Source organism: Balaenoptera borealis (assembly GCF_965194805.1).
Source record: "Balaenoptera borealis genome assembly, chromosome: 5".
In the NCBI taxonomy this organism is placed as follows: domain Eukaryota; kingdom Metazoa; phylum Chordata; class Mammalia; order Artiodactyla; family Balaenopteridae; genus Balaenoptera; species Balaenoptera borealis.
Genome location: NC_138862.1, coordinates 2,276,358 through 2,417,660, shown reverse-complemented (window position 1 = coordinate 2,417,660; position 141,303 = coordinate 2,276,358). Strand labels below are relative to the sequence as shown.

At 52.1% G+C, this 141,303-nt stretch overlaps 2 protein-coding genes and 1 long non-coding RNA gene across 7 annotated transcripts; 1 reads left to right on the top strand and 2 right to left on the bottom strand.

The window, feature by feature from the left end:
- The first annotated feature begins 35,810 nt into the window (after window positions 1-35,810).
- Window positions 35,811-134,097, top strand: AGPAT3 (1-acylglycerol-3-phosphate O-acyltransferase 3). Of its 5 annotated transcripts, none has more exons than XM_082393511.1 (11): window positions 35,826-35,968; window positions 40,137-40,197; window positions 62,665-62,730; window positions 101,638-101,864; window positions 110,412-110,581; window positions 111,168-111,329; window positions 112,250-112,403; window positions 112,875-112,977; window positions 117,374-117,449; window positions 123,024-123,222; window positions 123,863-128,776. In XM_082393511.1, exons 4-11 carry the CDS (start codon window positions 101,687-101,689, stop codon window positions 123,949-123,951), a joined length of 1,131 nt encoding a protein of 376 aa, XP_082249637.1. In that variant the 5' UTR covers window positions 35,826-35,968; window positions 40,137-40,197; window positions 62,665-62,730; window positions 101,638-101,686; the 3' UTR covers window positions 123,952-128,776. The 5 variants fall into 5 exon arrangements, with proteins under 5 accessions (XP_082249640.1, XP_082249636.1, XP_082249637.1 ...); XM_082393512.1 differs by lacking the exon at window positions 40,137-40,197 and adding an exon at window positions 36,594-36,753 and having other exon boundaries at window positions 35,833-35,968; XM_082393510.1 differs by lacking the exon at window positions 40,137-40,197 and having other exon boundaries at window positions 35,812-35,968.
- LOC309629005 (uncharacterized protein) lies at window positions 78,342-84,584 on the bottom strand (the record flags this gene model as incomplete). The annotated part of the gene is made up of 2 exons (XM_082392578.1): window positions 78,342-82,730; window positions 84,076-84,584. 2 exons carry the CDS (start codon window positions 84,582-84,584, stop codon window positions 81,938-81,940), a joined length of 1,302 nt encoding a protein of 433 aa, XP_082248704.1. The 3' UTR covers window positions 78,342-81,937.
- Window positions 134,098-139,761: 5,664 nt separating the features above from the next.
- LOC309629466 lies at window positions 139,762-140,916 on the bottom strand. The gene is made up of 2 exons (XR_014245087.1): window positions 140,409-140,916; window positions 139,762-139,942 (listed from the first exon to the last, which is right to left on the bottom strand). It is a non-coding gene; the product is annotated as an uncharacterized lncRNA (long non-coding RNA).
- Window positions 140,917-141,303: the final 387 nt, after the last annotated feature.

Below are 141,303 nucleotides of genomic sequence, written 5' to 3'. Positions count from 1 at the left end.
AGATTATCACATGGTTTTTATCATTTATTATATTAATATGGTGTCTTACATTGATTGATTTGTGTATTTTGAGCTAACCATGCATTCCTGGGATAACTGCCATTTGGTCATAGTATATAATCCTTTTTCTATATTGCTGGATTTGATATGCTAGTATTTTGTCAAGGATTTTTGTATGTATATTCATAAGGGATATTAGTCTATAGTTTTCTTGTGATATCTTTGCCTGGTTTGGTTTCAGGGTAGGAATGGCTTCGTAAAATGAGTTGGGAAGTGTTCACTACTCTTTTATTTTTTTGGAAGAGTTTGTGAAGGATTAGCATTCATTATTCCTTAAATGTTTGGTAGAATTTACCAGTGTAGCCATCTTGGCTTGTCTTTTGTTTGGGGTTAGTTTAAAAAAAATTACTAATTCAATATCTTTAACTTGTTATAGTTCTATTGACATTTTCTATTTCTTCTTGAGTCAGTTTTGGTAGTTTGTGTCTTTTTAGGAGTTGTCTGTTTCATCTAACTTATCTAATTTGTTGGCATACAATTGTTCATGTATTTCATAATTCTTTCTGAATTATTTCTACAAGGTCAGTAACAATGTCTCCTCTTTCATTCCTTATTCTAGTAATTTGTTTTTTTTTTTTTAATTTTCATTAGAGTGTAGCTGCTTTACAATGTTGTGTTAGCTTCTACTGCACAGCAAAATGAATCAGCCATACATATACATATATCCCCTCCCTTTTGGATTTCCCTCCCATTTAGGATACCACAGTGCATTAAGTAGAGTTCCGTGTGCTATACAGTGTGTTCCCCTGAGTTCTCTATTTTATACATAGTATCAATAGTGTATATGTGTCAACCCCAATCTCCCAATTCCTCCCACCCCACCACTTTTATTCTAGTAATTTGGATCTTCTCTCTCTCTCTTTCTCTCTCTTTTTTTGTTCACTCTAGCTAAAAGCTTATCAAAGCGTTGATCTTTTCAAAGAGCCAACTTTTGGTTTTGTTAATTTTCTCTATTATTTTTCTATTTTATATGCTTTCATTTATTTCTGCTCTAATCTTGATTGTTTCCTTCCTTCTTCTTGCTTTGGCTTGCTCTTGTCTTTCTTGTTTCTTAAGGTGGAAGGTTAAGTTATTGACTTGAGATATTCCTTCTAATGTGGGTATTTACAGGTATAAACTTCCTCTAAGTACTATTTCATTGCATCTCATAAATTTTAGAATGTTGTATTTTCATTTTCATTCATCTGAAAGTATTTTCTAATTTATCTTGTGATTTCTCCTTTGACCCATTGGTGATTTAGGAGTGGGTTATTTAATTTCCACCTATTTGTGAATCTCCTAAATGTCCTTCTATTAGTGATGTTCAATTTCTACATTCCCAGGACTCTGCCAGGGCATTTCAAAGCCCCCTGTGGGCATCTTATTCCCCATCTTTTCCTTTTATGTTTTTGTCAACTTCTTGTTTGTCTCAACTGGAAACACTGTCTCAGGCAGCTGTGATGTTAAACAATTGCCACTGATTGTTTCCAACTTGTTGAAAATAAGTAAGGTCTGATTGAGGTCAAATAAAGACAAGCCCTGCAAGTGGGCGTTTCCAGGGGGCTACCACACAGGTCAAATGATGACATGTTAGGAGATGGGGTTTTGGTGAGCCCCAAAACCAATCTGACCCCTCCAGTGGGTGTTAGGCTGCTGGCTTTCATGGCTACTGTGATTTTGAAGGTGTTGGTTTTCAAGCTACTGCAGAGATGAATGGGGGAATGGGACTAGGGCAAGCTAACATAGTACAAAGCTCACTGTTCTCTTTGAGATTCAGCTGTTTTCTTGAATAAATGTTTCTCAGATTGTTGCAAGCATTTGGTTAATTTCCACAGTTCTGAAAAAGTTCATTTTCATAATTTTTTTTGGCCAGTGTTCTCATTGCCTTTATGGAAGAACAGTTTTTTGGAAGTCCTTACTCAGCCATTCTGAAAGCAGCTATTCCTGCTAAAATCTTCTCTTTCTCTAATTTTGATGCAAGGCCAGCTCTCCCTGTCAGTAGCCCAGCTCTGGTGGAGTGCTAGCTCAGCTCTATTTGTGTGACCAATAGTGGTTGGCCTTGTGGAGTTGGGGGAGGGGACCTCGGGAAGGAAATGGTCCATGGCTGTGTGTCTAGAGGTTGTAGGTCTTTCTGGCACCTCCTGACCGTGCCATCTTCTCAGCTGGTGGATGGTGGCCCATGAGAGTGCGGTTGGGCCATGGTCCTGACAATTTTGTGTCTGTCTGTAAGGTGCCCCTTTCTGATTCCCTGAATGAAATCAAACCCTGGTGCTCAAGGCTGGCCTGGGAAGGAGCATATGTCCAGGAGGTCCATCTCTCGTGCACCTTGCCCTTTTGGGAGCAGGGTGTCTCGAATGTAGCCCACAACAAGCAAAGGAAAGGCATCTGCTAGTTTTTTTTTTATTGATGACAGTGAGGGAAACCCATCGCCAACCTTGGAATGAGGGACCATCATTTCATTAAGGAAGCCAGAAGATTCCCTGTCTTATTCAGAATGGGCTGAAAGCTAGAGCAAAGCAGTGGTGTTTTCAGTGCTTTCTTTTTATGTGGAATGTGTCCCAAAGAAACTGCCATTCATTTTATCAACAGATCAATTAACCCGAGATGAATTTCTCATGGGGTGTCTTTTCCTCCCTACGGGCGTATGTAAGGCTTGAGTCTGACCTGAAACCAGTCTGCTACCCCGTCCTGTGTTTCAGGGAGATAGAGAGGATACAAACACAGCACTTTCTTTCCTCCTCTGGCTGGAAATCACGCTGCTTTGGAGCATCTTGAGTGTGTCCCTCAGCGGACAGGTGCCACCCAGCACCTAGAGTTAGACATCAGGCCCGGGACCCTCTGCGGTGCTGCTGGTGGAGCAGCTCTCTGCCATCATGTTGAATGTCACCCACGGGAAAACGCTTAGTGACAGGCCATACCTCTCGGTCCAGGTGTGGAGTGTGGTCTTCCTGTGTTTTGCGGACCAGTCCCCCTAGCACTGCTCCTGAGATGGTGTGGAAGTCCCACAGAACCCCATAGACATGAAACATACCCTTACGGCCAGGATGTTTATTTGGCAAACACGTTTTTCAAAAGTTCAATCCAGTGAAATGTTAATTTAACCCCCTTCCCCACAGGGTTAGGTTAATAGGAACAGAGGGCTACAGGAGTGGTCAGAGAGCTGTTACTTCTATCTTTGATGGTCAACCTCTAAATAACAACTTGACCTATGGGCTCACCTATGGAAGAGCGTGTCCTATGGCCCTTCACCACCAGGTAGGGGGAAAGGCCAGAGCCTTCCTCCCGGCCCGGGGCACAACTGTGCTCCCCGCCCAATAAAGATCTCACTTCTGATGCCTGCTTCCCTCACCAGCTGCTTCCCCTGCGAGTGAGCAACTCATAGCAGGAGTGAAGGGAGGGCTCTGAACAAGGCTGTGGCCCCAGCAGGCAATGGATTCTAGTTTATTCACTCGCACTCAAGAATTCAATTGTTTTTTTCCGAAATGATTATGAACCAAAGCTGCTTGTTAGGAGACCTCTGCCTCTGTCAGGGTCTGTGGGATGGAGCTGGGGGAGGGGGGAACCCACAGAGGTGTGGAGTGTCAGGCCACACTCTGGGGTGTCCTCTCCCTCCTCTGTTTCACCCTTCCTGGTCCCCCACCCCTGTACCCTCCCAAGCTGCCATGTGTATACAGAGTACCTCTTTAATTCACACATTCTACCTTCACATGATTTTGTTCTACTTCACACATATTGTAAGAACCCTATGACTGTCCCTTTCCCCTTCCTGTTTATAGGAAGCCAGAAGAACAATCCTACCTCGTGTTCCCTCCCAGAGGGAGAATGGGGATGATTGGCATGTAGCACCAAAGACTCCCACAGAAAAGAAGGAATATTTGGAAAAGGTCCTAAGGATTAGAGCTGACGCCAAGCCCAGGAGACACAAGAGAGGAACGTAACCAGCAAATGTACAGCAAACCTCAGCTTAGACTTCCTGACAATAAAATACACATCTATAGAGACTGTATCACCACATCTTTTTATTTTCTGTGTCTGATGCTTTGACATTTTGGGGCCTTGCTGACAGCGGAGGGATGGCCCCTCCCAGGTTAGCTAATTCCTAGAGATAGTAAACAACTCACCTTCAAATTCTTTCATATATAGACCAACCAATCCAGAGCCCACAACCCAATCCCATCCTCTATGGAGTCCTCACTCTGGGCCATTGTCCACCTGCCCTAATCACCCAGGGCAGGTGCCTGATACCTGGGGACAGCCCCTGCGCCCAGCACCTGCTGGAATGATTCAGACCAGCCAGTCCCAGGCCTGCTGACACTGCCTCACCTGTCCTTCCCGTGGAAACCACCATCTAACACTTGCCCACATTTTCCTCTCACTCCCTCTGCCTCCTGACCAACCCTGGTGCCTCCTTATGTGGCCCTGCATGGTGAGATGTGTCTTCTGATTCTAGGGATCTGTGTGAATACACAGGCAGACATCATGTCCATGTCTGTGTGTCTTAACATACCTCATTAAGACAAATCCTGAGTATGGTTAAAACAGAGGCAATGAGTTACCACAAATATCCAAGCACAGTGCCCGATATTTGTTGTGCTGGGCACTGGATATGGGGTGAGCTGGAAGGACATGGTCCCCACTGCCACGGGGCTCACATACCATGGGCACAGCTGATGAGTGAGAGGATGGTGAACACCGGGTTTTCAGGTCCAAGGTGGCCGGAGAGTTCCCTGAAACCAGGGATTCTTCCCCTGCAGAACTCTGTCCTCACTGAAGGATGCCGAAGGACCCACCTCAGGTCTTTAAAGGGGGATGTTCACAAGCTCCAGGGGATGTTTGAACAGACTTGCTCTATGCCCTTCACTTCTCACCCATGGCAGAGCTGCACTCCCCAGTGTTAGAGGAGAATCTGATCTAGTTAAATATAAACTGCAGTCTCCTCATCCTGTTTAGGATTATAAAGTGTACACCAGGCTTTGCTCCAGAGTGTGAGCTCCCAGCCTTCGAACTGGGCTTTAATTTCCTCCTGGGTACCTTCCCATCTACCTCCTGGTTGATTTTCACCAACATCACTGCGAGGTGGATGGAAGATTAATCACTGAGGCTATAATTAATAACTGTCATTTCCTGTTTTATGGTACATAATTACCATCCTTTCATTGTTGACCCAAAACCATTTGTGCACATCACTGGAATTGTGGATGGGAGCTAATTTCATTATGTGTTAGGAGCCACATCTCAGAAATGGGGTAACCGGCATGGAAGCATATTTCTAAATTAAAAAATAAAATTTTAATTAAATAAAATTGGAGAAATTCAGAAAACTAAAAAAAGAAAGTAGGTCAGTCTGACCACATAAAGACAATAATTGTGAATATTTTGGCTGATACTCCTTCAATCTTTCCCCCAAATCATAGAATTTTTTGTATTGTTGTAAGCAATTATGTTTACAGATTTTAGCCTTCTTTTAGCATTTGAGATTTTCTGGTAAGCACAGTAATATTAATAATTCTAATGACTGCACGTATTTTATCAAATTGATAAAACCATTCCCTTTTGATACGTACTGTTCTCAATTTAAATTCTGTGACAAACATCTTTTTGTGTATAGTTTTTTGGGGGATGCAGATAATTGCCTTTAGGCAGAGTCACAGAGAGATTTGCTCAAATAGAGCATTTTATTGCTTTTGACACATATCAAACAATTTTTCCAAAAAAAATATGCCACATATAGGAACGTTTGAAAATACTTTGTACCAAGTAAAAGGGGTGGAGGTGCTGTTACCAAACTCAGGTTCGGCTGCTCATTGCTCAAGAATCCAATACTGAGAGACAAGTGTTGGGTAAAAGGCAAGACAGCTTTATTGAGGAAGCTGGCAGTCCTGGGCAGAAGGTGGACTCATGCCTTAAAGGACCAACTCCCCGCTCCCTGAGTTTTGCTCTGAGATTGTATAGGGAAAAGAGGAAGGGGCTACGTGCTGGGGAGAGGCATGTGGGGGGCATGATCAGCTCGTGGACGTTCTTCTGACTGGTTGGTGGTGATGTAATCAGGAGTCAGCATCATCAACCTTCTGGTTCCAACCGGCCTGGGGTCTATGTGCTGGTGGGCAGCATGCAGTTAACTTCTTCCACCTGGTGGGGTTTCAGTATCTGCAAAACAGTTCAAAGGATTTGGCTCAGAATATTAACTATAGCCCTTGAGGAGGGACTAAAGGTCCTTGACTTTATTTAATGGCTAAACTATTATTATTTCATCTTGCTTGACTATTTTCCTTTGTTTCTGCATTTCCTCACTTCTCTGATCAATTTATTCTTTGGCTAAAGTTTTTCTACAAAAAAAGGGGCAGGCGGAGGACATGGGGGAGAGGGGTCTGTCCCAGGAAGGCTCCAGAGGGCCCTGCTGGGTTACAGCGCCCCAAGAGGATGGCTGACAGGAAAGGGGAGATGACGCTCCCTGATTCAGAAGAAATGGGACAGTTTGTCTCAGGATGAAGAGACACAATGGACAATATTAAATGTTGCCTGTTTTTTATTTTATTTTTTATTTATTTATTTTTGGCCACACCACACGGCATGCGGGATCTTAGTTCCCCGACCAGGGATCAAACCCATGCCCCCTGCAGTTGAAGCGCAGGGTCTTAACCACTGGCCCACCAGGGAAGTCCCACAATGGACGATGTTAGAAGGAGAAGCAAAAACACAAAAGAAAGAACAAGCAGAGTCGGACTTTCTCTGGAGCCCGCCCTGCACCCCGGTCTTGGGGGCGAGTTCAGGCTACGCTAGAAGGGATGCAGTCAGGGTGCTGCAAAATCCAGCCATGCTGGAAGTCTCTCTGAAGGTTGGCTGCGGGCACAGGCAGTGCAGGGAGCTCTGGGAACAGACAGACCCCAGGGGTCCACCTCCCATCTCTCCCGTGTGTCCTGAAACCTTCCAGAAGAAGGAAGCAGCCCCAGGCCAGCCCCGTGGGGGCTGCGTAGTCCCAGGCACCAGTTGGGAACCTGCCTGCAAGTGTGGGAAACCCAGCTCCAAACGGCCAAGGGGACCTGCTGATGAGGCGGACCCAGGCCTGGCAGGCTCTCTCTTCCCGCCTTGGCCTCTGTCTTTCCATCGTTCTTCTCTCCCCTCACTCTCTCCGTTTCTGTTTTGCTTTCCTCCGTGTGGGCTTCACGGTCCTGCCATGTGAACATGTGACAGCCCCAGGAGCACCCAGCTTCCACTCCTTGCAGCTGGGAACCCAGCGAAAAGAGAGTTCCGACTTGCCGAGACGTCCAACAAAAGTCCCGGAATTGTGTCCCACAGGGCTGGCTTGAGTCCCTGCCCCTTGGCTGACTTCCCGGTCTGAGCGTCGGTGGGAGTGAGTTGACACCAAGTGCATCACGTGGCCTGGGAGTGGGGAGGGTGGCTCCCCAAAATCAGGGACTTTTCCCCCAAGGGATGGGGACAGGACAGCCGTCACCTGGTGTCGCTGCCAAGAGAATGAGAATAGAGATTTTCATCTCGTGCTGAAGATCTAGTCCACGTGTGGGGCTATTACAGTGGGAAGGAGAGCCACGCTTGTTGACCCCTGTTGGCCCTTCTCTCTTCCCCTCCTCCAGTCGGGGTCCCTGTGTCTGGGGTCCGGAACCCTCTCTTAGGCCCTGCCTGGTTCCCAGCCTCTAGACCTCATCTCATAACAGCTTGACCTGTAGCTCCAGGCTCTGCCCCTCTGCATCCAGCAGTCAGTATCTCCCGGGGCCCTGGCCTCAGACAGGCCTGCTTCCATTGCCTGGCCTGCTCTTTTTTTTTTTTAGACTTTATTTTTTTAAATATTTATTTATTTTCTTTATTTTTGTCTCCATCAGGTCTTAGTTGCGGGTCTTAGTTGCAGCACGTGGAATCTTCATTGCAGCATGTGGGATCTTGTTGTGGCAGGTGGGCTTCTCTCTCTCTAGTTGAGGCGTGTGGGCTTAGTTGCCCCGCGGCATGTGGGATCTTAGTTCCCCTCCCAGGAATCGAGCCTGCGTCCCCTGCGTTGGAAGGCGGATTCTTTACCACTGGACCACCAGGGAAGTCCCTGGCCTGCTTTTGACATCCCATTCATGAGCCTGTCTGCTGACCCTGGACCCTGAGCCTGGTGCTGGGGCTCTGTGACCTGCTGCATCCAGGCTGTTTGACCTTGAGTCCCCTTGCTGCTGTGGTACGTGAATGATGACCTCCATCCTGGGCAGGTTCTGCTGCCTTTCTGTCCCTGACATGCATTTGGTCACAGCTGTGGAGGCCCAAGGCCCAGGACTCTCCCGTTGGTGCCAGCTTCACCCCCAGACTCCTTTCCCTAGAGCATCCACTGGGACTGTCTTGTTCATTCCCTGGTGCCCATACCTGGCCACGGTGAGCACAGAGTTAGCTCAGCAAACACGCAGCGTGAATAAATGTCGCAGGATCCGGGGGAGGGACAGCGAGCGTGGGCTTAGTTATCTGGAGAGTGAGGGCAGGTCAGACTGACGTCCAGGCTGAAGCTACACGAGCTCTTTGAGGACCAGGCACCGGAGGGACGGCTGAGGCCCTGGGGCTGATCTAGCCCTGTAACTGCCCACCTAAACGAACCTGGTCCCCAAAGCCCCTCACATTGCAGGGTATTTGACCTCCTGTCTAACGATGTGAGTTGTATGTGAGTTGGAAAGACGTGGGAACAGAACAAAAGATCTGGGCTGAGCGGGGCAGGAAGCTTCTCCCCAAAGGGGAGAGTCCGGAGCTGGCCATGGTGCTGAAGTCAGGGCTCCCACGCCACCAAGGGGGAGCGTGGAGTGGAGTCCGCAGTAGAAATGCCCTGGGGTCAGGCCAGGACAGGGCAAAGAAAAGTCACATCTGAGGTCCCAGCCCCGAGGAAGCGTCGATAATCGGGGTCTTTTCCTCCCACTGACATCCTGGTGGGCTTACAAGTTTACTTATATCACAGGTGCTGGCACCAAATCTCACTACAGGAAAACTCACAAGCTAAGAAACAATCAAATTTAACAGCAGCCCACTGGAGCAGGTACTGTTCACAGCTGCTTTTTTCAGATAAGGAGAAAAATTAGACCTTGGATTTAAGTAGCCCCTTCCCAGATTGCCTTGAAGGAACATCACATGGAATTAACTAAACTAGTTAAACTTTTCTGAGCTGCACAGTAATTTGGGGGAACAGCTCAGAGGCACCCCTGTGTTCCTGACATCTGATTTTCCAAGCCTACCCTATTATAAGGGAGGGAATAAAAAGGGAAAATCCGGCTTAAAAGAAACCACAAAATCTCTTCTTTTTTTTATTGTTTATTTTTTTTAAGATGTGACAATGGCATCATGTCCATTTTTTTTTAACAGAAACTGTTATTTTTTTAGTCATTATTTATTTATTTATTTATTTTTGGCTGTGTTGGGTCTTCGCTGCTGCGCGCTGGCTTTCTCTAGTTGCGGCGAGCAGGGTCTACTCTTCGTTGCGGTGAACGGGCTTCTCATTGCGGTGGCTTCTCTTGTTGTAGCTCGCGGGCTCTAGGTGCGCAGGCTTCAGTAGTTGCGGCGCACAGGCTTAGTTGCTCCGCGGCATGTGGGATCTTCCCGGACCAGCGCTCGAACCCGTGTCCCCTGCACTGGCAGGCAGATTCTTAACCACTGCGCCACCAGGGAAGCCCCACACAAGATCTCTTCTATCCAGCAGAATCGTTCCAATGTGACTTGAACCTCAGGAGGAGTCTACAGACCCCTCAGCCACCGCAGGAGTGAGGCTCCCCCGTGGGATCCCCCAGGGCAGAGAGCAGTGCCTTATGGTTAGTCCTGACCCAGGCCCACTGGGAGGGGGCCAGGCTGGGACATTGGCCCTCAGTCAGGACCGAAGTCGAGGGAGAGATGCGATGTCACAGTGTGTCTGAGGAGCATGGATTTCTGATCTGCCCCTGGTGGGGTCGTGGTAGACCCCCCAGCTGACCTCTTGCCCGTCCACTGCTGCCGAGCGCTGGAAGGTGCCGTGGGCTCAGGGCTGGGATGGGGACATAATGGCAGCTCTGACCTGTCCCCCTCCTTGTCACTCCTTATGGGCCGGAGTTAGGACACACGATGCGGGAAGCCACCTCGGGTGAAAAAGAAGCAGGTGGAGGTTTTGCGACCTACGGTTCAGACCACCCCGCGCAGCCCTGTGCGGCCCGAGCTCACAGCGTCCTGTGGACACGGGGACCCAGGAGCTCAGGTGCCAAGGCCCCGGCCCAGCAGGCCTGCTGCGAAAGCCCTGGGGCAGTCACCCCTCATAGGCCGGATGGACCCCCATCCCAAATTCAGTTCTGAGGTGGAGGCCAGTGACGCCACAGGTGCACCCGCGGCGGGGGAAGGGTCATTCGTGCCCAGGCTTTCGGAGGAGAGCAGGGCAGGCTCCTTAGCGGGTCGGATCGCAGCTCAGAGCGGGGAGGGCGCTGGCTGGGGTTTAACTGCTCGTGGGACTGGGGTTGCGGGAGGGCCCCGCTTGGGGACAGGGGCTTGCACTCTTTCAGCTTCCCGTGCCCAGGGAAGGAGCCCCAAGGGGCAGTGGGTGGGGAGCATGGGCGGGCGCGAAGGCTGCCACAGCTGGAGCCCAGGGACAGCCCCTTGGCCTGCAGGATCCGAGGAACCTGCTCCCCTTCTGGGTTTCAGGCCAAACGATTCACTTCCTGCTGTCTGCTCCTAGTTTCCTTTTTAAAGATCTTTTGAAAAATGTTAGCAGAAATGAATCACAGCCCCTGTGGAAAACAGTATGGCAGTTCCTCAAAAAATTAAACATAGAAATACCATATGATCCAGCAATTCCACTTCTGGGCATGAACTCAAAAGAAGTGAAAGTGGAGGCTCAAACAGATATTTGTACGCCCATATGCTCACAGCAGCACTACTCACGCTAGCCAAGGGGTGGAAACAACCCAGTGTCCATCAAGGGATAGATGGACAGAGAAAAAGTGGTCCATCCACACAATGGAATATTATTTCAGCCTGAAAAAGGAAGGACATTCTGATACCTGCCACGAACCCTAATGTCCATGAACCTTGAGGACATTATGCTAATGACATAAGCCAGACACAGAAAGACAAATACTATCTGATCCACTTACATGAGGTCCCTGGAGAAGCCAGATTCATAGGAACAGAAAGCAGGACAGTAGGGGCCAGGGGCTGGGGGAGGGGATGGGAGGGAGTGTTTCATGGGGACAGAGTTTCAGTTCGGGAAGATGGAAATTCTGGAGACGGACGGTGTTGATGGCTGCACAACAACGTGAATGTACCGAATGCCAGTGAGCTGGGCACACCTTGAAGTGGGTAGAGAGGGAAATGTCGTGTTAGGTTGTTTTTACCACAGTAATAAAGGAGAAACAGAACCAATCAACAGGTGTGTGGGAGAGTTTTCCCGTTTCCAGGGCTGCAGGGTTTCTTACTGTCCCCGCCCACCACGTACAGGGAGGCCTGGGAGCCCCGACTCCTGCCCATGGTCACGCCAACCAAGGGGGCACCAGCAGGCTTCGGACGAAGGCTGTCTGAGGAAGAGGCCAGAGTCCGGCCCCTTGCCCCAGCCCCGCCAGCAAGATCGTGGTATCCTTTGGATGGAATCGACCCTGGGACCTCCTGGAACTAGCTTTCTGGGGATCAGCTCTGGGAGCTTGTCAGGTGGAACCAATCTGAGTCCATTTGCATTACAACCGAGGCAGGAGGACTGACTCTTGCCTAAACAGTGGTAGAGAAAGTAGCACTTCTGATCTCTGACATCCGCGCCTCGTTCTGTCGTTTAACTCAAGGTTCACAGGGCGCTTTCCTGCCCGGCCTCACACCCCTTCCCTGACCCAGGCCCTGAGGACACTCCGCCCTGTGCTAGGACCTTCCTAGGCGTGAGGGCCACGCAGCCCTGAAGTTCTGGGCAAGAGGGAGGGAGGCCTGACCTGGAATAAGTTCTAAACTCCCACAGGCCACATTGTCAGAAACTGTGACGGTGACAGGGAAACAAGCAGCATGTAGACGTATCTTCTCTGTGCACGCCGGGGACCGCTGGCCCACCCTCCATGTAGAGAGTGATTCATGCAGCCGCGCGGCCAGCACCCCGGAAGCCACGGTCTCAGACGGGGCACAGCCTTGGAAATGGGCACAGGGAACGTCGGCGGCTGAGGGGCGCACAGACGGCAGAGAGGCTCCACCGTGGCCTCAGGTCAGGGGATCAGAAAGATCTGACCAGGGGCAAACCTGGTCACTCTAGGGGGGCCACCGGGAGGACCAGAGGACCAGGGAGCCCCGACCCTGGATCACCGTGGTCGAGCAGCTTCAGCACCTTTCATGCAACCAGTGTCACCCTGAGTGACTCGTTTTCTGCGGTGGGAAGGAGGGTCTGGGAGGTCCTGACAACCAGAGGGGGAAGCGCGTCTAATTCCCCAGGGTGTCTGAGTCGGAGCTGCCAACTCAGGCCTCACCTCAGAGAAGGAAGCAGCTCGATGCCACTGAAGCCACCGCTAGTCAGTTAGTCACAAGCTCCCGTCGGGCACCTGCTCTGACCGCCTCCCCCGCCCGCCCCCCGCGCACAGCCCGGCGTCTGTCCTGCCCACCTGATCCGGAAGCGCCCGTGTCCCCTCCTGGCTACACCTGGCCCAGTCCGTCAGCCTCCCTGTTCCTCATCTGTGCCTGTGTTGGCTAGCTGGGCTGGGTGACAAACGACACAAGCGTGGTCACCGCACAGTGTCTGCGGTCAGGGGCCCGGGGTTTCCTGAACTGAGATCTAGGTGCAGGCTGACTGCCTTCTCATCCGGACCCCGGTCTCCTTCCCAGCTCACACGGCTGTTGGCAGAATTCAGCTCCTCGCGGGCTGTTGGCCGAGTTCCCTGCCGCGTGGCCGCTCCCTCTTCAAAGGCAGCCACAGAGCACCTGTTCCTCCTCGAACCCCTCTCCCCCTTCCATCTTCCATCTCTCTGATCCTCTGCTGTGGCCTCTGGATCCGGATTTACAGTCCCCTGTGCTCAGGTCAGGCCCGTCTCCCCATCTAGAGGCCAGTAGTTCGGGACCTTGGTTACATCGGGAGAGACCCCTCCTAGCAGCCCCCAGGCGAGGCTTTGACGGAGTAGCTGGGAGAAGGGGCGTGCACCCCAGGGTGGGAATCTTGGGGTCCAGCTCAGCGTTCCACCTGCCACGCCTGTACACGATGGGCGCTCCGTGGATGGAGTAGGTGAGACGCAGCAGAGGCGGCCGTGGGATCCGAGGTCCATCTGCCTTCTGCAGACGCGGTCAGGGCTGGGGTTTCTCAGACCGTGGCTGTCAAGAGGCTGGTGCCGGCAGGGCCCAGAGGGCTGCCGAGTAGGTAGTATCTGCGAGGCGGTGGGAGCTGCAGGATTCCTGTGCATTTTCTGTTTCCACCCTGTGAAGTATCGTTACTCTCTCACTTCGGATGATGGGGCTGCAGCTCAGGGGTGAGAGACTTGCCCAGCTGGATGAGTTTCCTGGGGCTCCTGTAACAGAGGACCACAAGCCAGGCGGCATAAAACCACAGAAATGCGTTCTCCAGGTTCTGGAGGCCAGAAGTTCAAAATCAAGTTGTCCGCAGGACCGTAATCCCCCCGAAGATGCTGGGGAGATGGGGTCTTTGCCCTTCCAGCCTCTGGGGCTCCAGAAGCCCCTGGCTTGTGGCTGCATCTCTCCCATCTCGTCTCTGTCTTCAGGCGGATGTCTTACAAGGTCACATTCACAGGTCCTGGCAGTTAGGATGTGCATGTCTGTCTCCGGGGCCACCATTCAACCCTCTCCATCCGGAGTCACAGATTTCAGAGCTGGGTGCACAGGTGTCCTAAGCCCAAGTGCTGCCCAGAGCAACAAGCTGCTGACTGCTGTGTGCTCTGTGGGACCGGGGACTCGGCGCCCCCCGTGGTACTTTAATCTAAGATGACCTGTGCCCTAGGAGGCCTCAGTCCTGGGCAGCTGGGACGGTTGGTCCCTGAAACCAAGTCCCAGAGCGGAACCTTCAGACCTGGTGAAAACTTCGGCTGACTCAGCGCTTCCAGCAGGAATTAAGGGTGTCCAGAAACCTAGTGGGGAGCCCTGGGGGGACTGGGCAGGTGTGAGTAGCCGCAGGCGTTCCATTCTCCATCTGACCCCAGAGTCTGAGTCAGTTTCCTCCCCCTGGGCCTTTCAGAGTGTGCTGGGAGGGGTGGTCTTTCCAGGAGGGGACTGAATATCTCACTCCAGCCCTGGAGGTCAAGGTCTTCTCTCTGATCTTGAAGAATTGAGGCTGAGGATGAACTTGCTGGAGGTTTGCCTTCCTTGTGGGGGGGAGGGGCGAAGGCACAGGTGACCAGAGCAGGCAAAGGAAGGGGGTCTCCAGGGGTGAGGGTGTGGGGCGGCCGGAAGCTGGGGCCCAGCAGCGCGGCCTCGACCAGAGGAGCCTGGGAGTCCTTCCCGTTTCCTGCACACTCACGCTCAGCGTTCTTTCACCACCGAAACAATGCAAGCATTGCCGTCGTGGACAAAACCATCCTTACAGCCGACCCCGGTATGTGAGGGGCCCAGCGGGTGGGCGAGCCGTCTCTCCAGCTCCCTGCAGCTGGGGTCCCTGGATGTGACGTGGGAGGAGGCTCCCCAGGGCTTGGGCTCCTCTGGCCCTAGTACCAGAATTCCCTGTGCACTCAGATGCAATTGGTTTGAGGTAGGACCTGGGCATCGGTGCCCAAGGAAACCCTCAGGGTCCCTGAGAGCCCAGTCAGGCTTGAGGACCGTGGGCCGTGAAACAGACAAGCAACCACATTAGTCAGCCCTGGTTGCTACAGCAGAACACCACAGGTGGGTGGCTCTAACAGTGGACGTTTATTTCTCACTATTCTGGAGGCTGGATGTCCAAGATCAGGGTACCTGCCGGGTGGGTGAGGGCCCCTTCCAGGTGACAGACTTCTGTGCTGTCACCTGGAAGAAGGGACAGGGGGCTCTCGGAGGCCTCTCTTATAAGGGCCCTGATCCCACTCATGAGGGCTCCCCCGCTCCTGACCTAGTTACCCCCTGAGGCCCCACTGTAACACCATTGCCTGGGCCTCAGGATTTAGCCTGTGAATCTGGGGGGACACAGACCTTCAGGCTGTGCCCTGGAGAGGGGAGCAGGGGAGGGGCCCACCGGCCTTGTGCTCCAGCTCGGCCTGTGTGTGGGCTTTTCAGGAGGACTGGCTACTGGGTCTGTGAAATGCTGCCTCCCCAGCTAGAGCGGGGGTCCGAGACGTGGAGCACCTGGGCCGGGGGGTCCTGAGAACGACCTGGACTCAGGGCAGCAGCCGTCGGGCCTCCGCAGTCTGGAGCGGGAGGGGGTTAAATTGGGGCTGCTCTGGGGCGTGGAATCAAGGTTAAATGCCCTTATCCTTTGACCTGAAAGCTCTTTCTAGAAGCCTAGCCGATGGGAGCCACAAAGCAAGTGTTCAAAGACATGGATTTGAGCTGGCCGATGGGGGCACGCCCACCCCGTCCGCATCGGAAGGAAGGCTGGACCTCCCTCATGGGGTCGCCAAGCCTCCACTCGACACGCCCAAGACCCCCGGGGCTTCATCAGCCCAGAGGTCAGTCCTGTCCCCAACACGACATCCGTCATAGCACGTGTGGTCAGGCCGGGTCCCACATGCTCTGCCAGGTGTTTGCCCCGCAGCTGCGCCTGGGCAGCTCTGGCTGCAGCACCAGCCTTGGGTCAGAACCAGCTTTCCGCAAACATCCGGACCACAGTCCAGACGTCACCTGCCCTGGGTCTTCCCAGCCAGCAGCCTCACCAGGACCACGCCTGCATCCGACCAGCTTAGCGGCGCTGCCCTCAGAGGGGAATGAACAGGAACAGAGTATGGCCCCGACCCTGTCCTGCCGGCAGCCTCTCTGGCCCGGGAGCAATGGTCCTGCCCTGTCCTGCTCAGTCCCCGGATGGGCTCTGCCTGCCCCTGGGCCCAGGCTCGCCTGTGTCCTACGCTGGCCTTTCCAGGGGCTCTTGCGGACTGAGAAGTCCTTCTCTGCGAAGGATGGGGACACCTGGCTCCACCTTCCAGAGAAAGGCCGACTCCTCTTTGTAAAAAGCTCAGTTTTGTCAAACAAGAGTGTCATTGTATGCAGCGGCCAAACCGACAGAACCACAGCAAACTAGCGAATCTCCATTCACAGGACTTGGTCCGTGTTGTGGGATATTCACACAGGAATATTCCTCACCAGCCACAGGCATTGCCATGGAAAATCTACAGCGTATTGTCAACCCTACAAACAAAACCCAGAGGTTCCAGGACACGGTTAGTACAATCCTATTGATGACAAAGATGCGAAATTACATTTAAAAGGTCTGAGGGCTTGATATCAAAATTATATTTTCTATTGGTTATATTTGGGGGCTGAGTTTGGGAAGGCTCGCGTTCTTTCACACACTTGTACCTTCCTGGGATTGGGATCGAGAACGGCGAGAACTCTTGGCAGGAGCCGTCCACTCAGACCCTGGCACTAAGGGACCCAGCAGCCCTCGCTCGCCCCCAGCAGCCTAAGGCCCCGTCTCGGGACCACCGCCCCTCTGAGCTCCTGCCTGGAGCAGCTCAGCTGTCACGAGAGCTCGGGTCGTCCCGGCGTTACTTCTCCCTGAGAAGCTGCCCCAGTGGCCCCACCCAACCTTTGCAGCTGACAGCCTCTCTCTGTGGGTGTGGGTTTGCTCCTTGTGGATTCTTCCCGCAGCTATAGTTGGGGCTGCCTGGAGTGTGGAAGATCTTCATCTTCCTTCACCCGCATGATGGCGGTCGCTGGTGTGGATTTGAGGCCACGAATGTTGCTTGAGACCCTCTCATGGGCTGGCCCTGGTCTAGACACGGCCGTGAAGACCCGCCTTCCCGAATCTCCAGTCCAACAGGGGAGCCGTGGGGAAATGAGAACTCGCACAGCTACAGTGTACCCTGGGGAGGGAGGCCTCCCAGGGGCTAACCCCCAACAGCTGCATGGTTACAAGTGCCCCAAGCGTGGACGGAGAGAGGCGTGTGTGTGTGTATTTGTGGAAAACGTATTCCTTGGAAAAGCGTGGGGTCCTGGCATCAAGGGACTGGGTTCAAATGATCTCCGTTTTGGTGCTCACTGGTTGCAAAATTTTAGGCAAGTTATGTACATGCTTTGGGCCTCCATTTTCTCGGCTGTAAAATGGGAGTATGGTAGTAATTAGTGATATCTACTCACAGAGCTTTTCTGAGAGGCGTGTGCTCAGGTCCACCGCCCTCGGCCCGCGAGTCTGGATCAGTGGTCCTGTCCTCATGTGGGGCAGGTCCTGGGGTGTGGGAAGCACCTCGGCGCCTCCTCCCCAACCTCCCACTGTCACACAGCGCAGGTGGGACCTGGGGGGGAGCTGGTCACAGTCACCGGTGAGGAGGGTCCTCGGCGTCTGGAGGAGCCCCTCATCTCACAGACGGGACCGAGACCCCCAGTGTAACTTCCGACTATCCTCCAAGGACCCTCGAGGCGAATTCCTGCCGATTCAATTCCAGGAGAAAATTTTTTCTCGTTAGATATACGTGTTTCCTTTAAATAGTTAGAAAGCAAAATCCGTGCAGCTGTTGGTGTTTCTCTTCTACCTTAGCTGCCGGGAAAAGCACAGCCAAGGTAAATGCCCTATCATTTCAACTCAGATCCCCTAGGCTTTCTTTACTAGAAACACTTTCTATGCTTTTCTAGCACTTTTTCTTTTTACAGTTGTTGGGAGTGTTTTCACTCTTGAAAATGCTGTGGCTTTTTAAAAAACTAATTTTTTGTTACCTAAGTGGTATAGAAATTTATTCTCCTTGTAAAAGTTTCAAAATGAACAATGACAGATCAAGGAGCTTCCGCCTTGGTGCAGGCACCCACATGCCGGAGGGCGATGGCACCCCAACTCCTCAGGGACAGAAGCTCCACACTCAGGGCGCTAGGACCTCGTCCTGTGTGCCTTTTTGTCTGGCTGTTCATTTGTACCCTTTGTAATAAAGTGATAAACGTGAAAATACCCCAGCAATTACACAACAAGTTTCCAGTCCCTTTATCACCCCCAAACCCGGTCTCTTCCCTCCAGCATTTGAGAGCTTGGGTGTATCTTTCCAGGTCCTTTTCTAAGGGTTGATGTAAGGATGGATACATACAGTATGTACAGTATCCTGCAGGCTGAGTTTTTTTTCTTTTTCCATAAATGGCATCGTATAGCACATATCATTCTGATATTCTATTTAACTCCATGCCTTGGAGATCGTTTGAGGCATGAGTATCAAATATCACTTTATGAAGTGATATTTGAAGTGACGTCAACAGGTTCAACCCAGAGTCGAAGCCTCCCCCCTCCCCAGCGTCCCCACTGCTGCTCCCGTACCTGCTGACGTACACGGCTGGGTCTCTCAAGGGTAATGTAATCCAGCCAGCGTTTCTATTTTGTCTGTTGCCCTGCGTGCGTTCCTGTGCGATCATACTCTCTGAGGACCAGAACTGTCCCTAAATCCAGTCGCTTTCCTTGGACCTAAAAGAAACATTCGATCGAAACAAAAAGCAGGAGAAGGGCGACGCTCTCTGTTAAATTCCCAGCTGAACTCGAAGGGCCTTGTGGTTCCCCAGGAAAGAAGAAGCGTCCCCATCCAGCCGCGTGGGTGTCCCTCCCAGGGCCCCGAGTCAGGCGCTGCATGGCGAGCCCCTGCTGGCCATCTCTGCTCGCATTACCTGTGTCTGAGGATGACCTGGGACGGGAATGGGGAGACTGTGGGCAAACTCGGGGGACTGTGGGCAAACCGGTGATGCCTGGGGCACTGACACTCAGCAGGGCCGGGACCTGGGGGCTGGAGCCAGAGACCCCAGGGGCGGGGAGCCCTCTGCGTGTCGGGCACAGGTGAGGGGCTGGACCAGGAGAGGGGGCGGGAAGACCTCTCACTCCCGTGGGGACAGTGCCGGGGGGGAGGTCAGCGGGATGGAGAAAAGGAGCGTGGGAGCAGGTGTGAGAGCCACTCTCTCGAGGGACTCCCAGTACAAAGGCTCAGTCCTGGGAGCCATCTGGCCTGTGTGGGCTTCACCTGGCGCCCCTCTTCTGGGACAGGTGTGGGAGGGTCTGAGGAGCTGGGCCCCAGCCAGCCCTGCCCCCCGCTGAGGACTGCTTCAGCTGCTTGGCCAGGAGATCTGGGACAGAGGGACTGCTGAGCAGCGACCTTGCAGGCCTGTCACCCTGGGATTCTGTGTCCTGCTTGTCATCACCTACGAGCAGAGACAGGCCTCGGACAGCGAGGCCCAGGCCTGGACTGAGGCTCACGTGTACTGCGTCTGCGATCTGTTAGGTGCTGTGGTTGAACTGTGTCCCCAAAGAGATGTGTTGAAGTCCTGACCTCTGTACCTGTGACTGTGACCTTATTTGGAAACTGGGTTGTTGCAGATGTGATTGGTTAAGATGAGGTCACACTGGGGCAGGGTGGGCCCTAATCCAACGACACGTGACGGGCCTCCTTAAAGGAGGCCGTGAGAAGACACAGACACAGGGAGAAGCCACGTGATGACAGGGGCAGAGCCTGGGGTGATGTGGCCACGAGCCAGGGGATGCCCGGAGCCCCCAGAGCTGGGAGAGGCAGGAAGGACCCTCCCCTGGAGCCTCTGACGGGAGTGCGGCCCTGTGACACCTTGATCCCAGACTATAGCCCCAGAACTGGGGAGGATGGGTCTGGGTTATAAGCCGCAGTTGGTGGTGCTTTGTTACAGCCCCCCTAGGAGACTCATACCTCAGGTAATTAGTCTCGTGGAAATGGCTTTTCTGCCATATCCTGACCCTGTTCCCATCCCCCAAACATTCCTGGGAATGTTGAAGCACCAGATGGACTTATCCTGTAAACCTGTCCTCAAGGCCACCAGAGTCTAAAACGGACTGAACTGGAGATAGCCGAGGAAACAGGCAGCCGGCGGTGTAGACGCAGACCCATTCCCAAAAGGGCCCGCCCAGCGGAGGCCTTCCTCCTGCTTTGCCAGCGGGACTCCGAGAGGCCCCCCAATCAGTGACCGTCTCTGGCCTCAGGGGGCCCAGGCCCGGCGGACCCAGCTCCTGCCTGCTTCTGCAGCCCCCTGAGGCCTGGCGTTCGTATGGCTCAGCTGTAGTGGAGGGGACAGATCAAGCCCTTTGTCTACACTGGGGGCTGGGTCCTTGCTGGGTCCCATGTGTCTTGTCAGGAAACTCTCTCGGGCCTCCAGGAACGTGTGCTACTGGGGCTACCTCACCCCGAGGTTGGCTGGGGCTGCAGAGGTGCGGCAGACCCTTCTGAGGCCTCCCCAGTTGGTGCCAAGGCTCCAGGCCCTCGGGGTGGCCCTGGAAGGGGGTCTGGGGGCGAAAGTGGCCTGCCAGTGGCGGAGGGGAGGACAGAGTCAACTTGAAGCCGAGACAAGGGGGCTTTTGCCAGAAGCCACATCCTAGCTGAGGGACCACCTGGGGAGGGGCTTTACTTATTTGTTTCCCCCTGTGAACCTGGAACCCTGGGCTCCTCCATCCTGAAACAGACCCCCATGCAACACACAACCCAACTCCCCACAGAACTTAGGTGGGACCAGAGGACCGTGACCCCAACATGGTCGCAGGACGTCTGAGCCACTCTGACCTTGAACAGCCATCAGGCCCAGCCGCCCTAGGACGTGAGCACTCACTCACCTCCAGAAACCGGTCCTTCCAACGTCTCGTGTCCGTAGGTGCCGTGAAGCACACAAACAGGGGTGAGAGCAAGGCCTCTTCTCTGTATTCGGTCTGGATGTGGCCCAGCCATAGAGAAGGGCGCGCGGTACTAGTTACTTCTGTACCTGAGTCCTCCTCTGATTTCACAAGCGGCGTTAATTACTTTAAAAAAATAATGATGTTCGTGAGAGCAGATATTTAGCAGATATCTGTCATTTTATTTAGCTAAAGCCTGTCTGTAAGTTTTTTGTGCTCTAAGTTCTGTAAAACAAACACCATTTTCACATTGGATTCTGTGATAAAATGCGACACGCAACACCTCCCACGGGAGCACACTCCTGTGAGGCTCTGGGGCAAGAAGCCAGGGCAGGTCAGCGCTGAGTCAGGGCACGGCCCGCAGCGCAGGTGCGTGTGCTGTTACCTGCTCACAGGCGGGGCAGGCGCGGATGGAGGTCAGGTCGCTCCCAGGCCGCGTGCCCGCCCAGGGATGGGAGGGACGTCGTGCCCAGGCCCAGGAGCGGAGCCCTTTCTCAACAGGCAGCGTTCTCCTCATACTCAGCTCCAGGGTCAGAAAGCCTAAACGACCAGCCTCCGATCCCGTCTACAAATCAGAAATCCTGGAACGCTCACTCATAAACAAGTGAGGCCTGTGTACAGTCTCTGTCTAGACACTAGACAGAAGGGTGGGTGTTACTGGGCGTTTTGGGTTGAACTGTGTCCTCTCACAACTCGTCTGCTGCAGTTCTAACCCCCAGTACCTCCCAGTGTGACCTTATTTGGAAGTAGGGTCCTTGCAGATGTAATGAGTAAAGATGAGGTCATCCCGGGGTAGGGTGATTCTAATCCAGTATGACTGGTGTCCTTATGCAAAGGGGAAACTTGGACACAGAGACAGGAGTACACACACAGATAACTCCATGTAAAGATGGAGGCAGAGATTGGGGTGATGCTTCTACAAGCCAAGGAACCCCCGGCAAGAATTACCAGCAACCCCCAGAAGCTAGGAGAGAGGCCTGGAACAGATCATTCCCTGGCACCTCCTGAGGGAACCAACCCTGCCGACGCCCTGACTTCAGACTGCTAGCCTCCAGACTGTGAGAGAATAAAGTTCTGCTTTCTCTGCACCCCAGTCTATGGTACTTGGTTATGGCAGCCACAGGACACACACCCTGGGCTTGGTTGGGGGCTCAGGATCAGAGCGGGGCTGAGTGTGGCCTCCGTGATAATAAAGAAATCATCATGTTTCGTGCAGGAAGAGAAAGAACTGACATTTTTTTCTGTTTTCTTGTGCAACTCTGCAACCTAGGATACTGAATTTTTTATTTACTTTTTAAGATAGAGCCTTTAGAGCAGCGGCTGTCAAAACTTGAGCTTGCATCGAATTCCCTGCTAGGCTTGTTGAAATGCAGGTGGCCAGGCCCCATCCCAGAATTCCTGCTTCAGTGGGTCTGGGATGAGGTCAGAGAATTGCTTAGTGCCCAGCTGTTGCTGTCGAGGCTGATCTGGAGTCCACCTTTTTAGAACGATCAATGCATACATAATTCAAATCATAAGAGTAATCCCTGACCTTCCCAATGAATGGAGGGAGGAAGGGCAGATAGAGATGGTCACCACCTCCCCCCATCCTGAGCGTCATCAACACAGCTGATTTTGTGTAGCACTTACCCCACGCCAGGTGCTGTGTAAGGCCCTGTCGACCCCATCTTTTTTGATCTTCATAACACTCGTATGAGGCAGGTACTTTTATTATCCCCATAGGAAATGAGAAAACTGAGGCACAGAGAGGTTAAGAAACCTGCCTAAGGTCACACAGCTGTCAGTTACAAAGTCAGAACTCAAAGCCAGGAGACTGGTCCAGACAGGGTGGAAGCAGGTTGTTAATGCTCTCGGGAGCACATTTCAGAGGGGGTGCCAGAGCCAGGAGGGAGGAGAGGACAGAGGGTGGAGGCTGCTGGGAGGAGCCAGGAGGAGGCCTGCCTGAATGTGAGGCTGGCTCACCCTCTCCGCTGGGTGGCTGGGGAATGCAGTTTTCTTATTCCAGATGCCAACAGAAGCTCAGACCAGTATAATAGTGTTGATTATCATAGTAAATAGACCATAATTATTTATAATTAGCATTTCAATTTCTGTGAGAAGATTGCTTCTAAATTGCTCGAAAATTGCTCGAATATTTTAAACATTCCCTCAGCAATTTTATTTACTCTATTAATTTGCAGTATGCTGCAACAAGTACAAAAAAGGGTGTATAAGGTAGAAGTAATCAGCCCCGTACCCCGGCGAATGATGACAAGAGCTCCAGCCTCTGGCCCTGATTAGTGGTGCCGGGCTGTAGCGTTGAACAGTGAGGGGCTGGGTTCAACTGGGGAGAGCATTTGGGGTCAGTCCATAAACTTTAGGTCACAGAGCGGGGATCACAGACAGCGGGCCTGGTCCTGTCCCTCTGCCTAACCCTCGGTGGGGCGCCAGCCTCCCCCTCACGGCCCCTGCTCGGGGTCCAGCCCCCAGTGGGCGCTCAGCAGAGAAGTGAGGGGACACACTGGGGGGCGTTGCCCACTAACCACAGTGAGGGCTAGCAGGCTGCCTGCCAAGCTGGGGGGCAGAGCCACTCAACGGGGCACGGAGGGCACGGGGGCCGCCAGGCAAAGCGCCCCAGGCTGGGGGCTCAGACAATAGACATGGATTCTCTCACAGTCTGGAGGCTGGATGTCCAAGAACCAGGGGTCGCAGGGCTGGTCCCTCCCGAGGCCTCTCTCCTGGGCGTGTGGACGGCCACCCTCCCCCTATGTCCTCGCATGGTCGCCCCTCTGTGCGTGGCTGTGTCCTGATTCCCTCTCCTCCCCAAGCTGGGCTGGGCTGACCGAACTCACCCCATCACCCAGTCCCGGGAAACAGCAAGACCGCAGCAAGGGCCTCAGCCGCTGAGGCCAAACCCCAGGAGCTGAAGCCAGGGCGTCTGCTTTGGGGGACAGGAAGGGGTCCATGGGTCAATTCCCTCTTCTGCCTGCCTCTGGGGATGGCCTCCAGGCACAAGCTCTCCATCTATCCCGTCTGAGGCAACCTAACCTGGGAGCTGAGACACAGTGGACTGCACCCCACATTCCTCCTGCCCCCCGGCCTCACTTCCTTTTCCCTCCGTCCAGCTGCCTGGGGATGGAAGCTCCTGGACAGAGCATCACACCCAAGCCTGTCTCAGCTCTGTGATCCAACAGGACGAGAAAGAGCCCAGCCTGGAGAGCCTGGACCACCAGAGGGAGGTGTTTCGCCTAACCTCGCAGGCCCGGGGCTCCTGCAGGCTTTTGGGCTTGGAGGGACACAGCCGTCATCTTGGGAAGATGAATCAAGATGAGTCCAGCAACAGCGGGTGGGCTGGACACGACTTGCTGAAATGGAAGGTGCAGGAGGCCCAAACGGCCGCAGTTACAGGAACAGGCAGGAGTGATGACAGTGGGAGGGACGGCGACAAGGGGTGGACGACGCTCTGGAGGGAGGTGCCACGTGATGGACCGTCTGAAGCAGAACTAACGGGTGCATTTAACTTGGACCCACTTCCATCTGGGGGCCCTGGGCCGTCCTCGTGGGCCACACCTTCATCTGCCTGCGTCCTCAGGGGCAGAAAATGACGACACGTTTGCTGTGTCTTGGGGATGAGTGATGAGCCCTGCGAGAGCTTATCTGCAGTTAAAGCGCAAGGAGATCAAACCACTCACGGCACCCCTCCTTCTTGGCAGCAGCCTGAGGTTTGAACCTGGGAATCGCTGTGGTGCCTCTTTGGCACCCCAAGAGGCAGGGTGGCCCTGTGGTCTGTGGGTGGCCCCTGCAGCCGAACTCAGCCTCGGGTCGCGCTCAGGAGAAGCGCCTGGCCTCCTCCACCCCAGGCTCCCAGGGTCGGGCTCCGAGGGGTCCAGACGTGCACCCCTGCCTGCCAGGGGAGGCCTGCTGAGGCCGCGAGGGCCGTGGCACTCACGCTGAGCTCCTGAAGCCTGAGAGGACCTTGGGGGGCAGAGGGGGAAGCGGGCGGCGGCACCAGGAAGAGCCCTGGCTCCCCTTCCTTCCCTCTCCCCCAGGGTTAGCCTGGCAGGTGGGGCACGTCCTTTGCCTGCAGATACTCCCCCAGGAGCCACAAGAAGAGGGGAGGAAGGGAAGTGGCTCCTGGTCGCAGCTGAGCCTGAGGTTTCAGATGCCAAATGTAGGCTGCCGTTTACACAATACGTTCAGTGTAGGCAAATCTACGCTGATGGAGAGTAGATTAGAGGTTGCCCGGGGCGGTGGTGACTGTGGGGACCCAACAGGATCAATAATAAATGGACAAGAAGGGTCCAAATGGAGTGATGGGAAGGTTTCACAGCTCGCCTGTGAGGGTTGCCCGCCTTGGGAAGTTTCTTAAAAACCACGGAGCTGTACACTTGATGCGGGGGAATGGTATGATATATAAACATACGTCTTAATAAAATTATAAACAATAATTTTTTTAAAATGAGGCTACAGGTTTCAGTCCCAAACTCTTAGTCAAAAAGGTTGGACTCACAGGGACAATGCTTCCTCTGTGTCCTTTTCTATCTCAGTGTTGACTTCACATGAAGCTTCTTCAAACCCGGTCCTTAGCTGTGAGGACAGGAGCCTGCTTGTCAGCCTCTGCCAGCCTTACTTGCCTCATCTGTGAAATGGGATGAGTGTTATGGCCCTCACAGGATGGAAGCGATGCAGGCCGCCGGGGGCGGTGGGGGGAGGGTTGCTGGCCTGGATCCCAGGACCTGGAGCAGGCTTAGCAGCTCAGCGAACAGCAGCTGTTGCTGATGACGTGACTGTCGGTGGGGGTAGGAGAATCCCACTTGGACGGCACCCGGGGGCTGCTCCTTGGACGTTCCTGGTACCGTCTGCGAGAGCAGCGTGTGCGCGTGCTTTGTATGTGGGAGGCCAGATGGCCGGGGCTGGGGTGATGCAGAGGTGGGCACAGACCCCGAGTTTGCTGGCCTTTCCACCGGCCGCTCTGCATGTTCCCAGCCATCCTTCGCAGCCCTGGTACAGGCCACATTTCCAGCAAGAGGAGACCTCCTCTGCCCTGTGGACTGTGTCCACCTCTCCGTGCCCTGCCCTGTCACTGCCTCTGTGCCCCTTCCCCACACTTCTCGGATGGATGGATGGTGCACATGCCCCGGACGGACTGGGCCTCCATGGGGCAGCCAGCACATGGTCACGGAGAGCGTGTTCCATCCCTCACACCGAGCGGGGGCTCGGGGCGGGTGGGGGGAAGCAGGATTCTGTCTGCAGCGGGTCGGGGCGGGGGCCGTGTGGGCTGGAAGGGCGTCTGGGGCCCAGCTGTGCTGTACAACAGCTAGAAACCCCATCCGATTCCTGATCTTATTCTCACTGATGCATAACTGGAAAGGAGTTATGGTAATTTAGTTTAGCAAGTTCTGAAAATCTAGCCCAGTCGGATGTTCCCTATATTATATTCTATAAAATTGAAATTCTTGGAGCAGTGATTCAAGCAGCTTCCTGGTGGAATTAGGATAAATGAACACCACTGGTTTTCATTTCTTTTTAGATCAACGTTAAGGTAGCTCAAATGCTTACAGCACTTTGAAATACATCAGCTGATCACAGCTGTAAAGTAACAAGGAAACATAAGGCATTAGTTATATCTTTCCATCGATTTTGAAAGGAGAGTATGCTGAGACCTCTCTTGGTGTGAGCTGGCAGAGGGAGGGTGATGAGCTGGTGTATTGGTTAGCTACAGCCTTGTAACAAACCACCACAAAACTTAGGGGCTTAAAATAACCATCTGTTTAGCCCATGATTCTGTGGGTTGGCAGTTAGGCGGGGCTCAGCTGGGCGGTTCTTCTGCTGGTTTTGGCTGAGTCCACCAGCATCTGAAGTCAACTGGCAGTCAGTGGCCTTGTGACTGGTAGTTGGCTGGCAGTCCCCTGGGGGGACGGTGGTGACCGGGCTGTGTGCCTCAGTACCCAGAGGCCAGCCATTCATATATGGTAGGATCACAGGGATGCCAAAAGCAGCAGGACAATGAGCCCCACATGCAGGTCCTTTTAAAGCCACTTCTCCAAAAAAAAAATTCATTTATTTTATTTTATTATTTATTTTTAATATTTTATTTATTTATTTGGTTGCGCCAGGTCTTAGCTGTGGCAGGCGGGCTCCTTAGTTGTGGCTCACCTGCTCCTTAGTTGTGACATGTGAACTCCTAGTTGTGGCATGCATGTGGGAATCTAGTTCCCTGACCAGGGATCGAACCCGGGCCTTCTGCATTGGGAGCTCAAAGTCTTAACCACTGTGCCACCAGGGAAGTCCCCATTTATTTTTAATTGTGGTATAATATACATAACACAAATTTTATCATTTTAGCCCTTTTAAAATTTAGTTCGGTGTCATCATTTAGAGACATCTTGCACTGCCTTTGCTGGAGTCCCACAGCCAAAGCAAATCTCAAGAGCAGCCCAGGTTCAAGGTCATTGAGGAGCTGAGCATGACTGCTGCTATTTGTGCCCGCTGGGGGGCTTCCGTTCCTGACCCCTTCATTACTCCGCTGAAAGTCTCCATGGCCAGCTCTAAGTGGGGGAAGTTTTTTCATCAAAGGGTGGAGGTTCTGTCCCTTTTACTTTTATTGAAATTATTCACAAGGGGTTGAGCAAACAAGATCTCCAGCCAAGGGACTCGACTTCAACACTTCTGGCTGTGTGACCTCACACAAATTACTTAGCCTCTCTGTGCCTCAGTTTCCTCACGTGAAAACAGGGAACATCAGCAGCCCCTGCCTCACAGTGATGTTGGGGGACGAAGTGAAAACACGGAGAATAGTGCCGCCATCAGCATCAGCATCGTTGTTATTATTACTACACGGCTCTGATTACTCTTGGCCCCGATTCCGACGCGCTGGGTCGGCAGGGGCTGGGACTCTTTCCGTCGAAGGTGATCCCTGGACAGTGTCAGAGGAATGCCCTGGGACTCAAATCGTCATTACTTGTGTTCCCATCTTCTCTTTCCTACCAGATTCCAAATTCCCTTTAGATTCTGTTCCCCAGAGGGTGGCGGTCCCAGCTGAGTCTGGCTGCGGTGGACAGCAGGGAAGGCAGTGATGGAGCAGAGGCGCGAACCGACCCGACAAATTAGCATCTCCGTTTCTCCACGTGAGCCCACTTCGGCTTTCACAACGGCAGCTCCGGGTACAGCTCACCTTGCCCTGGCATCTTTGTATTTATAAGATGTAGGTTACTTTAAAATACGTTCCAGCGTTACATAAGTAATACATGTGTACTGCAAAAAGTAAAAATAAAGAGAGAGAAAACACTCATGTTATGGGCTGAGTGTCTGGGGGGCTATGTCCCCCCAGATTCATACACTGAAGTTGTGTAGTCAACATGTGTTGAATGTGACTGTATGGGGCCTTTAAAGAGGTGATTAAGGTAAAATGAGGTCACAGGGGTGGCCCTAATCCAATATGACAGGTGTCCTTATGAGAAGAGGAGATGACACAGACACACACAGAGGGATGGCCATGTGGGGACACAGGGAGAAGACGGCCGTCTACATCCCCAGGAGAGAGGCCTCGGGAGGAACAGGCCTGCTGATACCTTGATCTTGGGCCTCCAGTTTACGGAATCGTGAGACAACAAATATCTGTCGTTTGAGCCACCGAGGCTGTGGTGCTTTGTCACTGCAGCCCTAACAAACTCAGAGAAGATGTGAAGTGAAGAGAATGCCCATCCCTGCGGACCCCCGTCCAAAGGTCTCTGGGGAAGGCCTCGCTGCAGAGCCCCCCCAGCATGCAAGCAGGTTTGCATCTGCTCACACAGACAGGGCACAGATGCTGGCAGGAGCCGCCCCTGTCCCCCCGCTGAACCGTCCCTGTGACACAGGCTCAAGTGTCCTTCCGGGACCACCACGCCCCTCTCCACCAGCTCTGACAGAAGTCATTCCATTTTAGGGGCAGTTGGCACCGGAGGACTCAGCCGCCCCCCTCGAAGCCTACCAGCCCTGAGGAAAAAGAACATAAACTGACTCATTTTGCATCCACCCGGTTCCCAGGCTACAGCCCATCCTGACGCTGAAGGTTGGGCTTATTTTCTGATGTGATGTCGTAACCAATGACGTTAGCAGCTTAGCCAGAGGGACCTGACACAGAAGGGCGGTTCCAGGAAGTGACCCAGACCTTGTCTTCAATGCCCAGGATGCTGTGTAAACCAGCTCCTTCCCGGTGGCTGAGGGCACTTATCCACACCTCTCTTTTTATTTCCAGAAACAACTCTTCTTCTTTTATTCTGAATATTTGGGTTTTTAGAATGTTGTGTTCCCAGTAAAATCATGTCATGATCTTGTATCTATGCCTAAATCTCTATCTAAGCTTAAGGCATTCCTTAGCCTCTCCCCACCTCCCCACACCCATCGAGGTTCACCTCCTCTTATACCAACACAGTGGATGACTTTTTCTGGAACTATGTCCTTGAACCCACTAAAAACAGCACTTGAGTGGTTCCTTCTCCTACTTCTCAGGAATTAAGTGGCATGTTGGGCCTGTGAGATGAGTTAGTTTTCCTACATGTGTTAGAAACACCAAATCTGAACAGGTGAGTTTTTAGAAACAGTGTGCACTTTTTTTTTTTCTTAACCCCAGAGAACAATTCGAAAAACAATTTGGTGCAAAGGAAAAAATGAAAGTTTTTGCTTGAGTGTGTGTGTCCAGGTAGGAGGGAGCGTGGAGCGGAGGGAGACCTTCCTTTGAGAGGTCCTGCCTGCCCATCCTGTGGACTAGCCTGCCCAGGGCGGCAGCTCCCACCTTCACAAGGAGCCCCCCCCACCGACTGTACAGATTTGGAGACCCACGGCCTCCGGTCAGAAGAACGTGTGTGTGCACATGACGCCACCTTTGTCTTGGTCTCGAACACAATCAATAAACAATCTAGGGGCTTCCCTAGCGGTCCAGTGGTTAAGACTCCGCACTTCCAATGCAGGGGGCGTGGACTCGATCCCTGGTCAGGGAACTAAGATCCCATGTGCCGCGCGGCACGGCCAAAACAAAACAAACACAATCTATATGGCCAACAGGCACATGAAAAGATGCTTCACATCACTAATTATTAGAGAAATGCAAATCAAAACCACAGTGAGGTACCACCTCACACCAATCAGAATGGCCATCATCAAATAATAAATGCTGGAGAGGGTGTGGAGAAAAGAGAACCCTCCTGCACTGTTGGTGGGAATGTAAATTGATACAACCACTATGGAGAACAGTATGGCGGTTCCTCAAAAAACTTAAAATAGAGTTACCATATGATTCTGCAATCCCACTCTTGGTCATATAGCTGGAGAAAACCATAATTAGAAAAGATACATGCACCCCGATGTTTATTGCAGCACTATTTACAATAGCCAAGGCATGGAAACAACCTAACTGTCCATCAACAGATGAGTGGATAAAGAAGATGCGAGATCTATATCTATATCTATATATTTTTATATATTTATAAATAAATAAATAAATAAATAAATAAATAAATAAATAATGGAATATTACTCAGCCATAAAAAAGAATGAAATAATGTCATTTGCAGCAACATGGATGGACCTAGACATTATAATACTAAACAAAGTAAGTCAGACAAAGACAAATATTATATGATATCACTCATATGTGGAATCTAAAAAATAATACAAATGAATCTATGTACAAAACAGAAACAGACTTACAGACATAAAAAACAAACATGATTACCAAAGTGGAAAGGGGGTGGGTAGGGATAAATTAGGAGTGTGGGATTAACAGATACACACTACTATATATAAAATAGATAAACAACAAGGATTGACCGTATAGCACAGGGAACTATATTCAATATGTTGTAATAACCTATAATGGGAAAGAGTCTGAAAAAGAATATATATATTCTTATTTTATATATATATGCATATCCGAATCACTTTGCTGTACACCTGAAACTAACGTAATATTGTAAATCAACTATACTCCAATAAAATTTAAAAAAATAATAAAAATAAATGACAGCTAATAAAAAATAAGCAATCTATAGTAAGAATGGAAGAGAGGGGATTTCCCTGGTGGTCCAGTGGTTAAGAATCCGCCTTCCAATGCAGGGGGAGCGGGTTGGATCCCTGGTCCGGGAACTAAGATCCTACATGCCTTGCGGCCAAAAAAAAAAAAAAAATCCAAAACATAAAACAGAAGCAATATTGTAACAAATTCAATAAAGACTTTAAAAATCGTCCACATCAAAAAAAAAAAAAATATATATATATATAAAAAAATTCTTAACAACAACAACAAAAAAGAATGGAAGAGAGTTTTATTGAAGCCAAGGACTCTAGCCTGGGAGTGTGGTCTCCACCGAGGAAGAAAGCATGGTCTTCAGCAGTTTTATATTGTTTTTGCCAGAATGGAGAACAAACATGACAGGGGTATATTCCTTCAAGGTTTCAGAAGAGACAGATTAGCACATACACAGCAAGTCAGTATGGCCTTGGCATCTGGGAGGGAAACTTATCTTTGAAAGAGGACCAGCATTCATCCCTGTGGACATTCTTATTTCTGGATAATGCATTGTTTTGTTTAATGGTTAGAGCAGAGGTAATTCATGTTTGCCAGGCCATAAGACAGGTGCTCTAGTTCACATAAAGTACAGGCCAAGTCCTGTATAAGCCAGGATGGCTTCCCCGTACCCCAGCAGTCAGTCTGCAGAGTTGAGTGCATCTCCGGGGTGCCCTGGTCAAGTAGCACTTCTAAGCAAAGTGTGGGGAGCAAGGTGTGGGGGGCAAGGTCTCTGGGTCAAGTGGGGTCTCCAGGCAGAACACAGAGCGGGGTTAAGGTGCAAGGGGCTTGGGTGGGGCCACTGTAACACCTGTGAAAGATAAAGGGGGGCAGGACTGGGCGGGGGAAGCCTCAGACCTCCATGCAGCTGACTGAGGTTCGGAGCAAAGATTGCCTGGTAGGGGCATCGGGCCACAGGCAGACATGCCCCAGTGCCCCAGACTCTGACTGGTCGGGGCCTGGGGGGCCCCGATCTGGTCCTCCTGTCTCTGCCCCTCGGCCTGCCCTCTGGCCCGGCTGCCCTTCGTCTGGCGCCCTGCTTCTCCCATGGGGCTCTACAAGGGGACAGATGACAATCCACAGCTCACAGCTCAGCAGGCCCTGCGCTCAGGGCCTCGGTCCCCAGGACAGGATGACCACACACACAGCAGCCACTGTCACCCCCACTTGGCCGAGCGCCTAGTACAAGGTGCAGCCGGATTGGAACCCAGGGCTTCACCCCTGCACGCACAGCTTCCCTGTGTGCTGGACGTTTGCCGGAGATCTCTCCTGGGCCGGGCACTGGCTTCACCGCTCCTGTGACCTTGACTTTGACCTGCAGGCTGGTCAGGCCAGGCATCTCCCCGGAGCCCCCTCTGCATTATATTCTCCACTGACACTCGGATGTCTGATGGGTGTCGACACTCTTGTCTGACTCCGCACCTCTAGGCCCAACTCAGTTTCTCAACAGTCACCTGGAGGGTGGGGCTTGGTGTGTCCTGGGGCTTCTAGTCTCTCTGCTGAGAAAAACCCTCATGTAAGTTTTGCCCTTGAAGAAGCCTATGTTTAAAATTTTAGGGACTTCCCTGGTGGTGCAGTGGTTAAGAATCCGCCTGCCAATGCAGGGGACACGGGTTTGATCCCTGGGCTGGGAAGATCCCACATGCCGCGGAGCAACTGAGCCGGCGAGCCACAACTACTGAGCCCGCGTGACACAACTACTGAAGCCTGTGCGCCTAGAGCCCATGCTCTGCAACAAGAGAAGCCACTGCAATGAGAAGCCCCCGAGCTGCAAGGAAGAGCAGCCCCCTCTCCCCGCGACTAAAGAAAGCCCGCGCTCAGCAACAAAGACCCAACGCAGCCAAAAATAAATAAGTAAAAATAAAAAATTATATATATATATACACACACACAATTTATTTATGTAAAATAATTTGTCTCCTGAAAACTTTGCATTTATCAACGTTTTCCTATTATGTATTAAAAACCTGTACCATCTACCCGTTTCAGATTAGTATTAACGTGCTGGAGTTAATACATTTCCAGCAAAGTTATTATCTTTGGTGCTGGTTAATTTTTGCATCTTGGGTAAATATAAAGTTTTGTCTTAGACTTTTAAAAATGCCTGAATTAGCCCCAGGGCCTGTGGCTCTCCTGGCACACTCTTGGGATCACGGAAGTCCTGGTGGGAATCTCCTCATTTTACAGAAAAGGAAACTAAGACTCCAACGGGCAATGTCCTTGTCCAAGGTCACAGTCCAAGGCTGGCTCCAAGCCTCAGCTCTCAGTTCCCCAGTAGGATGCCCAGCTGCTCCAGGAGCCCTCTGCCAGCCAGGCTGGGCCCTCCCCAGACCCCCCTGGACCCCTCACCTTTGCTCCAGGCACCTGAGCTGGTCTTGACAGGAAAGTTCCCAATGAGAGTGTTTCAGAGCTGGAAAGACTCCTTCTGGGCTTGGGGTGGGCAGCAGTCTGCCATTTGATTTGGGATCACCTCTCAGTCTCTGGTTTACTTATCTGTGAAATGGGATGCCAGCAAGTTCGTTCTGAGAATTAGAACAGATAATGAACAGAGAAGTCCCTCTCCCAGGGCTTAGGTCACACCTATTTTTGGTACTCAGATCCTACTCTTCCTTGGCTCATTCACGGCAGAAATGCCCTCTGTCTACATACCTGTGCCAAATAATATTCTAAGTGAGACTTTTCCTTTCCCCATTTTAATTCAGCAGGCTAGGGGCCAGAGTTTCTCTCTTAGCAAGACAGCATCCTTACTGGGGTCGTGAGAAGCTCCATCCTTGTGGCCGAGTCAGGGCCTGGGGCCGGGCTGCGGGCTCTGCCGCCAGCCGTATACCGGTGGAAAAGATGTGGAGCTTTGCTGGGCCTCAGTTTCCACAAATGTAAAATGGGATGCTAAGAGTCTCTACCTCACGGCCTTGTTTTGATAAGTAGGTGAAATAATAGCTTTCAGTAAATCTTAGCAATGACCACATGTCCTGTCGACATGAACACGTGCACTGCACAGGGCCTGGTCAGGAGCTAAGGGCTGCTTGGCTGACTTCCAAGTTCCCTTCATATGTTTACTCTGTTCATATGTTCAGGGGAGATTTTCCAGAGGCAAATTCCTGCTCAGCTGAGGTCTGAGTGATCATAGATTCACAATGAATATAGGTTAGATTGCTGACAATTTATGCTGTTGAGACAAACACGGTCTTCTGAGCTGATCTCAAAGCTCAAAGTAACTATCAAGGGGCCATCGAATGCCTAAATGATGAGGTGCATTTTAATTAGTTTTTTAAAAAAAGTAATTATAAAATGTGTGGGTATGATGCATTTAAACTTTACCACTTAGCATACAATAAAGTTTCCTCACCCCAGCCCAGCCAATGACAGTCTCATGTTTATCCTTCCAGAAGTTTTCTGGATGTGTATATGCGTATATTGCTTTTTGATACAGAAAAGGGATCATTGGATACCCATTGCTCTGCATCTTCTCTTTATTTTTTATTTTAACTGAATCTTAGAGATTATGTACTATCAGCATGTATAGAATTACTACAATTTTTAATGGTTTAAAATAAAAAATTATTAAATGAATATTCCAGAGTTTATTTAACAAGCTGTCTTGTTGGTTGTTTCAGGGTTTTGTTTGGTTTTGTTTTTGTTTTTTCCCGTAAATATATGCTGTGTCAGAACCTCCTGTATACACATCTGCAAATGCCTGTGGGGATTTATCTATAGGATTCATGACTGAAGTAGCAGTGCCGGGCCCAAGGCTTTACAATATTAAATTTACATGAACATTGCCAACCATACTTTCTTTTTCAAGGATAAGGGGATTGTGAGTAGAACAGGTGCAGGTATGTTTATTTTAGTCAGGGTGTTTTCTGAAATAATTCGAGGTGGCTTAGAAAAAGGCACAGCAGACAGCAGCAGCACCTGGTATTGTAAATAGTTTTCGCAGGAAGCTCCTCCAAGCTCAGGAGGTCCTCCTTGGACCTGAGGACCCGAGCAGGGGGCAGGCCACACGGAGGTACGAAGTAGGGAGAGCAGACTGGAGGTGACCCTCCACCCTTGTGTACAGCCCAGCGCCGGACAGCCCTGCCTGGACGCTCCCTCAGGCCCGGTGCCTGGCCGGGGACGCAGGCAGCCCTTCTTCCAGGAGAGGACAGCGTCAGGGACCGCAGGCGACGGGTGGGGCTAGCGAGGCCGGTTCAGGGCGACCGCCTCCCCCCACCCCAATTCGGGGAGGCTTCCTCCAGGGTCAAATACGGATACAACGTTGCCAGCCGGATACAACGTTGCCAGCCCAGGGCCAACTGTAAAGACGTCAAAGGGCGCTTTACTTAGGTCTGAAACACGACCTCGCGCGGACCAGCGGCTCCCAGGACGTTCCCCACCGCGACCCCCGCGACCCCCCTCCCCGCCCCACGGCGTTAACCGTGGCCTGGGGGGGGGTCTCATGCCTGGAAACACCCCCAGTGCGTGCAGCGGGGCCCCTGGGGAGATGGGGGCAGTCCAGGCGGTCCGCACTGTCCGTGGTGCTGCCTCCCCACCCCCCCCACCCCACCCCACCCCACCCCACCCCCCGCCTCCACCGCCACGTGTGCCGGCCCACCATGCAGTTGCCCTGGCCCTGGGTCCAGCCTCCAGGCGGTCTGTGCCCCCGACAGGTCCCCTCCCTCCACCCCCAATCCGGCCCTCCACCGACCTCGCTGTCCCGCACCCCAAGTGCTCCCGCCGGCCCCAAGCCCTCCGGGTGCTCCAGCCGCGTCCGTTACTGGACACGGGCCCGTCCCTTCCCAGCCGGCGCCCCGCCAGGCCGCCCACCCCGGTGTCCCCCTGTCTCTCCCCGTGTCCCGTGTTCCCCCCGCTGTCCCCCTGTACCTCCCTGTCCCCTTGGCTTATCCCCCCTTGTGTCCCCCCCCCACCCGTATTCCCTCCCCACTGTTCCCCTGTACTCCCGCGTCCCCGGCATGTCTCCCCGCTGTGTCCCCCCCGCACGTCCCGTGTCCCCTCCCCGCGTGTCCCCGCCGCCCCGCGCGCCGGCGGAACTGTGGGATCGCCGCGCACAGGAAGTGGCGGGGCGGCGCGGCCGAGGGCGGAGGGCGGCGGGCCGGGCGGGGCGGGATGGGGGCCGGGGGCGGCGGGCGCCGCACTCGCTGAGGCCCGACGCAGGGCCGGGCGCGCCCAGGGCCGGAGCGCAGCGGCCGGAGCGGCCCGGAGGCGACGCCGGGGCCGAGCGCGCGACGAGCAGGTGGCGGCGGCTGCAGGTGAGCGGCGCGGCCCCCGAGGTCGGCCCCCCGCCCGGCCCGCCGCCCGAGGTCGGGGCTCCCTCCACCGCCGCCCCAGGTCGCCCCCGACCCGGGCCCCGCGCCGCAGTGGGCCGGCTGCGCTCCCCCCGGCGCGGGGCCTGCGGGAGGACCGGGACTGGGGCCCGCGGGCCCCGGGTCCCCTCCCGGCCTCCCCGGGGCCTCGTCCGGCCGGGCCCAGGCCCCGTTCCCCTCCCCGTCCCCGCAGGCCCGCCTGGGGCGCTGCAGCCGGGCGCGCCGGTCCGGGCTGGCGCGCGGCCAGGGCCGGGGCACCCCAGGAGGGGCGGGCGACCCGGCTGGGCGAGGGCACGACACCCCCACCCCTCTCCCCGCGGGGTTTCTCGGGCCCCTCTGCTCCCCGCGGATGCGACGTGCCCCCCCCCCCCCCCCGGTTTCTGGGCGCTGGGCACCTGGGCCCCGAGCGCTCCCCCGACCCTGCGCTCTGCGGCCAGGGGTTAGTTTCACTTTTTGCTCGGCCACGAGGGAGGGCTGCAGGTGGGAATGCGCAGCAGTGGTGGGTGCTGAGTGTTCAGATTTGACTTTGGCGCTTGGACCAAAGGCCGACTGTGAATTTCCACGGTTCCAGTCAGGTGATGGGGTCGGTCAGTAACCCAAGAGGCATTTGAGAGGAAAACCACCGCCACCCCCAGGGCCGCCCAGAGCACCCAGGTCGGTTGATCCTGCCCGAGGGTCTCAGGAAGGGAGGATGATCTAGCAGTTGAAGCTACCTTGAAAATATTGTGCAGGTTCTCTCTTTCTTTCTTCCAACTTTTTTTTTTTTTTTTGGCTGTGTTGGGTCTTCGTTGCGGTGCACGGCCTTCTCACTGTGGTGGCTTCTCTTGTTGCAGAGCACTGGCTGTAGGTGCGGGCTTCAGTAGTTGTGGCATGCGGGCTCAGTAGTTGTGGCTCACGGGCTCTAGAGTGCAGGCTCAGTAGTTGTGGCGCGCAGGCTTAGTTGCTCCGTGGCATGTGGGATCTTCCCGGACCAGGGCTCGAACCCATGTCCCCTGCATTGGCAGGCGGATTCTTAACCACTGTGCCACCAGGGAACCCCCCCCCCCAGACTTTTTTTTTAAAGCACACTATATACAGTCTCCTCTAAGAGAATACTAGAGCAGTTAGGTTCCTTTTCATAGGAAATATGATCTTATGAGAAGGAAAAATGAGGTGGGCCGTTGGCCTTGAGATAGACTGGAATGAGAATTGCCACCCATATTAAGGGTGGAAACCACCCAGAGATCCCAAACCCCTAGTGGTGTGTGGTGGCCTGGCGATGGCTGTGTGCTGAGGGGCCCAGTGATGTTGGACTAAGCTGGGGTGGATCCCCTACGTGTTCTGAATTACAGCTCTGCAGGCTGACTGTACTCATTTAGGGACTGCTAATCAACGTTTTCTCCGTTTAAAAGCTTCATAAGGGATCTCAGTGAGATTCTGAACATTCTCTAATTTGACCATGTCCTTACTGCTTTCCCTCCCCCTTTTCTGGGTCATCCTGGCTCCACCCTCCTTTCCCTCAAAGTTGCAGAGTTGGCCTGTTACAACTCACTTCCGTACCCCTTTCTCAGCCACCCTAAGGGAATCTTCCTGATTACATTGTTTAAAAAAAGGTGCTACATGTGATTGACATTCACACACACACGTGATTGACATTCAGAATGCCCACACATGTGGCTAAGGTTCAGCACGCACAGGCCCTCTTCTTGGCCTCGGAAGGGGCAGGCCTTGATGTCCTGAACCACACTTCACGGGCACGCAGACCGGCCGTGTTGGCCGGGGCATGCTGCTCACCCCACGTGCGTGGGGCCTGCGGGGGCACGTCTGCCAAGAGGGCTGAGGCTGAGCAGTAGCCTGGGGAACGTGCGGGGCAGGGTGAAAGTCCCTGTCGCAGGAGGTGAAGGGAGGTGCGGGAGGGACCCTTGCATTGCCAGGGTGTGGACTCTAGAAGCCGCCTCCCGGGAGGATGGTGCTACGCCCTGGCCGGCAGGCTGATGTTCTGTGTGCCTGTCTCACGTCTAGGTGCCAGGGCCAGGGAAGCAAACTGAAAGCAGTTGTTTATTTTGGAAGTCAGAAAAAGTGCACCCACCGAAGTGATCTGGTCTGTCCATTTTTACTCCAGCGTCCCACGTTAACTAGCGTGGGTCCTGATACACAGGGTTAGCCCTTTATTTACATGTGACACCTCTGATGGCACTTCCACCTTGGAAAAGAGTGGTCTGAGAAAACCCAGAGGTTTGGTTACCCCCTGAAGGTTGGGTCGCAAATCGGCGTGGCCAGAATTTTAACTAAGTTCCATGGACTCCCACCTGCTCAGCCCCATCTGTCTGCTAAAAGTCTGGAAACACTTTTATCTCTGGTCAAATCAGAGGTAGGAGGGAAATGTTGAAATCAATAGAAACAAGGAAAATGAGAAACAGAAATTGTGTTTGAGAAGAGCCAATTTACTGGGTTTTCCGGGGCGGGGTGGAGGGGAGGGTGTGGTCAACGTGTCCAATCGCATTGGACCCCCAAAACACACATCTTCCCCTGGCTTTCAGCCTGACCTAGCGTGGGAGACAGGAGAGGGGGCTTCAGTGGAGATCAGTGGCGGCCCCTCGCTGTTAGCAGTTAGCCCCTGACCCCATCAAAGTCCACCTGGGGCAAAAGCAGTGGCTTCTGCTTCCATCTTTTTCTTCCTTCTCTTGGGCCTCATCAGAAACTCTAATATTTTACTGTTACAAGTTGTGGCGGATTGATATTTATAGAGCAAAGCATTGGATGCAATTGGCTACATTTGTCTGTTCCTTTCTTAATGATTTGACTATATGACATAAGATCTTTAGTTACTCAGTCTTCTCATTGAGAAATGTGTGTTACAGTCAGATTGGACTGAATTTTGTAAGACAATTGCTTGGAAATTTCATGGATTTTACTTTTGGTTGACCAAGGAATGCTTGAGGTTTTAAATGAGTTGTTTCACATTGTAAAGCGAAATGACTCTGACTTAATCTGTTGTTTCTAAAACCACTTCGTAATAATCTTAAACTAATCCTAAATTACTAATTTCAAAATGCTGGATTTTAGGCAAACACATGAGTGGTTCAGCCTGGGACAGTCTCTCATTTAGTTATTTAGAAGAATTCACCATGTCCTGATTCTCTTCGTGGAGCAAAGTGCTAGAAACCGAAACACGGGTCATCCGGGGGCGGCATCTGTGTTTCTCTTTGGAGGTGGAGGAGCAGATGCCCGGGGAAAGTTGGCCCAAGTTCCCGCTGCAGGGCTGCAGCCTTTGGCCCTGGACGCTGTGCTTTAATTCGCTACGTCTTTCCGCAAGTGCAGCCAGAAGGTCACAGATAGGATACACTTTAAATACTAGTGTTGAAAGAAACTGTATCCTTCAGTATGTGACAGGCAGAAGTCGTCTTCCAGGCAGGAATGCTTTGCATTGCGCAGGACGACAAACCGAAGCTGAAGCTGGGCGCTCCAGGTGGGGGCTGCCTGCCAGCAGCCGAGAGGCCTGTCCTCAGGTGGCCCCAGGAGGCCATGCATCATTGATGTGGCTCTTCTCAGTTCCCTCTGAAAGTGGGTGGGGAATGAAGGCAGCGATAAGAAGGATGGCAGTGAGTTCTACCGTGTGCAGCAGTGAGAAGCTGCAGCGAGGAACACCTTTACCCGATCTGCTCTCACGGGGCCTGTGAGCCCCGCTGGCTGCATCCCTGGGGGCGGGCGTGGGGTGGGGGACTGAATTCCAGAGCTCCAGCAGCGGGGGCTCTTTTTCTCTTCATCACTCGGTTTGCTGACCTGAAAACTTTATAAGTGTATGCTGACGTTCAGTGTGTCCCTGCTTTGCGTCTAGTCTGATGACAACAGCTCCAATTATTGCATCTCCATGAGGCGTCTTATGGGCTCATTATGTTGTTTCTGTGAGGACAGGGTATTGCCCCATTACACAGTTGGAGGAACTGGGTGGGAGAGCTTGGCCGCAGTCCCTCGGCTGGCAAGTGATGCCTCTAGATTTCCAACAAGGTCTCATTGAATCCAAACCAACGCGGTGCTCAGAAAACTCAATCTATGAAAATCTGCATTTTTGAAGCAGAAACTCAGTGACTGGCTTCACAGAAGTATTCATTTAAAAAAACCTTTTCGCTTGTAGGAGGCAGGCGAGACTTGGTGGACTGGGGCCCAGAAACCCCCACTGAAGACGCTAGAAACAGGTACACACTAGAAATGATGTTGCCTGGGGAAGAAAGAAATTCCATTTATGCAGATTCATCTGTGCTCAGCTTTTCATTTTCCGCTCTGTAGCAGTAAAGTGAAGAGCTGCCTATTGACTCTTAACATAAAGAATGTGCTGATGATTGGGTTATGCTTTTCATACATTGATTTCTAATTAGACCATCGTCCCAGGCTAATTGGATTGATTGATTGAATGAATGAATGAAGATACACATCACCCTTATGTTCAGAGAGAAATTAATCAATTGGTATACCTTCCAAAATATAGCTTGCTAGGAGTGATTTTTGCCAAAATAAGACAAGTCAGATTGTTAGATGAAGCCGTCACCTGTTTGGGTTCCGCGTGAGGATGACGCAGGCACCCCCCAACCCCCGGCGGCAGCTTCTCTCCTGAGGGGAGTCTGAGTGTCAAAGCACTCTGACAGCCTCAGAGACAAAGTTTAGTGACTTGGAATCCACAAAAGTAGAAATAAATAAGCGCAACAGTAAAAATAAGCCCAAACAGTGAATAGTCCCTTGGCCCCCGGCAGCGTTTTGGTTTAGTTTTAGGAAAAGCCCTGCAGTCTGGCAGGTCCCCTTGAGCTGTTATTTGGGCTCCTTTGCTATAACTAGTGGTGAGCTGGTACACAAAAGTGAGTGTCCAGCGATGAAAGGAAGCAGAGTGCTTCTAGACGGGGGGCAGAGGTCAGAGCACACGCGTGTTAGCGCACGGCAGCTATTTTCAGCTTCCTAAATCGAGGCACTACCTACTGTAACTTCAGTTCTAGAACGTTTGTTAGAAAATGCTTTGGTGGCCTGCGGTCCAGTTCTAGCTCCAAGCCAACAGGGTGTTTTCCTGGGGTCCCAGCTGCTTTGTACCTGGCACTTCTTTAAATTTTAATGAGTTATTGGGTATAAATGTTTCTACTTTGGTAAACAAAGCTATATGTGAAAGCTGTAGACACACATCTAACAAGTGCCAGGCGGGGGTGGCCATGCCGATGAGTGATGACTGTACGTCTGTTCTCTCAGATGTGCCTTGCCTGACCCCCAGCCTCTGACCCCTCTGACCCCCAGCCACGGACCCCTAGCAGACATGCCAGGCAGGTACGGGACCAAAGTCACTAGCTCTTTGGTCTGCTGAGACAAGACAAAAATCTAGATCTTTCTATGCAATTATTTATTTTTAACAAGCTACAGGCAAACGAAAAAATGTTCCTGCCTGAATTTAGCCTCTGGGCCACTAGTTTTACAACCTCTGGTCTACAATATTTGTTTAATTTTCAAAATAAAGTAAGTGAGCCAATTAAATGAGGACTAAACGGGCACTTTCAAAATGCATGCAAGAGAAGCAAAACAAGAATAACAGAAACCCAAGACTTTATGTACGGATGAAAACCAAAAGAATTGTCTTTCTTATCTCAGCCATGGCTGCTGGAAACAGGATGGGGTTACGTGATACTGGATAGAGGAAAAGAGAAGATGGTACCCAGAGGGGTGTCAGTCTGGGAACAGAGGAACTCCATATGTCTCCAAGTGCGTGCAGGAGGCCCTCCTGAGGTCCATGTAAAGATGAAGTAATGTTTACAAAATGCATCGGGACTTTTACCAGAAGGCACTCCTCATCTTGCTCTGTTTTGATGGCATGTTCTGTGTCCACGCCTCTCGTTACACGTGTAGAATGGGACCACTGGGCGGGGAAGTCCAGGCAGGTTAAAATTTACACAGTGATATTTACACTGGGCTGTTTCCCAGAGTGATGGGAAAGACTCAGACTAAGGGTGTAAGTGGACCCACATACTCCATAGCATGTGGTATTGTCATTAATTTTTGCAAATAGATTGGATGCAAAATGTTACTGTCTGATTGTGGCCTTGATTTGTGTTTCCTGGTAGATGGAGTTGATACTCTCCCTATATTTACTGGTAGACGTGTTTCCTCCCTTGTGAATTCCTTCACCCATTTTCCTGTTAGGTGATAACTTTTTCTTATGTATTCCTTACATATAATTCTTTATGATATGTTTCCTTATGTATTCAGGATAGTGATCCTTTGTTGTAATGTGTTCATCAGGTACCTTTCCTAGCCGTGTCTTGTCTTTTTACTTTATTTTGATGAATAGAAATTCTTAATTTAATGTAGAGTTTATCCATCTTTTCTTTTGTGGCCTTTCGAGTGTTGCTGAGAAGTCCTTCCCAGCCCTGGGGTCACTCGTGTGTTCTCCTGTGTTTTCTCGTGGAAGTTGTAACGTTTGCTTTCCACGCTGAAGCCCTTAGTCCCTCGGGAGTGGACTCTGTGGTGACGAGTAGGGAGCTCTGTCCCCATGTGGAGAACAGTTGTCCTGACACCAGCCTCAGCCGCTCGGTCCTCTTTCCCTGCTGACCTGTTGTGCCACTGCGGCCGTGTGTCCAGTCCCCTCGGTTGGCTTGTCTGTCCCGCCGGTCCGTGTGTCTGCGTGAGTGGCGCCTGCCCGCGTTGCTGTCTGGACATTCTCCCCGCTACCGCCCCGCTGCCCCCTGGGTTCTCTAGAGCGCCTGGCTATTCTTGCTCTGTGTTTATCTGTGTTAAAATCAGCTTGTCAGGTTTCATGAAAAACTTTGTCAGGATTTAGATAGAAATTGCACCAATTCCATGGATCAGTTGAGGGGAATTTCTATTTTATGGTATTAAGACTTCCTGCTGTAAACGTGGTGTGTCTCAACTGATGTAGATCTTCTCAAATGGCTTTTAATAAGGCCCTGTATATACTATAAGTATACGCTCTTAGACTCTGTGGTTAAATTTATTTCCAGGTGTCCTTATTATTTTTGTTACTTTCATAAGTGGTATTTTTAAATTTTATTTTTTTATTTAAAAAAATTTCTAACTCTTGTTGGTGTTGAACAGAAATGCAGTTGATTTTGGATATCGATTTTATATCCAGTCACCTTGCCAATCTCTATTTCTTATAATTTACCTGTACATTTCAGGGATTTTCTGCATAGACAGGGAATGGTGATGGCTTCGTTTCTTCCTTATCCCTTTAATATTTTTCCATCCTGTTTTACTGCCTGGGCCAGGGCCGTCAGGACCGTATTGAATGGAAGTGTGATGGGGCGTTTTTGTCCTATTCCTGATTTTCAGGAAATGCTGCTCAGTTTTCCCGTTTGGTGTTGGTACAAACACGGAGGCCGCTTAGTTCGGAGTCTCCCTATGGCTCCTCCTGGGAACAAAGGAGCAAACAGATGGAAGGAAATAAGAGGAGAAGAGATTCAAGACTTACCTTCATGGGTCATCAGGGAGACGCAAAAATAAAAGCACAGTGAGATGCCGGCCTACCGCACCGGGGGAGTCAGAACGTAGAGAGAGTGCCTGGGCCAGGTGTGGGCACAGACGTGAGTCAACGGAGCGCAGGTGTGGGTGTAGACTGGTGGGCCGTGTCTGCACAGGGGCCTTTCACCTCTTGGCGCACCTGGCACGTGGTCCCCGGGACGTCTGGGCGCCCCCAGTATGGACAAGGTGTCCCCAGCAGCACTGCTTACTAACGGCCCCGGGGACACCGCTGGGGGAGAGGCCGGGGTTAGGGCTAAGCATACGGCATGGGGGCCGGTAAGAACGCCTTTTCAAATTTCTTGTATTGAAGTGACGATGTACTGGGAGGAGACTCAAGGCTTCATTCACATAAGGGGTGGGAGGGTGCAGCGGGGAGGGGCCACAGTGTGTTACATATCTCCTTGGACTATGTTACCTGTTTACAATAATGAAATTATAAAAAAAAAAAAGAGAGAGAGAGAGAATGCTTATTTTTCTTTAGATGCCCCCTTTCTGTTAAGAAAGTTGTCTTGTTTATACAAATATTTGATTGAAAATGTTTTATCAAAGACTTTTTCTGCATGTATTAAGCTGATTGTATAAGATTTCCTCCTTTGATAGGTTGATTTGGTGAAGTACATGAGTAGATTTTCTTGCTTTTCTGGAAATGTCCCATCTCGGCCATGATATATTATTTTGTATTGCATTACCACGTTTGGTTTGTTAATGTTTTATTTAGGATTTGTTGCACCTTTGTTTAGAAGTGCGCATGGCTTGTAATTGTCCTTTATTATACTGTCCCCGTCTGGTCTGGGTTTGGTGCTGATACTGGTCTCACCATATGAGCAGCCAGTATTGCCTCCTTTTCTGTGGCATAAAAGAGCTCATGTGAGACTGAGGTTATGCGTTTCTTACATAATTTCTTGGTCTGGGCCTGGCTTTCGTGCAGACAGATTTTTACATCCTGGTCGATTACTTTAATAGTACAGATCTGTTCAGCTTTTCCAGCCTTTTAAAAATAAGATTTGGTATTATTTTCTAGGGAGTGATCTGCATTAGTTATCTGTTGCTATATAACAAATGACCCCAACACTTACTGGCTGTCAACAGCACTTACCATCTCACCGTTTCTGTGGTCCAGGAATCCAGGCTCAGCTTAGATGGGTCCTCAGGCCCGGGGTCCCTCACAGGCAGTGAGCAAGGTGTCGCCTGGGGCTGCAGTCTTATCTGAAGGCGCCGCGGGGTAAGGATCCCTCTTCAAGTTCATTCATGTTTCTGTCAGGATTCAGGTCCTTGCCAGTTGTTCTGAGGGCTCCCCAACCTGGCAACTTGTCCGTCAGAGTGAGAGTGAGAGGGGGAGAGGGAGGGAGAGAGAGCACCAGCTAGACGCAGTCTCAGTGTTGTAAACCACATCTCGGACGCCACCTTCCACTACTTTTCTTGTCCACTTTTTGTTGGAAGCCAGTCACTAGGTCCAGCCCACCCTCAAGGGTGTGGGTTACACAAGGGTGTGAACCATGGGGGTCATCTTAGACCTGTGTACCCCAGTATCCATGTCAGTTATGTTGTCAGTTTCTTGGTACAAAAGTCATAATATTTTCTTAATTTTTAAATCTCTACTGTATCTGACATTAAGCTCCCCCTTTCATTCCTAAAATGTTTTTGCTTTTCTTTTTTCTTGATTCATCTTAGCAGAGGCTTCTCTGTTTCATTGCCATTCGCAAAGAGCCGACTTTCAGTTTTATAGATCTTGTCCAACACATCTTTGGTTCCCATGTCATTAATTTATCCTTTCGTTGTAATCGTATCTTTCTACACTCCCTGGGTTTTGCTTTTTTTTTCTTTCCTGGTGTTCCCTTTACAGATTATTGAGTTGAAAGCTTAACTTCTTTTTTATTTTTTCTAAGCATAGTTTCTTAATTTTCAGACTTTATTTCTATCGTAAGCATTTAAGGCTATAACCTTCCTTCCTGGTTCTGCTGTCCTATGTCCTGTATATTTTGGCGTGCAGTACTGTCGTTGCTCAGTATTTGAGTTTTTGAGCATTTAAAAATCCTTTATTATTCTTCTGTGACCCATGAGTGATACAGAGGTACTTTTATTTTCTAAATGCACTGGGATTTTAGGTTATATATTTACTATTGACTTCACCTCAGAAGCCTTGTGGGCAGAGGACATGGTCTGTGTGGCACTGACTGGCATTCTCTGAGACGTGGATTACACCCTGTCACCTCCTCCTGGCTCAGGGACCCGCTGTCAGTTCCGCTGTCCTTCCTACATCAGTAATGTTTCCTCTCTGCTGTGTTTGTGGTCCCTTTTACATCCAGTATTCTTCAATTTCATGGTGGCATCTCTGGAGTGGATTTCTTCTTATTTTCCTGCTTTGGAGTCAGTGTGCTTCCTGAGGATAAAGTTTTGTGTCTCTCAGTAATTCTGGAAAAATTTCAGCCATTCTTTTGTTGAATTTTGCTTCTACCTTATGCTTGCCTTTCTCACACCATCTTCCAGGCCTCTTCAACTCTTGTTCATGTCTGTCTTTTAGTCTTTTTATTTTTTTTTTGCCACATTCTGGGTGATTTCCTCAGCTTTCCTTTCCAGTTTTCCAGCTCCATCTTCATCTCTGTCTAATCTGCTGCTTAACCTGCTCATTAAACTGTTCATTTCGGTGATTATAGTTTTTATTCTCAAACGTTCTCTGTGATTCTTTCCAAACCCGCCTCTTCTCTTGCTTGGTGTTATTTTCTTTGCACATATTTCAATTTCCTTTTTTATCTCTAAGCATATTATTCTATATGCTGCAAAGAATAATGCCAAAGTAATAATAGCACCCCAAGTAATACCAAAGTCTAAACGTCTTGGGGGTTGAATTCCACCGTTTGTCATGCTGCCTCTCACTCCCTGAAGCTAGTTTCTTGTGTGCCTTGTCACTTGGACTGTGATCTTGTATCCAGGAGGACTTTGTCTGCAGATTCCCTGGAGCACATCTCCCTGGACAGGTTCTGCCTTCAGGAGTGCTGCCTGCTTCTGCCAGGAGCCCAGGAGTGGGACTGATCTGGAACCATTATAGGTTAATTTTCTGGACTCATAAAAGGGAACTTCTGAAGACATCATTGACAAAGAAGGAAAATGATCCCAAAACAAAACTCTGAGCTTGAAGAGATTGCTAAGGTGAATCGATACAAATCCTGATGAATAAACAATAATGAAAGTTAAGGAATGCCGTAGGTTCGAGTATACCTAAGTGACTAAGCTAACTTGGGGTAAATTTTATCCTGGCGTACAACTGCCTGGTGGAAGACAATTGTGGTGTCCAGGGAGCTTAAAGCCGGGGGCGCCTCCCTCTCAGTGCACATCTTTATCAAGCACTTTAACCAGTTTGGGACACAACTGCAAAACCTGTCTCAGATTTTGTCTTCAATGAACTTAACTTCTCTGTCATCCATACAACTGAGGTGATGTCTGCTTTTTTAGAACTGGAGACTAAGCCACCATCCAAACAGTTTTCTTCAAATGACGTTTTTGGTAGCTGGAAAACTACCATACATGTGCAGTGTGCAGTATATGCCAGTAAAAGTGAAAGGGCATGATTTTTTAAGATGGTTAATACATTTTAGCATGTCCGATTTCAAAACTGGAAAATAAATGTCAGGACTTCCCTGGTGGTCCAGTGGGTAAAACTCTGCGCTCCCAGTGCAGGGGGCCGGGGTTCGATCCCTGGTTGGGGAACTGATCCCCGCATAGAGGCCGCAACCAAGGAGTCTGCACGCAGCAACTAAAGATCCCGCGTGCCGCAATGAAGATCCCGTGTGCCACAACTAAGACCCGGTGCAGCCAAAATAAATAAAATAAATAAATATTTTAAAAAAGGAAACTAAACGTGAAGGGAAAGAGCATTAAGCAAATGGAATGGTGTTATTTGGGGGGCTCTGCCTGAGGTCGTGTCTGCCAGGGGCCTCCCGTCCCTCCTTGTTGTTTTAATTGCCTGTGTGGCCGTGACCCCAGCTCGCTGTCCTCTCAGCTCCGAGCCCTAAACCCCAGGCCCACAGGTTCCCCCGCAGGCTGTGTGTCCTCAGCCCAGGCGCCCGATCTCAGCAGGCCTCCCCTGTCCACCCGCGGCTGTGAACCACCCCTACCTTCTCCCCGTCTCCTGCGGTGAGGTCACCGCGCTGGTGTCCAAGCCAGGCCCCTGCCCCGCCGGGACCCCTTCCTCCGTGTCTCCCCCGCAAACCCCCACTGTCCCTCGTGGAACCTCACTGATTCCCCCCGAGACAGGCCACACATGGGCTTCTCCGGTGCCCCCAAAGGCCCCCAGCCTCCAGTTCTGCTCCCACCAGATTCCTTCCCTAGGGCGCATCGAGGTTCTGTTTCAGTAGCCCCAGTACTGTCCCTGTCACTCCCTGGCTCCAGCCCCTGTGGTGACGCCCCACCGATGCCTCCTCCCCTTCCTGGTCCTCGACGTCCCCCAGCCTGGTCCCGGCTTCTCCCCCGAGGCGCGCTGCACCTTGGGCCTCTCACTTCCCCAGGAGGCCTTCCCCATCCCGAGTGTGAGTCGGAATGCACACGCACGCACACACGTGCACACACGTATGCTCACATACACCCACACGTGGACCACGTCGTACAGGCTGTCTTTGCGGCCCACTTTCCTTGGTTCACGTCACACTGCTGACCTTTGCCATCTGCCCCTGTCCCTGAGTAAAGACCGCGAGGGCCGTGCTTGACTCCGTTGTGTGGACAGCGACGCCTGCAGCCAGCCGTGCTGGCGGCACCGCTTGCTGTTTCTGTCTCCCTGTCGGGAGTCCGGCGGGCACCCTGCACGGCTCTTCCCTGGTCGGCTTCCTGAGGGCAAGTCCTCCCGGCGATCACTGAGCCAGGGTCCTCACGGCCAGAAACTTCCGAGCCCTGTGGCCGACTTACCCCCAAAGAGACCACGCCTGTTTCCACTCACACCAGTAATACTGGAAAGAATAACACCATTCTAGGTGCCTAATAGTTTTCTCATTTCCACTTTGTTTTGCAGTTTTGAAATCCAGCCTGCTAGGGCTTTGTCCCTGCGTTTCACCGTGCACTGCGGCAGTAGGCAGTAGCATAACCGACGCTGTCCCCTGTGTGTTAAGGCCCGCAGTGCAGATACGTGGCAGGTGGCTGGCCTTTCCCCGTGGGAGCTGCGGGATGCGCCGCGGGCTCGAGTGGCTCCCGGGAGGTGACTTCATGCCTCTCGGTGGTGGCCCTCTGCTCATCGCTCCCCCGGGGGCTGGTGAGGGTTAGAAAGCAGGTACTTTGCAGGTGAAGGTACTGTGCAGAGCGGTGTCACACACGAGGCGCCGCACGCGTGTCGGAGCAGCGATGCCGCGCGTGGCGGTGAGTGGCGCGTCCCGGCAGGGCTGCCCGGGGACAACAGCACGTGGACAAGCGACCCGAGGCCGTGAGCGCCGCAGGGAGGGCAGAGATGGACATGGCTGGCCTCTGCACAGGCTCGTTCCCAAAACGGCCACCGTGTCCTTAGGCAGCTGACAAGGGTCCCGGCTGCCTCTCGTCTGGTGCCCCTCAGGTGCAGAGCAAGAGAATGGTGGGTTTTGTCCGTCCGCGTTGCTCTCCGTTTTTGCAGAAGCCTGTGGCGGAGGCCTTAGGCTGCGTCCTGCTGTGTCCGGCGCGTTTCTGGAACACGGGAGAGGCTGCTGTCCTCCAGCCCGCGCCCAGACCGAGCGCTTGTCTAACATCACAGAAGTGCTGGCTTTCTGTGCCAACTTGACGTGTCCCTCGGTGCTGAATCACTTCATGGCTCAGCACACCCGAGAGGAGCTTCTCTTCCCTCTAAAGCATCCTGAGGGCAGCAGGGATGCTGGCCGCCGGGCCTCAGGGGCCACCTGCCCTCTGTGTGGCGGGAGCGGGCAGGGCACCTCGTCCGTCTGTCCCTGTGTGGCTCTGAGGTTGCTCCTCGGGGGTGCGAGGCTGTGTTTGTGAATCACTGGGAGAAAATCAAGCCGGGACTTGGCATGGAGTCCTGATTGTTTAATGCTGCGAGTTCAGTTTCAGGCCTTTGGTGGAGTGGGCCTAAAGGAGCCTGTCCCGCTTTGTCCTCAGGGACTCTGATGGGCTCAGAGTGGAAAAGCTCCCTTTCTCAGCAGTCTTCTTGCCATTTGTGTGTGTGTGTGTATGTGTGTGTGTGTGTCACATACACACCTGTGGCCCTTTGAAAATAAATGTCAAAATGTGCAATCACATGGATGGTAGCACAGCTGTATTTAAAGCAATGACTTTTGCCAGCTACTCTTCTTATTCACACTCACATACATCCACCAAAACCCGAAATAAGCACATACGTAGAGGGAGGAACCCGACCCCAGTGCGCTGACGTGCAGGGAGCAGGCGGTGGTGGCCTGGACGTTTCAGGTGAGCTTTATCGGGCATCGTGTCTAACTTGACACGTGTGACAAGTAGCAGTGTGTTAGCCGTGCTCAACGAGAGAGATTTGTTCCAGGCTCGGGCTGTGATTACAGGGTTGACCCTTCCAAACTGGGTGATGGGGGGACGGGGAGAGAGACACAGAGACAGGACAGAGACAAAGAGAGACAGGGAAGGGGAGAGGGAGAGAGAACATGAATAAGAGAGAGGCTTCTTGTAAATAAGACTTTTTTAGGAAGAAAAGAGAATTGAAGAGGAAGTGAATTGCTAGGTGTTCGTGCTTTGTCAGGTACAGTGTATTTATTTCCAGAGAGGGATCGGTTTCTTCTTCTTCCAAATTTTATAGAAGGAAAAGAAAATTGGAAATATTTATTAATTTTGTCATAATTGTTATTTGTAACTTGTTGATTATATTGTACTTCCAGGAATGGGTTAGCTTCTTTTTTTCAAATTAAGAAATGCTTTAGTATCTGAAACACATAGAATACTGAAGCCCCTATACCTACCGTCCAGTGGAGGAATTAACCATTGTGGATACATGGGAGGCCAAAGAGCTGGTGGAACTAAAAATTTCTAAAATTCTTAACATGTAAGCAGAAAAGGGAACGAGAGGGAAATAACAGCAAGTGTGTTGTGTCTGAACCTGTGAGGCCACGAGCCACAGAGCCACACCTGAGACGTGGCTGGTCTGGATTGAGATGTGCTGTTAGGGAGGAATGCACACTAGGTTCACAGACTTAGTATGAAAAAAAAGTAAAATATCTCACTGATTCTTTTAGATTGAATAGACGTCAAAATGATAATATTTTGGATATACTGGGTTAAATAAACTGTATTATTAAATTATTTTTGCCTATTTCTCTTTTTTATTGAAGTCTAGTTGATTTACAATATTGTGTTAGTTTCAGGTGTACAGCAAAGTGATTCCGTTTTTTATGTATATGTATACACACACATACACACGCACACACACATATACTTTTTCTCAGATTCTTTTCCATTATAGGTAATTACAAGATATTGAGTATAGTCCTCTGTGCTATACAGTAGGTCCTTGTTGGTTATCTATTTTATATATAGTAGTGTGTATCTGTTAATCCCAAACTCCTAATTTATCTCTCCTCCTCTTTCCCCTTGGTAACCGTAAGTTTGTTTTCTATGTCTGTGGGTCTATTTCTGTTTTGTATATGAGTTCATTTGTATCACATTTTAGAGTCCACATATAAGTGGTATCATATGATATTTGCCTTTCTCTGTCTGACTTACTTCACTTAGTATGATAATCTCTAGGTCCATCCATGTTGCTGCAAATGGCATTATTTCATTCTTTTTTATGGCTGAGTAATATTCCATTGTGTGTGTGTGTGTGTGTGTGTATGCATGTATATTTCAATATATACATATATATATCAATAATATATATATATTCTTAAACCAGTCGTCTGTTGATGGACACTTGGGTTTTTCCATGTCTTGTTTGCCTGTTTCTTTTTACTTTTTAATGCGGCCCCTAGGAGATTTAAAATTGCATTTTGGCCCCTGTCGTGTTTCCCCTGGACATGCTAGTTGTGGTTCTGAGTGGCCTCATGAGGGTGGAGCTGTATGACCTGGGCGGGTCCTTCATCTTTGGGCCCCGCGCCCCAGGAGTCACGGGAGGTTTCTCTAGTGTGTAAGTCTCTACCCTGCGGGACCCTGTGCCTCTGGCCAAATGCACTTAATACACGTGAAATGCTCAGAACAGGGTCTGGCAAATACTAACCACCAGGTGTGTCTCATATTATTATTAATAGACTCTTTGGTAAGATCTTCTTTACTGTATAGAAATGGATTTCATAGATCGTCCACACCCAGAATTTCAAAAGGATGGGTGTTCCAGTCCGGAAATGCCTGGGCGGGTCGGAACCCCGGCCCTGGCGGCTGTGGCGTGGTAGGGGGACAGGCAGAGGACGCCCCCGGGCATGTCTCCCGGGGAGGTGGCTGCTTTCCTGGACTGGTCAGCGTGTGCAACAACCCGGTCGTGGTGTTTGCTCCAAGTGGGGTCGGGCCGTGAACTCTGAGAGCAGGAGTCCAGGGGGACCCGCCCCCCAAAACCAGCAACAGGCACCGACCCCGGTAATGCAATCCCTGCGCAGCGAGCGGGAAGGTCCGGGGGCCCCGCCGGCCCGAGAGCCCCTCGGCGCGGCCCAGCCCCACCCTTGTCTGTCCTCGGGGCCCTGGGGCTGGAGCCCGGCCTCGCTCTGTCCTTGCTGCGCGGCCCGCGAGGGCCCCGCGGAGGCTGGACAGCTGGAGGAGCAGCGCCCGCCTCTGTCGTGAGAGTTTGTGCGGGGCGCTCGGAGGAGAAGCCGGGGCGCGCGGGGCTCCTCCTCGTCCGCTCCTGGCGGGGATTCTGGGCGGGGCTGGGGCACAGGGCCCCCAGGGTCTCCGGGAGGGACGCGCCCAGAGCGCGGTGGCCGTGGCTCCGGGCTCCTGAGGCCACTGTAGCCCCGCTGGGAAGGCCAAGGCCATCAGCCCCGGGGCAGCTTCTCCTGCCGCTCAGCCGCCGGCCCTGGAGGCTCTGCCGTGGTCCTGCTCACAGCCCCTGGGGGGCACGGGGCCCTGGGGACCTTCCCTTCCTCTCTGCCGTGGGCGTGGTGTCTGTCTCCTGAGACACCCTTGACCCAGCTGGGCGCCGCTGTCACCAGGCGTGTGCTACCCTGTCCCTGACAGCCCAGAAGAGTCCCTGGGCTGGGGGGACTGGGGGGGACTGGGGGGGGCTGGGGGCCCCTCCCCCTTCCCTCTTCTCCAACCCCACTCTTCCCCTCCCCCCTCCCCCGTCTGTGTCATGAAACATTTGATTGTGAGCCGGCGATGGGGGTAGTACCTTTCTCAGCATATAAGCTTTCATGACCAACTCATCGATGGAAACATGTGGAACGTGAACCTCGTCTTTGTGTACCTCCTACTCGTGCTTCCATATGTTCGGCGGCTTCTCAGTGGAGCGCGATGGTCTCCTCGTCTGAACGACCGGCAGCCCGTCCCGCCCCTCGCTGGCCTGCGTGGGCCGTGCGGGCTGGACGGGGCGGGCCTGGCCGGGGCTGCGCTCTGGGGCAGCTGAGGGTTGACCTGGAGCGCGGGCCTGGCCTGGGTCGGCGTCGGCGGCTCGTTGTACATGTTGACTCTCTGTCTCTGCCCTCGCTTCTCCCCCGTTACCTTTAATAATCAGCTAACAGTGAGGCTCTGTGTTTCCTTCAGAAGCATAACCTTCACCCCCAGAGACCTTGTTGGAATGGAAGCACTCGTCTTACCGAAGAACAGGGGTTTGCTCCAGCCAGGGGGCGGGCGGGGCAGTGGAACTGGGGTCTGGACAGTGTCCCCTGGCCCCGCAGGTGGCGTGGGGCTCGGGCCCGAGGGGGAGCCCCGGGTGTCCCGACACCCTGTTCATGCACAGCTTGCTCTGTCTCCACTGCGGTGAGATTAGATCTCCAAGCTCACACTTGGTTCCTGAGTAACCAACTTTCAGTTAAACGTCTTCTCCACTCGTGATGGCTGGTTTCTTACACAAGGCGATTTGAGGGAGACGTTGTCATGCTGTCCTTTGGGTCTGAGGGCCCAGGCTCCAGCCGGGCAGGCCCAGGGGTGCCGGGCGTCTGCGAGGGTGGTGGTCCCCAGGTGAGGGGCGCAGGCAAGGGCCTAGGTTTCCAGGGTCCTGACGGCGGCTTGTGACTTCTGCTTCAGGTTTTTAAAGTTAGCCTGTTCTTTGGGTTTTCTGTATCTTTTTGGTCAATTGCTCTTCCTAGGAATTTGTCCTGTTAGCTCTGTTTTCAAGTTTATTGCTCCAAAGCTGCTCATAATTCCCTCTTAAAAATTGCCGTAGCGTTTGCTTATACCTCCTCCTCCTCGCTCCTGACGTCGTCCATGCCATCTCTCTCTTTATCTTTTTTTTTTTTATAAGATCTATAGCTACTTTATTTATTTATTTATTTATTTATTTTTGGCTGTGTTGGGTCTTCGGTTCGTGCGAGGGCTTTCTCTAGTTACGGCAAGTGGGGGCCACTCTCCATCGCGGTGCGGGAACCGCTCTTCATCGCGGTGCGCGGGCCTTTCACTATCGCGGCCCCTCCCGTTGCAGGGCACAGGCTCCAGACGCGCAGGCTCAGTAGTTGTGGCTCACGGGCCCAGCTGCTCCGTGGCATGTGGGATCTTCCCAGACCAGGGCTCGAACCCGTGTCCCCTGCATTAGCAGGCAGATTCTCAACCACTGTGCCACCAGGGAAGCCCCCTCTCTCTTTATCTTGATTCTCTTGCCAAAACTCTGCCACTTGTACTGATCCGTTCAAAGAACCACCTTTGTGGTTTTCTGTATGCTTTATATTTCATTAATTTCTGCTTTCTAAGTTATTTCCTTCCTTCCTTTTGATTCACTTTCTGTTTTTCTAACTTATGTTTTAGGTCATTTGTTTTCAGCCTTCTGAAATTTTCTACCACACACTTAAGTATAACCTTTGATCCCTTTAAGAACTTTTAGCTGCAGCCTATAAGTCGTGATATGACACATTTTTGTTACTCTTCCATTCAATAGATTTTCTAGTATCTAATTGATTTATTTTTTGATTGTCAATAACTGTTTTGAATTTCTAAGCATATGAGAATTTTTCCAAATATCTTTTTGTTGCCTTTTTTTTTTTTTTTTTTTTTTTGCATCAGTACATTTTGGTCTAAGAATATACTCTGATACTGATGCCTGTCTTCTGAAATTTGTCAAGACTTGTTTTATGGCCCAGCATATGGTCAAATTTTGGAAATGCTCTGTGCATCTTTGAACAGACTGTATTCTGCGGTTGGTGAGATTAGTTTTGGTAGGTTCGTTATCATGCTGTTTAAACTGTCTATGTTAGGCCTCGGCAAACTGTAGCACATGGGCCAAATCTGGCTCGCCACTTGCTTCTAGAAATAAATTCTTATGAGATCACATCCACACCCATTGGTTTATGTATTGTCTATGGCTGTTTTGCACTGTGACTTGGTTGAATAGTTTCAATAGAGACCGTTTGGCCCAAAAAATCTAAAATATTTACTATTTGGCCCTTTCCAGAAAATGTTCACCAACTCTTGTATCCTCGTTGATTTCTTGTATCTATCTATTTTATCAAATACAGAGAGAGGTTCGTTAGACTCTCTAGTTATCACTGTGTATTTGCCTATTAATTCTTGCATTTCTATCAATATATAAATTGAATTTTTAAAAATTAATTAATTAATTAATTAATTTTCGGCTGTGTTGGGTCTTTGTTGCGGCGCGCGGGCTTCTCACTGCAGTGGCTTCTCTTTGTTGTGGAGCACGGGCTCCAGGCACACGGGCTTCAGTAGTCATGGCTCGCGGGCTCTAGAGTGCAGGCTCAGTAGTGGTGGCGCACGGGCTTAGTTGCTCCGCGGCATGTGGAATCCCAGACCAGGGATCAAACCTGTGTCCCCTGCATTGGCAGGCGGATTCTTAACCACTGCACCACCAAGGAAGTCCATCATTTCTATTAATTTTTGCTTTATATGTTTGGGGCTGTGTTATATTAATGACACAGTTTTAAAATTGTGGTATCTTCTTTATGAATGAAGTATCTGTCCATCTCTTCTAGTGTTTTTTGCCTGTAAGTCTGCTTTGTCTGAAATTCATGTAGCTGAACCTTTGGGTAGTACTTGTCTTGTAGACTCTTTCTATTCTTTTATTTTTAACCCTTTTGTATTTTTATGTCTTAGATGTACCTCATAAACAGCATATAATTAAAGTGTTTTTTTTAACTGAAGTTTGATCATCTCTTTAAAAAATTCTGACAATTAAAATTTTTTTAAGCTGGAGTCTTTATTTGGTTTACTTTAAATGTAATTACAGATACATTTGAGTTTAAATCTACCATCTTATATTTTACTGACTGTTTTATCTGTGCTGTTTCTTTTTTCTTCCCTTCTCCTTTCTTGCTTTTTTTTGAATTGATGACTGATCCTTTCTTTTTTCTTTGTTTCTTTTTTTTTTTTTTTGACCACTACCACTAGGAAGTTATAGACTCTTTCTGTTCCTTTGATGGTTTTCCCAGAAATTACAACATTCTTACTTATCGAACGTCAAATTAACTAGTACTTTACTTTTCAGGGGTGATCCAAGGACTGAGATCACCCCTAACTTTCCCTTCCAACTCATGTGTTATTGTGTATTTAATGTTTTTAACCTCACAAACCTTTGTTGCTGTATCCTTAGTATTACTTCTGTTTTTGATTTGTAGATATATCTGCCACTTTCTTTGCTCTTTATTTTTTTCTCATCTTTGACTTTCCGTCTGAGATCACTTCTTCCTGCTTGAAGTGTACATGCATTAGAAATTCCTTTAGTTAGATTCTGCTGGTGGCAAGCCTTCCCCACTTTTGTTTAGTTTTCCCTGCTCCTTCAGAGATGCATTTGCTGGTTGTAGACTCTGGGTTGCCAGTCAGGTCCTTTTATCACACTGATGACAGCCTGTGCTGGCCATTGACATCCTTCATATGCGAACAAATCATTGTCAGGCTGTCTCTCCTTTGCAGGTAATCCGCCTTTTTTCTCTGGCTTCTGAGAACAAAATTAAAAGCCTTTGTGCTTCAAGAAAGTGAAAAGACAACCCACAGGATGGGAGAAAATATTTGCAAATCACACATCTGACAAGGGGCTGGTACTGGAATGTAGAAAGAGTTCTGACAAGGCTGAGCGGTTGGTGCCTGCGTGCCAGGCCGTACGGAACGTCTCAGGAAGGGGCAGCAATGGGGAAGGCCCTGCCGCCTGCCGCTGGTTCTGAGCTGCACCCTCCTGCCTCGTGCTGTCGCCCCCCCCCCCGGACCCCCCTCCATCCACCCGCGTGCAGGAGAGTCGCTGGTCGTCTCTCCAGACGTTGCAGGCATCTCCATTCTGTGCAGCTGCAGCCTCTGCCTCTGACATGCTGATCAGCACTTCTCAGCTAAGGTGCAGTGGTCACGTCCGCTAGCGCTGCCCACTATGGATGAGTGAGAAATGGAATGAAAATGCAAGATCCCAACATCCACATCTAGCCGTGATGGGATGAAAGGGACCAGACCACACATTCCACCTTAAACAAAGGAAAACAAACAAAAGTGTGTGAGGCTACCGACTTCAAACATGCACAGCAGGAGAACCGGACGGTGACCCCACGAGAGGGTGTGAGTGGGGCACCCCTCTCCCAGCTTATCACCTGCAGCGGCCAGCTGAGCACAGGGAGGGCAGGTGGAGACAGAGGCTGGCGTTCAGGGACTCCGTGAAGGCTGGAATTTGTGGGGATACTGGAGGGGATAGGATTGCATGACTCAGGAGCTCTAGAGAGCTGAGAACGGTACCTCCCGACTCGTTCTTAGACTGTGGTGATCTGCGCACGTGTGTGGGATGCCACCAAGGTCGGGGGAGCCTGGAAAGGAGTAGATAGAACTGTTCCCTCAGTTCACACGGGCTGTGAATGAAGTTGTGTTCTCACCAGCCAGGCGGAAAGACCTCACAGCTCAGAGGGTGTCGGGTAGGGACCTCAGAGGCCATCGCCTCCCCCCCAGATGCAAGCCTGCTCAGGATCCACAGAAACAAAGCTTGAGAAGGTCAAACAACTCTGAGAAAGTTAATGATACTCCCAAACAAAGCCTGGCAATATTTGAGGGACCACGACAAGCTCACCCCCCGACACGCCATGTTCACAGGGTCCAGGAACCAAGCAAAAATTACTTGTCATGCAAACAGGTGGGAAAACATAACCCAGAAGTCAAGAAAAATCAACTGGAAACAGATCCAGGTGGATCCACAACTATCCAGATGGTAGAATTAGCATAGAAGGATGCTAAAAATGTCTGTTATAAATATGCCCCATGTGTCCAATGACACAGAGAAAATATGCACAGAATGAGGAGAAAATAGAAGATATAAAAAAGACCCAAATCTTCTAGAGAGGAAAATGCACTGGGTGGGGTTCATAGTGGGTCAGACACTCAGACCCAGTATTTATCTTCAGTATTCTTGAAGACATATCACTAGAAACTTTCTAAAATGAAACACAGGAAAAGGACAGGGAAAAAAAGCAGCAGTATCAGTGGAACAGTATAAAGAGGGATAACAAACATGAAATTGAATTCCGGAAAAGAGGTGTGTGTGACGGAAAATATTTGAAAAAAATAATGGCTAAAATTTTGCAAATTTGATGAAAACTGATTTTCAAGAAGATCAGTAAATCCCAGGCAGAAGAAACATGAAGAGAACTACACCCATGTACATCAGAATCAAATTTCTGGAAATCTTAAAGGCAGAAGATCTTAAAAGAAGCCAGAGGCAAAAACCTACACTGTACAGAGGAAACAGAGATGAAGTCACAGTGGACTTCTTGTCAGAAGTGGTGCAATTCAGAAGAGGATGGAAGGGCATCTTCAAGATACAGAAAGAAAAATGCTTCAGCCTACAATCCCGTAGCTAACAGAGTCTCTTTCCAAAGTGAAAGCCAAATAAAGACTTTTTTAGACATTTAAAAGCTGAAAATAATTTATCACCAGCTGACTTGAACTCCAGAAACTATAGAGGAAGTCCTCTGGGGACAAGGAAAGTGACACCAGACAGGAATTTGGATCTGAAGGAATAAAGAGTAGCAGAAATGCAGGAAAATGTAAAAGAGTTTTGTCCTCTCATTTTAAAAAGTCCTTTAAAAGATAATTTACTGTTTAAAGTAAAAGTACTAACCATGTTTTATAGAGTTTATAAATAGAAGTAAGAGGTATGGCAGTAATATAGCCGAAGATCTAGAAGTGGGGAAATGGAAACTAGTAAAGTTCTTAAAATACATGTGAAGTATTATAATATTATTGGAAAGTAGACAGTGATATACTAAAGATATACATTGTAAATTCTAGGGCAACCGTTAAAAAAACAACAAAGAGGTATAGCTAATAAACTAATAATGGAAATAAAATGGAATCTTAAATCCCTAATCCAGAAGAAGACAGAAAAAAGGAGAAAATGAAACAAACAAATCCAGATAGGACAGATAGAACGATAATAGATTTAATCCCAACCATATCAATAATCACATCAAATATGGACGGCCTGAAAACTCCAAATAAAAGGCATTTTGTCAGAGTGTCAGAGCAGATAGAAAAGATTAGGTAAAAGTGCTTTCCACATTAAATATGAAGACAGAGATAGGTTAAAAGTAAAGGGTTAGAAAGATAGATACCATGCCAACATGAATCACAAGATAGCCCAAGTGGATATATTAATATCAGACAAGTTATATTTCAGGACAAGAAATATTGCCAGGGAAGAGAAAGTCTCCTCATAGTGATAAAAGGGGTCAGTTCATCAAGAGAACATAATATATTGAATATATGTGCACTTAACAAGAGCTTCAAAATACATACTGCAAAAACTGATAGAACTGAAAGGAGAATTAGACAAATCCACAATTACAGTTGGAGATTTCAACACGTCTCTTTCAATAACTGACAGAACAAATAGACAGAAAATCAGTAAAGATAGAGAAGACTTGAACAACACCATCAATCAGTTTGACTTGACTGGTGTTGATAGAACACCCATCCAACAACAGCAGGACACATATTCTTTGCAAGTACACATGGAGCTTTCACCAAGGTAGACCAACTTCTGGCCCATGAAAAAAATCTCAGTAATTGAAAAAGGACTGAAACCATAGGAAGTATTTTCTGTGATCAACAGAGAATTAAACTAGAAGTCAGTGATTGAAAGATATCTGGAAAAATCCTCAAATATTTGAAAACTCAATAAAGACACTTTTAAATAGCCCATGGTCAAAGAAAAAGTCACAAGGGAAGTTTGATAACATTATGAACTGAGTGAAAGTTAAAACATAAGGTATCAGAATTTGTGGAATGCAGGTAAAATAGTGCTTAGGCATCTATAGCATTAAATGATCGTATTAGAACATAAAACAGTTCTCAAATCAATGATTTAAGCTTCAACCTTAAAAAAAAGTAAACAAAGGAAAGAAATAACAAAGAGCAAAAATCAATGAGATAGAAAACAAACGGTAGAAAAATATCAATGAAACCGAAAGTTGGTTCTTTGAAAGAATCATTAAAATTGGTAAACTCCTAATTAGACTGATCAGAAAAAAAGAGAGAAGAAAAACTACCAAAATCAGAACTGAGAGGGGAAGAGTCACTAGAGATCCTAAGGGAATATTCTGCAATGCTCCATGCCAGGAGATGTGACAACACAGATGAAAGGGACACATTCCTGGAGCAAAAGAAATCACTAAAACGTATTCAAGTCAAAATAGATAACCCAAATAACCCTGAATCTATCAAAAAATTCAATTTGTATATAAAAACCTTCTAACAAAGAAAACTCTTGGCCCAGATGACATCGTTGATGAATTCTATCAAACATTTAAGGAATAGTACCAATTCTACACAAAGTCCTCCAGTAATTAGAGGAGGAGGGAACACTTCTTAGCTCATTTTATGAGGCCAGCATCACCCTGGTACCAAAACCACACAGGCTATGGACCAATATCCATCGTGAACAAAATCCTGCCTGAATTAGAAAATTTTAGCAAATCAAACCCAGCAATATGTAAAAAGTCTACTGCACCATAACCAAGTGGGATTTATCCCAGGAATGCAAAGTTGGTTTAACATTCAAAATCAGTCATTATAATTCACTTTATTAACAGACAAAAAAGAAGACCATATGACTATCTCAGTGGTGCAAAAAAAACAAAAAAATTTAATACTCATTTGTGGTAAAAAAAAAAATCTCTCAGCAAACTAGAAGTAGATGGCCTCAGTCTAATAAAGGGCATCTATGAAAAACCTACAGCTAACATCCTACATAATGGTGAAAGACTGAAGCTTTCCTTCTATATTGGGAGCAAGGCAAGGACATCTGCTCTTATTCACCACTCTCATTCAACATTATACTAGAAGAATAAGGCAAGAAAAAGAAAGAAAAGACATACAGAAGGGGAAAAAAGAAGTAAAAATATCTTTATTCACAGATGGCATGATGGCCTATGTGGAAAATCCTAAGAAATCCACAAAGTTACTAGAACCAGTAGGTGAGTTCAGTGAATTTACAGGACACAAGGTCATTATAACAAAATTAATTTTATTTCTACATACTAGCACCGAATAGTTAAAAGCTGTAACAAAACACCATTTACAGTAGCATCAAAAATATGAAATTCTTAGGGATAAATATAACAAAATAGTGCCAAGAGAAATTAAAGCAGACCTAAATAAATGGGGAGCTATACTATGTTAATGGACCACAAGACCCAATGTTACTAAAATGTCAATTCTACCAAAACTGTTATATAGATTCAGTGCAGTCACAATCAAATCCTGGCAAGGCTTTTTGTAGAAATTTACAAGCTTATTCTAAAATTTACATTGGAAATCTAAGGACCTAGGAGAGCTCCAATAAATTTGAAGAGGCAAAGAAAAGAGTGCCTGGCTTTAAGACTTCCTCTACTTCTGTGGTAATCTAGACATTGTGGAACAGCAAAAAGGTATACATGCAGATCATTGGAACGGAGTAGATTCCAGAAACTAACCCACACATTTATAATAAATTGATTTCCAACAAAAGTTTCAACGTAATTCAATGGGAAAGTGATAGTATTTTCCACAGCTGGTGCCAGGACTATTGGACAGCTATATGCAAAAACGGTGAACCTTCGCCCGACTTCATCCCATATTAAAAAATTAACTCAAGATGGTCTGGTCGCCCAGACCTAAATACGAAAGCTAAAGCTATTAGGTTTATAGAAGAAAAAAATGTTGTATTTGCATACAATGTAATATTATTCAGCCTTAAAAGCAAAATTATGACACATGCTACGACCTGAATGAACCTTGAGGACATTATGTTCAGTGAAATAAGCCAGATACAAAAGGACAAATACTGTGTGATTCCATCTATATGAGGTCCTTAGGGTCATCAAGTTCATAAGGACAGACAGCAGGACGGTGGGGGCCAGGGCCTGGGGAGGGGATGGGAGGGAGTGTTTCATGGGCACAGAGTTTCAGTTTGGGAAGATGGAAAGTTCTGTGGATGGACAGTGGTGATGGCCGCACAACAGTGTGAATGGACTTAACCCCACTGAACTGTACACTGGAAAATGGTTTAAATGGTGATTTTTATGTGTATTTTACCACAACTCAAAACAAACAAACAAAAACAAGGACTAAAATTAGCCGGTAGGCCTGGGTTTGGCTTTATCAGTGGCAGGCTGGGCTGGCCTGGCGGGAGCCCCTCCTGCAGGGTTAGTGGGTTTGGGAGGGAGGAGAGTGCAGGCGAGGTCGGCACGGTTGCCGTCCTGGGAACGGGAGCCTCAGCGCCCAGAGGGGCCGGGAGGCCTGGAGGCTGTTCTCCTTGTCCATCCATCAGGAGGTGGCCTACCTTCAGCTGTTCCTGCGAGCCTGCAGGGGAGGTTGGAATTGCTTCGCGGTCCGTCCTGGGGTGTGGTCCCTGCGTCTCTCCTGTTTGTTCATTTATGGGCCATCTGTTGGGCCTCCTTATCAGGCGGGGGGAAGTAACAGCACTTGGAAAGGCCTGATAGGCTGTGTCCCTGGTGTTTGCTTAAGTTAGTGGACCGTTCAGGTCATTGGGACCTGAATCAAGTTCATTCATAACTGTCTGCTTGCCTGATGTGCAGTCTTTTTGATTTTAAAGTAACTGCACGTAGTTTATTCACTGAGTGTTTTTCCAGTCCTGCCTAAGTACATTTGTGTTTGTCTTTAACTCTCAGGCCTTCAAGTTGGAAACCTCTGAGGACGATTGCGGACCCCGCTGACCCTGCTGACCCTGGGCCGCGGTGAGTCAGGAGAGGGAGGCACCTGATGCTTGAGCCGCGTGCGTGTGTGCGTGAGTGTGTGTGTCTGTGCATGCGTGTGTGTGCGCACATGTGTGTTTATTCCTGTTCCCTGGAGCAGCCCTGGAGTGGGTTCTGCCCCAGTGGTCTGGACCTGGCTCTGTCGGCAGACACAGAAGTCTATCGCCTTGAGAGACAGGCTCGCTGATCCAGCTTCAGTGACATTGAAGGGACCGAGCAGGGCACAGCCAGGCCTTAACACATTGTTGGATTTTCTTAAAGGGGTATACACTTTAAAGTTTTCTTACAGCCAAAGGATATTTATTATAATCTGAATACAGATGAAAAAGTCCAGGTAACGCGGTTCCCCTTCTGTTTGTTCCTGGAGGGATGAGTGAAGGGGCCAAGCTAAAACTGCTGCTGGGTGGAGGGCATCTCGGGAAGTGAAGAATGGGCGTCCCCCCAGCAGAGCTGGACCCCGCTTTTGTTAGCAGACCTGCAAGTCCGTGGGTCTTTTGGAGATGGACGTAGCTGTCCAGCTGAGTCGTCCAGGGCTGGAGTGTGACCCGGAGGTCGGGGAGCATGTGTGCCGTCAGGATGTTCTGCTCCTGTAGGTAGATCCTCTGGGAAGCCCAGTGGTAATCGGCAGCTGTGGCCGAGAACACTGGTCAGGTGGCCTTGGTTCCTCCGGGGCTGAGGACAGAACCTGGCCGCAGAGTGACCGCCAGTGACCCGGCCCTCTCCTGTGCTCCCGTGTCCTGGCTTCGGGCCGTCCAGGACCTGCCTTTCAGGCTCCACGCTGACCTCACCTTCTGCGTGCAGACGTGTTCTCGGGGATCTGCTGAGTTAGGTGACTGAGTGACAGGTTCCTTTTGTATTAATCCAGCCTTGACCAGAAGGCCTTCTCCCCCTGCCATTTCTTCTTTGGACCCAGGAGACATCTGTCGTGCTTTCTGCAGAGAGCGAGTGCAGCCATTATGTTTGGAAGTTTACAAGTTTCACTGCGGGATCCCAGCTCCCGGTGGGCAGGCAGTTTCCCCTCATGTGTAATAGTTACACTGTGTGCTGATAGTGACTAGCCTAGCCGGTTAAGAACAAGCGCTGGGGATGTGAATAGCATGAATGCAAGCCGGTGTCAGTCGCATACTTTTTATATTTATAGTCATGACTTATTGAAAATAATGTTGCTTAAATATATGAGTGGAGCACTGCAGTTAAAATTACTTTGTTTAGTGTCGCTTTATAATTAAGTATTTTATTATGAGTGCTCACTGGATAACTGGAAATATAAATATGAGGTACATGGCAGCTCTCAGCTACTGCGTTCTCTGAGCACCTCACCTCCAACATTCTGAATCAACAAAAGTTTATTTGCTTTTTTTGCTCATTATTGATTGAGTACACAGCTTGTGGTTTTAGCTGTTAAATTGTTGCAAGCTTCTGTTCTGTGCAAAAGAAAATCAAACTACATTGTATCCTAAAGTTGAGCTCTCCATGTATTCCCTTCCTTTTGATTATCATCTGGCAATGGGTGAACTATACTTGGGGCTAAAAGGATTCTCTCCCTCCTAATTGCCACTGCCCAAGATGTGGCCTGCGATGGCCGCGGGGGCTGTGGGTGGCACCAAGAGCCTTTTGATGTGTGAAGCATGTTGCATCGTACGTGGCAGGCATGTGTCCTCAACACTGGTTTGTTTCTGGAGGAGAGTGACCGGGGGCCCTGGTCATCAACCAGACCTCTCCCAGAAAGATGGGATTGGGGGAGGTTGGAGATGGAAATCAGTTTGCTCTCCCTCTTTTCTGGGGACGGGACCTCAAAGTTCTGTAGCAATTGAGGGCTGGGAAAAGGGACAGGGAGAAGAGTGGTAAGTTGGAGATGTGCTTTTCAGCTCCGGGACAGTCAGATTTATAACCAAGCATCCAGCAAGATTAACTCAACATTTACAAAAAGAAATGACTTTTCAGTTATGCATTTACGACTTACCATTTTTTAGAGGCAGGAAAGATACAACCACCCCCCCCCCCCGACCCAAGCTAGTAATCATCAGTATTGAAATTTAAGGCAAATCATTCGTTTGTGACTTGAACTGGCACCTCTCAAAAGATGTCCAAATGTTTAATAAACATCTGAAAAGATGTGCAACTTAATTAGTCATCAGAGAAATGGAAGTTACAAACCACAATGTGGCTTGATGAGTGGAAGGATGAGGTGAGTGGAGCAGGGTGGGGGGCAGCAGGGCTCATCCATCACTCTTTTTTTTTTTACATTTATTTTATTTTTTAAAATTTATTTATTTTTATTTTTATTTATTTTACTTTTGGCTGCGTTGGGTCTTCATTGCTGCACGCGGGCTTTCTCTGGTAGCGGCGAGCGGGGGCTATTCTTCGTTGCGGTGCGCGGGCTTCTCATTGCGGTGGCTTCTCTTGTTGGGAGCACAGGCTCTAGGCGCATGGGCTTCAGTAGTTGTGGCGCGCAGGCTCAGTAGTTGTGGCTCGTGGGCTCTAGAGCGCAGGCTCAGTAGTTGTGGTGCACGGGCTTAGTTGTGGGATCTTCCTGGACCAGGGCTCGAACCTGTGTCTCCGGCACTGGCAGGTGGATTCTTAACCACTGCGCCACCAGGGAAGTCCCTCATCCATCACACTTATCATTGCTATTATGCATGTCGGCTCTGAGCTGAGCACTTAAAAATCCCTCACTGTTCAGTTCTCTTCCCATCGTGTGGAGCGAATGTTACTTGTGTTTTTCTGATGAGGACGCAGGCTCAGGATGAGTCCTTTGCCTGTGCTCATGAGTGGCCCCCTGGGGCTCAGAGCCCTGCCGTGCCCTGAGGGCAGGTGTATGTGGTCCTGTCCCCGCCGGCCCCTGGCACCCTGGTGGACACTTGTGCTGGTCGTCAGGTCCTGCGCCAGCCCTGCAGGATGTGCGGTTGCTGCCCGGGAGGGAGAGGCTGGGGGAGAAGCTGGGAGAGTGCTAGGACCTTGGCTGCGCGGACCCTTGGGCTCTGGGACCTGAGAACGCCCACCTCCAACGTGGCCCCAAGGCAGCATGTTTAGTGGCTGGCTCTGTGGCCCCCCTCACTGATGAATGGTAGAACAAACAAAACATCTCTCCTACGTAGCTTATTGCAATTTTAGCTCCCACGAGTTTTCCATTAACTTTTCTTACAAGTTTTAAGATGACTGGAAGGTTTTCCTTAGTCTTTCTTAGGTACTGATGCTGAAACAGTGCCTTTCCCTCCCCCGCTGTGGCCCACGTGGACTGCAGACTCAGAACTCAGTCCAGGGGTGGGGGGAGAGGGGCAGGGGGAGGGGCTGCGAGGACGGGCGAGGTGGGAGGCCCCTGTGTGCAGCCCCCTGCATGGCCGTGTTTGAGGACGGGTTCTCTTTGCTCTAAAGGTGACACGAGGGGCTGAGCAAAGGGCTCAGACTTTGACGGGCCAAGTTGTGTCTGGAGGAGCCTGGTATCCTGCAGGGTAAGCTTTTTCCCTTAAAAAGCAGTCTTAACAGTGTTCAGCGTAATTGTTTAGACTTCGAAACCACTGGAGAGACAGAAGGTTGGCGCTTTATAAGCCAGGAGGTGATTTTTTGTTAATATTTAAATTTTAATTAAAGAAGTGATACGTGCTTATAAAAATTAAATGCAGAACCAAATCTAATAAGTAATCAAAATTCCATTCTTTACTCCATCCCAAATCCCACCCTTTTTCCTGGAGGGAACCGCTATAAATGGTTTGTGGTTTATCCTTTCAGAGCTTGTCAAAATACACGTAAGAACACACGGGCACAGAGTTTCTAAAAATGTGTTTATGTGTCATGATATCTATCTGTGCAACTTAATCTTAACTTGCTTGGGGGTCTTTTACTACACATAGATCTACCTCGTTTAAAAAGACTTAGCTTCCTCTTTTATGCATGTTCTAAAGAGCATGGCTATATATACACATACGTACTCACGGGCGCACACGCTTTATAAGAAGTCTGGGTGACAGTTTCAGAGCACAGTTACCCGGTTATCTGTTTCTCAGAGCCAGAGTGTGCTTTCAAGACTTGAGATGTGTTTGTGTGTCTCAGAAAGTGTCATAACTGGCACACTCATTCTTGTATTGAGGGGCTGGGGGGGTTGGGTGAGTGCAGGGGGGACAGTCCTCCGGGAGGGTGACGATGGGCCTCGAGGCTCTGCAGTGTCTGAGCGGCCCTGCCCGGCCCAGATGCCTGACCTGCTGGAAGGTGGACTTTGCCCCCTGCCCGTGTGGAGTCTCTGGCTGGTGCCGTTTGTAAGTTGGTGGGGTGGGCATGGGTAGGCTCTATATGGACAGTGGCCTGGGCCGGATTCCCTTTCCACCGAGGAGTGTCTGTTTTCTGGAACATTCCAGGCTGCGTTCCTGTCGTTGGGACACATGTAAAGGGTTGTGTGCACACATGGTTACATGCACTTTATCGCCTGGTCACCAGTGTTCGGTAGCAAAGCCGGGTCCTTCACGTATCTAAAGTGCAAGCACAGCAGAAGCAGAAACGGGCCGGGGCCTCCGTCTGGCTCTGCTTGGCCACAAGGCCACCGTGTCCCACAGACGCCGTCTGCTGGCGGCTCCTTATCTCTCGGTGAACAGAACTGAAAGTGGAAGAATCCTCTCGAGCCAGGACGCTTGCCGCCAGCTGGCCGGCTCTGCTCCACGGGGCCGGAACAGGACGAGCGGGGATGGGCGTCCGGGGAAGCGCCTTCTGGAACCGGGAGTTCCTGCAGCCGTCTCGCGCAGGCCTTGCCTGACGTTGTTTCACACTGGCTTGTGTGTGAATTGAAATTAGGAAGCGTGTCCATGGAAACATAGAAACCCCAGGACCGAGGCAGGCGAGGGACAGTCCAGCTTGCACGGCCCAGCGCAGATGCTGGAGAGAGGCCTGGCCCACGAGCGCCTGTCGGGTCGCGCACGTGTGGCCCCTTCTCGGGTTTAGGGCTGCTGTGCTGGCTTCCTGGTCCCCCCAGCGACGTGAGCTTCTCTCAGGGGAGCTGCTGGCTGGAGCAGACCCGGGAGGAGGGAGGCCCTGCCCGGCTGCCCACCTGCCGGAACCCTCGCTGCCCTCCTGTTATCGCCAGTAACCTGCCTCAAGAACTTCCTGGATTTCCTGTGTAGACAGTCATATCACCTACAAGTGACGAAAGCTGGTTTCCTTCTTTTTCACCTGGTTTCTCTTATTTCTGTCCTTGTCGTGCCGCCGTGGCTGCAGTGAGCTTTCTGCGGAGTCGGGGCCTTGACGCCGGACGTCCTTAAGCAGTTTTGGGTGGTGCCAAACGTCATCAGCTGCTTTTCCCGAATCTCGTGAAATAATCGTGTTGTTTTTCTTCTTTTGTCTCTGTTGACAATCACTAGACTAATTGACTTTCTATGGTAGACCATTCCCGTGTCCTATCATAAACCAAATTTGGTCATGATTTTTTTTTTTTCCTAACTATGTGACTGGAATCAGTTTGCTAAGGTATGTTTATTGAGAATGTCCAGTCTGTGTTCACGCATCTGATTGGCCTGTTACGTAACAGACGTCTTGTCTTTTTCCTGATGTTTGCTGGATGCCTCTGGTGTTTCTCCATTAAGTAAATCCTGATTTGGAGTCTTAGATGTTATTACCTCACGGAGAAGTATATGGGGAGTGTATCATCTTAGGGGGAAGCATATAATGAGTGTATGTAATAATTTTAAATTGCTCCTACTTTATTGAGTGTTCTCATCAGGGAGTGAGGTTAGATTTTGTTAAATTACCTGCCCACAATTCTTTTTACAGAAATATAATGGATTTTATTAATAGATTTCCTACTATCAAACCATCCTTGCATTCATGGAGCAGACCCCACTTGGTCATGATGCATTATCTTTTTAATGTGCTGTTAGATTCTGTTTGCTAATTTTAAAGGAATTTTTGTATTTATATTCATAAGTAAAGAGCAGTGGGTCTCAAACTTTTGGTCTCTTTACACTCTTAAAAAATTATTGAGGACCCTAAAAAGCTTTTGTTTTTGTGAGTTATAGCTACTGTGGTTCTCAGCTGGGGGTGATCCTTCCCCCACCCAAGGGAACATTTGGCAACACCAGGAGATGCTTTTGGTTGACACAACTGGTGTGGTGGGGTGTCTCTACTGGCATCCAGTGGGTAGAAGTTAGGGGTGCTGCCGTATATCCTACAATGCACAGGACAGTCCCCTGACAGAAGAGTATCTGGTCCCAAATGTCAATAGTGCCGCAGTTGAGAAACCCTGCTCTTGATAGGTAATAGTTTAGAAATCAACACAGAACATTAAAAATTTTTATTTAATAATTCATTTAAAAGAGCAGCAATAAACCCATTACATGTTAACATAAATAGCATTTTTTAATGAAGAAGAACTATATTTTCCAAAGCTGAAAAAAAAATGTAATGAGGAGAGGGCCATTATTTTATATTTCCACAATGTAATTAATCTCTCAGGCATCTGACCTAATAGGAGACCCCTGAACTATCTGCTTCTGCATTCAGTCTGTTTTACTGCGTTGTTTGGTGGAGCTATGTGATGAAAATTCTGCTTCACCAAGTATGTGCTTGGAAAACAGACGACTCTCAGACTGCCCCCACCCCACCCCGGGGTCCTCACATCACACTTGAGAACTGTTGATTTAGACAAGTCCCCTTCTTTCTGCTTTCACTCTCACATTGTGGATTCAGCGTCACACTTCCTTCATAAAAAGGCATTTGGAAATTTCCTTCCTTCTCTGTGTTCTGGACAATGTTAAGCTGTGTCAAGATAATCTGTTCTTATAGGATTGGTAGATTTCTCCTGTGAGTCATCTGGGTTTGGTATCTTTCATTAGAGGTAACTCTGACAGACAACTCTTTTAATTCTATAAAACTAGGTCTGTTCAGACTTTCTATCTTTTCTGTGGTCACTGTTTTTGTAAATTTTTCTCTCTTAGAAAATTATCCACATCATCCAAGTTTTCAAGTTTATTTGCATAGAGATGTACAATTATTTCCATGATTTTTAAAAAACTTTATTTTTTTGATGGCTTTTCTCTCTTTTCTTATTTTATGTATTTTTATTCCCCTTTTCTTAATTTATTTGTATTGCTCTAGGGGATGTATCTGTTTTATGAATTTTTTTGAAAACCAGTTTTTAAAGATTTAACTATTATAATGCTTTTTGTTCTAACTCATTTTTTGCTTTTACCTTATTAATTCCTTCAGTTACTTTTGTAATTCTAACTTTCTGAATTGGAGGCTTAACTCTCTTACTTTCATGCTCTCATTTCTAAAGATTGTAAGTATTTAATGTGATAAATTTTCATCCAAGCACTGCTTTAGTTTTCATTATGTTTTCTAGAAATTCTACAGTTTGGGTTTCTACTTCCCCTGGAGAGGAGCGTCTAAGAGGAAAATATTCATGTTCGGGGCGGGCGGTGGGGTGGGAAAGGCCTTTTCTGTTTCCTGATTTCTAGGCAATATTGTTTGTGTTTTAATTACTGTTTGGGATTTGTTGAAAATTTCTTCGTTGCTTAATTTATGGGCACTGTTCATGAATGTTTCTATGAGCAATTGAGAGAAAGTGTGTCTTCTCTTATCAAGTGCAGGATTGGCTACCTGTCCTAAAGATCCACTTCATATGTCTTGCTGCTGCATCGTCTGTGGTCTCTCTTAGTTCTTGACCACTGTTCTTTCTTGGATTAAAAGAGATGTACTAACATCTCCTATTATTAGCATGCTTTGATTTGTTTCTGTGGCATCCCTGTAATTTCTGCTTTATGAAAAGTAAAGCTGCATTATTTCGTACATAGATATTAAACTTATATCTTCCTTGAGAATTTTAGTTTCTAGAATTATAAATAGTCCTGCTTTGTCTCATTAATTTCATGTGCCTGATATTTTATTCTCTGATATCAAGATTTTGAACCCTATTTTTTGGGCATTTCCCAGTATATATTTATTCATTATTTTCGACCCTGATGAATTGTTTTGGTTGAGGTATTCTCTTACACCTAGCAGAGCTGAATTTTTTTTCACAAGCCAGTATGAAAATATTTCCCTTTTTGTAGCCGATCTTAGCCCATTTGTATTGACTGATACGATCCGTGTGTTTGGATTAGTGCTGTCCCTATTTTGTGTATTTCAAGGGTAAACACAGATAGAATGGTGCCCATACATGAACACACTCACTGGTTCTGTATGTGGTGTCTGTTCTTAGCCTTTCTGGTGCTTTGTTTTGTGTTTGGTAGTGCTGACCCGATAGATGGGAAAGTGTGTTCAGCCTTAGTGATCACCTAATACGAGTAGCTTTATGTCAGATCCTGGGTCCCCTCCTTCTGGATAATGTCTATTGTTTCTCTACCAGGAGTGACAGTAAGATGCCCTGAGACCTCCCCTCCCCGCGGCGTTCCCCTGCCTGGCACCTGCTCCCGACGGCCCTGCACGCGGGCTCCCCGTCGGTGTACCCGCTTCTGCCCGCAGAGTGACGGGGTCGCCCTGCTTCCACCCGCCCCCCTCCCTCCCCCGACTGTCCTGCTTGGCTGCCATCCTGTCGGGTCAGCCGTCTCCACCTGGTCTTCTCTCTCCCCTGGAACACGCCAGAGCTCCTTCCGGTGGCCAGGGCGTGTCCTCCAGCCGTGTGGTGGGCACCGGTTCAGAACCACTTGTCACCATGTGCCAGCCCCCTTCATGGCTTAGGGCCTCTCTGCTTCAAGTCTGCTTCTCCATCTTCCTCTGCCATACCAGCATTCTTCCCATGGGTGTTTGTCTGTGTGTCTCTCCTGTGCCTTCAGTTTCTGTCTTTCTGTGACATCGCGTCTTAGCTTTGTCTCCTGTAAATCTAGCAGACAGCTGGAGTTTTAGACTTCTCTTTATACTTGTCGTGATCAAGTGATATACTTGTTCATCACTGATAATGAAGGGCTTTCTACTTCATTATCATCACAGCATCATTATTTACCATCCTTTTCCTTTGCTTTCCTGCCTGTTCTTGAATTTAACCTGTTAAATCTGTTCACCTGTTCCTCTCCGTGGAGTGGTACCCTTCTGACACTAGGATGCCTGGAGACTGAGATAAAGGGTGTCCGTGTCTCTACTTTCTTCCCAAATAGTGTGAAGACCTGAGAACCAGGATTTGGGCTCACGATGTTTTCACAGCCTCATTTCTGGGCACGTACGGCACCGTGCCGGGCGTTTGCACCTCTGCTCTCTCAGAGTCCCTGCCGTGGCCGGACAGGCTCTAGGCATCGTCTGCAGACGAGGGACTGAGGGACCGGGAGGCCGGGGAAGTGATGCTGGAGCAGACGGCAGGACACATGGGCCCCGGCTGTGTCACTCCCCGCCCACTTCTCACTTTCCACCCCTGCCCTCCCCGGATGCTCGGCCTGCCTTTTTATCCTGTTCTTTCTCTGTCCCAGATGCCCATACAGTTCTGATTGCAGCAGCCCAGCGGGCGCTGAAGTCCACGACCAACCATGAGCACCGCATTCACCCTCGCCCGCACCCCCGAGCGTGGGGTCCCTTCCCAGGGCAGCCTCCGCCACCGGCTCATTCTTCTGTGGGCGTGTGTGTGTCCCCCTGTGGGAGGGTGGGGCTCGGGGCTGCCGTCCCATCCTGGCTCTGTGATGCCAGGAACTTGGCTTTATCAGGGCTTTATCACGGACCTCGGAGCAGCTCCGCTGTTCGGCGCCCGACAGCTTGTTTTCAGTTGATGGTTGTGCTTCTGTTAATCAGTAACCAGCCCCGGGCTGTTGGTTCTCTGAGGAGTCTCCAGGGGTCATGCTTGTGACCCCTGACCTCTGGAGTCCAGGGATGGGCCGGTGGGTGTCTGGGGAGGTGGGCGTGTCCACAGTCACGCTGCAGGATGGGTGTGGTGAACATTCCAGGAGCGCAGGGGGACGTCGCGGGAGACCGGCGGTAGGTGCGAGTGTCAGGATAGTCCTTTATGATTTCTCTGTATCTTGATGCTGTTTTTGTGAAGGTTTAACAAACACTTGGTAGATTGTTGTGAGGATGTAGGCTTCTTTATTTGGGGTAAATTCTGTCTAGTGAAAACGATTTCCCCTTTAGTAAAAGAAAATCCTCACACCCAGGATCTGGGTGTGGGGAGCTAAAGCTTGAGGAAGGAGGGAGTTTTGGTGGGGACATGGGACATCCATTTGGGTGTTTTTTCTCTGCTCTAGGTACCTCGTGTTGGACGTGCTAGAAAAATACCTCCACCAGCAACACGTGTTGTCTTTCTCAGAAGCCAGGTTGCTCGTAAAGGACCTGCCGTTTAATGCTTTGCAGTAAAGACAGACTCTGATCTGGGGTTTCCGGGACCGCTGGGCGGGTCTATTGCTCTTTGGGTTTGCAGCCTTGGTGTCCACTGTGCTTTGTCAGTGAGGAGAGGAGCCGGTCACCATGACCGTGCACCTGCCCAGGCCCCTAGGCGGGCCACCCCTGCGGGAGGTCAGGTGCCCAGGTGGGGGAGGGACCACGAGTACCTCGTGGGACTCCAGTGCATACCCGAGGCACGGGGCAGGACCGGCGCCCGGAGCCCACAGGTAAGGGCGGGGCTGGTGAGCTCTTCCCAGGCAGAGCCTTCCTCCTTCCCTCTTGTGGGGAGAGAGGATGGGAGTTCAGGGCCGTGCATCTCAGGCCCGCGGTCTCCAAGTCTGCACCCTCCGTGGGCTCCCCTCTTCCTAAGCTCTGGCTGCAGGAGAGTGGGGTTGGGTTAGTTGTTTCTCCAGGGACCCCTCCCCACCTTGGCTGGCCTCGAAATTTGAAAATTTGCTCCTTTTTAACGTATGGAAGGTCCCGCAGCTTGTGTGTCCTAACCCTGAGCTTCAGGAGACGGGCAAGGACCGGGGACATTAGAGGTCTTGTTTTGACACGTCGTGTGCCCGACTCCAGTGCTTCACACTCGATGCTGGAATCCGTCAGGCTGTCACAGCAGATTGATTTCTGGGTCTGTAGTGTCTCCCTGGTCAGGGTGGTCAAGAGCTTTCTTCTGCCACAAATGTCACGTGAGTAACTGGAACGACAGAGCCCAACGGTCCAATGTGGGACCCCGCGGCCCACGCACAGGTGCTGAGCCCTTGAAAGCCGAGGGGCCGCGAGAGTTAAAAACATACACGGACTTCAAAGACCCAGACAAAGGGGTGATATACAGCATCTCATCATTGCCTTTTTAATATTGACTGCATGTTAAAACGATGATATCTTGGCTATATTGGGTTAAATAAAATACATCATTAAAGTGAATTTCACCTTTCACTTTTTAAATGTGGAACTAGAACATTTAAATTACACATGGGGCTCACGGTGTCTCCCTTGGCCAGCCCGCTTTGCCTGCGACGGACTCTGAGTCTGCTGAGAGAGAAGGGGGGCCGATCGGCTGTCACTCCTGCTTGCGCCGGCTGAATGGCCGTTTCTTCGGCCATTAATGCATCCATACGATGAAATACTCTGCAGCTGATTTTGCAAGAATGAAATCGGCGAAGCTGGTGCTGACACTCCTGGGCCCTGGGCCTGTCCCTCCTCCAAGTACTTTGCACAGTTCGCTCATTTCACCTTGTCTTCCCCACTGTACAGATGAGGAGATGGAGGCTCAGAGAGGTGCATAACTTTCTCAGGGTCACACAGCTCGTTGGTGGCGGGGCCAGGGCTCGAACCCAGGTAGTGCTCTCCTTGCTCTCCACTACTTTTGCAGAAGGGGAGAGGTTTGTACTGACCCGAAAGACTCTCCTGCTATAGTGCTTAGTCCATTCAGGCTGCTATCACAGACTCCCATAGACTGGGGGCTCATGAGCACAGACCTTTATTTCTCACAGTTCTAGAGGCTGGAAGTTCAAGATCAAGGTGCTGGGACTTCCCTGGTGGCGGAGTGGTTAAGAATCCGCCTGCTAATGCAGGGGGACACGGGTTCGATCCCTGGTCCGGGAAGATCCCACATGCCACGGAGCAACTAAGCCCGTGCGCCACAGCTACTGAACCTGCGCTCTAGAGCCCGCGAGCCACAACTACTGAGCCCACGAGCCACAACTACTGAGCCCGCGCGCCTAGAGCCTGTGCTTCGCAACAAGAGAAGCCACCGCAATGAGAAGCCCGCGCACCGCAACAAAGAGTAGCCTCCGCTCGCCGCAACTAGAGAAAGCCCGCGCACAGAAATGAAGACCCAATGCAGCCATAAATAAATAAATAAAAATTTAAATAAATAAATAAATATAAAGACATAATTTAAAAAAAAAAAAAAGATCAAGGTGCTGGCAGATTCGGTGTTTGGTGAGAACCCACTTCCTAGTTTACAGCCGGCCATCTTGGCACTGGGTCCTCACATGGTAGAAGGGGCAGGGAGCTCTCTGGGGTCACTTTTATAAGGGGCTCCACCCTCATGACCTTATCACCTCCCAAAGACCCCACCTCAAATGCCACCCCACTGGAAATGACTGGGATTCAACGATGAATCTGGGAGGAGACGAAACCATTCAGTTCATAGCACAGCGTATGGAGGGAGAAAGGCAAGTTACAGAGCACACAGTATCACAGAGTGTGATCATTTGAAGTCACCACATTTGAAAACTACAAGCGTCAGAAGAAGAGACACCAGACTCCACAGCAGTCGGCCTGTGGGTGGGACGGGGCCGCGGCAGACACTTCCCTTCTGACTGTGCACTTCTGCACGGTTTCGCATTTTTACAGCCCAAAATTCCTTACTTCCTGCTCATTTACAGAACCTTGTTAATTTGCAAAATCTTTTAAAAAACAGAGTTCAGAAGCTGGGGTGTTGTCTACTGGAAACATTTCTCTGGAGCTGGAGAACTGGGCAGGCCGTTCTCCCCAGGCTGAGAGGTGCAGCCTTGCGTGTCCTGCTGAGTGGGGGGTCCAAGGAGTTCCCCCCATCACTCAGGTCTGGTTTTAGGAGTCAGTGAAACAAAGCTACTTCTCTAATCTCCTTCCACCCCACCGTCTTCTCTGCTCCCCGCAGAGACTAGCAGGTTTCTTTGCAGCTGTGAGGCTCAAATGTTTTCAGATCCAGGGGAAATCTGCCTTCCAGTGGATGTGGGAAAAATAGGCATTTCCCGAACATTTTGGTTGGTTTTTGCTCCTTGCTGTTTAAGACACGATTCCTATTTCTGGTTTTGCAGTTAGCTGGCCTGGCTTCGACTCCTGACTCTGCTGCGTATTTGCTGTGTGACTCTGGGCAAGTTGCCTAACCTCTCTGAACCTCAGTTCCCTCATCCGTCAGTGAAACTCCTAGGAGTGCCCGCCTCCCGAGAGAGCTGTGAAGAGTGAGGGAGCAGACTCGCAGAGCCGCCAGGACGCCCAGGGACGGTGACCTGCGTGCAGGGCGCCAGTTACAGACAGCGGTCACCGTCACCGGGCAGGACCGTGAACTCCAGCTGGTGTTAGGGGTGTGGCCTGAAATTCTACAACTCAGGTTCCCCCTCCAGTGAGCTGGGAGGGTGGGGGGGGCCCACGCTGGCCTGCTGCTTGCGGCAGGGGCGGGCGGGTCTGCCAGTGTGTCCAGCTGCTGTCCACTGGCTGGGCCGCTGAGCCACCTGTGGATGCAGCGGGCTCGCGTGATAGCCACCCAGCCAGTGGGGGCAGCTGCCCCCGAGGGAGGAATGAAGCCTGTCTGCAGGTGACGGGGGGCTTCGTGGTTCCATCCTTTCAACTCAGCAGCCTCGAAGGTCCTTCTCTTTGCCACTTGCTGGAGCTCAGAGCAAGTTGGTGGCTGTGTGTCCCATGTCTGGGAGCAGTGCGGGGACGGGGCCGGGCACGGGGGAGGGGAGTCCCTCCCCACTGTTGGGGACGTGGGAGGTTGGGGTCCAGCCCAGCTCCCTCCTCCTCTTCCTGTGAGAGGCTGCCCAGCCCCCCACCCGGGGCAGGCATTCTGCCACTAAGAGGAGTACACCGTGTGCGGTGCCGTCGTGTGCTCGCTCTTATTCTCACTGAGTACATCAGGGTTCGATAAACCCTTCCCAGGCTGCTTCAGGGTTTCTGTCTACACGTCATTTGAATGGATGCAGAGTATTAAGTCACTTGGGCACATCCTTGTTGTAGACACCTGGCTCGTTTCCGTGCTCTGACATCTGTAAGCATTGCGGGAAGAGCCTTGATGCTTGCAGCATTATGACATTTACAGCTTCCCGTGTCTGTTTTCTTGCACTGGGATAACTTTCACCAGGAGGTTGTGAAGACCAGAGTGAGGGTTATGTACACCCCTGCCTGGGAACGGGGGCCCACAGGCTGCGGTGTCCGTATGCCGGTCACTTAGCTGAAGGTTAGATAGAAATTTTAATAGTGATTCTTAGTTGAAACGGTTAGGAACAAAGCAAGCTGATTCATATGAATTTTAAGAATCACGATAATTGTTCAAAGAGATTTCATGACTGAAACTACGTTTTGTTTAAAAATTGCTTTCCCTGTAGGAGTTTTCTTTCTGGGATGAGTTTCAAACGGGTGGTACTAGTTCCTGGAAACTGTGAGATTCACTAAGAAGGGTGTGCACGGGTGTATAAACTCCAGGCAGAACGCTGGGCTGTTTAATGTTATCTCATAATGAACTGAAATTGTCCGCATGCCAGTTCTCTTGCTCACTGTGCTGTCATTTTGCTTCTTTAAGGGCCACCAGCTAGTTCTTGCAGGGGCTTCCATGCTCTGTGCACGTCTTCCTCACCATCACCTACCACTGAACTGTAAGTGCCTTTGGAAGGCCTACCAACCAGTCCTGACAAAAATAAGCGTGTCCCCATTATCTGAACGCCCGAGGTGGACGAGGGCCAGAGAGCCTGGTCCTTAGAAGGCTTAGAGGGCTTTGCAGGCGGACCCCCTGACTCAGAGGGAGTTGGTCATCTAGCCCCCCCCTCCCCACGTAGCAGAGTTTTCCCAGGACACCTACTGTGGTTGCCCCCTCTGCCCTAGTTCACCCGACCGGCCCGCACAGATGCTGCAGAGTCACTGCCGCTGTGCGGACGGCGCTGGGGGAGTTCTGAGCTGCTCTGCAGCACTGGAGACCTGGCCGCTGGCTTTCCTGGGTTCACACCTCAGGCTGTTTACTCGCGTTTGGTTTGCATAGTAACCTGTGTTCTCCAAGGTCCCAGTTTGGTTTGTAAGGGTGTTGTATCAGTGGGTCCCTGAGAGCCCGGCGGCCTCCTTCCTGGGGCCTCTGCCACCACCGGCTTGTTTACCCCAGAGCTTTTCACGCATGGGGTTTATCTTTGTTATTTAGGTATTTATTCGTGTATTTAAAGCTGTGGGAGGGCAGATCGGGTTGAGTGAAATATAAAACCTCCAGGTGAGAGGGCAGGAGGTCGCCTCCCCCAGGTGCCACCGTGTGTGTGTCCCAGGCCGGTTCCCAGCAAAACCGTGTGGACGGGCCCTCCTCCAGGACGCGTGGATGGGCGTGGATCAGAGCATCTTCTCTGGGAAGTGCTTGGGTTGCAGACACCGCAGCTGCCTGCTTCCTCCGGGACCAGTGGAGAAAAACCGAGAAACTCACGCCCTTTCCAGTTTCGAGCTGCCTGCAGACACCAGGAGCTCAGCGTCCAAGCGGTCAGCGGGAGGGATGCCCTGGGCATGGGAACGAGGTGTGGGGGAGCGGGTGGGGGGAGGGTGGTGTCCTTGGTGGGAGGGAGCCCAGCAAGGCCTTCAGGGGCCCGGAAGTCATGAGTGAGTGCTTTTGGCAACGTGTCCCCTGGTTGACCCTGAGGGTTCTCCCCCAGCTCTGGTGCCGAGCTAACTGGATAAACCAGCGCTGAGCCGGGCCCTCCCAGCGGGCTGGCGGCATCTCGGCAGCAGACTCCGGGAGCGAGAGGCCCGCCACCTGGGACAGAGCAGAGGAGGATCCGAGCTCTTTCCTCCCCAAACCTGTGCCTTGTCGCTGCCCTTCTGCGTGTGCGCCGGTCCCATCGTCCTGAGCCAGGGTGCCGGGATTGACACAGTGTCTTTGGGGAAACTGGGCCAGAGGGTGATTGACTGCCATTTAACAAGCGTCTGAGGCGTGGAGACGTGGGTGGGGACCAACTCCAGGACACCCCGGCCCCTGGGGACTGCAGGAGACAGGATAAGCCCAGCTCGCTTGTTCCTGGGGCGTCTTGGGTTGGACCGGCCGGCAGGGGGCAGCGATGTGCTCAGAGGCCACCTTGACCAAACTGGTTTCAAATCCTGGTGACCTTGGGCAGAATTCTATGGAGTGGGCAGCAGTATGGAGATCGTTCAATGAGTAATCCTTGTACAGTACCCGTCAGCTAGCGTGACCTTGGTGTGGCCCCCGTGGCCTCCCACCCACGTGTCTCAGCATGGTCTACTTTCCGCTTAACTCTTGGCTCCCTGTTTCTGGGTCAGGAGCTCGTGGGCCTGCAGATACCAGGGAAGAGGTTTGCCTCTCGTTAGGGCTCTACCTCGCCTGCTGCCTTGCGGGCCCTGCCAGCCAGCCTGTGGTCCTTGGGGTCCGCCACCGTGGGCAGGCAGTGTGGGGTACCCTGCTGGATGAGGGGGGGTCAGCGGGGACGACAAAGAGGACTGCTGTTTGAAGCTACACAATGATAACTGCATAGTCTTCATATGTGCCCAGGTGTGATGGGCGTAATGATTACTACTAGTTTAGCAGGAATAATTAGTTACACCTTGAGTTCTGCTGAGCTGCGTAAGAAAGGGAACGTGGAAATGTCATGAGAAGAGTCATCGAGTCAGAAGAAAGATTTCACCAAGTTTTTAAAGCATTCCTTTTATGTTGCTGCTGTGCGGAAACCGCCAGGAAATTCTAGCAACATTCTTCCTGGTCTTTTAATACTTTGTATAAATCAATAATTTTCAGGTCCAGGGAAACAGAGCCATTATATTCCTGTGTCATTTTCTTGTGTAGTATTTGTTCTCCTTATCTTCAAAGAAGAGACGTGGAGAACCAAACCCGAGTAGTTATAGCAAGTGACGCTGGCCTGTGGGCCGCTCTCAGCAGAGGACGGAGAGGACCCTTCCCTCTGTGGGTCCCAGCCACGCACAGCCATGCAAGCGCAGGCGGGCCCCCCACGGGGAGTCTCCGTGCAGCAGAAACGCTGCTTATAGCAGGAGGGTTTTGGCAAAATTCCTATGCCAACCTTTAATTCAAAATAAATAAAACCAAGTTACTGAATGTTCTAGGTTTGGTGTATTTTACACAAATCACGTAAAGGGCGTCATAAAAACCCGCTGCAGTCCCCACGTCCCACGTGGTCAGTACAGCGGAAACCAGGGTTGAGGTTTTGCTTCCCCCCTGCTTCTAGCCTGGAGAGACACCTCGGGTATTTCTTTAATCTCTGCTGATCTGTTGCCTCCAAAGGAAACGATTTGGGGACAATGAGGTTGTCATCATAAGAGCTAACCGCTTTTGGCATTTGCCGTGTCAGGCGTTTCTCCGTGGGGACCTTGACATAGTAGAGTGGTCACTCCCACGTTACAGTGGAGGAAACTGAGGCTCAGCCGGGAAGCGGGGGCGGGGTGCAGGGATCGGAGCCCAGCGACAGCACGTGTGTGCTGTGCGCCTCTCCCTGGGGGCTCTTTCTAGGACGCGCTGAAGACCCCAAAGGTCCACAGCCCAAAGGAGGGCAAGGGCCAGGGCCGCATCTGCCAGTGAGCCGCCTTCCCCAAGCCGGGACTTGGCATGGGACCAGTGGGCTCAGCCTGACTGTTCTGTTCTGTCCCCGACACGTGGCCGGAGAGTCTGGGCCCAAGGGGCCATCTAAGGCCCGGGGCCGAGGGCAGGCCCGTCACTGCTCCGCAGGGTCCAGAGTCCAGCGCAGAGCAGAGGAGGAGCCGACACGGCACAACCCCCGGAGGAGCCCCTGGGGGTGCGGTCTGAGGACAAGGGCGCAGAGGCGTGTACGTGGGTGCGCAGGGACCCCCCCACCCCGCTCACCCACCCACCTGCCCTCCGAGCTTGGCTGCAGCCCTGAGAATGCAGCAGGAGGCTGGGGACAGGACAGGACTTGGGAGCGTCCCCAAGGCCTGGAATCGAAGGTGACCGCTGGGATGCCGGCAGTGGCAGCAGGGTGGGCCGTGGCCTGATTTCGCCTCAGACGAGCAGTTAGTTCTGGCTGCGCGTGGAGAAGGCCTGGAGAGCCTTTCAGGAGCAGGGCAGAGCCAAGTGGGGCTCAGGAAGTCCTCACAAGTAGCTTTTTCTTTTTTAAAATTTATTTATTTATGTTCGGCCGTGTTGGGTCTTCGTTGCTGTGCGCGGGCTTTCTCTAGTTGCTGTGAGCAGGGGCCACTCTTCGTTGCGGTGCACGGGCCTCTCGTTGCGGTGGCTTCTCACGTTGCGGAGCACGAGCTGTAGGCGCATGGGCTTCGGTAGTTGTGGCATGTGGGCTCAGTAGTTGTGGCACGTGGGCTCTAGAGCGCAGGCTCAGTAGTTGTGGCGCATGGGCCCAGCTGCTCCGCGGCATGTGGGATCTTCCCGGACCAGGGCTCGAACCCGTGACCCCTGCATTGGCAGGCGGATTCTTAACCACTGTGCCACCGGGGAAGCCCCACAAATCGCGTTTCAAATGGTAACTGGCCTCAGGGGAAAGGTTGAATCCAGGTGCTGCCAGTCAAGGGTCAAGTCAAGGGCGCCTGCCGCCTTCCCTGGAGACCCGGGAGAGACCTCCGCTAGGTGACAGGTCACAACCTCACGGGCAGCATCCTTGCCGCCCCACGAGCACACGCACCCAGGGCCCCAGGCTCTCAGGGCTGCGAGGGGGCCAGGCAGGCGGCAGCCGGGGCAGCTGCCGGTTTGGAAGACGGTGTTTTGTGCCGAGTGCCACGAAGGTGGACAGCGTAACGACTGCCGTTCCATCCCAGTACGGCGTGAAGAACCCTCAGAAAGCCTTCCGCCGCTCCTCGCGCGTCTGTGCCCTGGGAACGGGTTTCGCGGGGGCCACCTCTGCCCCTGGGTCACCTCATCTCACCTCGGCCCCTCGTTGCAGGTTCAGACATCGCAGGCTGGGGAGGCATCGGAGGACAGCAGCCCCCAGTTTGCTTGTTCCCTCATCCAGTTCATTCCACACCCTTCCCAAGAGCAAGAGGGGCAACTCCTCCCCACGGTTCTTTGCAGAGACGGTGCCGGAGCGGCCGTGCACCCAGCGCCCGGACTTGGAACTGGGCGGCGCGTGTGGCCTGGTGTCCGGGTAGGGGGCTGGGGAGCCCGTGAGCCCGGACCCAGCCCCGCATAGAGGACCTCTGCCTGTCACCTTTCCAGCCCAGGGGCCGAGCCAGGCCTGCCCTTCTAGCTCACCGCGTGACCTGCCCCAGGCCGGGCGGGGTTGGGGGGGGGGCGTCGTGCTGTCGGGGTTCCCGCGTGTGCCCTCCATCCGCAGTCGGGTCGGGGGCTGGGGGGGCCCGCTGACCTGTCTCCTGGCCGAGCCCCGTGACGCCACCTGCTTACGACGGCTCCAGGCTGCAAGCCGCTTACTGGATTAGTGTGCGCCCGCAGAGCCCCCGCCGTGGCCGAGGAGAGGCCCGCATTTTCTGCGTGGCTCCAGAAGTTCTGTTTGCATCTGCGCTGGCCGCTGAGACCCGCAGGCCGCTGCTGGGAAGGCGGGACCCAGAAGTGGTGTCTCCTCTTTGCAGGGCAGATGGTCTGCGTGGCTGAGGCCGGACAGACCCAGGCCGTGTGGGCCTGGCCGTAATCGCTCTTCTCATCCTCGGCTGGAGGCTGACCCGCCCCCGCTGCCAGTCTCCTTTCGCCGACTTTCAGAAGGATCCGAAGATGCTGGCCAGCTACTCGGCCTGCCTGTTCTGGGGGGCCTGCGCCGCCCTGCTGGCCGTGGTTCTGGCCTATTATTTCTACTGGTGAGCGTGGCCGGCGCCCGGGCCGGGCTGTCCCGGGGGCGGGGGGCGGGCAGGGGACACCGTGCTTGCTTCTGCTTTTGCTGCGGCTCTGCCCCCTCTGCTCTCCGCGCTGACAAACAGTCCCTTCCCTCGGTGGGGGCCTGGCAGCAAACAAGGGAAGCGGGTCACCAGAGCCAGCTGCGTCTCCCCGAGGCGAGGCTGCCACGGCTGCTGATGTACACGGTGGTCTGTAAATTAAGTGGAAAACAGGTAGTTTCCATTAAAGGGATGCCACTCGTCGTAGCCGTAAAGGACGAGCTGGCTTACGGCGAATCACCCGGACCCTGTGTGCCGTCGCGATGGGAGGGCCCACCAGTTCTTGCCGTGAACGCAGGGAGGTGGCGAGTCGGAGGCCACACCCGCCTGGGCTCCCGACGCTCCTTTCCAGCCTGGCCCCTCGCGAGGCTGGGATCGTAAACGGGGCCTGTGAGCTCCGGGACCCCAGTTTCCGTCTGGAGAGCGAGACACCGATGTCCCGTCTCTGCAGGTGCCAACCTCGTGCAGGGGGCTGACGGTGATGCCACCGAGTTCAGGGAGCGACCCACACAGGGCGGCGCCCACCCGACAGCGGCCGCTAGCGGGGCGGCCGTGCGGAACCCAGACCCCAGGTCCGGGGCTGGCTTTATTTGCTAGAGCTGGAGAACGGGGTAGCTTCCCGTGAGGAGACATCTGCTCTTTTGAAGGTTCTGTCCCGGGATTATTTTTGTTTCCTTCCTTTTTGTACTTGTCTGATTGGGAATTCAGTTCTCTGATCTGGAAGCTTTCTGTTCCACAGATCCGATTAGTGCTGGTTCTGTTTCTGATGACGAGGAAGGACCAGGCCTGCAGGTGGCAGGCGGGGAGGCGGGGGGGGGGGTCCCCCCCGCCCCCCCACCCCGGGCAGGCTTGTCCTTGGCCCCGGGCTCTGCAGCACCACCCCCAGGGTTAATACAATTTACAAATGAGGATTACACAGAACCAAAAGATAAACACATGAGTGTGGGGAGGAGTTAGCCCTAATTCCTAATTAGACTTGTGTCCCTTGTTAAATGGGTCCCTGGCCTCTTCTGAGGGTGAGTAGCAGCGGTTGTTGGCCAGGAGTGGCCCCCCGAGGAGGAGTGACCTGTAACTTTACCACAGACTCCGGGACACTGCTGAGGGTGAAGGACCACGGCACAGGAGTGCAGCACCACTGCCCACAGGTAGCCTCCGCGGGGGGCCGGCCTCGATGGCGAGTCAAGGCGGGGGGGGGCAGTTTGTGCGCTCCTGCTGGGCGTGGGGCAGGGGAGGGGTGGCGGCCCTGGCCAGAGGCTGCATCACGCGGGGGAGGGCTGGCTGGTTTCTAGTCTGGTCTGTCCTCCCACGTTCCCTCCGCCGATGCTCCTTCCAGCCACTCAATGGTTGCTTGATCCACAAACGGGTAGAGACCCAGTTCAAGGAACATTCTTGAAGCAGCCATGATCCGACCAGAGAGTCTGGCAGCCCCTGTCGGGGGTCCCCGAGGCTGAGAACTGAGAGGGGGTGTCTAGGTTTTTATTCTCTGGGTCTACAGACCTGTCCTCCCCAGCCAGTGCTGGACTCGAGCGCCGCCTTCTCCGTGGCCAATGTCCCCAGTGACCCTGCGCCCTGCTCCGGGCGGGCACGGGCTCAGCGCTGGCGGAAGGCCCCCTGAGGAGGGGCGACTGGGGGCTCGCAGCTCGCTGGACAGACGCAGCCCAGCTCCTGGTCGGAGGGTGCGGGGAGGAGCGTCCTGCTCCGCGAGAGGCCGGCGCACCTTCGTGGACGTGTGCACACTTCAGGGCCGGGGTGGTGGCCTCCGTACTGCAGATCATGTAAATCTCGGCTCCCCCTAGGGAGCAGCACGGGAAGTCCAGCGGGAGGGAGCTTCCCCTGGCGGGCACCTGGGTGGCTACAGTCACAGCTGCCCGGGCCGTCCCAGCACCCAGGACAGAGGCCTCGCCTCCTCTGGTTCTCTCCGTGGGCAGGGACTCCGGCCAGAACGGGCTCCGTCTCCTGCTGGGTGTGAACCCGTCACTCACAAGGGCGCTGGACGCGGCCAGCATGGTCTGGGGGAGAAGGCGCCCTGCCCCGTGATGGGGGCCCCTTTCGAGGCTTTATGCGGGGGAGTCTGGTCTGGCAGCCCTGCGGGGTCACGGACGGTGCCACGCGGAACCTCTGACCGGGGAGTGAGGTGGGGGAGAGTCGCCACGTCTGGGCTCCGGGGTCAGGATGGGGCCCTGCTTTTCTCAGGAAGCCTTGCTAAGTTTGATAAGTTTCCCTCCCTGTTGAAGTGTGTTTATCGCTCTGGGGTTTTGGGGTGTTCTGGGGGAGGGGGGAGAAAAAAAAACCCAGTACTGAAAACCTTGTTTGAAATTATAACGGTAGCTGTTTTTCATGTTAGTTATTTATAACCATGTCCAATAATCAGATTTCAACCACGCCCTTCGAAATGAAATGTGTAGAGAATAATTAAAACCTCATTAATGTAGAGCGAGGAGGGAAAGTGAGTCTGAATTAGTGAAACTGGCAAACAAGAGACACTAAGGCTTCACTGAGCTCACAGTTTGGGAAGCAACTGGTCAGCCCACCTCTTCCCTGCCGGACGTCTCAGAGTGTGTATCCGTTATCTTCAGCGTGGAGTGGGGCACACAGGATTTCCCAAACTAATCTGGCAACAGGACCCTCTTGTACAAGCCGTTTCTTGGGGTTAGCAGCTGAATTATGCGGTTTTACAGACGCTCAAAATGATTCAGATATCTATAATTTGTAGGGAAAAATAGCACCTTTGTTTGCTGACCTGGGAACTTGAATGCCCTTTAAAACTTGGCTTACAAAGGCTGTTTCAGACCTCAGCTGTTTATAAAGGAAGGAGGGAGGGAGGCTTATTAACCCTCAGAGCTGGCCTGTGCTACTGCACGTAAAGGGTGCCTCATCCCCACCTTCAAACAGATACAGAAATTCAAAAGGATCACGTCACCTGCTGAGGCCACAGACACGGGACAAGAATGCAGTCCTAAGCCCCAGTGCCAACACACTCCTTTTTGGTGGAGAAAACCGCGGCGGGCGGGTGGGACCCTGGGCACTGAGGGTGGACACTGACACATTGACAGAATTCATCTTCAGAGTCGACACTGAGAATGAGTCCTCGGGCTCGTTCCACAGAGTTTGCACGTGCCTCTCTCTCTTGACTTAAACTTTATCCAATTCCCCGACAGATTTTTACTGAGTATGCACCGTGTCCCAGGCACTGTACTAGATTTCTGGTTATCAGTGTGTAAGATGGACCTTAAAACCCCCATCCTCATCAGCAGTACCTGTCGACTCCTCACATTGAGTGATGAGGGATTTAGTCAACTTACATGCCTCCCACCTTCTCTCCAATGCTGCCACTAAGTTTTGTTACTCATACTGTTGTTTTTAGTTATTTTACTGTTCCCTTAAAACTTTAATGGATTCAAATTTCCACTTTTTGTTGGATCAACTTAGACAAAAATCTCTAGACCCCCATTATGTAAAATAATTTGGGTTTATGATGTTCATATTCTGTTGTGTAATTATAATTAAGTTCTCTGTGCTGCTTTCGTAGGTTGATTGTAAATATTAAAAGTCCAGAAACAGCATTCACAATAAAATTTTTAAAAATTGGTTGCTGCAGATGCTGCAAAGGAAGAACTAGAAATCTAAGCCCTTAAGTCTTTGCTGCTTGAAGGAGGAAGTTTTAAGCACCTCATTAAACCCCCCTGTTAATTTGATTTACATTTGGATCACAATTTCCTTGCATAGCATTTTTATGACTTGAAAAATCTTAATTGGTTTGTTTTTTATTTTTGAGAAAAGAAACATATTCCTTCTTCAATACCAAAAACTTCCAGCTCCTTAGTTATAGTCTTTGTTGAACAAATTCTATTTTCTTCTTGAAAGATTTCCTGTTTTAATTTGGACCAGTTTCTTTCCAGGCCATCTATAAAGTTGTTATCCTGGCATTTCTTTTCATTGCAGAACTGCCTATTTCTTCTTCTTCTTAAATTCCATGTCTTCCTCTTCATTAGATTCCTTCTTGTTTTGCTGGACTGCATCCTCAGATAATCTTTTCACAAAGGATGAGTGGAAGTTAAATTTTCTGAAACCTTGCCTATCATGAGGTTGCCATAATTTTTGTCTTCTTTGTATGAGTCAGCGTCCTGATAGAAAACAAATGTGTGAAGGGATGATTAGTAAAGGGGCTGTTTACAAAGGTGTAGGCCGAGATTAAGAAAGCAAGAAGAAGGTAAAAAAGAACTTGAGTTAACAAGTTCTTGCAGATAGTGTGACTTATTTCAGCACATTTTTTGTGGGGAAGGAGAGTCCAGGGGAAAGTAGGAGGAGAATCATGGAATTAAATTTTACTGTTCTTGGTCCCAGGGTCCAAATTCTGTGAAATTTGTAAAGTGACCACATTTTGGATTGTGCTCAAGCATCAAATCCTAGAGGAAAAACCTGCTGTGTTCCACTGCTATTGACCTAAATAAAGGTTTCAACCTGAAAGCACTTAGGAAGCGGCTGCTGCTGGTAGTGAGATAACCATTTCAGTACATTTAATATGAAAATAAAGCGTTTGTCGTACGAATGTATGATTATTTCTTGGTTCAGTCAATAGACCCGTCACTGGTATGTATGTTACAATTTAGAAAAATCCATAGAATGGGAGTGAGCGAGCTGTGCAGAAGAGAAGAAGGAGCAGCTCAGAGAGGGCGATCGTTCCCGGTGCTTTTTCCAAAGGGAACTGGACAGAGTGCGTGGCCATTCATGCAGGGGCAGGGGGCGGGGCGGGGAGCGCTCCAGCCGTGTTGGGACCTTCCGTCAGCAGCGCCAAATGTAGAGGACTTGGAGTTTCTATGCTGACTGGAAGGGGTTAAAACTTCATAAGCAATTTAACATTTTAAATGTTGCAAAAGCATTGCCACCATAACGGGGTATCATTTAGTAGATGAAATTAATCCTTAGTGAATCTTTGCCATTTCATGAATTTAATTTTCTTTTCTTCCGCTCAGTGCATTATTCTATCTTGATACTTGGTCTTTCTGTCAAGTAGAGCATCGCGTCCTGAACTTAGGTGGTCTGCGCCATTATCTCTTGGGATGCAAAAACAGTGGCTGCCCACAGCAGGTGCTTCGTAAGTATTTATTGATAAAGGAGGAAAGTCCAGCGCTAGAAAGAGCTAGAAAGGTCATCATCTGTCTTCTTGCTCAGGCTTCGGTATTAACTCTCTGTCACAGCTGGACAAATCTGTAAAGGTCACCAGATTCCCTGGTAACTCTTTCCGTGGCTGTATTAACATTAAACTCAGAAAATGTTTATCTATTTTGCCTTTTAAATATTAACAAATTTTGTTATAACTCATATCTTTGGAAGTAGATGTGTTACCTTACATAACGGGGCTATCGGTGGGAGGTGTGTGGCTGGTGCCTTCACCTACAGGACTCGTCATCAGTTCCTGTGCTCTTTCTATTGAGGGCTGGGTGCTGGGTGAGGTCGGGGCAGAACGGCAGCCGGCCTGCTTGCTGCAGGCTTGCCCCGACTTTTAGGGAAGGACACTGTGGGACTAGGTCTGCCCTAGAGGCAGCCGTCCTCGCTCAGCTGCTGACCTGTCCTCCCCGAGCAGGATCATCTGAAAGTGATCACAGAAAGAGGTTGGTTCCCCCCAAAAGAGCAAAAAGCAAGGCCTGTTCCTCAGATACAGCCGTGCTCTTTCTAGGGCGCCCTGCAGGCCTCTGATTGCGTCGCGTCCAGTGGTCGCGTCCAGTGGTCTCGGGTCTCCTCCCGCACCCCACCCCCTGATGCGCCCGCGTTGCCCGCGACCCAGCCGTCCTCAGGTGCTGCTGTCGGTCTTGCCTGCTGTGAAGAGGCATCCTTGGGGTAAACTTGAGAACAAAGGGCTTTGGTGAAACTTCTGGGGATTGGGGGGAAAACAGAAGAAAGACAAAGCCTGAGAAAGGGGTGAATTCAAGTTCAAGGAAACGAAGTGAGGAAGAGTTTAGGATTTACCTGTCTGTAGATCACCTCTTACCTTCACAAAAGGGTGTGAGGGAGCCAGTGGGACTGCCCATAAAATCTCATCAGACTCCACTAGCGTTTCCCATTTGTACTGGAAACACTGATTTCAGGGTGAGAAGCTCCGTTGTGGGGATGCAGCAGGGAGGGGGCGGCCATCGGTTCCCGGCACCTGCCCCCCACGCACAGGAGAGGTCTCCCCAGCGTCCAGCGCCCCCTGCCCCGCCCGGGACTTGTAACCGGAGCCTCCAGGTGGGGCAAAGTGGGGATGGAGCAGCCCTGGGGGCGGGAGTGGGCTGCTGCCCTGTGGCCTTGAAGGCTGCTGTCCAGCCCCACCACAGAGGTTTTCCACTTTCCGGTCTGGCTACTGGTAGGAAAGGGAGGAGGAGCTCAGGGCTTGCCTCCCAGGGTCCCGGGGTCCCGGGGTCCCGGGGCGACGCCTCTGCTCCGCGTCAGGCCGTGTGCAGCAAGTGGGTGTGCAGCCTTCGTGACAGTCTTCATTTCACTTTCTACCTAACGTTTCTACCTAACGTCTGATTAATGTTCTCGGAAACCATCCTCTACTTCACAACGTGCGTGTCTGAGATGCTCTGAGTTTGTGCTCTGGCCAGAAGCTCAAATGAGAGGCAGACGGCTGAGTGACAGGCGACCCTCGTTCTCTGACTTGGGGTGAGTCTGACCTCTTCTGAACGCCTCTGGGTCGCGGCTGCTCTGGGACCCGCGAAGTGGGCTCTTCCCTCTGGACAGAGGCCGAGGTGGACATTTGAAACCCGTCGTGTTTACTCCATTTTGAATCCTACCTGTTTTTGTTTTTTTTTTTTTGAATTTTTGAATTGTATTTTGTTTATTTTTCATACAGCAGGTTCTTATTAGTTATCTATTTTATACATATTAGTGTATATATGTCAATCCCAATGTCCCAATCCTACCTTTCTAAAAATCTTATCTTTTTAAGTGTGTGAAACATGATGCCTCTTTAATGGCAAATGTAACATTTTTTATCTTTGTAAGTGGCCTTGTTCATCCTTTGAGATTTGTGTTCTGCTTACTTAAAAAGCACTGTCAATTACCTATAGATTCTAGAGTTTGTGTAGGAGAAGCTTCTCCCAGACTCTCTCAGGCATGCTGGTTGGGAGTCATGGAGAAAAAGCCTGCGGGAGGGGACACTCCCTCCGCACTGGCAGCTCTGGGACCTCACACCCTCCCCAGCTGCGTGGCCTCCTGTGACCAGCTCCTCCTGGGTCTGTCCCCGGGAACCGGGGGCTCAGTCCCGCCCCCTGCAGGCGCCCACCTCACTCCACATTTTCTGTTAATTGCTTGTCCTGTGACCTCACATCTCTGATGGGGTCAAGAAAAGCCATGAACTTGCTGTTTGTCTGGCTTTATCTTGTTGCAGGCTGGGAGTGACAAGCTCTCTGCATTCCTAAGGGAACACCAGGACTCGATGTAACTTCTTAAATTGTGAAATATATTGTACATGTAGAAAAGTGCATTAACAGCCAATTTACTGAATAATTATAAAGCAAACTCTCATCTGTTTCTCTAAGAGTAAAACGTCTTTATTATAAAGGGCAGATCATTGTCACAAAGTTACATCCAAGGCAACTTAGCTGTGCCTGTTTTATGCGTGCACGTGCACACGTGTGAGCACGTGTGTGTGCATGTGTGTGCATGTGCCTACAGGCCAGGCAGCCACCTTGGTGTGAGGGGTGCCTGCTGTGTCCTCAGGCCTAGAGGCTTGTCACAGGCCCACTGTGCAGGCATCGGGCCTGGGAGCTCTCCACGTTCCTCCCACCCTGCACCGCAAACATCACCACTGCTTGGCCGGTCAAACCCTCAGAGCAACCTCAGGCAGACGGAAGATTCTGGAGCTTTGAGAGTTGGGGTAGGTGGGGTGGGTGGGGCCCAGAGGTCCCTCTCATGCCTTCTCACCGTGGCCCGTGGCCGTCTGTCCCTGGGCTTCTGCCCCAGACCCCTCCTCGCCCAGCTGCCCCTCCCTTCTTGCCTGGGGCACCGTTTCCACAGTGGAAAGCCCCCTGGGGACGTGACAGCACTTCCCCACCCTTGTCCTCAGTCTGTAGTTCCCAGGCCCTTCTCCTAGCCTGGCGGAGATCTTCAGCCTCCTTTGGAGGGGGCCTGGGGGCCTGGGGACCCTTTGATCCATCAGGCTCCTCCAGCAGCTCGCGGTCAGGACAGATGCTGGCTGCGCAAGGCCCCTGCCCTTCAGCCTGGGCAGCCAGTGATCTGTCCGGCCTTTGCTAGGTGCAGCAATGCCCCAGGTGTCTCCGATGGGACCCGGAAATATGGGCGGTTTCCTTTGTCCTGAGTCCAGAGCCCTCCCCTGCCAGCCTGCACAGCCCCTCTGCAGCCAACGGCACTGGCCCGTCCGGAGTTTGACAGGGTTTTCAGAGTCTCAGATGAGACTGTCAGGTAATGTGCTACATTGGCTCTCCCGTAACGTTGTTCTTTCAGGAAACTTGTCATTGAGGCAGCTCGTAATGACACGTGAATGATACGAGCTTCAGGAGTCATGCTGCTGGGTGTCGCACGTGTGAACGCAGTAAACACGAGGCATCCCTTTAGCCAACGTTGCCGGAGCATCGTGTGTTACGTGCGAGACCTGTGTGCGTAACGGTGCCAGAAACGGTGAGGGTGCGCGGGCGGGGGTCTGGGCCGCAGGTAGCAGAAGTGGTGGTTGAAATACCTGAGACTCGTGTCCCCTCTGCCTCTTGCCGTGGCAGCTGCCGGCTGCTCGCCAATGCCGCCGCCCACAGCGTGGGTCCTTTCTCCCCTTGCTTGTCCCTTCGTGCTCCTGCCGCGGCTGCCGTCGACGCCCCTCACTCCCTCAAGGAGGGCCAAGAGCAGAGGGGCAGCACGGTGGGGGGGCCTGTCTCTGGTCTAGGAAAGCAGACGCCTTCCTGGGAGCCCCTGCAGGCCCCACTGCCTGGAACTGGGCCATCTCAGGAGCAGCCGCTCCTACTGGGGACAGGGTTACCTTTATGGCTTAGATCTGGGGCTGGGGGTCCCCTCCCAGGGCCCAAGGATGAGCGCTGCCGCCATGGCCGAGCTGTCTCATGAGGGGCGGTTGTCACGGAGGCCTGGAGGGGCCGTTTGGTACATCCTTTCATGATACCTTCCTTACCCCTTGGTTGAGAGATACGGAATGCCAAAAGAGTTTCATGAGCCCAGTGATGGTTTTAAGTTAATTGTATCCTATTTTTTTTTTAAAGATTTCTTTTTAATGTGGACCATTTTTTAAGTATTTATTGAGTTTGTTACAATATTGCTTCTGTTTTATGTTTTGTTTTGTTTTGCTTTTTTTTGGCTAGGGAAGTCCCAACTGTATCCTATTTATTGTACACACAGTAGAAATACAAGTCTGCCTAAAGGCAAGTGCGAAGGAAAGCCAGTCACGTGAGACGTGTCCTGTGTCGTCTGCTCAGCCTGCAGCAACACTCAGGCCACACGGCTTCCATGGCTCCCACCGGCGGCTGCAGGCTTACCTGCTCTAGGTGCCCAGGGACTCCAGGAGGCCAGGTCCATGCTCTTAATAGCAGAGGCTTCGTTGTACGTGATAGTATCTTGCAGGCTGTTCCCTGGTTCTTTCTCATGGTTGTCTTGGTTTTCTTTGCTGTTTGTTTCTCCATGTGGAATGCAGAATCAGCATTTCTAGCTCCAGGGCTGAGGGATGGGGGACCTGTTGGTATTTTAATTAGGGCTCAATTACATTTATAAATTAACTTAGGAAGAATGGCTTGTGTGTTATTTATGTATTGCTATCTAAAAAACCACCTCAAAAGGTTGTGATTGAAAACAACCACTGTTTTCTTAGCTCACAGCTGCGGGTCAGCACTTTGGGCTGGGCTCAGCAGGGCGGCTTTCTGCTCGTCTCACCTGGGGTCATTTGCAAGGCTGCGGTCAGCCGGCAGCCTGCCTGGGGCCGTGGGTCCATTTCTGCTCCATGTGGGCCCACCTTCCAGCTGGCTGGCCCGAGCTTCCTCCTCTGGTGCCCGGAGGGTACACGGGGAGCTGCAAGGGCTCTGAAGGCCCAGGCTCGGGAGTCAGTCGTATGACGTAAGGCCCACCCCAGTCTGTTTGGGGGTGAGCCCTGTAGCCAGCCTGCGTTCGGGGGCCGGGAAGCCGACCCCACATGTTGATGGGGAGAGCGGTGCCGCTTTACCGGGGCGCGAGCACAGGGGGGCAGTGTTGCCCGGCTGCACAGCGTTTTCCCATTTGTTTAGTTCTGCTTTTGTCTCTTTCTGGATATTCTAAGGTTTACCCATATAAACCTGTTTATTTCTTCTGAAGTTTGTGATTAGGTATTTTGTCTTTTTTACTGCACATGTACACAGGGCCTTCTCCACTGTGTCTTCTGTTTGTGTGTGTTCACGTGGAGGTGTGCCCACTGGGCCACACTCTCTGGTGGCCTGGACATACAGCAGGGCTCTGTGTCCTCATCGTTCTGGTCACCAAGGGCTTGGATCGTGAGTTTGCACCCCTCTTGCTTTAGAGGAAGTCCCTAGTCCCGGACTTCCAATTTTACCCCTTTCTACCTGCTAGAGAGGAACAGTGGAGCAACCCAGGAAGACATGCATTGAAGATGGCAGGGCTCCTGGCAGCCTGGGCCCCAGATGGCCCCGGGGGGGCAGAGCTGCCAGGCTGCACCTTCAGTGCATGGCTTCCTAGGTTGCTCCGTTGTCCCAAATAGCCATCTGGGGCCAGCGACCTGGATCTGTTAAGTCAGAAAGAAATAAACTTCTCTGTTGTCTTAGTGCCTCCTAATTACTTCAGGTAGAACTAGTTATTGAACATTATTAGAATGTTGACTTCTGCCATTGTATTAATTTCATCCCGTTCAACATTACTGTAAGCCTTTACTGTTTGTAGTGGCACTTTGGTTACAGCGGACTCTCTTGGGTCTATACAGCACCAACCCACCAGCTGCAAGCAGGGATGATTTTACTCCTCCTATTCAATTTTTAGGCTCATGAGGTTGGACCAGCAACACATGATTATTAGCAAAGAAATGTCATATTTTTCAGCCTTATTGAAAGACAAAGTGGTCCCTGTAAGTGAATTTACCCAAGAACTGAAGCCAACCCCTTTAAACCTCAAAAACAGGATTGTGTTGGTCTAATCTAAAATTTTCGTTAGACTCATGAAAATCCTTCTCTGCCCCTCGGCCGCCATCAGTGCCGCGGTGAGTGACGCAGCCCCCCTTGCGCGGGGGCGAGGTCAGGGTGGACAACAATTGCTGCATTATGTTCTCATTCGTGATGTCATCATGGGGCCGCTGGGTCTGCGAGCTGCCCCAGCCCCGGATGCCCTCCAGGTGGTGCTGTCTCCGGTCGCGGGCTTGCCTCTGCCCTCGTGCTGCCATCAGCAGGATGCCTGCCTCCAGCGCCCGCCGCCCCCTCTTTTCTCGTCTGGCACTTCTTCTTGGCTGTGGGCCAGGAGAACACGCAGTCCCACACGTCCCAGCTGTGTTGACAGCAAGAGTGGGGAGGAGCCCATCTAGGAGCTAAGGAGTCCCTGTGAGTGACGTGTCTGCGTCCCTGATACCCAGACTGGCTGCTCAGAAAGCGATGGAGGTTTATTCCCATTCTTGGTTATGTTCTGAACAGTAGACGTTGCCACCTAAATTATCTTAAGATACTTTAAAAATATTAGAGATAATGTTATCTCTCTACTGTCCTTTGTTTCCAGTAGTCAGTCTTGTTCATAGACTTTTTCTCCGGTATTTCCTGACTCGGAAACAACAGAACTGTTCACACGCGAAACGAAAACCTAGGGCTTGCCCCCAGTTTGCCCCCCATGCAGCCAGCCAGCGTGGCCTTTCTGTTCTGCTGCCTCATAGCAGACCACGTCTGCTCTGTTTACTGCACATGTAGGCACTCAAATATGGGACAGATGGATGGGTGGGTGGATGGAGGGATAGGTGGATGGATGGGTGGATGGATGGGTAGATGGGTGGGTGGATGTGTGGGTGGGTGGGTGGATGGGTAGGTGGATGGATGGATGGGTGGATGGATGGATGGGATGGGTGGATGGGTGGGTGGATGGATAGGTGGATGGTTGGATGGATGGATGGATGGGATGGGTGGATGGGTGGGTGGATGGATAGGTGGATGGTTGGATGGATGGATGGATGGATGGGTGGGTAGATGGGTGGGTGGAAGGATGGATGGGTGGATGGATGGATGGGATGGGTGGATGGGTGGGTGGATGGATGGATGGGATGGGTGGGTGGATGGATGGGTAGATGGGTGGATGGATGTGTGGGTGGGTGGGTGGATGGGTAGGTGGATGGATGGATGGGTGGATGTATGGATGGATGGAAGGATGGATGGATGGATGGATGGACGGATGGATGGATGGATGGATGGATGGATGGATGGATGGGTGGGTAGATGGGTGGGTGGAAGGATGGATAGGTGGATGGATGGGTGGATGGATGGGTAGATGGGTGGATGGATGTGTGGGTGGGTGGGTGGATGGGTAGGTGGATGGATGGATGGATGGATGGATGGATAGGTGGATGGATGGATGGGATGGGTGGATGGATGGATGGGATGGGTGGATGGATGGATGGGATGGGTGGATGGGTGGGTGGATGGATGGATGGGATGGGTGGGTGGATGGATGGATGGATGGGTGGGTGGGTGGGTGGATGGGACAAAGGAAGGAAGAAGGGAAGGTAACAGCCTTGGTTCTCCTTCATTATGGACTTTGAATTTGGATCACATATAACTAAACCGTTCTTTTAATCCTATAATCCGGACTTCCTATCTAGAACATCAAAAACGAGGCACTTTTGGCATGTTTAATGTCTTCTCCCTTCACCAGCCACTGTGCTCAGGGTCAGATCTGCTCAGGAGAGACTGCCCCGACAGAGGCTGCCAGGCTTTGACCTCAGCTCCGAGAGGTGGTTGGCCCAGAGTGGTTATCAGCGGCGATGCCTTCTCCCTGGATCTCAGGAACAGGGCAGCAGGTCAGCTGAGGTGGCGTCCCCCAGAGCTGGCCAGGTCCTGCCCCAGTGGAGAGCCAGAGCGCTGGCTGTTTCAGGCTGGGGGTGCAGTTTCCGATCAGGTGCTGCTCCCCCAGCTGTAAGATTAGACCGCGTTGGCAGGGGCTGGAGGGACTGACGTGGGCCCTGTGTGTAAATGGAATAACGGTCTTCCTCGTGCAGAGAGAGCCATTCACCTTCCCTGCATGGAGCAAGGAAGCACTCTGATGGGCCCTCGACTACAACTTTGGTTTCTGTGGAAAGGCGTTCTTGGAAAGATGAGGGTTTGGGCAAAGATGGGGGTGTGCCTGGTAAGGAGATCTGAAGACCGTGCCATCTGACGGGCTAGTTCTTGAGGAAGAGGGACAAAGGGACCAGTGCCGGTCCTATGGGCATCTGGGGGTGGGCCCTGAGGCAGGTGCAGGGGACGTGAGCAGGGTGAGGCTGGGCCAGGGTCCCCGGCAGACCCCGGGCCTCCTGGGCAGCAGGACGTGGGAAGGGGCCGGTGCACGCCCAGAATTACGGGAGCTGGGAACAAGGCCTGCATACTTCTAAGAGCTGTGTTCCTCTGCTCGGGGGCCCTGACACACACCGCAGGCTGCGGGCTTAAACAGCAGACATCGATTCTCCCTGTCCTGGAGGCTGGAAGGCCGAGGCCAGGGTGTCGGAGGCTGTGAAGGAAGAAGCTGCGTGTAGAGACCGCCTCCACCCTGTGTCCTCACGCGGTCATCCCTCTGCACGTCTGTGTCCTAATCTCTTCTTATAAGGCTGCCGGTCAGATTGGATTAGGGCCCACCCTAGTGCCCCCGTTTAACTTGATTTCCTTTGTTGAGACCATATTTCCGAACACAGCCACACGCTGGGGTGCTGCCGTTAGGACCCCAACATACCCTTGTGAGGGGACACAGTTCACTCGTAACAAGAGGTGCCAAGGTCGGGGCTGGCAGTGGCGGCGGCAGAGCCCAGCAGCGGGCCGGGCCCTTGGCGGGGTAGTGGGGAGCTGGTCCAGGCGCTCCGGGCTCCCAGGTCTCCCCTTCACCACCCTGAGCCCTGAGCAGCGTGGCCACGGGAACTAGCTCGGAGCTAGCAGCCAAAGCCCTGGGGGGACAGTGTCAGATCCACGAGGGTCCTGCTTCTGCGGCGGGGGAGCGGGCAGTGCTGGAGCTGGGGGGAGGGTCTGGTCTGGCTCCCGGCCCTTCCTGCCCCACCGGGGCTCTGGCAGCTCCCGAGAGGCCGCGGTCGGTGGCTCTCAGGGGACGCGTGTCGTGTTGCAGCTCCGGGAGCCTTACTCGCCTGCCTTGGAACTGTGGGCAGCGCGGCTCTGCCGAGTGCCTGGCCCCTCCGCCTCCCCCGGCCAGCCTCTGTTCTGTGCCCCTTGTCCCCAGGTGGCAGCGCCACCCTCTGTCTCCCCTTTGGGGAGGGTGAGTGCACCTCGCCCCCTGCCCCGAGAAGGTGGGGGTCCCAGCAGCTTGTACGGGGCCCCAATACCCTTAGGACCGGGCTGTGCAGGTGCCAGGCTTCTGGAATGACCTAAACTCTTACCTAATGACGGGACTTGGGCTCAGGTTTCCTTGCCAGCTCAGGAACAGCATCTGAGTATTAATGAAAAGGGGCCGATGTCTTATATTTTAAAACAAAACTTTGTGGAATAATAGCGGTTATCTTGGGGGTGTCGGGGGATGGATGGATACCAATTATGCCTCATAATTTCTACCTTAGGTGCATTCTTTTATTCTAGGACGTATCACGTGTCTTCTAAAAGCTTACACCAACGTCAGTGGAAGAGCTGCGTGTTGCTGCAGTTTTGAAGCATCTCATTTGTGTCGTGAGGTTAAGTGCATCACACGGGCAGGGGTGGTCCCTACAGCACCCATTACAGGGGAGTGGTTACAGACCAGGACAAGCTCTGCCCACTTAGCGCTCAGGATGTGAGAGTTAGGCGGGAGGAGGCCTTGATGGAAACTGGGGTCAGAGGCGATTGGGGGTGGATATCAACTCAAACGTCTCCCATCAGATTGGGGGGTGAGCCCAGCAGGCTGAACTTTTGCCTTCAGACACCTAGGGGCGCTGCCTTCACCACGCTGTGGCAGGAAGGGGACAAGGGGCAGTGCCCCTGGTGGGACGCCTCCAGCATCACCCTGAGCATGAATTAGTCTCAAGGAAGCAGAGCCAGACTGTGGGCTATCTACAGGACAGCTGTCCCAGGCTCTTCCAGTGGGGGTGGGAGCGTGAGTGTGTTAGGTCAGAGGAGAACAGGGGCGTGCGATCGAACGCCACACTGGCCCTCGACCGGGGCCTGGACGGAATGAAGTGACACAGGCCATTTTGGGGACCACAGATGGGATATTCGGTAATATGCTCACGTCAGTGTTAAATTTCTCAGATGTGATCATGGCGTTGTGGTCAACCAAATGCCCAGATTCTAAGGTGACATAGGCTGAACTGCTTAGGAGTGGATTTTCATCATATATTCCAGAAGAAGTTTTTAAACTTAAATTTAGCCTATGCACAAGAAATGTAAAAATTAAATTTAAATATTCATACATATTTTTGTTACGTAATGTTAGGTTAAGATGATTGGTAAAAGACCCTCAGTCATAATAAATTGTATTACAGTGAGATCCTGTAGAGGACGTACAATGGAAATACAAATTCAAAGAGAAAAGGGAATGAATTTCCTGACTTTTAAAGAAAAGCTTGTTTTCATGTATTTTGAAAATGGATGGTGACGTGGCTATCACATCACTGTGGCATTTAGAGCCCATTTTCTACATTTAAAAGTATAAAGTCCCTGACTTATGATGATTCAGATTATGGTATTTTGACTTTACGAGACACATTCAGTGAAAACCATCCTTCGAACTGTGAATTTTAACCTTCTCCCAGGCTGGCAACACGCGGTGGGCTCCTCCCGCTCATGCTGAGCAGTGGTGGCCGCAGCCCCGCCAGCCCCGCCAGCCCCGCCAGCCTCGCCAGCCCCGCCAGCCCCGCCAGCCTCGCCAGCCCCGCCAGCCCCGCCAGCCCCGCCAGCCCCGCCAGCCTCGCCAGCCCCGCCAGCCCCGCCAGCCCCGCCATCACGAGGCTGAACGACCGGTACACTGACGACCATGCTGGACCCAGAGAGCCATTCTGTTTTTCACTTTCAGCACAGTATTCCATCAGTTACAGGAGATGTTCACTTTACTATAAAATAGGCTTTGTGTCAGATGATTTTGCCCAACTGTAGGATACTGTGAGTGTTCCGAGCACGTTTAAGGTGGGCAAGGCTCAGGTTTGATGTTTGGGAAGTTAGGTGTATTAAATGTATTTCAACTTAACAAGATATTTTCAACTTACGATGGTTTTATTGGGATGTAACCCCACTGTAAGTTAAGGAAGATCTGTATGTTTAAAAGTAAAAGTTCACAGTATGACAGAATCTATGCCCCTTGCATATTTACACTTGGGTTTAAAAATGTAGAAGTCAACTTAGAATTGTCTGATGAGATATATATATATATATATATTTTTTTTTTTTTTAATGTTTTCAAGGGCTACACACAAGCCAGTGCTCTTGGGGGCTGCCGAGTCGATGCTTTCCTGCTTGACAGTCTGCAGGCCTTGGGGGAGAGCCGGGGAGGGTGTGGGCTGAGTGGGGAGCAGGGTGTCTTCTGCGGGGGCGGGGGGGGCTGGTCAGTCCCCCCACCGTCATTGAAGGTCCTCCAAGTTAGCACGTGTGACTGACGTGTTACCAAGACTGTCAGGCCCAGCTGCGTCAGAGGCGGTAGGCCGAGAGACAGCCATGTCCAAGCAGATGGTGGGCACTGGTGCTCTTGTGGTGGGGGCGGGTGGGAGGGGCCTGGACTGCAGCTGCTGACGTGCCTTAGGACGGGGTCTGGCCCACAGGGAGCGAGGACACCAGACCCACATCTGGGCACTGGGGACAGACTGACAACCAGGGAGGACAGCCTACTGCAGCCAGGAGCCCCGGCCAGGCTCCCCTCCAGGCGGGGCTGGGGGGCCATTCCAGATGGGGGTGCAGCTCTCTGGGGCCTCTGGGGATGGACTTCCTCGACCAGAGATTCAGGAGATGGACCAGGGACTGGCGCTTGTTAAACAGATTCCCGAGTGAAGGCCTGTGTCCGCACAGAGGCTCGCTGGGGAAAGTGCGGGGCCAGAGGCTGCACACCTGCTGCCGTCGGCAGGTGAACAGGTGAGCGGACAGACTGGAGACCGCCCTGCCGTCAGAGGCTGGACTGCAGCCCGGCAGGGCCCATGGGCAGATCCCGTGCGGTCCTCGGTATGTGAACCTCTAGCAAAGGAAGATTGATCCAGCGTCAGAAAGCCCAGAGGGGCTGCCAGGGGCTGGGGGGGCGTGGACTGGGGGGGTGATGGAGCTGCTCTGTCTTGATCGGGCAGCAGTCTGACAGGTGCCCTCACACTGCGCATGTGTGAGTGATATCTCTGTGAAGCTGATTCTCCAGCAGGTCTGGCACGGACCTGGGGAACCTGCTTTTAACAGCATCACAGCTGATGGGCCGGTCTTTGAGCCGGCTTTCGGGGACCCTGGTTATTGTGGCCCACACCGGTATTGTGCCTGACCCAGGATGGCAGGGTGGGGAACAGCCTGATCTCCTGGGGCCGGGGGTGCAGGGAGCCTGCCGGGTGGCAGGTGCGGGCCCAGATGCCGGGCGGCAGCGTCAGGTCTGGTCAAAGCCATTACCTCTGGTCCCAGAAGGCAGCTGGCCTCAGGCCTGGCCTGGCTGATGTGGGAGCCTGTGCGTTACAGAGGGGTCCCCGCCCACGGGGGCCCGGACGCGGGTCTCCCTGCTGGGGCTGGAGTCCGGCCCTCCTGCTTTGCGCTGCGTGGCCCTGAACAAGTCACGAAGCCTCTGCGCTTCCTTTGCTCGCCCGTCACATAGGGGCAGTGATGGCGTCCCCCGGGGTTCGTGCGAGTTTAGGAGGCGGTGGCAGGAAGTGTGTGCAGCGCCGCACGTGCGTCCTCTTGGGGCCTCTCGGGGTCAGAGCTTTGGCCACGAAGGCCGGGGGCTGGGGCCTCTCGGGGGCTGCGGGCATCAGAAGGCCTGCCCGGGCCTGGGGGCTCCCACACCCGGCGCCAGGCCTCGGCTCCTTCCCTGTCCTCCCGAGCATCCTCCCCACGTGGCTGCCGGCTTATCCGCCCCCCCACCCGCCCCTCACGCAGCCACTCGGGGCCAAGGGCGGACGGAGGGCGTCCTCTGGAGTCACGTGGCCTCATGTCTGGCACAGCAGCCAGGCCCTTGTGCCCCGGCGCGCCCAGCGTGGCCACCCTGGAGGCCTCTGGAGCCCACTCCCCCCGCATCGCAGAGAGCGCGGGGCGCGTCTCTGGAGGACCCAGCCGCGGTCGGGGCAGGCGGCCACCAGGCTGTGGCGTGGCCGGCTGTGAGGGTGCCGGGGCTCCGCCACAGCCGTGTGCTTGCTTCTGTCCACACGAGATCAGGGCAGCTCGCGGAACAAGTACAGCCATGAAATGCGAGCCTCCGGCTTCATCTCTGAAACCAGGAAACCAGTGTTGAAGGGAAGCGGGAGACGCTGGCTGAGTCCCGGGGGGGTCACCGCTTCTGCGTTAGAGACCAAAACAAAAGCCTTTCAACTAAAAAAGGGTACAGCAGCTTGGGAGTTAAAAGACAGTAGTTGAAATGTTTTTATAGAGATTGAGTGTGCAGTTTTGATCTTTTAAGTAAGATGCTAAAAAAAGAAAAGAAAAATTACCCATCATGCCTTTACCTAGAGATACTCACTATTAATATTTGTGTGCATTTCTTCTAGTCTTTTCTTTCTTCCTTTCTTTTATGCATGTGTGTATATGTTGTGTGGTGTGTATGTAATGTGTGTGTGTGGTGTGTGTGCATGTTGTGGGTGACGCCTGCGTGCACGATGTGTCAGCTCCCCCGTCCGCCCCGTACGTACGTTGCTCTCGGGAGGCAAGGGCCTGAGGACGCCGTGGGGGGTAGCTGCAGATCTGGGCTCTGGCGTGAGCACCGTAGACCCCTCCTCCGCCCGCAGCCCCTCACCCCTGGGGTCCCTGGCGCCCCACCTGACCGCCGGCCCCGTCTTTGCAGGACGGCCGTTCTCAGCGAAGGGCCCTGCACTCGCTACTGAGCTGTGGCCATGGGCCTGCTTGCCTTCCTGAAGACCCAGTTCGTCGTGCACCTCCTCATCGGCTTCGTCTTCGTGGTGAGCGGGCTGATCATCAACTCCGTCCAGCTCTGCACACTAGTCCTCTGGCCCGTGAACAAGCGGCTGTACCGCCGGCTGAACTGCCGCCTCGCATACTCGCTCTGGAGCCGTGAGTACCCCCCGCGTGTGCACGGCGGGGATCGGGGGGCCACAGACAGTCCGGACAGCGACCTTTCTGCTGGATGATCCCAGACGAACCAGTGCAGGGCCCCTGGGGGTGAACGCCTGTGGTGGTGAGATAAGACGCAATGGGCTGGCTCTCGCTCCCCGGCAGGAACTGGGGGCTGCTCCTGGCCAGTAGATGTAGGGGGGGCAGGGTTTGGCCCAAGCTCTTCACTGGGCTGAACCACGTGACGTCCCAACCCCTGAGCCTCTGGACCCACAGAGGTGGCAGTTCCACATGATCTCACACGGTACTCTGGATATTTGAAAACGAGCAATGATAAAGTCTGTTCACCATGACCAGGCCCTAACAGCTGCCGCCGGTACGTGGCCAGTCTTGGGTCACCAGACCCCCAGTCACCCTAGCACCAGAGTACAGTGAAGCTACCCTCGGGGGGCCTGTCATCACGTGTAAATGTTGCGGTATCTCTATGCGAAAGGCAAGGACTCTCACCCGTCTCTTAATTAAATGTATGTGTTTAGGCATGTACAGGTGTTACCGATACGCCCTTGTGATGTGTGTGCATTTGTACGAATAGAATCAGTCTTCACCCATCAGCTGGACAGAGACTTAGAAGCTGCTGACGGGGGGCGGGGGGGGTGCCGCTCGCCCTGCGGGTTGGGGTCACGGGGCTCATCTTTGGACGGCAGTTTGCTGGTAGCAATGCACAACTTAAACGGTTCCATTTTTTGACCTAAATATTCCACCAAATAAGAATGTAACCTAGAAAGATATCTGCAACAGTACATCTGTGTGCAGATATTCTCATGTTACCACTTTTATGTTAGCACAAGACTAATATAAAAATGAGCAGCCTAAATGCCCATTAATGGAAGCTTACTGTGGTGTGTCCCACACGGCCACTAAGAACAACAGGGAGAACCTCTCTTTCCTGATAGAGAACCAAGTTCAAGGTACATTTTTAAGTGAAAACGGAAGCTATAAAACAAAGCACAGAGGGTGCTTTGCCTTTATTTACTTTTAAAAGACACGTGTGTGACGTGTCTGCACTTGTGTGTGGCCACCCCTGCTTAGAGAAAGCTGAAGGGTGAACAGAAAACGTAACTACCCCGGGAGTGAAGGAAGGCGGGGACTCTCATGTTTATTTCATACTGTGTGCTGTTTACACTTCTTAGCATAAGAACACGTTTCTTTTACAACGAAGAGAAAATAACAGACATGGTACTTCCTGTGGGAAGTGGTGAGTCTGCGTGCCTGTCCCTGTGACCCCTCCCAGTGCGGGAGCAGGAGGAGGGCAGCTAAGCAGGCCGTGGGAGTGTCCACGCCCAGGTGTATGTGCCCCACACAAGGGGCGGCAGCCCCGCCCGTGCTTCCAGCCATAAATAGTTTAAACTGCAATAAATAGCATAAACTGCCATAGTTTCAGTTCCCAGGTGGTTTTTTCCTAAATAAAAGGCCACCTTTGTGTGTGTGTGAGAAGGAGAATTAGAAATCCTATCATACAGGACATACAGGTGAGTTATTTACGAGTTTCACCGTGGGAGATGAGCACATACCTAAAGGGCAAATGCCAACTAGATGAAAATCATAGACTCCACCTCCGGCAGTATTCTGAAGTTAAAACACTACAAAACAGCCAAATTCTGGATAAAGCCAGCTTTTTAATGCATTGCTGTGTTCATAGTAAGTAAAGGCAATCCCTCAGCCTCGCCCCCGCCCCTTCACAGAGGAGGGCACTAAGATGGGGTGCCAGCACTGCTTGCCAGGGGCCCTCGCCTTGGCAGCTGCAGGAGAGGGGCTGAGTCTAAACCAGGATCCTGAGGATTCGCTGAAGTGAGCAGGTTAGCAGTGCCCATGAGGTCAGCAGAGGCAAACGGAAATGTGCTCTCGGGAGTGTCTCTGATTCAGGCCTGAAGAATCACACAGATAGAGACAAATCATATATGAGCTCAGAGTCAAAGAACAACAAACATGCAACAACAGATTTAGACAAAAGACTACCCAAAGTCACCAGATTGGAAAAAAAAACCAAGTAGAACTTCTATGAATAAAAATTGTAATTATAATATTTTTTAAAAGTAAAAGCTTAGTGAATGAACGTTACATCAGATTAGATACAGCTAATGAGAGAATGAGTGAACTGGACATTACTATGAAGAAATCATCCCAATTGCAGTAGAATGACAAGATGAAAAATATAAAATAGGAGTTAAAAGATGTAAGGGGAGAGTGAAAGTCTATGAAACAGATCTTGGACTCCTGTCCCCGAGGAAAGAATAAGCAGAAGCACCATTGGAGGAAATGATGGCTGAGAATTTTCCCGAAAGGATGAAAGACAAGATTCTGTAGCTCTAGGAAGCAAATGTATACGAAGCAGGGTATGTAAACAGAAATTCACACTTAGACCCATCACAGAGAAATCACAAACCACCAGAGACAAAAAAAGAAGATCTTAAAAACGCCCAGAAAAGAAAGCTAGAACACCTACAAAGATTGACAGACTCCCAGCTGACTCGGGAGAACGTATGTAATCAGAGCCAGAGGCAGTGGGCTGTCTCCAGCCTCGGCCTAGAACTCTACATCCAGCAAAGTGACCTTTCAGGAATGAGAATGAGATAAAACAGCCTGAGGGGAACAAAAAGTGAGCATATCGTCACCTGAAATTTTTTTAAAGAATATTCTTTAGTAAGAACAAAAGCCATCAAAAAAGTAGGGTCTGAGTTACCATAAAGACTGGTAGACTGAGAAATTGGTAAGTAGGTAAATCTAAACAGTCATATAAAATAATAACGATGCCCAACCCGCGTGGCTGAGAGCAGACAGGACCAGCGGCAGGCAGTCTGTCAATCAGGAGTGGGGACCAAAGTTAGGACTCCATCATTCTTGTATTTGTCAGGAAGACATCAGAGATCTTTCCTTAAGGCTTTGTTAACTAAGTATAGGGTAGAAAACAGAAATCAAACATAACTTCTAAACTATTTGAAAAAGATGGATTAAAAAAGCAAAGAAATTCATTTTTTAAGAAGAAAGTATAAAAAAGCATAAAAATAAGAAACCTTGAGATTTATGTAAAATCCCCCAATATTTGGAAGGAACACAGGTGCCCACTGAACCCACATGCTGTGAGAGTTTCCCCCAGGACCCGGTGAATTTGGGGAGCTTCTCCACTTGTTTATGTCTTAAATACACGAGCAGGAGTCCTTCCCGGATTTGAGCTGGTGAAATCTTTCCCCGATTCCATGGGCATGTGGGGTGAGCGAGAGTCACACGAATGTGTAGACCAGCGGTCCCCAACCTTTTTGGCACCAGAGGCCGGTTTCGTGGACGACAGCTTTTCTGCGGACGGAGGGCGGTAATGCAAGCGATGGGGTTCGCTAGCGGGCCAGCCACTCACCTCCTGCTGGGTGGCCTGGTTCCTAACAGGCCGAGGACCGGTACCGGTTTGCGGCCCGGGGGTTGGGGACCCCTGGTGTAGACGACCCTGAACCACTGCTTTATTTTCAACTCTGCGAGCATCCCTGTGTTCAATCTGTGATGCCAGGTGTCTTTTGCTGTCCCCCCGAGCCCAGGGTGACTCTGTCGTCCTCAGGCCCGAGGAGTCTTCGCGCTGTGTTAAGGGCACAGGTGTGGAACCAGACAGCCTGGCTGGGGCCCTGGGTCCCTGCTGACCTCAGCCAAGGTTCTAACCCTTCTCGTCTGTGAAACAGAGACGGTACCTCTCAGCTGGACCGTCAGGATTAAATTAACGCATAGAGTGTGCGTACAACACCGCTCAGTGAACGATTACTATTAGTAGGCAAGTTTGAATTTTTCAAAACATCATTCGTTGAAATGTGCAGAGCATGGCTTGCTCATGTGTGTAAGGGCCAGCATATGTTAGAATGAAGGAAATCACAAAAAAAGTCCTCATTCAAAATGTTCTCCAAATTGACCGTGAGAAGATTCACGGCGTCAGCCCTGGCCGCGTATGTAGCGATCTACGATCTATGATCTACGAGAGAAAAAGCGACTGGATGTGGCTGGAAATGGGCTGAGCAGCCCACTGGGCCGTGCTGGCAGCTGGTGGAACAGAGCTGCCTTGACACGCCGCTTTCCTGCAGGCAACCCTCTGCTGGACCCACTCTCCGGGCGGGGAGGGGGGTAAAACGCCTGCAGGGGCTGCCTGTGTTGTCTTCAGTTCATTCCTGCTCACCCGCCCCACCTGGGCCAGACCTCTCGCGCTGGACCAGAAATGCCCAGGTCCCAGGTGCTGCCAGGAGAGGGTGTGCGGCCAGGGGAAGGCACCCCGCCCGCACCCCATGCGCACTTTCTCCCCTGCATCTGGGCTGCTGGCCGGAGCTCCTGCCCATAGAAGCCTGCCGTGTGGCGAGGAGGCCGTGTACCCGTGCCGGCCGCCCAGGGATGAGCGCACAGTCCCACGCAGTGGTCCTCGTGTGCCTGGACGGTGCCGCGGGGTCGCAGCTCCGGCGTCCTTTCCACCTGTGCGTGGCCAGCGGACGTGGTCCGTCCCCCGCAGGTGGCAGCTCTGAGCCGGCGCTGTGGTGTCCGGCAGCGTGATTTGCAGGTCATCCTGGGAGGCAGTCGTGGAAACAAGGGGCCTTTAGATGCGGCGTTGGTGCCCACGTGAGTGAGGCACGTGTTGTCAGGCCTAAGTGAAGAAATGACTTTGAAAGTAGCTTTTTTAGCAAATTCCATGTCTGGGGGGTTCTGAGACTCGCACCCCTCCTCCTTCGTCCAGGGCTTCCTCCATCACCCACGGGGCGGCCGGGAGAGAGAGCCGGGTTCACTGGGGTCCTGGGCACCCCCGCGGGCTCTGCATCCTCCCCAGAGGGCGGCTGAGGTCCCTGCTCCTCCGACGAGGGGCCCGCGGGTCGGAGCAGCCCATCCAGGCCGCCACCCTCCCTGCCGGGTGAGTTTTTACATCAGCGGGTTGAGGCTGTATTGATTCCTCTCAGACTCGTGGTGAGAAAGCATCGCAGGATTTCCCCATCAAAGAGACGGCCACACCTCAGTGTTAACTGCGGCATCGTTCACAGTAGCCAAGACGTGGAAACAACGTCCGTGTCCATCAGCAGACGGACGGACGGGCAAAATGTGGTCTATACGTGCAAGAGAATATTATTCAGCCTTTAGGAAGGAAATCCTGCCGTACGTGACAACATGGGTGAACTTGGAGGACAAGATGTGGTGGAGCCAGTCACAGAAGGACAAACTGCACTTGTCCTTCTTATATGAGAGGCCTAACGTAATCGAGCTCAAGGAAGCAAAGGAGAGAACGGGGACTGCCGGGGGCTGGGGGAGGGGAAGGGGCGAGCGCTGTCCGATGGGGGTGCAGCCTCAGTTACGCACAGTGAGTAAGTCCTAGAGCCTCGCAGTTACCAGTACTGTACTGTCCGCTCAGAATCTGTGAGGAGGGTAGGCCTCAAGTTAAATGTCCTCACTACAGGCTTCCCTGCTGGTGCAGTGGTTAGGAATCCGCCTGCCAACGCAGGGGACACGGGTTCGAGCCCTGGTCTGGGAAGATCCCACACGCAGCGGAACAACTAAGCCCGTGCGCCACAACTACTGAGCCTGCGCTCTAGAGCCCGCGAGCCACAACTATTGAGCCGGTGAGCCACAACTATTGAAGCCCGCGCGCCTAGAGCCCGTGCTCCGCAGCAAGAGAAGCGACTGCAATGAGAAGCCCGCGCACCACAACGAAGAGTAGCCCCTGCTCGCCTCAACTAGAGAAAGCCCATGTGCAGCAACAAAGACCCAATGCAGCCAAAAATAAATAAATAAAATAAATGTCCTCACTACAATAATGAATAAACCCTTCCTTGTTCCCAAGCAAATTGCTTCAGAAGCAGCGGTCTCGGCCACAGGCTCCTACTTGACCAGCTGACACATGGAGGTTTGCCCAGGCCTCCGTCATCGAGAAAGGAGCAGGCCATCGCCGAGCTGCACGCGGGTCTGTCTCAGCCCTGGTCCCTGCCGCCTGGGTGGGATGGTTGGCAAGCCCCCAGCAGCTGCCTGTGCTTCCAGATGGACAGGTCAGCCTAACCTTGGGCCTCTTTATTTCTTTTTTCTTTTTCTTTTAATATTTATTTACTGGGCTGTGCCGGGTCTTAGTTGCGGCATGTAGGATCTAGTTCCCTGACCAGGGATCGAAGCCGGGCCCCCTGCATTGGGAGCGCAGAGTCTTAACCGCTGGAGCACCCGGAAAGTCCCTGTTTCCTTCTGCTTTGTAATTCTTAAAACAGCTATCAGGAGGTGAAATTCACCCATTTAAAGCATGCAGTCCAGCGGTTTTAGTGTATTCACAGAGTCACGTGCCCATCAGCACAGTCTAATCGTAGAACATTTTCACCCCATAAAGGAGCGGTCACCCCCTCCCCCATTCTGCCCCCTCCCCAGCCCCTGGCAGTCACTATTCTACCTCCTGTCTCGGTGGCTTTGCCTCTTCTGCACGTTTCATGCAAATGGAACCATGCAGTGTGGTCGTTGTGTCTGACTCCTTTCACTCAGAGCTCGTCCACACCGTAGTGCGTGTGAGGCCCACGCTCCCGCGTCACTGAAAGACGTCACCCTATGTGGATATGCACTGTGTCTGTTCATGCATCAGTTGATGCACATTTGGGTTGCTTCCCCTTTGTGGCTTTGTGAATAACGCTGCCATGAACATCCGTGTTCAAGTTTTCGCACAGACATCTGTCCTCATTTCTCTTGGGCATCTACCCAGTCGTGGAATTGCTGGGTCCTCTGGTTACTCTGTCTGGAACATAGTTTTCCATTGCGGCTGCACCTTTTACGTCCCCACCGGCAGCGTCAGGGGTCCTAGGCACCGTGTCCTCACCAGCACTTGCTATTTATTGTCTGTCTGTTAGATGACAGCGTCCTGGTGAGTGTGACGAGGTTGCCTCGCCGTGGCTTTGGCCTGCACTTCCCTGATGACTGGTGATGCAGAGCATCTACTCATGTGCTTGCTGGCCGTCTGTAAATCGTCTTTGGAGAACGTCTGTTCAGGGCCTCTTGTCTTTCCATTCCTTGGGTCTTTCTTCGTGCCTTGAATGCTGGCTGGAAGTGGCCAGGCTAACAGGTTTATCCCGGGGGGGAGTTTTCCTCTGTTGACCGGGCCTGCGTCCCCTCAGGGCCCTCTCTGGTCCCTTGATGAAGCTTATGGCGAGCATGTCCTGGAGCTGACCTCTTTATGACCCCTCCTCTTACTGCCCCGAGGGTAAGAGGGACCGCGGTTTCTGGTTTGAGAGCGTTCAGGTCTTACCTGACTCGGCCTTCCGTCCAGTCCCCGCCTTGCGTAGAAAAGGAAGTTGAGACGCCAGCACGTGGGGTGGAGCCGTGTGTCCCCCCACTTCCACGTGGGCTGGTGGGGACACTAAGTGGAAGGAGAAACCAGGCCCCGCGCCGAGTCCCATCCAGTCCCCCACAGCCCTGTGAGGAAGCCACTACTGTCTCCTGTCAGCAGGGAAACCGAGGCTCAGGCAGTCAGGCTCAGAGCCCACCGTCTAAGCGCTGGGCTGTCCTGCCCCATCAGCCTTCCCTGGCCTCCCTCCCCAAGGGCCGGTCTCCGGAAAACCGACGGCTTGGTGTCCAGCAAACAAAGGACAGGCTGTCTGGTGGGCGTCCTGAGCCTCGGAGCCATGCTTCCTGGTCTGAGGCCACCGTCCTCGGGTGCCTGGCCGTGGTGGGTGTGATGCTGGCTGGCTGTGGGCCTGCAGCCTCCCCTTCCTGCTCTCCTGGGGATGGAACGTGTGCTATCCCGTCGGTCCACAGCACCTGTGAGACCTGCAGTCGGACATGACGATAAAGGTATCCACCTAAACTCTTGTAAAGAGTAATGTGGGTAAGAGTAACAGTGCTTAACATACATAAACTGAGGACCCCTTTGTAGCCCGATGAGGACCCTAGTCTATTTGTCTATTTCTGTGTTTTTAAGCTTCCTCTGAAACTTTCCACAGAGCCCCGGGCTCAGTGTGTTGGGCTGAGATGGGAACTCCACCACTTTTTATCTGTGCTTTGGGAATAATAATAGCACTAACTCAGGTTGCCTGAGGAGTAGATGACGTAACGTATGTAATTTACATAGCAGAGCACGTGGTATACTGTCGGTATTCGATAACTTGTAGTTGTTGATAATAATAGTAATATAATGATGATGGTGTATTCTCTTAATAAGCGAATGCTTTGCTCATCATGCCATCCTATGGGATATTTGATTTTTAAGAAAAAATATTTTAAATTAAGTCCTTTAGATATGTTGGTCAGAAAAACATCCACCTAAAGTGGGTTCCCTCCTCCATCTCTTGTGCTTTCATTTGACTTCTCCCCTGACTTTTGCTTAGAGAAGCGTAATTAGAATTTTAGAAAACTTAATTTTAAACATCAACATAAACCATCAAAACTCATTTCTAGCCGAAAATCCCAGTCGGGCTGGTACCGTACAAGCCCTGCCCACGTCAGGGAGCGGGGAGGGAGGGCCCGGCCCGGAGTGCGGCGGTCTGCACCTCGCCGACGTCGCTGCCTGTGCGTCCGCAGAGCTGGTGATGCTTCTGGAGTGGTGGTCTTGCACGGAGTGCACCCTGTTCGCCGACCGGGCCACGGTGGGCCACTTCGGGAAGGAGCATGTGGTCATCATCCTCAACCACAACTTCGAAATCGACTTCCTCTGTGGGTGGACCATGTGTGAGCGCTTTGGCGTGCTGGGGGTGAGCGATGTGGGGCTCCTGGGAGGGAGTGGGGTGCGAGACGTGGGGGTCGCAGGAGGGTGGGGTAAGCGACATGGGGTCCCAGGGGGGTGCAGGCATGACTCCCTGGGGTCTGGCCTTCCCTCTGGTTCAGCCCCCGGTCCCTCCAAGCTAGGAGTCCGAGCATGGCTGACCGCAGGGCACCTGGGACTGCAGGCTGCCCCCAGCTGCCCCAGGGCTTGCTCATGAGACCAGGTGTTACTGCGCTTCCTCTCAAATCCTTCCTCCCCCGGTTGGCTCAGCTGCCTCAGATGAGACAGGATGAGGGGTCCCCTGCGGTGGAAGCACAGTGCGTGGTGGCCCTGGCATCTTCCTCGGGGAGCCCCGGGCCTGGCGGCCAGCGCAACCTCTACGTCCTTGGCTCCCCTCCTGCCCGCCTGTCGTTTCCCCATCTGGCGGCGCCTGCACTCTGGGTCCATGCTTATCCAGGGCGTCACACTCAGAGGCAGGGTCTCCCGAGGACAGCCAGGCCTGGGGGCGGCCTGCGGGGACGTGCCCTCGGGGACCTTGTGGTCCTGATGCGCCAGCTGCTCTGCCCTCCCCCCAGAGTTCCAAAGTCCTGGCTAAAAGGGAGCTGCTTTACGTGCCCCTCATCGGCTGGACGTGGTACTTCCTGGAGATCGTGTTCTGCAAACGGAAATGGGAGGAAGACCGGGATGCCGTCATCAAAGGGCTGAGGCGCCTGGCCGGCTACCCCGAATATGTGTGGGTGAGTGAGGGGTGAAGCCACACGGACTGTGTTGTCTTGAGTCCCAGGGGCACAGCCTGAGTTCTCAGTGGCGAGCCGGCAAGAGCCTCTGAGCACCAGGGAAGCTGTCTGAGGAGGGCCGGGGCCCCGCCCCTCTGAGCCTGCAGGCTTGGGAACCCCTCTTGGACCACCTGCTCCCACCTGCCCCAGCTGGGACCCGCCACGCCAGGGGCACCGCCGCCCCGCACACCCGGCCCCACTCAGAGGACAGCCCGCTCGGCTGAGCCGGGGCTCCCTGGAGACGTTAGCGGGCCGGCTGCCCAGTGCCCAGGCTGTTCTGCCGAGTCAGGGCTCAGGACAAGCCCTCGTGAGCTATAGTTCTGCGGGTCGACGTGGACTTCAGTTGCTAGAAGGTTTGCGCTGCACTTAAAACAGCCACCCTTCAAGGGCAGGGCAGGGCCCTGGGGTGGGGCTCTGGTGGTCCTTTCTGAGCCCCTGGATGGAGTTTGATGGACAGCCATCTGAAATGATCGGTATCGATCAGTTTGCATATCAGTTCCGGTCTCTGACGGCAGTTCTTTGAGAACTGGCTACTTACTTATTTGGTGTTTGTAACTCATCAAGGCAAAGGGATAGAAGACTTTGTTTTCCACTCGCCATCGGAAGGCTGCTGCCTAGGGACACCTTGTCTCACTCTCTCCAGGAAGTGTCTTTCCATTCCCTGAGAACAGGTGCAGGCCTGTCGCTGTCTGTGAAGGACTTGTGTGCGGAGTGTGATTGCGGCATCTCTGGTCATGCCCCGCACTGGTCGCTGGGGGGCGTCATTTCCACAAGACTTTGCCGCCAGGCGGGGGGCACGTGCAGGGGCGATGAGGAGCCTGTGGGGCTCCAGTCCCGGTCGCCAGCACCGCACTGACCTCCGTCCCCTGTCTGTGTCTTAGTTTCTCCTGTACTGCGAGGGCACGCGCTTCACGGAGAAGAAGCACCGGGTCAGCATGGAGGTGGCCGCCTCCAAGGGGCTGCCCGTCCTCAAGTACCACCTGCTGCCTCGGACCAAGGGCTTCACCACCGCGGTCCAGTGCCTCCGTGGGACAGGTAAGAGCCACCCGCTGGGACTGTCTCCAGCCCGGGCTCCGAGCAAAGCAAGACGTGAAATCAGTGATTTGCCAAAAACCAGATCAGTGAGTTCCGTGTAAAATGCAGGATGCCAGTGGCATTAAAGGGAGAACTGGGTACTCGGATTTACATGTTGTAAGATTCTCGTATCATTTTTTGAGGTGATAAAATACTAGTTAATGGAAAACAACGAAAATGATAATAAGAAAGGTATATAACTGAAAACCTTATAAAGGAAAAAATATATATCCAGTTAATCCAAAAGGAAGGCAAGATGAAAGGGACAAAGAACAGGATGGATAGGAAACGGTGGCTTTAAACACAAACGTGCCAGTAAGTACAGTAGATGTGAATCAACTAAATGCCCCAGCAATCCAGGTAAAGAGCCGCAGGGGGACCTGCTGCGGGGTGTCATCTAGCACCTGCCACCCTCTGCCCCTCTCCCTGCAGTCGCAGCTGTCTACGACGTCACACTGAACTTCCGAGGAAACAAGAACCCGTCTTTGCTGGGGATCCTCTACGGGAAGAAGTACGAGGCGGACATGTGTGTGAGGTGAGCGGGCAGGTGCCCACAGGGGCGGGGCCGGCAGGTGGGCGGGACTGGGGCCGGCTCCTCCCACCTCCTGGAGGTGGCCGGCATTCCACCCTCCAGGGCCGGCACACGGTGGGGACAGTACAGAGCAAAGGAGTGGGTGCGACTTACACGAGGAATGTTCCAGAAGCTCCAAGGGAGGCGTGACCCCTCCCACTGGAGGGAGCAGAGGCTTTTTGGAGGAGGCGTCTGAGCTAAAACTTGGACAGCAAGTAGGACTTTCATAGACAGCAGAGGAACAAGCTGTCCCCGTCTGAGTGGGACGCACACGTGTCCCCCTTTTTCATGGTGTACAGCCACGCAGACCACCTGGGAGAGAAGGTGGGGTCAGGGCCACGTGCTGGGCTTCGGGCTCCTGGCTGCCCGGTCTGAGCTGGGAGGTTCCACCCCGCCAGCCTCCACCCCATTGGCTCAGAGGCAGCCCCGCCCGCACTGGTTAACGCAGGGCAGCTCTGGGTGGCCGCCGCGGGACCCCCGAGGATCCCCCAGAAGCGAAACTCAGCCCAAAGAGGGGCCCCATATGGCCCTTAAAATGTCCCCAGGTTATCAGAAACTATTCCCGTTGGTCTGTGCAGTGAGCATTTATTGCGTGTCTGCTGTATGCACAGGAAGGGGGTAGAGGGATCAGAGAGAAGGGAGCTTCCGAAAGGATTCACTGCTGCAGAGGCAGAAACGTGCTCGGCGGGCGGGCGGGGGAGCTCCCAGGGCCCATCCCAAGCCCTGCCCTGGGGCCGGCGATGCAGAAACGTGCTCGGCGGGCGGGCGGGCGGGGCTCCAGGCGCCACTCTGGGAGCAGAGGAAGGGAAATGACAAAGTGACCGTCTTTCTCTCCAGTTTGTTGGGCCATAATGGGAGAGGCCACCTGCACCCTGTCCTCCCACCTCCGCGGAAGCCCTTGCGGCTGGCTCCGCCCCCTCCCCGCCCCCCCACGGTGCTGACCTTTCACCCCCGGATAGAAACCCGCATCTCTCTGAGCTGATCGGTGCAGGGTCTCCGTCCCGCGGAACCTTACGGCCTGACGCTGCACTGCTTATGGCGTGACTTTTTGCTGGCACTGGTGGCTTTGGCCCAGAGGGGCAGGGATCTCAGGGTCAGAGGGGAACAGAATCCCTTTTGGGGTCCATCCCGAGTGACTCGTGGTCTTGGTGAAATGTCCAGACGTCCAGGGCCACTGGCAGAGCCTGAGGCGCCACTGGGAGGGCGGGCTCCATGTCTGTAACACAAGATCAAGGTCAGGGACTAGGGCTGTGGCCGGAGGTCGCCGTGTCTCTCCACCACGCTCTGATGCTCCATGTTCCTCTGCCTCGTGAAGAGAAGATAATCCACCCAGAAGTCTTTTTACCTTAAAGCACAGCCTGGGGGCTGCTCTGTTCATTAAGCGGTGTTCTGACCTGATTGTAGCTCCAGGCCTAATTCCAGGCAGGCCTTCCAGGTCCGTGTGTTGTCTGGATGATCCTGTTTGAACTCGCCAGTCTCCTGTTTCACTCACATGTGCCCAGAAAGGCAGGACGTTCCTGTGTGTATAAACCACATAGCCCCGTCCCTGTGTCAGCCCCATGTCGGCCACTGACCACCACCGACTTGGTCAGTCTGACTGCAGACTGCAGGGCTCTGACCGGCCCTCTTCATGTTAGTCTTGAGAGCTTGAGCCAGGACAAGTTTAAAAAAAAATACCACTCATTTCTCCTGCCCCAGTGTAGGAAGTTTCCAGGAATAATTTTGTGAAGATAAACCGGAAGCTGGGTGGCTTTTTCCCTCTGACGTTCACAGAGGACTAGCTCAAAGTCGCTGTAGGGTCTCTTATTCCATCCCGGGATCAAGGGAGAGCCCAGGACCCTTGCCCTTAGCTCTCTAGAACCCCTGGCCGGGGGCTGACCACCGGTGGCCAACAGGGAATGGGTGATCTTTCTGGGGCCCTGGATGGTCCCAGTCATCTTCACGGGAGCCCTCAGAGGCAGATCCTGCTCTGGTCCCTGGGTAGGAGGGCTCTGGCAGCCTTAGCCGCCCGAGATCAGAGCTGGTAGGTGGCAGAGCGGGGGGAGCCCGCCTGGTCCAGCTGCAGGCCGATGCTCACACCACCCTCCAGGCTATACCGCCCCTTCACGTGGGCACCCAGCTCCAGCTGGAGAGGAGTGGTGCTTTAATCTGCTCATTTTCCCCTTTGTTGCAGAAAATGTGAGGCTATATTTCACCCAATCATATCTTAATAAATGTATTCTTAGAATGTCTAAAAGTTTCAACTTATTGTTTTGTATTACCAAACAGGTGTCTTGAGTAAAAGCAATATCCCAGTGAGTCCAAAACATACCTGTAATCAAAGAAGACAAGGTTCCTGTGACCCAGTGGAGTTGTGCCTCATTTCCCCGGGGGCCTGAGACTGGGCATGGCCAGGGCCTTGGGGATGGTGGCTTGAGGCTCTCCTGTGTCCATGCTGGCAGTTGGGGCGAGCGTCCTCAAAGTGGAGTCAACTCCAGAGTTGTATTTATGTTTTATCTCATCATTTAAAATTCTTATTTTATGTATTTTGTCCTGCATATAACAGACATACAACAGAACCTGTATGTGGTAATGTGAAATCAGGGGAGAACGGTCACGTGAGTTTGACACTTTTGGCCGTCATCTCTCTGTGGACAGACCCCTTCCAACTTCCTTTCCTTCCTGAGACGGCACCTGTGGCAAACCCTTCAAGCGCTACTTCTCACCGTGTACTCCTGGAGGTCCCCAGCACCTTTCGGGTCCACAAAGTTAAACCGTTTTGTTTACTAGGAGGTTCTAAGTCTTCTTCTCTCCTCTGAGCATACAGCGGAGTCTCCCAGAGGCTGCGTGACATGTGGCCCAGCATCGCTCGGATGTCTGGTTGCGTGTGTGCTTGTAAAACTGGGAAGTTTTACAAGATGGATGGTAAAGATGGATCGGTATAACTCACAAAAACCAAAGTTCTCAACTTTTAGAGACAAGAAGGTAGGGCTTTGGGCTTTTTGGTGGCGCAGTGGTTAAGAATCCGCCTGCCAATGCAGAGGACATGGGTTCGAGCCCTGGTCCGGGAAGATCCCACATGCCGTGGAGCAACTAAGCCCGTGTGCCACAACTACTGAGCCTGCGCTCTAGAGCCCGCAAGCCACAACTACTGAGCCCGTGCGCCACAACTGCTGAGCCTGTGCTCTAGAGCCCGCAAGCCACAACTACTGAGTCCGTGCACCACAACTACTGAGCCTGCGCTCTAGAGCCTGCGTGCCACAACTACTGAAGCCCGCGTCCCTAGAGCCCGTGCTCTGCAACAAGAGAAGCCACCGCAATGAAAAGTACCACACCGAAGAGTAGCCCCTGCTCGCCGCAACTAGAGAAAGGCCGTGCGCAGCAACGAAGACCCAACGCAGCCAAAAATAAATAATTTATTAAAAAAACAAAAAAAAAACCCAAAAGGTTGAGATCCCTAAAAACATGGAGATTTGCCTCTGGCCGTGGACTTTTCTTCTGGCTCTGCTCTCACTCTGGCCCCTCTGAGGTGGGCAGCCAGCCCCCGGGATGACCGCGGTCCCTTGTTAAATTACCGTTGCTCACACGTGCGCTCAGCGGCCCCTCCTGGCGATCCCGGGGTACTACAGTTGCCGTAGAAAGCGGTCCTTGCCCTGCTTGTGTTACCGGGTAGACACCTCCCCTCCTGGGGCTGGTAATTCAGCTGGTGATAGGGCTTGTACAGAAGTCAGTGTCACAGCTGGTGATAGGGCTTGTGCAGAAGTCAGTGTCACAGCTGGTGATAGGGCTTGTACAGAAGTCAGTGTCACAGCTGGTGATAGGGCTTGTACAGAAGTCAGTGTCACAGCTGGTGATAGGGCTTGTACAGAAGTCAGTGTCATCATTGAAGCCAGCCGTTTGTTAATTGAGATTAAAGTTTCGAAATCTCTACTGCTTTTCATATTTGAAGCAAATGGATTTCATTTGTGAAACACAAACTCTTCTTTGCCTCATAAAAGACACTCTCAGCCATGGTCACTCCCAAAGAACAGACTATTAAGAAAGACCAAAACTGCCTAATGAACGGTCAGTTTTCCCAGTGGAGCTGGGGGCGCGATCTGCTCAGCTGACTGCTCCTGGGTGTTCCCGGGCAAGGCTTCTGCGCTCCCGGGCACGTGAAGCACCTCCCAGCCCCTCCCTGGTTCCCTGCAGTCCCACTGGGCATGGCGGAATGCCCGAGAAGTTACTTTGATGTGTGTGTGTTTTTAGAAATTGAGAGTCAGATTTGAATAGAAAAGGCAGGGCTGGCAAGTAACCCTGATGCATAATGATTTATTTTTCCCCTTTTCAGTTTGACGTCATCTGATAATTCACTTTGCTTTCAATCTTCTTAATAAAACAGGAGATTTCCTCTGGAAGAGATCCCGCTGGATGAAAAGGAAGCGGCTCAGTGGCTTCATAAACTGTACCAGGAGAAGGTAAAGGCGCTCAGCTCTCCCCACACCCACCCTCCTCTCGGGGTCTCACGAAGAGGTTTCAAAGGGGCAGCTAACGGGGCAGGCAGGTAGCACACTGGCTTCCTCTGGAGACAGGAGTGCTGTGCCACTCTCAGATTCTTCTTTCCAGTCGTCTTCTTCGTCTTTCATTTTTCCTAACTTTTGAGGAATTAACAAACTAGAGAAAAGTGTAATGGATATCATAATGCTTGTATAACCATTGGCAATAACATTTTATCACATTTGTTTCATTATTTCATGTAAAAGAAATTATAGACATATAATACGTATTATGTATGTGTGCATGTGTATATATACGATTTAATAAGTAAGGCACAATATAGATGATGTGACAGGCTTCTTATGATGACCCCACCCGGTCCCTCCTCCATCCCCCCAACATGCCTCACCCCCAACTTTATACTGTGTGTATAAAGTTTATTTTATACACACAAACAAACAGGACACTAGGTTATCATCTTCAGCAATAGGGGAGGCTTGGATCATCAGAAAATCCTTCTAGTATAAAATACATATCCTTTTAGATGCATTGACAAGTGTTGAAGAAAGTAAGGGAAATCTCTAGGGAGCAAAAGAGGAGGTGGGACTGAAATCCAGGTGGGAAGGCTGCGAGCTGAAGCTCGTGGAGTTTGCTGGTCCACCCAACCTGAAGTCTTGAGTTTTAATGCCTACCTGGAAGCAGAGAACAAAGATTTGACCTCACTTGGGGCTGGAAGTTGGAACTGAAGACCCTAATGAAGCTGGGACCCTCCTGGAGTTTTGCCCTCAAGTGGTTAAACTGGAAAATGTAACTGCCAGCATAGGAAGTGACTTTGAAGTTGCCTTTCCCCCTTGGTCTCTAAACGTCCCCCTGGTAATTCATAATCACAACACTGTCCTCAAACAGGTGTGGGGATTGAAGTTATACTAACAGCATAGTTCAAGAAGAACTAAGCCAAAATATCAGCATAAAAAGTGGTTCTAGGTGAATCTCTCTAGAGTCCCTGAGAAAAGCACATGTAAAACTAGAAGAACACGGCTCCAAACCTAAGCTGCCCGAGATTTCTTCAGAAAAATTCTGCTGGAGATGCACTCATAACCAAAATCCACGATGGGCAAGTACAACAGACAAACAGAAAAATTAAACCCTCCCGAAACTTCAGCTAATGGAACTACCAGGCAGAGACTCAAATCAGTATGTTTGAAATGATTAAGCAAAAAAGAAGGGATTGAAAACAAAAGAACAAGACCTATTAAAAAATGAGACAGATTTGAGAAAAACCAAGTAAAATGTATAGGCATGAGAAATCTACTAACTGACAGCAAAATCTTAGTTAACAGATTAGATAGCAGATTAGATACAGCTGAAGAGACAATTAGTAAGCTGGCAGGTTTTGAGGACATTACTCAGAATGCAGCACAGAGGAAGTGAAAATGTAAAAAGGAAGTTTAAAAGATCCAGAGGATAAACAGAGGTCCAGAATGTAACAATTAGAAAGTCCAGAGGAGAAGGTGGGAAGAACGGTGAAGAGCAGTTGTCAGAGATAACCGTAAAACTTCTAGAGTTGATGAACGTGGGTTTCATCAGCTTCAAGAAACCCAAGTCTGGAATAGGATAGATAAAAAGAATGTATATAATGTACATATACGTGTGTACACATATGCACACATACACATTATTACAAACATACACAAGATAGAGTAAACCCAGAGAGAGAACAAAGAAAATAAAAATAGCATAAATTATTTAAGCACAAAGCAAAGCTACAAAAGAGTGAATCTACTGCACCAAAAGCTTTTCTTTAAAAATATTAATAAAATAGAAAGCCTTGGGCAAGACTGACCAATTAAAAAAGAGTGCCGGCATTAAGGGGAATAAAAACGGTGACACAACCAAAGAGCAAGGAATGAAAATAGTATGAGAGAAATATGACAACTTGATGCTCCTACATTTGAAAACTTGGATGAAATGTGTGATTTCCAAGAACAATAAAACTCTCCAGAAGAAAAAGAAACCTAAATAAAAAGGAATAGAGTGTGTGTGCATCACATGGTGGATGGGCAGAAAGACGTTGTATACACGAGCCTGCAAAAGAGAATGCATCTCTGGATCAGGGTCAAGTTTTAAAAGTTTGAAGGGACTTCCCTGGTGGTCCAGTGGTTCCAATGCAGGGGACGCAGGTCCGATCCCTGGTCGGGGAACTAAGATCCCACATACTGCGGGGCAACTAAGCCCGTGTGCTGCAACTACTGAGCCCACGGAGCTCTGGAGCACATGAGCCACAACTAGAGAGAAGCCTGCGCGCCGCAACAAAAGATCCCGCGTGTCACAGCTAAGACCCGACGCAGCCAAATAAATAAATAAATAAATATTTTTTAAAAAGTTTGAAACTCTTACAAAGAGTGACATTTGCAAGCAACAGTATTTGTTTAGCAGGAAATGAGAAATAACCTAAAAGTGCATTATTAGGAAGTAGATACATTATGTGTATTCATTTAACTGTGATTCAGTTAAAATGAATGAACTGCATATTAGCAATCTAAATGAATCTTGAGAAAGTAGGTGTTAAAAAAAAGCAGCTTGCAATAGGCGTATAGTGTGATGCTATTCACAGAAAATCACAAAGCGCAGGCGCAGTACCGTGCATTATCGTAGAGGTACCCGAGCACAGGAGTGCAGGTGTAAGCCCTTCCTGGGGATGGAGACCACCAGCTGAAGTGTGATGACTCCTGGCGGGGATGGGACCACAGGCCTTGTCTTCATCTCTAAGGGTTGCTTTCTAAAACAACCTGATGCAAATACAGCAAGTGACAGGTTTTGACATAACTGATTTATTCGGGTATTTTCTATTATTTGCTATGTTTTTCCGTAATATTGAAACATATACATTTTTTATCGCTTTTCATGTCACTTACACTGTAATTTGCATCAGGGACCACACTGTGTGTCACGTTGTCCCATTTATTCTGTTTTTAGTGACCATTGTTTGTTACATCTGCAACGTTGACATAGATTTAATTCACCCCTTTAGATGCTGTGCTCCACCATGCGTGTTTCCCACGTGATGACGCCCCGTTTTGGCTAGTCGTCCTCCTACCTGTGAACAGTTATGAACTTTCTGCTGTTCCCTGTGCGGCAGGGCACGTGTGGGAGCGTTTCTGCCAGATGTTAACGCTGTGACTGGTGGTAGGAGGCTCTGGTCCCTTGTGACATGTCTCTAAGTTGTGCTTCAAAGAGCCTGCCCGTTATGTCCCCAGCTGAGCACGAGAAGCCCTTTCTCCCCGTCTTGTGAGTAGGGGGTCTGCACCGCCTTCGGCCCTATTGCCCCCTGCCAGGGAATACGCAGACCCTGAAGCAGCCAAACTGGGTGCTTTGGTCCTGCTGTAACACACGTGTTCCCGGAGACACTGACGCCTCTGGTCACTTACCAGTGAGCTCCGGTCGTAACGTGGAAACAGACCTCGGTGTCACCAAAGGGCCTTGAAGGTCATTCCAGACAGTTTCCCCATTTTGCAGATGTGGGAACTAAGGTCCTGAGAAGGAGGTGACTATCCTGTGGGTGAAACTGTCCCCAGGTCGCCCGGCCTCTGCCCCTCCGCCCTGCTTCCCCATGCTTGCTGTGCTGACCAGGCGGGGTCGGTGAAGGAAAGGGGCCTGTAATGACAGAGGGCCTGGAGCCCCCGAGGGATGGGGCGAGGGAGGGACTGGAGAACGGTGAGGGAGGCTGGAGATGCTGATGGTTTAGGTGGTGGCAGTTTCTCTAAAGTTCCACAATAAGCACGTTCAACAGAGGTTAGAAAGAGGAAAGAGGAGATTGGTCAAGCAAGGCGTCAGGGTTAGGAGAGAGGACGTGATATTTGAGTGGCACGGGCAGCAGCGTGTGTGGCAGCTCCCTCCCCAGGAGAGCGGGTGCTCTTCCCCTTGTGTAACCCCACCTGCACCTGCGAGCAGGACACGGACAAGGGGGCTCTGCTCCTGGAATTGAGTGCCTGGCTGGAGGTGGCCGGGCTGGCCTCTGGACCCTGCTCTGTGCGCTCCCGGAATGACGGGGTCCAGGAAGGGGGTATCAGGGGCATCTGGAGCAACGTCGGGAAGCAGGAGCAGGCCCGTCGGGGGGCGCGGGGTGCTGTCTGCTGGTGGGAGGGGCGGCGACGGGGGAAGCCTTTGGGTGTGTGTGGAATTACTGACAGGTCAGGACGGGACAGAGGCTACCACGACTACCTGGAGGCCCACCCCACAGGGAGGACGGCCAGGCGTGGGTGCCAATGGCAGGCAGGGGGTGAGATTGTACATGAGCATCTGCGTTAGGGTCACATGTGTTTTATTCAGGTGATCAAAAGGCCTGTCACAAACTTGGTGCAAATCTGTAACCACAGTGCACTCTCCTGCGGGGCTAGGTCCTGCCCTCTTGTCTCTGGGTGGCCTCCGGGCCCGGTTCACCTGAACCGTGAGCTCGCCGAGAGCCCCAGGGCGCCCCTGCTTCCCTCCCAACAGGTGCTCTGGGAGCAGGAGGCATGGCCTGTCTGCATAGGGGCAGGTGGTCAGAGCGGAGCTGGCCGAGCGAACCGGCTTGAAGACGTTCTGGAGCTGCACAGGGGAGGGCCTTCTGGGGGGGGGGGGGCTCGTGTGGTCGCCCGGAGGTGTACACACGGGCGTAAGGGTCGCAGCGGCTCCTGACCACACAGGACCTGTGGTGCCCGCCCCGTGCCCCGTCGATCAGCAGGGGCAGTTGGTGCCTGACCACAAGCTGGAAGAGGCCGCGAGGCTGGGCATTTGTTAATCCCCCTGCCCTGTTTTTATGTAATACACAACACAGCTGTAGAAAGCTAAATGCAGAAAATAAAATAGAAAAACAATGAGGGCAGGTGAGATTTACTCCCCCGGGTAATTAAGATCGTGTGGGTGTGCATCTTTCCAGACTCCGTCCTAGACAAATATATAGGCGTACATATTTTTACTGAAGTGGAATTACGTGGCACTTAACTTCTTTCAGAAAACAAACGACCGTGAGTGTATCTCCTTGTTAGCACGTGGCGTGTCGTGTCTGCAGAGAAATGTCGGCCAGCCTCGCCGTTTCTCAGGCAGCTGGTGCTCGGTGTTGAGCGTGTGTCCCGTTTCCCTGTTGAGGATGTTCTGATGTCCTCACCCGGTCCTCTGTCCGCCCATCGTTAGCCACCAGGACGCGGAGGAAGGAGAGGTTAGACAGCTTTCTGTGGGTGACACAGCCAGCAGGTGGTGGCCGCCACCCTCGCCCTGGAGATGTCACAGGAGACGGCGAGGGGCCGGCCGACACCGCAGTCCTGGGTGTTGAAGGTGCGTGTCGTGCACCAGGCACCGGCTGACAGTTTTCCTAGGAAAGTTGTCTTGTCCAAGGGTTTGCATTTTTCAAGCTTTTGGTACAAGCCACCGAGGTTCTCCACGAAGGGCATGCCAACTTCATCTCCCACCCGCAGCCTGCATGGTCCGTCCACTTTATTTATAGGTTGAGTCATTTTTCACGGTGGGGTTATAACAACAGCACACGAAGAGGCCACTTTTCTGGTTGACTGTTTCAGGATGCGCTGCAGGAGATGTATAACCAGAAAGGTGTGTTTCCAGGGGAGCAGTTCAAACCCGCCCGTCGGCCGTGGACACTCCTGAACTTCCTCTTCTGGGCCACACTTCTCCTGTCTCCTCTCTTCAGCTTTGTCTTAGGCGTCTTTGCCAGTGGATCCCCCCTCCTGATCCTGACGTTCCTGGGGTTTGTCGGGGCAGGTAATGAACGGGCATGATGGCGCGGCTTGAGGTTGGGAGTCTTCCATGTGCCGGCCGCGGCGCCCAGGCCTGGAGATGGTCGGTCACCTGGGAGCCGGGATGCAACCTGAGCCTTGCCGGCCTCAGAGAGCTGCTCTGGCCACTGAGCCACAGGGCCGTGAAGGCCACAGCCAGATTCCAGGGCCATCTGTCCAGAAAGCTGGCCGGCCATCCGCCCGCCTGGCATCTCATTCTGAGAGCTGTGTGGGGAGGGCCTGGGCCACCGGTTTGCACTCGGGCAGTTAGGGGCGTGGGCTGGTGTGACGGGCTGAGGTTCCCAGGACGCTTTCGAGGCCCTGCAGCCCCGAGTGCACTGCTGGGCACCCGGTCTGTCGGGCACCTGGCTGGGCACCAAGGGCCCTCAGCCCCGGCTGAGAACTGCCCCCCGCAGCGGGCGCACACTTCCCTGGGCTGGCGGAGGAGCAGAGCCGGCCGCCGCCCGGGACAGGCTGAGTGGCCAGGCGCAGGGAGGGGGCGGGGGAGGGGAGAAGGCCGGCCTGCCCCCCCAGGGAAGTCTGAGGCCGAAGGTCCGCCTGCCCCCATGACGATTTTTCCAGCTTGCCAGCAATCAGTCTAACCTCACCTGTTTCCTATTTTAAAGCTTCCTTTGGAGTCCGCCGACTAATAGGAGTGACTGAAATAGAGAAAGGCTCCAGCTATGGAAACCAAGAATTTAAGAAAAAGGAATAATTAACGGCTGTGATTGAACACACATAAACCTGACGGTGGTATCCAATTAATTCAATTAAAAACAGAACAACACACACAGAGCGGGGGGTAGGAAAAAAAGACACTTAGAAACTATTTTTCTTATTAACTGGTGACTAATATTGACCAATAAAACTTGAACCGAGAGCAAAGCAGTCGGAAGGCCTGCAGATGGAGACAGACGCCAGCCTGGCACCTGCGCGTCCGCTGCCGGCAGAGCGGCCCGGGGGACCCGCTCCCGGGACAACGGGTCTCCCCCCGCCATCCCTCGAGAGCTCTGCCTGACAGAGGCAGCCTCTGGATGCGTTCTCTTCTCACACTTAGATCCAGTTTTTGGTTTTTAATCTGTTATCTCGGGAGTTTCCCCCTGCCCCTCGCCTCCTCCCCTGTTCTCCCTGCAAACTCTCTTCCCCCGTCCCCCCGGGGACGGTGTGCCTGGGTCCGGGGGTCCCCAGAGCACCCGCTGGTCCCGACCTGCTGGCACCTCGATTCCAGGCGATGGGGGCGGGGCCCGGGGGCGTCCCCTCGGCGATAAGCACACTGGGCGGGGCTGGCGGCGGGACACGCCCCCTGGTCGTTTCCGGAGCGTCCTGGCGCTTCCCACCTAGGCCTGCCTGACACACCTTAAATCGGTTTTAAAGCGAGTGGAGCCCGAGAACGCGGTGAGAGGTCGAGTCCTTCCCGAGCCTGGAGCTCGGCTCCTCTGTCCCACCCGGTCGCCCCGCCGGGAGCACGGGTGCAGGGCGGCCCCCTCCCCAGCCGGCCGGAGCCGGAGGCGCTGTGTGCCGGGGAGACCGCAGCCCGCAGCCCGCAGGACTGTTGGACTTTTGAAAAGGCAGTGTCACCATCACCCTGTCTTCTGAAGGAGACTGTTAACACGGAGCTTTTAGAGAGTTTATTTTCACAGTTGATCTGTTGATGGCTCTCAACTTCCTGATGGAAACTAGAGGTGGTGAGCCCTCCCTTCCTCCGCCACCCCCCGTCCGAGCAGATGCACTTGTCCTGGGGGAGGGTGACCGGAGTGCCCTGACCTCGTCCCCTCCAGCCTGCTGCCCTGGTGGGAGCCGTTTCTTCCTCAGAGGGAGGTATTTCGTGCGCGCTTGGCCGCTGGCCTGGCCGGGCTGGAAGCCGCTGGGCTGCTGGGCAGAGGTGGGGGGGGGGGGCGGGTACTGGGACGCCCTCCCGGCTCCCGCCGGAGCCCCGCACTCCGCCAGGCCTTTCCACCGGCACCCTGCCTGCATCGGACTTTCGTCTTAAACGTTCAACTTGGTTTTTTTAAGTCACATTCCCCTCATCTTTTTTAGCAAGGGAAAGAAAAATAATGGGTGTTATCTCTGATAATACTGTAACCAGCGTTCAGAATAGAGGCAGGTTGAATTTTCTAGGGGAAAAAAATGGAAGAAAGAGGCATGGAAAACATTATAAACTAAACTGGAAAAATGCATTGGCCCTAAGTATGCATTCTGGGGAGACCTATGGAAACGGCATATACCCTTCATAATGACACTACTGAATTGTGCATGGTGACCTTGGTGAAGGGACCAAGGTCACAGGGAAGCGACTCACAGTTCTGGGCTTGCTCATGAGTGGTAGTGAATGCACACAAGTCCTCATGAAGTTGAAAGACAGCTTTGAAGTGCTTTCTCAGAAGAGAGCGTCCCTCTGCCACAAAGCACGTCCCCCGCTTCCCTTGGAGCCGGAACCGAGCAGGGGAGCTGCTTCCACTGCGGTGAGCGGCACCTTAGATCTTATTTTTCTTCACACGGTATGCTGCTCATCTGTCTCTGTGTGTCTGTGTCCTTTGCTAATTCACTAATCCCTAAAAATCTTAAAGGAAAAAGTTGAAGGGTACTACTGTGAAGATATACTACCTGGAAAATGCAAATTTAGATCTTTTACCATTTAATTAATAGTTCTTGCTTCCCAGCTAAGTTCCCTCCCCTTGAAATTAATACACAATGTGTAAATTCTATACTGAGTCAGTGACCAGCTGTGAAGACTCCTAGATGAATGGAGATTGAGACCACGTGTAGGTTTTAAATCTCAGTGACTTCCTTCTGATTTAACAAAGATTAGCTTGTGCATTTGAATACCAAGCCCTCTGAGAGCAATAAAAACTACACCATGAATGTTTGGGTTTTTTTTTTTTTTTTTGGAGGGGTGGATTTTGCTTTTCATCCACTTCAGAAGGGAAGGGGGAGGCTCCTTTCATTTTTTAAATGAACAAATCCCAGAACAGTGTTTTTCTTATTTCTTTTCCTTTACCCCCTTTTGTTTCTGATGTTACCATTGTCCAAATTCAGGCTGAATGTTGGGACAGTCGTGCTTGTCATAGTCGGGGAGGGTGTGCTCTAGATTGAAGTCGTTGACAGCCTACACGCTAGGCCCTGGGTTGGGCGGGGCAAGGAATTTCTGTGGTGTTTGCTGACCTCTCTGCAGGGGAGGGGTCTGCTGACCTCTCTGTAGGGGCAGCTCTGTGGCCTGGGGCAGTCTCCAGGGCCAGCCCCCCTCCCACTGGAGATACACAAAGGGCGGGGCCCCAGGCCTTGGGCCCCTCCCACAAGTGCCCGATAGGCTGAGTTCTGAGCCAGGGGGCTGCTGGCCGGCGTGTTTCTCAGCTCAGGTCCTGGTGTCTTTTGTCACCTGCACACATATCCTGGTGCAGCCTGACAAGTAGAGTTTGGCTTCTGGGCCCTCCCCGTGTGTCCAGCAGTCCCCTCTGGGAAGTTCCAGGGGGCTTCTAGGGGCCCTGCGGCATTTCATGGTGACCTTGTGACAGCTACCAGCACCTGGGGACTTTCTGGCCCCTCTCGGGGTCTTTGTGACAGCACTGAGCAGAGATGGCCTCACTCCTGCAGGTGAGCAGACGCTGGGGAAAGGCTTACCTGGTCGGGGAGACCACTGACAAGAGTTTTAACCCCAAAGAAAGAAGTGATGCCGGTCATCCGGTCTTTGGAGATGGCATACGGGATGCATGGCCCTGTCTGTCCACAGCCCCTGCCTGAGAGGCACAGAGTCAGGCTGAAGAGTGGTCTCTATACAAACCACTCAGTAATGACACAAATCCACGACGTGAACAGAACTTTCTTGCAAAGGCAATGCAGGCATGATCGCCAGTCAGTTTGGAATCTCCACCCCATTTGCCCCGTCACCCCCGTGTGCACCGTGGCACACGCTCTTTGTCACACTAGTTAAGTTACTGAGCACCGAAATCGATCTGGGGAGAAAGCGGTGCGTGCAGTCACGTGCAGGTCAAGAGCTGTCTCCAAGCTGTCCACAACCATGGGACCCCCCATTTGTGTCAGATTTGGGGTGAAGAATAAGTATCTCTCTGCATGTTGCTTTGTCTCTGCCCAAGACACCTATAGACAAGCCAAATAGAATCTTCTCAGCCCAACTGATTTTCAGCTGAATTGTCCGACCCTGTGTGTGAACTCGTGCTGCAAATTTCTCACCCACAGCTGCATGCAGCCCCGGCATGCGACACAGCGGGCAGTGGTGCCACGTGGCTTTCAACCCTCTGCAGTGTAACCAGGCTTAGGGCTAAAACCATGCGCCTGACGTGCCTACCTGCCTTCCGTCCGGAGACAGCATGTCCCCGGCCCACGTGTGTGCCCCTCTCTCTAGCAAGTTAGCTCCCAAAGCAAAGGCAAGCCTCTCCGCAGCACCTGGGTGTGGCCCGTGGCGCCGGCCTCACCCCGGCCACGGCCCTGACTTGGTCCTACGAGGTGAGTGGTGCTGCCGGGTGCGTGCAGATGTTCATGCGGGTTCTGCAGCCTTGCATATCAGGGCCAGGACACAAAAATGCAGGGACCTTTTTTGGGTAGGAGATGTCACACTGCACTCTGCTTGATGGAAGGGGTGGACACACGTGAATTAAGTTCACTGCAAGCATCAGCCACTAGCTAACTCAGTGGCAATGGTGGCGATTCCCACAAAGCATTTCGGGGAGCCCAGGAAATCACAGGGTTGCTGACACCAGTCAGCCTGGCAGCGGCCGCGTATTCTTTTCAAAGACAATTGAATCGCTTTAAAGTTTTAAGCTTTGTGATGACAAGTTCACTTGGAGTTTTCTTTTCCCATAAACTTTTCAGTTTCTTAACTTTTTGTTGCAAAAGTATTTTGGACAGAAGTTGAACTGTGAATGAGACGCTGAAATGCACTAAATTGTATTAAACTGGAGTTACTTGATACCATGAAGAAATGCATCTGATCTACTTGTATTTATTGTCTCAGAATTGTACGTGGTGACAATCAAATGATACTTGCCTAAACGCCAGGAAATTCAACTGGCTTCTTAATCAAAAGGGTCGTCAGCAAGTACTGTAGCTGTAAATGAAAATATCTCTCTTTGGAAAATCACATAAACCATCGACTCAAATGTGTGGGACAGATGTCGGGGTTCTTTTTCTATTATCGATCCTCTGCCGTACCTGACCGTTGGCCCGCTTCAAAGGGTGATAAATTGTATACAGGGTGCAAATGTATTATATGGATGCTTCCTTTTGTACACTTCATTTTTACAATTTTGCTACAGCTTTGTGTAGTTGAGGAGAGCGGTATTTTTGGTCTGTGGGAGCTTGTGGGGGGAGGGAGTGGGGGGAGCTATAACTTTGATTCTAAAAGCCTGTATCCCGAAAAACTGGCTGCATTTGCCGTGCGCTTGCGAAGGTCACTTTGTACACAGGCGTGCTTGAGCCTGCCTGAGTGGCAGTATTTTCTAGATAAAACGCTGTGGGCATCATACTTGTTTATTAAAATTGCTGCTGTGAAAGAGCGGGGTAAAATATCCCCGCTACAAGAAAAAGTGACTGCCTGCCTCCTTCTGTCCCTTTGCTTCTGGCCCGCGAAGGGTTTTCCCGGGGAAGGAAAGGCCCTCCAGGCACATCCTGGCCGGCGGGGTCCTCGCCTGAACAGACCCTCCCGAGGCTGGAACTGTTTCTCCGAGGCTGTCTTGTGAGGACACTTTCTGAGCCTTTCCATTTCATGTAAGTTGCTTTCGGAAGGGAAATGGAGAAGGAGAGCGATCCTCAGGCAAAAACAAGGGAGAAAAATCAGTTGGTGCATAAAGCATGCTAAGTGACCCTCTGCCTAAAAACGGGTCTTAAAAGCCATCCAGGACTAAAGGTTTCCAAAGTAGGCATGTATATATCAAAAACTATTTTTTTGTAAAAACAAATGCATTCTGTGGAGAAAACCCAGGAATGCTTTTTCTTCTTTATAAAGAAAAGAACTCTTGTCAGAACCAAGAGCTATTCCAGGGTCTGATTTGTCTGTCTTGTGAAAATAAATCGAGCTAAAAGAACCGTGGTGTCACTTATGCTCTGGGAACAGCCCCTGAGTATGTGCTTTTCTGCTCTGGGGCCGGTGCCGGCAGTGGGGACGGGCCCACGTCTGCCCTGCGACCTGGGAAAGCCGGGCTGGGACCGGCGCTCCTGACACGCGTACGTCTACCCACGATTTAGCTTTAAAAATATATCCTGAATTCAGAGCATGCGTGTACCAGCACATGCCTACAGGCGCCCCCCCCCCATACACACGTGTATGGGCACACACACACAGGCACACACACAGGGACACACACACCCCAGAGAGCAAGGGGAGAGCTTGGGGTGGTCATACAGGAACAGCCCCATTAGGAAATGGGATGACACCCCAGGCCTGCACTGGGGGCTCCCCCTCCCGTGTCTTCTCCCAGCGTGGAGCCTGAGAGCACAGCCTGGTCCAAGTGGCCGCACAGCAGCGGGTCTGAAAGTGCTCCCCAAAGGCTGCAACCTCAGTGGGGAGATGGAATTGTCCTGTGACAGCTCAGAGGAAGGGGGCGATGTTGCGTGCTCTGGGCTCCAGATCCACCAGCTGGTGGGGATGGTCCCCCTACAGGAGCCCGGACGTCCTGCCAGGGGTCAGAGACTTGGAGGTACTCCAGGTACGGCGAGGCTGGGAGCCGCAGGGCAGGGGTGCACTGTCTGGGAAGGCACTGCTCACCGGCCCCAGGGGCTCCTCCGGCTCCCCCCACCCCAAGCTCCTCAGTCATGACTCAGGACCAGAAGGCCTCTGGAACATAGTTCCCTGCAGACTGTGTTAAAACATCACCACTTACTGGTAAAGGATTCCACTGATGTCTGAGTAAACGGTCGGTCCCACCTGCCCAGGACTTTGTAAGAAAGCTGACCCACTGGGCCAGCCCAAGGCCGTGGATATGCCCTCCACCCTATGAAAGGCAGGGCGCTGGCTGCCACCCTGGGACTGTGCCATCCGGACACAACACGGAGCTGTGCTCCTGGTCTCAGGATGGACCTTCAGTGCCCGAAGTCAGCCGGGCAGGTAGGCATTGTCGGCCACCCCTCCTGCTCAACCCCGTTTTCTGCGGCTCCAAACAGAAAATAGGGTTTGGGGCCAGCCTGCATCGGCTCCTTCTCCAGAGAAAGATTTGGTGCAGAAGGAGGTGGGCGCTATGGGCCCTGGGGAGGCTCAGGGTTTGGGGGGGGGGCGTGTCCGGCATGGGGCTGCCCCTGGGGTCACGCAGGACTCCGGGTTTGGAGAGGCGCCCGCCCTTGGGCGTGGGAGATACGTAGTCCAGACGCCCCTCCTCAGCCCCGCTGTTCCCCCGGGGCAGCCCCGCACCTCGCCAGTGTCCTCGGCGCCCCGATGGCGCTGAGTCAGGACAAGCGTGAGGAGAAGCGTTTCTTCCTGGCGGCCCAGTTTGCTGCACGCTCTCCGGGACCCGATGACCCGCAGAGCTGCTGGGGGTGGCGGTGAAAGCGCACACGTGCCGCTCCCTGGCAGCTGGGAGTCTAGCCCTGCGCAGGGCCATCCGGAGTTGGGCTGACCCTTCTGTTGTTCCCACGCCCTGTCCCCAAGGAGGGAAACTCATTTTACTGTCCTGAACGCTGTTCCCACTTAGACTTCTTTTTTTTGGCTGCACCGCGTGGGATCTTATTTCCCCGACCAGGGACTGAACCCATGCCCTCGGCAGTGAGAGCACAGCGTCCTAACCACTGGACCGCCAGGGAAGTCCCCCCACTTAGACCTTTTGCAGTGCCTTTCCCAGTGTCCTTAGCACGAGTGAATTCCGTCCTCTGTCACAACCACGTGTTAACAGATCACCGCGTGGAATCTCCCGGGGAGACCTCCAGAAGGCCCCTCGCACTTGTAGGATGTAAGTGACCCACGCGGCATCGTTGGGCATTCTTCCTGCTCGTCCCAGAAAGGGCTGCTACCCCACCCCAGGCGGGCGCTGGCCTACAGTCTGGAGGTCGAAGGCCGCCCTCCCCCAGGACACGGCAGCAGCCAGCAGGGCGGACGCCTCTCGGCCGGGACATCCAGGTCTCCAGGGTTGGGGGAAGCAGGGGGCCGGGAGACGGACCTTGGGTCTCAGCCAACAGATGGCTCCCGGGTCCCTCAGGCCTGCAGCACCCAGAGGAGCAGGAGAGCTGGCCTCGTGCCGGGCACGCCTGGCGAGACCTGTGCTATCGGCTCCGTCCCAGCAGGAGACAGACAGAGACGCGCCCACCCAGTCAGGAGGGGTTAATAGGGGGGGCCGCTCCCGGGACACGGTGGTAGCCGGTCACCAGTCAAAGGCGGCCAAGGCAGGTTTTCTTCCGCGACAGCTGCTGCAGGAGGGGGAGAGCCAGGGGGACCTGAGCCCTGCTCCCCACGCCAAGGCAGGAGGCTCCGGAAGGCTGGGCGCCCCAAAGGAAGGGCACGGAGCAGGGCTGGGGCCGTGAGGCCAGGCCACCCGGGCGCGCTAACTGGACGTGCCCTTGGCACCCTGCGGACAGGAGGCCGTGGTGCGCCTGGAGCGAGGGGCCCGGAGGGTAGGCCCTGACCTGCCCCGGGACGGGACGGGACGGGGAGAGCGTGGGGCGCACTGAGCGTTTGCTCCCTGGTCCTCGGGGCAAAGGCTCCGGGCGGGGAGGTTTACGTCTGACGGTGAAGGGCGGGGGAGGATTTGTAACCACAAGCCGGCGAGAAACCGCCCTGAGAGGGGCTCCAGGGGCCCCCGCCTATCGCCAGGCGGGGCTGGAACAGGCAGGGGTCAGCAGAGCCGGGTCGGTCTCAGTGTGGGGTTTGGACAGAGCCCTTGGTCCCAGAGTCTTTGCAGATCTCACCACCTTGCGGAAGGAGCTGTGGGACAAGGGCCGTCCTGCTAGCTGCCCCCTGGCGTGGCGCATAGGGGCACGGAGCCCCTGAAGCGGGGTCACCGGGGCTGGAGAGCAAAGGGAAGCCAACGTGCACAGAAGCTGCCGGAGGGAACTTGGGAAGGTCACGGCAGAGTGGGAAGGCGGGGAATTTCCAAGGGGAATCGCTCCACTACAGAGGAAGTCCCCCGCAGCACGTGTGACCCGCGCTCTCACGCTCCCAGGGCTGTTCTGTGTCGCTCTAAAGGCCTGGAGCTGGGAGGGGGTGGGGTGGTTTGGAAAGGAAGCCCCAAGATGAACTTTCGGAAGGAAAAAGAGCTGAAGTGAAAACAAAGCACCCCCAACAAAGCAACCATACAATCAAGCGTTTGAAACAGACAAAAAGATGGAAAGAATAGTGAAAAGATTGCCCATGTGCCTGTCCGTAAACCATACAGCCTCGGGCGTCCTGCCCATCCTAGCCGGAGGCCCATCCGTGGTGATTTCCGTGGGCCAGGCCGTGTTCTGGGAGCTTCACATGCGGTAACTCAAATGTCACATCAAACCAGGAGGAAACACTGACGCAGTAGGTGGCAGAGCTAGAGGGGCCGGGCCGTGGTACCCCGGGCCTGCAGCCCCTGCCTTCCACGGGATTGGTTCTCAGGACGTCACCCAGGTGAGCGGCATGGGGTCGCACTGAGGGGTCACCCTGCATTTTGCTGTCCTCCAGCGTTGCTGGGGGGACTCACGCAGGAGCTGTGGTCCAGCTTTGCTGCCGTATCATGCTTCTTTGTGTGAACGTGTCAGAGTCTATTTTCCTGTTGGACTCACAGGTGCGCCATTTTTGGCTGCAGTGAATCTTCCGTCCACGTTTCTCTGCGCTCTGGTTCTGGTGCGAGAGCCTCGGGAGTATGTTTGGGGCTAGAACGGCTACATCTAGGAGGAAGGAGGCCCTGCTTTCCCAGATCTTCCCTTTGTTCCCAACCCCCACCATGGGTGTGCGGTCACAGGTCCACGGCGAGGGCAGGTGCTGCCCCTCCAGGGGTGCGAGGGGTCCCGTGTGGTTCAGCCTACGCCTCCCTGACCACTTGGGGGGGGGGCAGCCCCAGCACATGCGTGTTGGCTGTGGGAGCTTCCTCTGCAGAGGTGTTGTAACTTCCCTCCCTTTTTGAATTTGTTGCTGGCCTTTTGTTTATTGATTCCTAGACTTTCTTTATGTAAGTTGGATGCACTCATTTTTTTGGCGGCGTTATTCATTACCAAAGTCTTCTCATTTCTGCTTTGTTTTTTCCCTTGATTTTTGTGTCTTTTGATTCACAGAATTTTTTTCATTGAATGGAACTGAATGTATTCATCGTTTCCTTTGTGGTTTTGGACTCTGTGTGTCTTGCTAAGAGATCCGTTCCCTTCCTGAAGTCATAACTGATTCTCTCACACTCTATTTTGAAAATTGTAATGTTTAGCTTTCATTTGGAACCGAAATCCACCTGAAACTGAATTTGGGGGATGGCAAATAGAAGTAAGTATCCTATTTTATTTTACGTTTTCTGCCTGGGGAACAGGTCGCCCCAGGACCATTTGAAGATCCTGCCCTTCCCCACTGATCAGCAGGGCCCCCAGGGTCACCGCAGGCCTCCTGACGTGACATGCGGGGTCTGCTTCTGGGCCTTTATTTCATGCGGTTGGCCCACTGGCCCCACGTTTCTGATGGCTGTGGCTTCACAAGAAGTCCAGGCATCTGGTAAGGCAAGCCCTTGTTTTTTATTCTTCAAATTTTTCTTGGTTATTCAACAAGCTTTATTCTTCCACACAGATTTTAGAATCAGCTCCTAAGTTCTATTTAAAAACCAACAAAACCTGTTGGAACTTTCCCTGGCATTGTGAGGCTGGATTAACCCGGGAGGATGGCCGTTTCCAACACTGATTCTTCCTGTGTGTGAGCACCCTATTCCTCCTCTCATATAGTCCTCTTTCATGTCTTACAATAAAGTTTTATGATTTTTCCGTACAGATTATGCACACCTCTTGTTCATAAGTACCAGCCACCCATTCTGGGCTGTAGAGTCTTATGTGTGCCCCTGAAATCAAGCTCGCTACTTTTATTTTTGCAATTTTCTATATCCTTGCTCATTTCTACCTGCTAATCTATCATGAAGAGAAGGATATTAAAATTCCGCACAAAGTTGGCATTGTCCATTTCTCCTTGAAGTTCTATCAGTTTTTGTTTTCTATGGCTTGGTGCCTATGAAGTTACAATTGTTCCGTTTTCGTAGTGAGCTGCTTTTTGCTCTAAATCTAATCTAATGTTAATAGAGCTACATATTACTTTTCTTGCCTAGTGTATAATTTTTCCTTCCTTTTAACTTATCTGTGTCTTTATATTTTGAGGTTTGTCTCTCGTATCTGTTGTAAGCATGTAAGCAGCAGGTACTGGTCTATTTTGGTTTTAAACCAGTAAGAAAATAAATACCTTTCAACCAGTGAGCTTAAACTATGTACATGTATTTTTATTATGGACTTTATTTTTACCATCTTTTCCGCATTTTCTGTGTGTCTCTTTTCTGCTTCCTGATTAAGGTTTTTTCCCCCACTTTTCCTCTTCTACTGGTTATTTTTATTCTTTTAGGGGCTACTCTTAACATACTTTTTCTTTTTTAAAATTCTTATATTGAAGTATAGTTGATTTACAATGTTGTGTTAATTTCTGCTGTACAGCAAAGTGACTCAGTTATACATATATATACTTTCTTTTAATATTTTATTTATTTATTTAAAATATATTTATTTATTTATTTATTTAATTTATTTATTTTTTGGCTGCGTTGGGTGTTTGTTGCTGCGCGCGGGCTTTCTCTGGTTGCGATGAGCGGGGTCTACTCTTCATTGTGGTGCGCGGGCTTCTCATAGCAGTGGCTTCTCCTGTTGCAGAGCACGGGCTCTAGGCATGCGGGCTTCAGTAGTTGTGGCGCACGGGCTCAGTAGTTGTGGCTCATGGGCTCTAGAGCGCAGGCTCAGTAGTTGTGGCGCACGGGCTTAGTTGCTCCGTGGCATGTGGGATCTTCCCGGACCGGGGCTCGAACCCATGTCCCCTGCACTGGCAGGCGGATTCTTAACCACTGTGCCACCAGGGAAATCCCTATTTATTTATTTTTATTTTCATTTTTTTGGCCGCACTGCATGGCTTGCGGGATCCTAGCTCTCTGACCAGGGATTGAACCCAGGCCCTCGGCAGTGAAAGCACAGAGTCCTAAACCACTGGACCACCAGGGAATTCCCGTACATTCTTTTTTATATTCTTTTCCATTATGGTTTACCCCAAGATATTGAATATAGTTCAATACTATACAGTAGGAGCTACTGTATAGCTCCTACTGTGCTATACAGTAGGAGCTCGTTGTTTATCCATTCTATACGTAATAGTTCACATCTACCAATCCGAAACTGCCACTCCACCCCTCCCCCAGCCCCTCTCCCCCTTGGCAACTACAAGTCTGTTCTCTACGTCTGTGAGTCTGTTTCTGCTTTGCAGATAAGTTCATTTGTGTCATATTTTAGGTTCCACATATAAATTATATCATATGGTATTTGTCTTTCTCTTTCTGACTTACTTCAGTTAGTATGACAATCTCTAGGTCTATCCATGTTGCTGCAAATGGCATTATTTCATTATTTTTTATGGCTGAGTAGTATTCCATTGTGCATATGTACCACATCTTCTTTATCCATTCATCTGTAGATGGACATTTAGGTTGTTTCCATTTAACATAATTTCTTAAGGTAACGAGCCCTGAGGTTCATGGGCATTTTTCACTCTCCTTCCTACCAATGCATGTGCCTAAGGCAGTGTCACATCTGTCGCTCCCCTTCCCACCCTGAATATTTTCCAGCATTTGCAGTTCTTTCTCATTTTTACCCCCAAAGTCACTGTTGCTATTTTCAGAGAGTTCCCATTTGCCTGGATTTCCCCGCATCTGCAGCTTCTGGGCTCCTCGGCCCTCTTTCATCTTAGGACCCCACCCTGGGCTCATTCTCCTCGAAACAAACCTTTGGGAACTTCCTTGAGTGGGTCCGGTGGTAGTAAACGTCTCAATTTTAGCTTTTCTGCAAATGTCTTTATCTCATCCTGGTTTTGAAATGGGAGTTTAGCTGTGCGATAATTACAAGGTATCATTGCTTTCTCTCAATATTTTAAGACATTTTCTACTTTTCTTGCCTGGAGGTCAGCGGACAGGATCTTATCGTTGCCCCCCCCTCACCGGTTGCTAATCCGTCCTTTCTCTCTGTCTGATCTAAAATTCTCCCCACTCTTTATCTTCGCTGTCTGTAGCGGCACTAGAATATGTCTGAGCATGAATTTATTTTTATCTGGTTTGAAATTTGATTTGCCTCTTGCATCTGAGAATATAGTCTTTTATCGGTTCTAGAAATTTCTCAGCCATCATCGTGCTTCACATATTGCCTCTGTCCCATTCCCTCTCGCTTTCTCTCTGCAGCTCCAGCCAGGTGTGCTATACCTGCCTTTCCAGCCCCAGGTCTCAGACCCTCTTTCCCGGGCTCCACCTCTGTGTCTCCCTGCACTGCATCACGGACATTTCTGTTCATCTGTTGGTTTGCACATTCTCTCAGCAGCCGCAGCTAATCTGCTCTCTAAACTGTCCACCGAGTCTTAAAATTTACATTTTTATCACTATGTTTTTTTAAAAGAGAAAAAAACACTTCTCTTTTTCATATAGTATCATGTTTCCGCCTTGTGCTTTTGCTGTTCTTTCAACACTTGAAACATTTTGGACCCACAAAACCACGAATGGCTAAGTCCCAAGAGTCCCTGAGTTCTGGAAATACTCCTCCTCACCCAGCACACTCAGGGCCAAGCCGTTCTCCGGGGAGGTACCTCCTTTCTTTGACTATGAGGCCGTTGGCATGAGGAACGCTAAGTGACCGGAGGTGGCCGTAGCTTTATTTCTGTGCAATACTTAGTGTATCCCCCATGGAGCACCCTCCACGTTTCCCCCAAACCAGAACCTCTAACCCAACAGGATCTAAGGTCGCAGGGATGAGAAGCACACGTTTTGCAAGTGGGTTTCTGGGATCGATGGTGAGAGGACCCAACCCCACCCCCCACCGTGGGTCCCCGATGGCGTATTACTGGGGAGTCTGGTTATGGGGAGACATTACTGTACATTCCGCTATTGGCTAAATACATAGACCGTGTCCTGGAGCTTAACGCCCTACCCCCGCAGTCGCTGAGCTTTGGCTCCGCACGGCCGTTTTCTGAGGCTGGCTGCCCTGGGGGATGGGGAACCAGTGACAGAGCAGTGGTCTCTGTGGCCACAGCTCTTCTGCTATGAAGTGAGTCCCCGACCTGAGGCTGTGATGCGTGAGGTCTCCTGACTGTGAACTCGGCACTTCAGGAACCCTTGGATAGCAGGGCGGGCCCAGGCCCTGGGGGGCAGGAGAGCAAGCCCCTGGCTGGAGCTGATGTCACCTCTGGTGGTGACGACTCGCTGCCCTCTCCAGTGTGGATGGAGGTCTCCTGTCACCAATCTACCCCCAGCTGGCTGGTTGGGCTCCTTGGGAAAGAGACCACTGTCACGGGCTCAGAATCAGAGTCTTCTGCTGGCAGGCTGGACATTCGGCCACACCATCCTCGGAGAGCGGGAGGAGGAGCTGTCTCGTGCAGTGGCCAGTGAGTGAGATGCTGACACCTGCCCGATGGCCCGATGAGCCATCTGTCCACCTGTTTTTCTCTGCGATGGATGTTCTCTGTGGACGTTGGCGGGACACAAAGATCCACACGTGTTGTGCCACCCCCTTAGACCAATCCACTTTCCCTAAGGCATCCCACGGATGCCTTTCCCCCAAACCGTCTGGATCTGGTCTTCCGATTTTGCTGCTTCCAGGCAACTGAGTAGTGAGCCAAGCCATTCATCGCTGCCCAGAAGTCCTCCCATGGCATCACCTCAAGCCACCTCTCCCTCTGTCCAAAGGCATGGCATAGTGATCCCTCTAATTGCTGCCCACTGGCCTTCGGGGCCACCTGCGTGCGCTGGGGTGCAGTCGCTGTGCATGTTCCTTTGGCGCCATCATACCAGGCTGAGCCACTCATGAATCAGACCTAGGACGCTCCCTCTAGCAGCGTCTTAGGACTTAGGGGACACCCCAAGGGGCAAGGTGTGGCTGAGAGGGAGGTGTCAGGGTGACAGAGGTGACACGAGGGGCGGGACCACGGTCTGTGTAATTTCTTCGTACTCAGGCTTCATACCAAACATCCCATTTCCATCTTGGGACAGACGCTGTTGCACCTGCCCATCCTGTGACCCAGGGGTTTGAGAGCACCTAGCTTGGGAAGGACGGTGGTTTGGTTTGAGAGCACCTAGCTCGGGAAGGACGGTTCCAATCACACCTGACATCCCATGTTGAAGCCATCAGGAAGTACCAGGACCCAAGACCCGCTTTGCAAACAGTGTTTAGTTCCCTGATGCAGAAGGCATGGCATCACTCCAGAGTCCTAGGGTCCTGGGCTGCGACGTTCCTGTGGGGCTGTTCCCGCTGCCACCAGGGAGCTGAGTTTGGTGGAAGCATCCTCGACCACCATACTGGCCGCAGAGGGCGGCCACCTGAGCTTCTCCGCGATGGCAGTGCCCCACGCTACTGCATCCCCTCTGCCTTAGTGGAGTGGGGGGGACCTCTGACCTTCCTCAGAACACTAGTCAGATGGCGGGTTCTCCAACCACACGTGTGAATCTGCTAGAACTCTTCACCTCCTGAGCCTCCAGGCCCCTCCTCCACACTCTGCCCAGGCAGGGCTGGCATCTCCGTGTGCTACAGGGCGTCGCCATGGCCATGCCCCAGGGCAGCCCGTCCACAGCACGTCGGGAGCACCCCAGACACCCCACCCAGCCCGCTAGTGATCCCGAGCTCTGGGGCAGAGCGCCCAGCCCCGCAGCCTCTTCCCTACCCGGCCGTACGCTCTGCACCCCTGCCCCTACCGTCCAGCCCCCTAAGGACCACTGCCACGCAGGAGCCAGACGCTGCAGCGAAGCGAGCAGAGCCCGCGTTCCCCCGCTCAGGCTAGGCTCAGGCCTGGCCCTCGTGGCTGTTCTGGAATCAAGGACTGGTGGCAGCTGGGGGGCGCCTGACTCAGGGGAGGCCTCTGCAGGTCTCCAGGGAAGGGGGAATGCTCTCCCGCATAAGGGAGACGGAGGCTGCTTTGCCAGCCCAGAGCTCGGGGCAACTTGGAGTTCACGACTGGGTGAGCTTTTCCCTCCTGAGTCTCGGGGTCCCATTCCCACCCCATGCCTTGTCCTCAGCACGGGAGACCCGTCAGAGTCGCATGGCTAGATCGCCTTGGGGCTGTGCCTCTCTCGTGATTCAGGTGACCAACCATCCCAGTGTCCCTGAGACTGTCCTGGTTCTAGCCCTGAAAGTCCCACATCCTCGGGAACAAACGCCCCGGTCACGGGCAGTCAGTCACCTGGGCCCGATTTTCTGGACAGGCCAATTACAAGTGGGGTGACTGACTGTCCAGGGACAGAACCCGAGAAACCCGCTGAGGGCCCAACCAGTGCACTGCCTGAAACCAGAACTGGCCGGGACCATCGTCATTTAAACCAGGGAGACATCTCATGACTAACACTGTGTTCAGATAAGGGGAACCCGAGGACCCCAACAGTGAGCAACAGGTGGTTTCATTTACTTTAAAAATGCCGAGTTCAGAATTCACAGATGTACAGGGGGTGAGACTGGTTAGTTCAGGAACCGAGGTTAGAGTCACCTGGGGCACTCGACTGTGTCCTGGGCGCAGCGTTCCTCTCGCTCACAGCCTGATTTTCCAGCAAAGATTGAGAGGTCATCTGGGGACACAGACAGAGCGAAGATAATAAACACAGTGGCCTGTTTCTGGAGGGGTAACCACATCCTGCAGCCACCCACGGCCTTCCTGGCACCCAGCTGGCGCGTCCGTGGCCACACAACCCACTTAGGGGGTGGCCCAGACTAATGGCCACTTAAAAACGCATGACCTCGGCTCCGGCCAGGTGCTGGGTGGTGTTGGGAGGATCGATCCCTGAGGTCTCTCCCGAGGGCCCTGGAATCAGCATCTGCTCCACCTCCTGCCCACCATCCCTTCACCCCCCTCGGGGCAAATGCTGCCGCCCTGAGCTTTGTCACCGGCTTCTCTCATCTCGGGGGTGTCTGCCGAGCAAACGGGTTTTAGGGTCTGCACGGGTACACGGCACCGAGACGGACGCCAGGCTGCCAGGGCTGAGGCTGCTGTTTGGCCCGTTTCCCACCCAAGTGCACCAAGAGCACCACACATACCGTTTCCCATCCCCGTCCCCTGCGGCTCCCAGTGAGTCCCAGCCTCAGCCTAGGCTGCAGGATCTGGCTCTGGCGATCCTGCGAGGCGCCAGGGTACGGGACACCGTGTGGACGGGGGTCGCAGCTCCCGGGCGGGGACGGAGGCTCCTCTCGGGTGGGAGCCGCCTCTGTGCGTCTCTGCTTTCACAGTGGCCCCTCTGGTCTGAGTCCAGCCTTCTCTTGCAGGGCTTTGCAGTGACCAGCGCAGCCCAGAGCACCCTGCCGTCACCTCGGGGCCCCAGCCGGCCACGCTCTGCGCCCAAGCCCAGCAGGTGGCGCTTTGTCTGAGTACTTAGTCATCACAGAGCACAGCCCGCTCTCATGGCGTTAGCTGCAAGTGATAGGAACCCTAACAGTGGCCTAAACAAGGAGTGAGTCATTTGCCCGCAGTGAGAACAGATCCAGGTCCGTGCTGACCTGCGCTGCAGCTTGACAAGGTCAGGGCCAGCGTGTCGTCTGTGCAGCCAACCCAGGCTGGAGGGTAGCTGGACACGTGCATGCGTGGCCTGGCAGCGTCCACGGCAGAGGCCGTGACAGGCTGTGGGGTGTCAGGCGACCATCTCCCCAGCGGGCACGGCCTCCCAGCACCTGTGTTCTCAGGAGGGCTGCCTGGAGGGAGTCTTAAGAGCCCCAAAGCCCCCTAGGCTGAACCTCCGCTGGTGGAAGTGAGTCCTGAGCAAACTGGCTGGCGAGGAATTTGGGAAGTGAGGGGCCCGTGGGCCCAGGACCCTCCAGTGAGTGACAGCAGGAAGTGACAGCTGCCTGCGCAAGGCCGGGTGCAGCAGTTGCCATGGTTACCATACATCCTCTGCCAGGGACACAAGGGCTGCGCCTCTGAGGAAGGGGCCTGCCTGCT

Bases quoted from the DNA above. Each gene is read 5' to 3' on its own strand.
- AGPAT3 (XM_082393510.1), top strand. From the start codon at position 101,687: ATGGGCCTGCTTGCCTTCCTGAAGACCCAGTTCGTCGTGCACCTCCTC. The intron at 111,330-112,249 runs GTGAGTGAGGGG...TCTGTGTCTTAG, and splicing joins GCTACCCCGAATATGTGTGG to TTTCTCCTGTACTGCGAGGG. The intron at 123,223-123,862 runs GTAATGAACGGG...CCTATTTTAAAG, and splicing joins CCTGGGGTTTGTCGGGGCAG to CTTCCTTTGGAGTCCGCCGA.